The following is a 144,179-nucleotide window of genomic DNA, read 5'->3' on the forward strand; positions in this document are numbered from 1 at the left end:
TTTCTATGGATCAGGGTTGCTGTGGATGGATCCCCCCTGGCCTATCACACTGACCAGAGCTGCAGGGTAGCGGCAGAGCGGTGGTACTAGAGAGCTGGGTCCAACCTCAGATACAGCCAGTGAACGGATTAGATTTAGGGTCTAATCTGCAGGTCACAGCATTACAGAAATATTGAAGAAGTTGTCAAGCAGGGTCTTGAAGCAAAGAGTGATGTTTTATTTCTCTCAGGTGCCCCGACAAGGACAGCTCCACTGATTAAAGGTATCAGAGGTCAGGTCAGATGGAACATCAGAATGATACATTTCAGTGTGCAGGACAGTGCTTTTATACAGATTTGGGCACAGGCTATTTTTAAAATCAGGATGTAACCTGTTTACCAAAACATAGATTTACATGCATTGCAAAGCTAACAATATTTACACTTATCTGTGAAATTCTAGAAACTCTGTGATGTCCTGCATCCTTTTTTTAGACACAGGAAATCTAGTAGCAAGGTCTAAATTAACCATTCCTGTCTTCAAATGGCCTCACACATCAAAAGGCCTGAGTAGCATGAGACCTTTTGTTCCAACAGTTGCAGAATACACATTCCCAAAGAAAGGTATAAACCTCTCACAAGTTATTTCTCCACATCACAAAACACAGCAGACTTTCAAAAGAAAGGCTCATTGTATCAGATATATACATCAGAAATAAGGTATTTCCTTTAGCAAGGGTAAAATAGAAAAAGCCAATTTTATACCCTGGTCTCAGAAATAACGATTTCCTATCTCAAACTATATATATCCACCCATATACATTGTACTAACATCTAAATATTGAGAAGTTTTTGGACTATGTGATATCTACTGCTTTTATTTCCATGAGGTACGGTACACACAGCCACTGTTATTTGAGACTCAACACGTTGCCTCAACATTGCCTATTGCGGCTAATAATAGTGGACACACTATTATCTCTATACATATGAGGACTACTCATCCGAGATTACTTTTCTTCTACTTTATCCAAGTTTACAGCCCACTATAAGCTATGTTCTATTGAATATCTTGGTTATCAATTGTTTTTATCATATTTCATACTTTTATTGTACTTGAATAAATATTGACAGTCAATTTTAAAAGGAATTCGATTACCATTGTTTTTTCACCAAATAAGAGCGCAGTCACTATTTTCTCCTTTGGTTATTATTACTCAGAGATATTCCACTATCTCTTGTGACAGCAGCTGCGATTTGGAATATTTTGTCAATTAGTGCCTTTGGCAGGTGTAGAGTGGGGTTTCACACTAGTACCTGTTAATAATGGTAATGGTAATGTTGGTAATTATTAGCAAAAACCCTATATTACCAATTAGTTCAATAGAATGAACCAATGAACTTAAATTTTGTTTCTGTGCTTTTAAGAGAACAAAAAAAAAAACACATATTACATAACAAGAGACATGTTTTTAGTAAATTTCCATTATTGCACAATTCATGAACAAAACAGGTTATATAATTGTTATGTGATTGTATTTCACAATATCGCCAGATATGGCCAAAGAAATGACCATCTAATAGAACATGTCACTTTAATGATAGAGTGCCAGCAGTGATGTAAGCTGGGAAGGAGTGTTTTGAAGTAATAAGGAGTTTCATATTCTATAAAAGTATAAGTTAATCAGATATAGAGTGTCAATTGGCATTTGAGACCCTGGGCGTATGTCTGCTTCGTCTAGTATCATCATTATCATCACCACTAATTCCGCAGCGCTGTACAGAGAACAGCATGACTGTATCTATGTATAATATCATTTTAATAATAAACTATAGAAATATTATATTTTGGAAACCTGCTCATCTCATTTATTATTTAAAGAGACGGAAAGAGAATATCTTATACAAGCTGGGGGCTCTCATCCTATGGCTATCACATACCACACCTTACTCTCTTCATGACTGCTTCGACAAGGGGGAGACGATGACCTACACTCCTCTGCACTAGTGAGTATCAGATGTGTTAAATATATCTGTGCTCCGAAGTGTATTGAGGTACTGAAGCAGTGAGTGAAGAGAGGTGGGGGTGGATGCTGATATGTAAAGTAACCCAAGACCTTATTGCTAAATGTGTAGTAGTTAATTTAATGTGTTTCTGCAGAAACTTAAGAAAATATTGTTAGTTTAAATGTTGCTAAAATGTGCTTTTCCTCAGTATGGACTGGCCACCCATAACTGGCAAAAGACATTTTAGTGTGTTAACACTGTGTATAGCTGTTTGCAAAGTTAAGAGATGTGACTTGCAAAGTTAATGTGTTAAATTAACTGCTTTTGCAGTATAGGCCGATAACCTATATCTGCCAGAAAGCGTTGTGATGTTTTGTGATCTACTCGGTAGACTTATTTGTAAATTAATAAGGTATAATATACGAGTAGAAATGCCGATTTCTCCTGATGTATGCATCCCTTAGATAAATAGAGACTCTAAGTCAGGCAGGGGCGCACGGAGATTTTTAGGGGGGGGGGGTTTCCTCCGCCCCCGAAAAAAAAAAAATTCCTAGGGACCTGCCGCGGATGCCTCTTAGACAGCGCCACAGCTGCTGTTTACTACAGTGCCAATATGTAGGGCACTTTTTAGCGGAGGGGGGTCCCAGAAACCCCCCATGCGTGCGCCTCTGTCAGGATAGAGTCTGCTGTTTTGAAGGAGATAAAGGGCATGGCTCCCTCCCGGGCAACTGTGTGCCTATAGAGTTTTAATCCTGATTGCATGAAAACTAAAAAAAAAATTAAAAAAAAAAAAAAAGGGGGATGCAAGAAAAAATAAAGACTTATAAAAAAAAATTTTTTTATGTGGAATTTTTAATGTTGAACCTAGACGTAACAAGACATGAAATTCTCTTATAAGAGTAAAGTAAAGAAATAAGACAGTTAAAATGTTATTTAATTGTTAGTTGTTAATAAGTGATATGAGCAGTCAAAAGCGCATACATTTCACACAGCAGAAATAAATATATAATGATGATACAGCCTGCGCAGCGTATAGTATTATCATGTTTCATCTCTCCCTAAAAAAAAACCCAAAACTGAATGGTTGAGGTTTTATTTATATTATCCGGATGGTTTGCAAATGTTGGAAATACATCGAGCTAAGCTTCCAGAGGATGGGACTGTCCTCCTGTTTAGATGTAAAATACTTCAGCTGTTTTTAGAATTGCAAACCTTACTTAAGCTGTGTTAATATTATTGATCAGTGTATTGTTTGTTACATATATGATAAAATGATATGGTATATCTTTCTCATACTTTTGTCATTCTGGGGCTATCCACTCAGTTCTAATGCAATAAATGCTGGACATTTAATTTCTTTATCACCTTAGAGACAGAGGTGTAAATAAGTTTGTTTTGTGAAGACAATAGGCTAAAGATAGTCTGATTTTTTGTAGTGCCTGTTAAGACTTGTGTAATGATCAAATGTGAGGTTTTTTGTGTGTGTGATTTAAGTAAACCATCTGGTTTTAATAATGTTAAGTTAAATATTTTTGGCATGTAGTGTGAATCAAATCTTCGATCATAGAACACAATGTGTGTGTGTTTAAACTTTGAGAAGTCTTTGTTGTTTTGAATTAGAATAATTGTTATTTGAAATCCGGCAACAAAACCTGTGGTATGAGGTGGGGAGGAGGTGGATGCACTATGGCAACGGGAATGTACGAGCAGCTGGGTGAGGAGTTAACCACACTCCTGATAGATTTGTTGAAGGGGGATGTCACCTTGCGCTCGAGTACATTAATGAGTAATGTCTAGTGTGGACCAGAGATTAAAGGTATTAAGTGGATGATTGATGAGTAACCATGAATGGTGCACAGAGTTGTACACTATTATCAGTAATAAGTAATAATGAATAGTACAGTGTAACACAGTATGACACAGATGTGTGCTATTGGATGATTAGACAATGCAAGATATGCTCCAAGGAGGCTGCACAAGATATTAGAGAAGAAAATGGTGTTAGGGAGAAGCGGACGGTGGTGTTAGTGTCCGTGCCTGTTGTCAAACGGAAATGAGAAAAAGTACTGTCTCTATTGACTCTTTTCCGGGAACTTTAATTGTGCAGTCAGGGCTGTATTCAAAGAAATGATGTATAAATATCTCGTTCAGATGTGACTATCATATGCAATTACCTTCAAATGGTAGTGAGTGCGCTCCAAACTACCATTAGGATGGGTGCTCTAGGTCTTAGACGAGGTCCTGATGCTGTAAGAAGACGTGGTATTGATGTGTCTGGTCTGCGCATGGATGATTTGGTAAGTCTGATCTCCGTGTGGGTAATCCGATATGGGTGGTAAGATCAGACGGGCAGTGCTGACTTGACCCGGCGGCTTGTACGTCGGCGCTAGGCACTTTTAGTAACACTGCTCCGATCTGTGTGCTGAACCGCGCGTGCACAGAAGGTAGCGCTCGTGGAAATGAAAGGCTTACATAGTGAAGTGCTGACAACGATTTATTTCAAACTAAATAAATGCACTTACGTATAGGAGATAATAATTCAGCAAATGACAATCTGTTTGAGGAGATATATGTTCATCATCATCATCTATTTATATAGCGCCACTAATTCCGCAGCGCTGTACAGAGAACTCATTCACATCAGTTCCTGCCCCATTGGAGCTTACAGTCTAAATTCCCTAATATAGACACACATTCACACACAAACATAGACAGACAGAGAGGGAGAGACTAGGGTCAATTTTGATAGCAGCCAATTAACCTACCAGTATGTTTTTGGAGTGTGGGAGGAAACTGGAGCACCCGGAGGAAACCCACGCAAACAGATGGAGAACATACAAACTCCACACAGATAAGGCCATGGTCAGGAATCGAACTCATGACCCCAGTGCTGTGAGGCAGAAGTGCTAACCACTAGGCCACTCTGCTGCCCATGTTCTATATAAGCATAGATAAATGTCCCGGTGCAAGTTAGTGTTAATCTTGTGAATGCGCATTCCAGAGTTTTTTTTGTGTGTGTGATTTCAGTAAAACATCTGGTTTTAATAATGTTAAGTGTATTTGAAATGTGTAAGAAACAGTTGTTGTACATCATTAGAAAATATGCTGGTTTTATGAAACTGGAGGCTGTACAGATTAAATTTAAGATTTAAAGAACTTCTATGGAGGCATTAGGTAAATAAATAGTATTTGTCAGTTTTACAGCGAGCAACTACAAGACATGGTCACATCCAGATTGGAAGGGACTCGATCATAGAACACAATGTGTGTGTGTTTAAACTTTGAGAAGACTTTGTTGTTTTGAATTAGAATAATTGTTATTTGAAATCCGGCAACAAAACCTGTGGTATGTTAGCTTTATCAGAAAATAATTGAATTGAAAGATAGTAGTTTGCTTTGAAAATAGCATCTGTGTAGTGGTTTACATAGTGAGATTTGTAGCTGCGTCAGAGATTCGTTTGTTGAAGTTTCGCCATTTTACAAAGATGTCTCTCCTCCCATCTCCTTTGTCTTATGGAATGAGGTGGATGTTTTATTTTCATGCCAAGAGGTGTTCAGTATATGGAAATTTCCTGTGTTATGAGCATGAACACAGTTTTGTACCATAGAATGGACAAATAACTGGACCCCGCCCTGCATACCAATGCAGATCTCAGTCATAGATTGCACAGCGTTGATTTTTAATGCTAATAAGAAATATTCAGAATATTGTCTTTTGCTGTTACCAACAGGAGGGTTCAATCTTTATAAAGTTTTATAGACAGTTCTAATTATTTGTTATAATGCTTGCAGAATAATTTGCAATATTTTATAGCCACAGGAGACCAGAAACCAGAATATGTGAATGATGTTCTGCAGTGAAGATAATAAATAATTATTGTGCTTTCTTTCAGAAGTATCCAAGAAGGAGAAAATTAATTTATCTATTAAAAAGGTTAAATTGTTGGACACCTGGCCAGAGATATTTAGATTTCTTAAAGGGTGGTCCTGATATTTGAACACCCTCTACCTCAGAATAATGAAAAGAAAAAAAAAGAGAAAGAAAACGAAATAAAAGCAGTACATTTATTTCTTGATATGTCACAATTCTGTAGCCAGTGAATACTAGGATTTTCTGGCTGTATGCTAGATAAAGTTGAAAAACATTCCTGAATTCATTGAGGCATTTGAAGAGATTAAAAGACTCTAGCCTTTACCCCGGCATTAGGCATCTACAATTATAAGAAATGTTTCTATTGTACTGATGATAACACTGTTTTAGGATATTTAAAAGATAATTAGTGTACAATTAGATAGGTAGCAAAAGCGTTAACTTCATGTTTAAGGTTTATAGCCACAGCAGCTATTATTGTGGAAAAGACACAGGATATTGTGTTGCAGCGTGGGTTACATTTGTTTGTCCCTCGTGTTGTCACACAACTCCTGAATAATGCACAGACTAGACATGTGTCTGTAGCAAGGTTTATGCAATGGGAAATTAAAATTAAATTAAATTGCATTAATTCTTCTAACATTACAATATGCAAATGTCAGAATCTCAATTTTGCTACATCAGTGCCTTAGAAACCTCACATGACAAGGAAGACAATGAGCATGACTGAATTAAGTAAATGTGTAAGTTTTACTGTATTACCAGACATTTCTGAGACTACACTGAAGAATATAGATTAACATTTCTTTACTGATGAAAATGATTATAAGTAAACGCATGATAGCTCACTAGTGACAGTGACAGGATGTGCAATTACTATACATAATGAGATAACAGCACTCATCAGAGCATGTCAGCTAGGAAAACGAGTAAACATTTACACAGATTCACTTTACGTGTAGTAACAAACGCCGTAGTTTATGATTTTGGAAATATTTGAAAACATAGGGGTTACCTAACATCAACAGAAACACCTGTATCACATACACAAACAGTCAAACAACTGATAGAGGCTATACAGTTGCCAAAAGAGGTTGCAGCCATTAAGTGCCAGGCACATACCAAACAGACAAAGTCTTACTAGTCTAAAGTCTTACTAGAATAAAAACTAATAAAAAAATGGAAGTTGCTCAATTAATGTATAGGCTGTAGCAAGTGCTTGAAAGGAAGGGGTTATCCTGAAAGGAACAAACACACAGAGAGATCCCCCAGCACACTACTATAGCCAGCGGCAGATCTGCCAGAAAACAAACTAGCAGACTCAGCAGCTCGAGAAGCAGCTTTAAAAAAAAAAAAAGGGCAGCCACATACCCAATTGATGATTTTTCATGATATCACATTTGAGAACTTACTACAATGTCAGTAAAAGGCTATATTGAATGAACTTAATACATGGAAATTGAAACAATGTTATGAAACAAAGGATGAAATTTGGTTAGATATAGAAAATAAACCAGTAGCATTAAAAATGTTGCTAGCTTTGCAGAAAGTGCTCATGGGTAAGTCTACATGGGAGCAGATAACAAGATTAAAATTGTTATATATTGTTGGAATACCAAGAAAATACTACCATTGCCAAGTTTAGATGTGAAATATGTATAATTTGTCTTAAGAACAATGAAGGAAAGATAATACCTACTAAGGTCAGACCATTCACAGTTGCCTAATCTAGCCTTTCCATAGGTTGCAAATTAGTTTATTGATTTTATTTAATTGAGAGAAAATAAAGTTAAGAGGGTTATAGTATGTGTTAGGCTGTATTGATACGTGTTGGTGGGAGGAGGCCTAGTTAACTGCTTTAGACATAGTGCAACTTATTGCTAAGAAGATTTTGCCAGAATTTGTATGTACATGTAGTTCACCCAGAGAGTGAACTCATTTCAGAGAAAAAGTGTTTCAAATAATGTGTAATATGATGGCAATATATTCAAATGTTATACACTATATCATTCTCAAGCTTTAGAGAAAGTTGAAATAATAAATGGAGCAATTAAAGAATAACTAAACTTACTAAAGAAACAGGAATGGCACTTCTTTAGTTTATCATGGTATTAGAATCACTTCTAAACCTCTTCTCAATCTCTCTCCATATAAACTGTTATTGGACTTCAGCCAAGATACGTTATTAATCCACAGACTTGAAGCTGCATCATGATCTAACTGCTCAAAATGTCATACAGTTGTCTGAACAGTTGCAGAAGCTTCAGAAGGTCCAGAAGAACACATAAAGAAGGACATTTAAACAGAAGCAGCTCTTGGGCCTGCACACAGAAGAGACAACCTAGAGACTATGTTATGGTAAGAAATCTCTTACACTCTTGTTCCCTTACAGATCGATGGGATGGTCCTACTAAAGACAAGTTCTATAACGACTGATACTGCTGTAAAGGTTGCAAAGAAAGAAACTTGGATCCACAGTTCCCATTGCAAACAGGTCAGAGACCCAAGCTTAAAGGAACCAAAAGACTCAGAACTGAACACAGATAAAGTGACTGAGTTATGTTTAAAAAAACTCTTCAATCAAGATGGAAGTGATGATGTATAATCAAATACAAGGTTATCGACTTATGACGCAAAGAACCTTCAACCTTGTCGCCTGTCGTATAGAAACAATGATATTTGAAGCCTCTACACATTATTTATATATTTTGGAAAGGAATTGAGGAGAAGTTGGTAAGGTGATAGTCCATCTGAAAAATTAAATGAGGATGATTTTAATAAGACCATTTCTGCTTCTTTTCTAAACAGGAAAACCAGATATTTCAGAAATTGTAAAGGATTACCACCAATTCCAAAATGTATTTGTGAGTATTGTGGTACTCAACCAAAAGAAAGGTGTTTAATATGGTGGTCTAATAATAATGAATATTGCTAGAGAGAATATCCAGTTGACCTATAGCATGCTATGCGAAGTGAAATGTTAGGAGTTACAAATTGTTGGGTGTGTACTTAAACTCCTTTATTGAGTAAAAATATGCCAATGTTACCATTTCCAGTACCTTATGAAGAATGACACACATTAGTCCTGATATAATATGTCAAGAACAAAATTGAGATCTTAGTGATTATGGTCGAATTGCTGAAAGTATATGTAACTTGTCTAAACCTCCGGTTATAGTTTTAGCACCACATATAATTGAATACATTTCTTTTTATGTTTAATAAAGCAATAAATGAGGTTAAAACGATAACACCTCAGATAAAGGACAGCATCAGGTATATACATTGCTGCCGTAAAAAGATAATTACTTCAAGTTGTAAGAATTAACATGAATAAGTGTGATACAGTGGTTACAGTGCTTAAAACATATGGCCCTGAGTGTAAAGAACCTTGTACGTTTGATGTAGACAGAGATTTAGAAATTACATAAAATGAGAAAGCTAAACTAAAGATAGAACTTCAAACAGATGTAACTAAGTTTAAAAGGTATGCCACCAAAGCACTAAAGAGTAAAATATGTACACAAACCACATTGTATTAGTATAATCAACTTTTTAAGCATACACTACCAGAACCAGACTCAGACTAAGAGAAAACGATACTAGATAAAAAATGTCACGTGGGTATGATAATCTCAACCATGGTGTTAGAATATTGTGGTTCATTTCTTTTACCCGGAAACATTTATTATATAAATTTATATTGGAAATATGCATTTATATGGTTATCGAATAATTAAGAATTATGTTTTTTTAGGAAAAGTGGTTCCTCAGTTTTATACAGTGTTGTACAATGAGTTAAAATAGATATTATTAATAAACATATGTTCTACTCATTAATAAGTCAGTAAAACATAAAGTGGGTATAAATATTGATAATATGTTTACTTATGGACATTATGGGTTTATGAAATTGAACGTTTGTCAGGATTTAATTGATAATGCGACTGAAATTTATCTTGATAACTTTCATTATGTCGGACTTAAATTACAGGTATTTAAATATGAACTTTTACAACATTGAGTAGTATTGGACTATTTAACGGCTCAAACAGGAGGATAAAGTTTATTCCTTGAGACTGAACTTGGAATCCATTGTTTATTACCTAATCAACAACACTTCCGATCCAGAAACAATAATTACATGTTATATAAACAACACCCATAATATGAAGAAGGATTTTGATGACAAAATTATTATAAAGACTTTTAAAATGATTCATCATGGACATGGTTATAGCCAAGCATATGGTTTTTTGGACTTGAAAAGTGGCTATCTTACCTAATGTATATTTACATGAAATTTTTTGTGATAATTGTGGCAACATTGTTGCTGTATACTTGTTTAAAGTATGGATTGTATTATATAGAAATATTTGTGAAAGTCAAACCAATCCGAGAACATCAGTGCTGACAGAAATATATACTCCCATTCAATTAATTATAGTCACATGAAAAAGTACCTTTTGTGTATACAAAAGGGTGGAAACTGTAGAAGTAATTATTAACAAAAACCCTATATTACCAATTAGTTCAATAGAATGAACCAATGAACTTGAATTTTGTTTCTGTGATTTTAACTTCAATAGTATTTTTATTTTTCTTCCAAATTTAAGGAATACAGAAAAATAGAAAAGGGAAGGGGAAGGGCATAAAAAAAGAGAGGGGGAAGGGGGGGGGGGGTACATAGTAGTGTGATACACATTACACAGCACCAAATTTACAGTACTTAATACAATAGAAACTATCAGGTCTGTAGGTCAATTATACAACAAAAGCATGGAGGTCAAACTCCCATTGGGTCATCCACCTCTAAAAACTATGTGGATCCTGACAAGGGTTCATTCAAGGAGAACTGTGAAAGGGGGAGCAACGAATCGGCTTGAGCCCTGGCCGCCCTCTCGCCCTCTGTAGTATACACATGCCAGGCAAACCACTTCATTAGGGGTGATGAAGGGGAGGAGGAATACGACATCCCCATCATCTCCATCTCGAAGCTAAACTGTACTTTAGCAATCACTTTATTTAACACGGGCAGATTCGGGGATTTCCAGTTCTGAGCCAAAGCTGCTCTAGCAGCAATCAAGATGTGACAAAACATATACCTAGCATGTAAGGGAAATTGTGGTGGAAAGTGCTGTAGTAAACCCACTTCCGGAGTGGGGTCTAATCTTTGAGAAGTAATCTCATTGGCCAACTCAAACACCTGCTCCCAAAATGGATGGATGAGGGTACAATCCCAGAATATATGCATTATATTCCCTGGTATACCACATTGTCCCCAACAGAATTTCGATTGGGCAGGCCACATTTTGTGTAAACGAGTCGAAGTAATGTATAGTCTATTAATTAGCTTCACCATCATTTCCGAATGATTCACACATTTGGACATTTGGAAAAAGTTAACTAATAACTTTTTCCATTGTTCAATGGTGAGCGTAATATCAAGATCTTCTTCCCATTGTGGTTGGGATCTGGACTTGGTATCCGATGGGGGAGGAAAGAGATATTTATACCAAAAGGTAATACCTGCCCTATTAAATATCTTTGTCAATCTCGTATATAATAGGGCTGGGGCTCGGGACAATTCCAATCCCTGTCTAGGGAGGGTAGAGAACCAATGCCTAATCTGCAAGTATTTATAAAATTCCTGGGCAGCAAGGCGAAATTTATCTCGTATTTGCGTAAATGACAAAAGCTTCTGATCCTCAAGTAAATCAGACCAAAATTTGGCCCCATACTTTATCCAAAGATTAAGGTTTAGTTCTGGGATATGTTTTGCTACAGTTACTAGTGAGATATCCGTAGTAGGGACCGTGAAATTCTGGCTATTGACAATAAACCAGGTTTTAGTACAGGGTTTGAATCATTGTTGCATTCATTAGGAAGATTTTCTTCTCATTAAAAAAAAAATATTAATTATCTATTTGTATTAAAATGTTGACCAGTATTGTTGAAATTTTGTAAGAAAATATTGAGTAGAGAAATATAAAAAGTTAGTAATACTGGGGAAGAGATTAAAGAACTGTATGAACAAATAAACTCATAAAATATAATTTGATAGTTGGTGTAATTATCGAAATGGGGAACTGTCAAAGGTATTTTGAATTAGGCCAATATATTAGCATGAAATATATTTTCATTGTTTTATTTTATTTTAGTTATATCATTTTATTTTATGTGGTATTTTTGATGCCAATTATATTGTTGTGTGCTGCAGAGAGATATGAGCAGCAGTGGAAGAGTTAATGCTAAGAAGTTGCCAGTTAACTCCTGGTGAACAAAGACATTCTTCACACTTCCAGCATCATCTTGGGATCCCAATGAACTATGAAACTATAATACTGCTTTAACCAATTATAATATGACATTTGAACTGTAACACAGCCTACTGTTCAGTGTTTATAAAAATTACTGCTTTGTTTCCAGAAGGCAGAATTTCAGATTTGAAATGTGATAAAATTATCACAGTGCAAGCTTTTATATTGCTAATAAACCTTTTATACATTTTCCTTTGCTGTAGAAATTTAAAAAATGCTTTATCAGGTATATAATTACAGTTTTAGGTTCTATTAATAAGGCTGATCACGAAATAATTTCGAAAAGCGTGATAAAGAATCTTGAGAGTATACTAACTCATTGTAATAGACACCAAACAATTGACTATATAAACTAATCCTTAATCCCTATAAACTCTTAAAGTGTCTCTGCAAAAAGTATTAATACTGATGCAGATGATATATTGAACGGATATATAAATCAGTCTATGAAATTCCTGAAACATGTGCTACCCATATAGTCCCCTCTCAGTTCAGGTTCCTGTTATTTATAGATTTCATTTTCTCATATTTACTCACAAGATCCTGGGTTCGATTTTAAAAATGCTAGTTTTCTCCACTTCTCTTTACAGATGTTTCTCCTAACAGCTGTTTTTTACAAATATTACTCCTCACAGATACTGCTCCTCACAAATCGGTCTCAACACTGGCGATCTCTCTCACAGATCAGTTTCCATCACCGGCTTGTTCCTCACACTGAGACTCATTCCTCGCTCTCTGATATTTCCAGTAAAACTGGTAAACCCTCCCCCTGTTCCCTTTACTCTGTCTGGTGCGATTGTGCAATATGCTTCCAGACGCTGGGGACACTGGGACATGTAGTTCCCACAGGCGCTGACTTCCATAGGATTATTTAATCTCCGCTTAGCTGTGGAGGTTATGTGAACGATCTTTATTTTCATGCCAAAGCATTTTAAAATGACTGCTAGCTATCTATTGTAAGTCAAAAACATCCCTCTAGCTCCTGATAAAATCAAAATGGCTCCTTAATTCTAATTTGTCCCAACCCACAACCTGACAGCTCAAGAAACTGCAATACATTCGGAGAAGGAAATGCTTTGCTTGTCCCCTTCCTCCGTTAGCATCCTAAAATTGATTCAACTCTTGCTATATAATATATATATATATATTAACATTTCAATAATTATTTGGACTTATTCTAATAACACCCCAAACACAAATCTACCATTTAAGTTCTGACCTTCACTTTGTAATTGTCATTTAGATATTAGCTTACTAAAAAATTGTATTTATTAAATTGAATATCATTGTACTGTCTTTATTAAATATAATAGTTTTTTTACTTGTAACATTTAGATTTGTGTGATACAGTAAGGAAATCCGCTATATATAATTTATTATTCTTATTAAATAATTTCTTTTTTGCCCTATTCTTCTAGTATTTTCTTTTTTTATTTTCTGTTTGCACATCAAGGGGCCTGAATTATTAAGGAGAGTAAAGAAAAAAAAAAAAAGGAGTAACTTTGCACATGGAAAAAGAATGTTGCATTGGGGGGGGGGATATAAAATGTGAGGGTAGAGTTTTAGTTGGGGTAGGGTATGTTCTAGATTAACTAAATTGCAGAGTAAAAATAAAGTTATAAAGTATTTGTGTGCTACATGAGCAAAGCAGCCAGTATTTAACTTTATTTATATGCAAAATAATCTACTTATTTGCACCCCTTGCATTGTGACATGGTTTGTCCAGGATCAAATTTACTTTTTTTTCCCTTGCTCCCCTTAATGACTCGGGCCCAAGGTGATCAGCAATGCTCCCATTCTGTCTGGAAGAAGGTGCTTTCTGTATGGTGGAGAAACTTTATTTTTTATTTCTTAGACACATGTATTGCCAGCTGCTTATTTATTGTCTTCAATAATATTTTTTTGATATGAGTGTGACTTTGAACTTCATATAATTTATATTATAGCCATATAAAACGTTTATTCAAATATTGCAGGTGGACTTGTGTTCTCTGTATTGTGGAGCAAATATTTTATTTGTATTGCTCATACAATTATTTGCTGCATTGTGTATTTGTAGTTTGTACTCTAGTAGTAAGTAGGGTGCATTTGTTTTACAATTTTCTTACATGTGAGGTAGTGATCTGCTCAGTGCTCTCAACTCAGCAGAAATCCTGGACGAGGCTCCATGTTCCGAGGTGGCTGGTGTCTTCTGAATCATCACATTGGTCATGTCATCATGCCAGTCACATGATCTGGCTGCATGCGCCATTTGCAAATCAGGAGATCATAGACAAGTCTGGGAGATCATACGCAAGAGATCAGTCCACTTTCCTGGGAGTCAGAGAGAGCTCCCAGTATTCCGGGAGTCTCCTGAACATTTTGGGAGAGTAGACAACTATGCTTTACCAATATTAAATATATAGCCTGAAGCTTCTTAATAGGGAACTTACCCACCCTCTATACAAACTGAAACATTATAATATATTTTAAAACGCCCTGTGTAGTCCGAATCACAATGATTTTATCACGCAGTGCAATCATTGGACTTGTGCGATTAAAGCATGGAGACACTTGCGATCTAACACCCCTTTCTGTGTACTCTGAACTGTCATTGTCTCGCTGCCTTACAGTTTATTGCCACTTGTTGTTCCTACGCGTTTGGTTAACATATGTTATGGTATGCCATGTGTATTTATGTTAAATGTTATATAAGTTAGACAAGTTATTCTTAAACAAGGATCAGTGAGAACAAGGCATCTGGATTAAACAGTTGGCATATGTAGATATAATCATGATACATTTGTGATTTGTGTTTTTGTATATTTTCCACTATACATTATATAAGCTTGTTATCAGGTTTTAGATTACATGTTTTTACTGTCTCTTGTTTACATACAGTTTCATTTTCAATCGCTGTTAATTTATATTTTTAATAAAATGGGAATTTCTATAATTAACAAAAGTATACATCATTTTCTGCCATATTTAATAAAAGAGGAGTTGCAATGCTAGCATTTCATGGTGTTTGTTTATAAATGTAGATATAATACTATCAAACTTTTCATGTTTAGCAAACTAGGTCATTGTATAATAATACCCTGAATTAGACTCCTAGTCACATTCTCCAATGGCTCCTATCCAACATGGGGAGGACACTCAGGGTTAGGTCTTATCATTTTCCCACCTATCACAATCTGGTTACTGCCCCTAATCCACCCACCACTTGCTCTACCGCTGTGGGAATATTAAAGGGAATATAAATTGTGCTTGGGAGTACTGAAGTGTGTACATGGATTAATGACCAGGAACTACACTTCCATCACATGTGTATGCTGTACATGCAAAGAATCGCACCTGTCTAGTGATTGTATATATCTGCATGTCTGTATTGCTATATATGGAATAAATTGTGTTTTGATTGCAACAACCTGCATATTTGATTTCAAAGAACCTACTAGGATGTGTGGTCCTCACATACGTATTCTACAATCTCTGCTTGGTGCATAAACAGGTAATTACATTCAAGGAAGTACAAAATAATGAAGATGAATTGCAATTAATTTCAAAGTCCTTCTTTGCCATGACAATGAACTTTATCTCAAAAACAACATTTCCACTGCATTTCAGCCCTGCCACAAAAGGACCAGCTGACATCAGTTCAGCGATTCTCTTGTTAACACAGGTGAGAGTGTTGATGAGGACAAGGCTGGAGATCCCTCTGTCATGTTGACTGAGTTAGAATAACATACTGGAACCTTTAAAAGGAGGGTGGGGTACTTGAAATCATTGTTCTTCCTCTATTAACCATGGTTATCTGCTAGGAAACACGTGCCGTCATCATTGCTTTGCACAAAAAGGGCATCAGAGGCTATGCTATTGCGGCTAGTAAGATTGCACCTAAATCACCTATTTATTGGATCATCAAGAACTTCAAGGAAAGAGGTTCAATAGTTGTGAAAAAAGCTTCACGGTGCCCAAGAACGCCCAGAAAGCGCCAGGACAGTCTTCTAAAGTTGATTCAGCTATGGTATCGGGGCACCACCAGTGAAGAGCTTGCTCGGGAATGGGCGCAGGCAGGTGTGAGTGCATCTGTATGCACAGTGAGGAAAGACTTTTGGAGGATGGCCTGGTGTCAAGATAGCCAGCAAAGAAGCCACTTCTCTCCAGGAAAAACATCAGGGACATACTAATATTCTGCAAAAGGTACAGGGATTGGACTGCTCTGGATTGAGGTAAAGTCAGTTTCTCTGACGATTCCCTTTTAAGATTTTTTGGGACATGTGGAAAAACGTTTGTTCGGAGAAGGAAAGGTGAGCTCTACCATCAGTCCTGTGTCATGGCAACAGTAAAGCATCCTGAGACCATTCATGTGTGGGGTTGCTTCTCAGCCAAGGGAGTGGGCTCACTTACAATTTTGCCTAAAAACACAGCCATGAATAAAAAATGGTACCAAAACATCCTACAAGAGCAACTTCTCCCAACCATCCAAGAACAGTTTAGGGATGAACAATGCCTTTTCTAGCATGATGAAGCACCTTGCCATAAGACAAAAGTGCAAGGTGTTGGGGGGCGGCAACTGGTGTAATAGCCTAGGGCGGCTGTGACCCTTAATCAGGCCCTGGGCCCACAAGTTGATTGACAGCATGCCAGGGTGAATTGCAGAGGTCTTCAAAAAGGGTCAACATTGCAAATATTGACTCTTTGTATAAACTTAATGTAATTGTCAATAAAAGCCTTTGACACTTATGAAATGCTTGCAATTTTACTTCAGTATACCATAGCAACATCTGACAAAAAGGTCTAAAAACACAGAAGCAGCAATCTTTCTGAAAACCAATACTTGTGTCATTGTCACTCACCGGACTGTGAGTGCTACTTCTCGTGTTTTTAGGAACCGTGGCCGTCCACCATCCTGAGGGTCTGCGCCTGTGCAGCCCTTTCAAACCTTCAGTACAGGTTCCTTTTAGTTAATTGGCTGATTAGGCAACACTCCCTATTTAAAGCACCTGTGGTCAATACCTCGTTGCCTGATCTTGGAGTCTCATTCCCCATGAGCCTCTGAAGGTGTTCCTATGTTTCCTCGTGTATTCAGCTCCTGCTGATTCCTGTTGTTCCTTTGTGGTCTCCAGACCACTTCAACTCTCCTGTGTTCATCGTGACTGCACCAGCTGATTCCTATCCGCTGCCTCCGTGCTTCTACAGTATCCTGCTCACCTCAACTCTCCCGTGTTTCATCGTGACTGCACCAGCTGATTCCTATCCGCTGCCTTCGTGCTTCTACACTATCCTGCTCACCTCAACTCTCCTGTTTCATCGTGACTGCACCAGCTGATTCCTATCCGCTGCCTCCGTGCTTCTACAGTATCCTGCTCACTTCAACTCTCCCGTGTTCATAGTGACTGCACCAGCTGATTCCTATCCGCTGCCTCCGTGTATCTGCAGTATCCTGCTCATCGCAACCCTCCAGTACTCATCGTGTCTGCAGCCAGCCGATCCGCTGTCTCCGTGCTTCTACAGTATTCCTGCGTGTGCCAACTCGCCTGTCTGCATCGGATCAACGCTCCGCTGCTTTCATCTCAGCTAGACCACCTCAACTCTCCCGTGTTCTCCAGGTGTCCAGTTCTATATACTACTGCTTCCTGAGTATTGTTTTAATTCTTGCTGGTCTACCTACCGTGCGCTGCACCTACTTGGTTACCGCTTCCACCCTCCTGGGACTTCGCATCCTGCCGGCCTCCAGCCGTTCAGGTATCCCTGCACCTCTCTCTGACAGCCTGCTTTCCTGAACCACGGTATGCATACTTCTCATTGACTGTGCTGGTGTATTGCATATCTAGCTGGACTGAGTTGTTCTCCTCCGGAGTTTCCTATCCACTGAGACTATTGCTATCATTTGACTGTGTTTCCTTTTAGCCTGGATAGGTCTTGTGACTTTGTATATTTGTGCAGTGCTGCTCAGTTATTATTATTTTGTGCATATCATCGTGGGATCAAGTTCAGTGTGCCCGTGTATACTCTGCATTGCATTCATATCCCCGTGCTCCTCCTCACTTATATATTTCAGTGGTACAACTTGCTAGAGGCAGACCACTGTTCCCTGTTTCCTGTGTCACCAGTTTCCAGTATCCTTTCACATAGCAGTGGTACAACTTGGTAACGCAGACCACTGACTCCCCGGATACCTTCATCTGGATTCCATTCCTTCACCCAGACAGCGGTACAACTTGCTATACGCAGACCGCTGACTCTCATCACCTCCTCGTTACTCCTGGACATTCCTCCTCACTATAGCAGTGGTACAACTTGCTATACGCAGACCACTGACTACCCTCACGTTTCCTTGTCCATCCAGTTCCTCGTGTACAGTTATCTACCTATTACCAGTGCTGCTAGTCATAGACATTCCTCGAGCATTCTCTTACCATCTGCTGTCTCCTGTTCCGTGATCACCCCGCTACCAGAGTACCATATTTCCAACTATACTGCTCTGGTAAGTCCATCATCTGGTGATACCTGGGTAAAGACTCCTAGTGCCCGTGACAGTCATTCTCAAAAGTTTTGGCCATGAAAGTACATGAACCTTTCATGACTGACCGGGTCATTTACCAGGTCAATCCAGTCTCTGAGGATTGGGCGCTCCGGCACAATCTACTTTCTGGCAATAACAACTTTAGCCAGCATAAAAAGAGTGGACAGTAGCTGTCAATTACCGGTCAGGCCTAAGCCAAAGAGGCACATACCTGGAATAATATATGGAGTCATCAGATCAAGTTTCAGTATACTGTCCATGACTCCCCCCCAGAATGAAGCCACCCAGGGGCAATTCCATAGAAGGTGCCAAAAGCTGCCTCACATAAAGGACAGTCTATTGTATGGTCCCCGCTAAATTTAGAGAGATGAATAGGAGTGAGGTAGGCAATGGGGTTTTATGTTCTAATTTGAAGCCCCACTGAACTCCAAATGGAACTGTGAGGAATCCCCACCATACAAATTGGTTACTACGTAGCAACAAAAAGAGTATTCTTGTATTCGCATACCATATGTTAGAAAGAGAAAGTTAAATGCTGTATAATTACTGAATGTTTTATGTGAGGAATATTTATTGGAATCAATTTTGTGCTGCATAGAGGATCATGTCAGTGATGTAAAGGCTGAATCACATGGGAAGTGCGAGCCTTCCGCCACTCCTCCACAGCAGCCACTGATGAAGTAGCTGGTGTTTTGTCAAGCTTCAGCTATTCAGAGTTTTTGTGCGAAGATGGACTCTGTGCTGAGTTGTGCAAACTAGAGTAATCTGGCAGCTCAAGAGAGAGAAAGAAAGGAATGATGAAGGGATGGAGCAAAAATTTTAAGAGAGTTTAAGAATGGAAAGTGAGGATATGTGTAAGCTGTGAAGACTGCAAAAGGACATAATGTGAACCAATGAGAGAAACAGGAGGTGCTGGATGAGGGGGTGAAAGGTATACGATAGAAGGAGTAATAAGGTTGGGAACAAGGATGGGAATGTCTAACAGGCACAACAGACAGGATGGCATAAAGTATAACACTGTAAAGGAGAGATAAATGGATGACTGCGCTGCAGCGAAGATAGCAGGATGCGCTACTGCATGAGCTTCAAGGCCATGCCCCGGTCAAGCAATCTTTTAAACTAATGTGTTTCAATGAATGGCCGTCAGCAGGGTTGAACTTACAAATTAGTATCCATGGTACAGAATTTCTCGTGACCTGGTGCAATATCAGAAATTAGTTTAAAAAACAATGAGAATAATACATTGAGGGCAAGAACATAGAAACAAAATGTGAATCTCATTATGCCTTCAGGTATCTGGATGTTTCTACATGCCTACAAAAAGTGCACACCTACAAAACATTTGCACACATTTGTCTGTTTTCTTTCTGCATTGTAACATTGGACAGTGCTATTTAAGTACCACACTTGCAAATGAAGGTCATGCCCCCAGGTTTCTCGAAACATCCCTTTTGCTCATTTTAGCATGACAAAGCTGCCACTGTTTGCTATTCTGTACTGTGTCATAAATTCTGCCTAGAAAGTGGTCATCTCTGTGCTCAAAATTTGCAAAATATGTTTTTGTGCATTTCTACTACTTGTTCCGGTAGTTAATTACCTCCAAAGGTTTAAAATTATTTGGTACATTAAATTGTCAATTTATCTGTTAAATGTTATTATTTTAGTGTTTGGAATGATTTACTTTAAAATAATAGTAACTACTAATGTACCATACCAATGCATAAGTATGTGTTGTTTTGTAGACTTGCTAGCTTCATCTGTATTTAATTGAATGTTTCCATGTAGCATTTACAGCATTCTATGCTAGACAGCCATAATCCCACAATCACATCTGATGAACAATACATTAAGTTCAGTATTATAAATTGAAAAGAAATCGGAAAAGAACATAGGCAACGTGCATAGACTCTTAGAAATCTGTTCAGTTCATCTATAATTTAGATTACAGAATCAATTTGTAAATGTGGCATCAACTTTAGAGATATGATGCATTTCATATAATTAGTAATAATCAATACAAAGTCAACTGATCAATATCCAGTGCCTGCTAATGTCAAAGTTCATCTCTTTTGTTTGTCCTGTTATGTGAAATCTCAACTGTTCTTTCATTTTTCTTGGTATAGCTCTCTGTAAGTCCTGCATCATTACCGTGCTGCCTTAGGTAAGCTGTTCCTTTAAGACCTTGGTTCTGTAGATAACCCTGCTGGCAGAAGATGGGCAACTTTTGATGTGTTAAAGAAAAGACAAAACAGGAATCTGCAAAGCAAAATACCAAACAGTCAGTGATATGATCACGTACAAAAGATCACTTAGATCCATTATGTTTTTGTTTGCTGAAAACAGTATAATAGATGATAGAATTAAATTACTCATGTTATAATTTGATTTTAGATGACAGCCAAAAAAAAAAAAAAAAAAGAACAAAGTGGGAAATACAACCAAATAACAGGTAGAACAAAAAAATAAGTAAAACTAACATCTAAGATTTTACAAACATGAAGGATAGTTTTGTTCAGAAACAGCGAGTACCAAGGAACACCTACAGCTGAAGTGGTGGACAAGTTGGAAGATGAAAGGCATGTACAATGGGAGACCACGACAAATGAAGAACTCCATTTACAGAAGGTAAAGGCTAATTCTACTCAAACCTAAAAATACTCAGTTTTGGGCAGATGTCTCAAAAAAAATATTGATTGAAAAAATTACTTACTTTGTCCTTATATTTGTATTAACTGCAACCATCTACTACCTGCTACTATTTATTAGCCTATATTTCTTGTCTTTATTCTGCATTATTTTACTGTACTTAATCTCATTCTTATATCCCTCGCCTGCTTGGACTACTACTACACATCCCACATTTAATTTTTGTACTCATTCTTTAGAAAACTATATATATACTATTCTTTGCCTATTTGTTCGAAAATATTATATCAGATTGTAGTATGATAGGGTTAAAAGAATGTTTTACAGAAACACTGTTGGTAACTAATTAAGAAAACATAGAGCCCATTTCTTCAATACACTGTTCGTAAATAATTAAGCAAACAGAATACACCTCATCTCTACTCATGGTTAGGCAACCATGTAATGTTCTACTTTGTAATGCTTATATGACTAAACTAAATGAAAGACTAGCAGGACCAGTGTACGATGTGGGGCCCCACATCATTTGTACCTGATGACTGATTCTTTCCCAAAGCCAAGTATATAAACCTTTTTATTCTTTACTTGCCGAGGTCTAATTTTCTTATGTTCCTGGAATTTCTTCAAATCACAACAGTCCTGAATGGGACACAGCTTTAATTTAAATTCTTAATTACTGTATATACTGGACTCATTTATTACTGCCAAATTATTACCTGTCACTCAGTTACTGCTGCCATTTTTATACCTATATACTGTACCTTCATTTTGTTCACATCACCCATCTACCATTATTAATTATTCATCATTTCTATACCACTTTTGTACAATATCTATACTATCTTTGCTATATGTACTTTTCCTCATACCTTTACCAATTATAGTTTTATATTTACTATATTTGCATAGATTCACCCTTGTGTCCTTACCACGACCCTCCTTATTTGATTTCTGCTTCCAATCCTAATTCATATCTCCCTCTAGCTCTCCCATATCCCTACTTATCCCTTTCACACTCTCTACCATATTCCCTTCTCATCTGTCACCAATCCACTTAGCCATATGCACAGTTACAATCTCACCATACTGTCCAGAAACTGTATTATTTCTATTCTTTCATTAACACATCAGAATCCTAAACCATATAAGTGTAAATTTCAAGACTCACTCTAATACCTTTTATACCTCCTAGTACGTCATATCTAGAACAACTACCGCGACACTGCCCCCCCCCATCCACAATTTACGGACAATAATCCACAATCTATGGACAAGCAGCATTCCACAGCTACTGACAGATGAGTAAAACTTTATTCCCTCAATAAGTCAAGGGTAAAAGTCTACCACAAAAATAAAAGTTATAATTTAACATTTTTCATTCCATGCACCTAACTGATGGAACCACTAAAGGGTTTATTTGCATTTGATACTATAAATCACAATGGTTTTCAACTGCTGAATCCTGTGGCAGTACATGAGAGTGCAACTCTGATGCTTGCATTCAAAGTTTTTAAAACATTTTTTTACACCATTTGCGTTTATTATATTTATATATTTCTTATCTCCTTATTCTACTTCCTCAATGAGGGCGCATACATATTGCTTTTAGCCCCAGAATTACCAATTCTAGATCAGTATATGTTATATTCACCATTCCCTCTCCAAATTGGCCTCTTGCAGCATGCTGTATCTGGTGATGGTAGACATTTAGCTCAGAATGAAATACTTGTAACTGTGCCTTACACTGTCTAAATAATTTAATTTGGCCTTCATAGAGTGCAACAACTATTTTCTTTACCATCTCACAGTCCAAAATAAGGGTTCCAAATCTGATGTAGAATGCAGTAAGAAAGGTTGCCTCATATAGAAGCCGAGGGCGCCCATTGCAGCAACAAAATAAGGAAACTTTGTGCTCTCAGTTTAGCCTTCATAGAGGTCTCGATTATCTGAAAGGCAGTGGGACCTCTCATATGCAGAAGGCACATTATTCATATGATCCAGTTATAGCTGCTTCCAGAAAAGTAGGTGGATTATCATCTTTGGGATCACCTAACATCAAACCTTTACCAATTTAGGGACTAAATAATACATCTGTAAGTGTGATAGTGCCAGCCTCCCTCCAGTTGGAACTCTAAGACTGGATAAACTAACTCTTAATCTTGTGCTTGGGATCCATACAACAAATAATTATTTTCCAAAACCTGTGAGCAAGGATTCAAACGGAACACTGCCTAAAGTAGATAGACTTTGGATTAAAATAATTAAAAACAAGGGATAGGTTTTGTCACAGCAAGAGAGAGAGAAATGGAGGCTATATATGCCAGTGTTAGCGCTACTGTACAAGGAGGCATGGAGTCTAACACATTGCTGGTATTCACCAGGGATCCCTGCAAGGGAGTATGGACTTGGCTGCAAGAGATGCACAGGTTGCAGTTCTCCAAGACAGTCACCAGCGAGATAGCGTTGAACAGCGGGAAGTCAAACAGGCCAGGGTCGTAACCAGCAAGTCAAGAAGTACCGAATCAGGAGCCAAAACAGTAGTCAAGGAAGCCAAGTAATACCAGAGGAGCGATACAATGCCAGAATCAGAGTCCAAGCCAAGTCGAACAGGTATATAGATTACAGAAAGCAGGTACAGGTATGCTGGAGTTCAGGTGTGAGCCTAATGCTAAGGGTGCCAGAGGCTGGTTTATATGGAGGCAGGGAGCACCTGGTTGGAGCTGAGGAGAGGAAACAGCTCTTGATAGGTGAATTATGGAGGTCAGTGAAAGCACTGGCCGCCAATAAAACTGAAAAGCGTCCCCGCTGCTAGGCAATGGGGTTGCGACTGGGCATGCACACAGAAGTGGCTGAGGACAGGAAGGCTGCGTTCCGTTGCTAAGTTGAACTTCTCTTGCAGCTGAGAGAAGTTCGGCGGCCATTCCTGGGAACAATGGAACTACAGGGACGGTGCCTGATCGTATCCAGTCTCCTCTTGCTGCAGAGGAGGTTAAACTCTGCTTAAATCTGGATAGAAGGCGGACCCAGGACCTCTCTTCCGGGCCGTAACCCTTCTAATGGTCCAGATATTGCGTCCTCCTTCTTCAGATACGAGATCGTAGAGTACGCTTGGCCTCAAATTCCTCCCGAGAAATCGTCTGAATAGGAGCAGGACCAGATGGTTCCTTAAAGAATTTGTTGAGAACCAAAAGCTTTAGAAGGGAAACCTTTGTTTGGAATGTGTTTTGGATCTTGAGAGATGGAGGGCTTTGGTGCTTGTAAGATACAGCGATGATAACCTGGGAGATCCGATGAAGCATGGTGCAAGCTTCATAGAAGGAACCTGCCATTTTAAATTATAAGTGGCAAGCCATACCCTGTCATCCACATAAAAAACAGGAAAACATCTTTGCTGAAGGTCAGCAGAGTTCTTGTAACGTGTCAGGGCCTTGGCAAGGTTGGAGCAACCAACCGGTAGTGTCTTGACTGAAGGGCGAGTGAGTGCTACAATACTCGTGGATGATGAGTTTGGGTTCAAATGAAGAGATGGAATCAAAATCTGCACATCTTTTGCAGACTTGGTTGCAAGGGATGTGCAGGTCGCGGTTCTTCCAAACAGTCACCAGTGAGGTTGGGCGTGAACAGCAGGAAATCAGACAGGCCAAGTTCGTAACCAGCGAGACAAGAAGTACTGAATCAGGAGCCACAGGAGTAGTCAGGGAAACCGAGGTAATACAATGCCAAAATCAGGTTCCAAAGGGAGGTCCACGAACAAGCTGATTCAATCAGGTATAGAGGGAACAGGAAGCAGGTATTAGTATCCTGGAGTTCAGGTATGAGCCTAATACTCTGGCCCCCATTGCATCTAATTGAATCTCACCCTAAGTATTTACTAATATGTCAGCAGGAAGAGAGAACACTGGGCCTCTATAAGCGCTCCATGAATTTGGTCTAATATATACTTTTCTCCCATTTTTCATCTGTTACATATATTTTCTGTTCTCTTAATGAAAAATATACAGTTTATATGTAATTTTTGGGCACCCCTGGTCAAACCTACATGCAAAATTATTGTTGAGCTTATATACTGTAACTTCAGTCCCTTCTCCATTTCAATCTTTATAATCAATATGGTATGCAGATGGCAGTTAGAGTAAGCTGCACATTAGCTCAGCTCTTTGCCCAAGCTCCCACTTTTCTCTTATTTTCACAAAACATTGCATATTTCTGAAAACTGTTTACAAACATCATTGCAGCACTGAGGATCAACTACACACAAAAAACAAAGGCTGTTCTAAAATCTACTGAACTACCATCTCTGTTCAGCTGTGGGACCAACAGAGCTCAAATGTCATTGCTATTTCAACATATGTTCAGCTGCAAACTGAGCTGAATTGTGATTGTTGTTACCATCTGTTTGGCTGCTGTACCCAACAGTCAGCATCACGGACCATGTCGTGTCAGAGCAGCAGAACCTGCCTACTCTATTAATAGTAGTTGGTAGATGGTAAAGCATTCTGCACCTCCTTTATTGCCCTGCACAATTTGGATGAACTGTTCTTTCCAACTCTTTCATTACCTACCCTAGCTAATACATATTCATCCACATCTCTCAATCATGCACCTGCTCAATTTACACATTCTCTTTCTCCTATTCACTTTCATCAGACTCCTCTCCAAACTCCTCTTATCTCTCCAGCATCCTATTTGTACCCCCTATTATTATTTTCCCTTTACTACTTCCCTCCTTGCTAATCTGCACACATGAACTGTTTTGTTTCCTGCACCCAACACAGTCAACAGCTTGCATAAGCAGGAACAAACCTCACGCACACAAATCTCATTCATACCTTACTCCATCTCATGGTTGCTGATGATATCTCACCTAACCCTAGGCCCATACAATCCCCACTATCTGCTCATGCTCCTTGTTCCATCCCAAAACTTTTCATTCCCCTCACACTTACAATCCCGCCAAACTTCTCCCCATATCTCCACTACCCTCTCTTCCCTACTCCTGTGCACTATGGAACGCCAGATCTGTTTGTAACAAACTTGCATCCATTCATGATCTATTCATTTCTAAATCCCTAAACCTCCTTGCCATTACAGAAACTTGGCTTACCTGCTCTGACACTACATCCTCTGCAGCTCTCTACTATGGGGGAATCCCCCTCAGCCACACTCTCACACACGGAAACAGACAAGGTGATGGATTAGGAATTTTACTTTCTCCAAACTGCACCTTCCAAGTCATACCCTCTGAACCCTTCCTCTCAATCTCCTCCTTTAAAGTCCACACTTTCCTTCTATTTCATCCTCCCCATCCCAAATTCTTTTACAACTTTCCAGCCTGGCTCACTTATTTCCTTTGACCTGCCGTTTCTCAAACTAGGTGATTTCACCATTCCCATTGATAATCCCACTTTCTCTTATGTCATTAAACTTCTTCACTTATTTCCTCCTTTGATCTCTCCCAGTGGATCTCATCTCCCACCCACTGTGATGCACACTCCCTTGACCTTGTGTTCTCCCGATACACAGCGGCACCTAAGTGCTCTTACCCCAATCCACTTGTCATTTTCACTAAAACAACTACTTTCTCCTATGATTGCACTGTCCTGCCTTAATCTGACTACATCTTCCCTTACACTCATTTCATCCCTAGACAATGCAGCTCCAATATCACATACAGTCTCCGATATTCAAAACCCAATCATGGTGCACCAAGCAGACCCGCAACCTGCTAAAGTGCTCCCACACTGAGGAGTGTCACTGGAAGAAATTTTGTTCATATTCTAATCTCTTCCTCTATAATTTTCATCTTACAGCACTGTCATTTCAATTGGCAAACAAACATAATTCAAATTTCTAATATCCACCTAGTCTTCTAAATCACGTCACCTCTATGCCACCTTCAACTCACATCTCTGCCCACCAACACTTCCTTCCCTTTCCCCCTCTTCTCTTGGGGAAATAAATCAGTCTTTTTGCCTCTATGCTGACAACACACAAATCTATATCTCCTCCCCTGATCTCTCCCCACTATACTATCTTGTCTAACCACCTGTCTTTCTGCAATATCCACATGGAACTTATCATCTTACCTCCTCACAAAGTCACCAAATTTTCCTTACAGTCAATAACGCCACAATTTCCTCAGTCTCCCTTGGTGTCACAATTCCGCCCACCACTGCTTTATTCCTCACATCCAGACTCTGTCCCGTTACTGTTGACTCCACATTAGAAATATTTGCAGAATATGACCCAACATGTTACCAAAACTATTATCCATTCTCTCATCATCTCCCATCTTAACTACTTCAACCTCCTGCTATCTGGTTTTCCCCTCACCCATGTATCCCCACATCAATCCATCCTAAATACTGCTGCAAGACTGATCTTTCTCTCTCACTTCTTCTCCTCTCTGCTGCACCACTTTGAAAATCCCTACTTTGGCTCCCTGTATGCTTCAGAATCCAATTCAAATTACTCACCATTATCTACAAAGTTTTTAACAACACCACCCTCTTCATACATCTCAAATCTCAAACCAAAATACTCTTCCTCTCTCTCCCTTAGATCTATCGCTAACCTGCGTCTCATCTCGTCACTAGTAACCACCACTCACTCCCGCATACAAAACTTCTCCTGTGATGCTGCCTACTTATGGAATTCCCTACCATGCCCAATCAGGATTTCCCATAGCCCTCACATTTTTTGACACTATCTGAAAACCCAACTCTTTACAAGAGCTTACCTTATCCCTAATGATACTGCTGACATAAATGCACCCTCACAAGAATCCCAATCTCCACTCTCAGCCACCATCACTCCTTTACTAAAATAATTGGTTCCCCTTTCCCCAATCACCCTTTGCTTAAAAAAAAAATCTATTAAATCCCCTCCACTCTCTAATATCAGTATTTACATGTTGAAGGATTTATTCAAGTCAAACTAAATCCTCTATAAACTGTGGCAGCTAACATCCTTTCAAAGGAAATTACACCATTCTATCCCTTACTGATCAACCTTTAGAACCATTTGAAATAGCTTGGGCAAGAGACTTGGAAATGACCATGGATCAAGAAGGACGGTTCATCAAGCTGCACTTCAGCAAATCATCCATTAACATTGCTACAATTTTTTTTTAGAAAAGATAGTATTTGTTTCCCCCTAGGCTTCGAACTATTTAACCTACTTACTCTTAATATGTGTTGGAGACAATGCTATCCTACACATATCAAATTTCTGGCTATAATTTTATATAAGATTGAACATGTTTTATGCTCTGTTTTTAATACTATGATCTACAATATTCCTCACTGTTCCTAACTGGCAGGCCACATATGAAATATAAAGACTCCCAGTTTTCCCCCTACCTCTCCTTACTCCATCATTCCCCAACCCAGAATTTAAAACCTTTAAAATAAATAAATAACTTACAACAGGATTGTAAACTGCATTACCAGTACATACTAGTAATAACAGAAATGTTTTCTTTTTTAGATTTGACTCTTATAGGTGAATCTTCTGCCTCAGTCTTGTTGGTAGAGTTCCAATCTCACACTATTTGAGTAGCTTTTATGTATTTTGCAGCTCAAACCTATTTTAGAGAGACTTTTACAAATAATTATCTCTTTTGCAGGCATGGTCACTTATGACGAAACATTCCCACTGAAAGTAATACATATATGGAGAATTATGACATTGAATATCACCCACCTCATCAGTGTTATCATCCTTTCCTGTATATTTGAACAACATATGTACAATGTTTAAACACATTTATTGTGAATAAATGATCTTCTATCCTGTTTCCTACCTGCATAGAAAGCCCTAAGGTCTATTTGTAGACAGTTTTCAAGGAAACGGCGCAATGGCAGCATATGAGACATAGGGCTAGTCCAGTCTGTGAGAAAATCTTCCACCACGTGATGAATCTGGTCAGGACGTGGTAGAGGCCAATTTTCTGGGCGCAAGTCATTTTGCTGCTCTGTCATTTGAAAGAGATATTAAAGAAAGAAAAATATCAAAGAAGAGAACAGATATGCACAACATTAACTTCACAATAATTCCACTCTATGTGAAATGAACAAGGTGGAGCTGGACGGGATACCCCACACGTGGTATCTTTTTACATATTGGTAATCTTACACAAATCATTTAATTACTGGTCTTCAATTCGAAATGTAAACTGTTCAGTCTTACTACTTGACCTCTCTAGCCACTCCCTGATTTAGTATCTTATCATATATTCATACAGTCATACAATATATCACCTCTATTTTGTCAGGAAACTCTCCTAACTACCTTTACCAGTCACAAACTGCACTCTGCGCACTTGGAAGCTTACTGTAAGGGAACACACAAGATTCCATCCTAAACCTCATACTCACCTCTTTCGGGCTACAGAATTAGTTGGTCCCTTTCTAAACACAGACACACGCTTCTACACTTCTCCACAACTGCCACCAACTATATATAAGGCCCGTAGAAAACCTATGACTTAATTAACTAATTGCGCACACTCTGTGCTCTGGTAGCTAAACAGTTAACACTTCACACACTGGCATCTAAAGAGTTAACCCAGCCAAGCAATCTCTCTCTTCTAAACAGGCAGAGAATTTGTTTAGAGCATTTGTTTAGGATATCACTTACTAATTTTTAGATTTAATATACAAAAAGTACAATGCTTACAGGTTATAAAAACAATTAATAAACAATTGATATACATACACAAGCAAAACAGATTTCAAAATAAAGGGATTAAATTCAGAGAATACCTTACAGACAGTGGTATATTCTGCGCCAAGGGAAATTGGTGTAAGAGACTTACCTGACCCTCGCTCCTGTTCTCGATCACAGCCACTGCTCTGTTCTTCCAGGCAGCTGCGGTCATGTGACACAGAGGCGGGAAATTTCAATTCCTTTCTCCTATATCTTGCACGCTCTGACACACTGCCTGTGTCAGAGCAACAAGTTACAGCTTGACGTCTGGCTCTCCCTGTGTATCCTGTGCTGCATTCTGGTGTTCCTCAGTGTATGACCTCTGGCTTGTTAGAACACTGCTTCTGTACTACTCTACCGCCTGTGCACCTGTGTATCCGACCCAGCTATTCATACGGACTACTCTGCTGCCTAGGCTCCCGTGTATCGGACGCAGTTATTATTATTGACCATTCCGCTGAGTATCAGTGTATCCGAACCTGCGACTTTCCTGAATGTTGTATCTGTTCAGTGTATTTGACCTGGTGTTCCACTGAGACGTGGGATTATTCTGTATATGCTGATGTACCTCAGCTAAACAATCCTGCCGTGCTATACTACTATACTGCCTGTAGCAGTATAGTCTCCCGTGCGACGTAACAATTGGCTTGAAGATGGACAGCTTATCAATTATGATTGGTTTCCCAAAAGACTGACAATTTTTTGTAACTGGTCTCCGCTTTTTGGAGACACGTTCACACCTGTCCCCACCTCCAGGGGTTGTGGTCTGTGACACTGTTTACAATCACCATTTGCATGTTGCCAGATTTACTACCCAATTCTACTATATAACCTAACTTTCCTTTGGAGTGTCACGAAACCCAATTTTATTTTTGATAGATCCACTATTAATTTACCCATTTATTGATACCAAACAGGCCTAGGTCCAGCGTATTAGTTGATATTACCCTCATTTTCTCAACTTCTGTGTGTGACAGAATGCTTTATTTGACATGTGGGCTGCCCTGCATCATGCTGCTGATGAATATGTGGTTGATGGTCACACAGCTCATGTCTCTTCAGGTGAGATTTCTGCTGGGAATGGCTAACTAGAGTCTCTCAAGGTGTCAAAAAACTCTCCTATGTCAGGATCTAGCTCACCGCAGGGATCTTTGAAGCTGACTCAGGTGACATTGTTATTTTCTAACACAGGATAAACTTTCTGGCCTCACATTTTACACATGGAATTAGATCATTACCCTTGGAGAGCAGGGCTCTGCTTTGAAGTAAGTCATTTGCATTTGGCTTGCAGAGAAAAACAAATTATAAATGGCTTTGTTTGATACACAGTATTTACAATGCAATTATGTTTATGCCTTATTCCCCATAATTATTTTACATGTTAAATAATTCAAACTATAATGCCTCTATGTTTACTACAAATAGGAGTGATCAAATTTTAGAGTATAACATATAATGGGAATCTTCAGTCGGGTCATCTATTATGTGTATTGGATGCTTTTAATAACTTAATATTTAGTTAGTTAAAGTGAAGTTTATGAAGCTAAACAGAGTAACGTAATTTAGCGAGACAAACAGAAAACCAATGTAATGCGCCATAGCTGTTTGACAATTGATATACTAATTTACAGTGAATGCATATCCAAAGATGACTTATAATGTGAATCCACAGTCGTGCCATCTATTCTGTATGTAGCATTCTTCGAATAAAGATTACATTTATGTATTTTTTGTCAGACTAACGGGTATAAAATAATTTAGTGTGACCGAGAGAAAATCAATGCAATGTGACATAGCTGTTTGGCTACCAAAAAACTTGTCTCTAGTTTTCTTTTAATGGGGATCTTCATACCAGACTTATATTTATGTCTGTAGGACTCTTAATAACTTTATATTTATTTATAGTGTACCTTACATGAGTGTATATCAGCACATTTTAGTGTGAACCAGATAAAAATTGTATATGGGTATCTATGTGAAAGACATGTTCTTTTCAATTAACTTGCTTCATTTATGCTTGTACAATATAATAAATAGTTAAATTATAATAGTTATGTCAACATAACTAATAAATACCTCAAGGTTTGTAGAAAATGATGTCTTAAAGATCTATCAATAAGTCATGGAGGATTTTACAACAGAAGATCATAAAAAATGGCAAGAGATTATATTACTGTTTTCCTAAAATGTACATGTATTTTCAATATTTTACAGATATGTGAAGATATCATAAGCATGGATTATGGAAATCCAATTTGTGACACCATGTTGAAAAAAAACATTTTATTCAGTGTTTTGTGAAATACTATTTGTGTAAATGGTTTCTATTGTTCAATCATTCGTATTTTGTCTAGTTGTCTACATAGATAATCATTATCTACCAAACTCTGTGGCAGATCTATCTGTACTAAATTAGAGTAAATAATTTAGGAGACGACAATGTAGTGACAAGCTTATAGATACAAGACATACTTGCTCAGATATATTTGTTTTTTTAATTTAAATGTAATGTGTGATTATAGTCTTAGCAGTTTCACGTAATGACATATAATCCTTATTTGAAATTAGGGTCATCAATAAATACTTAGTGTACTCGAATACCTCTTAGTCTAATTCTACTACATTTTTGAAGAGATATGTATTGCCACATTATAATTTTAATTTTAGATGAATCGATATCTAGACATTATAGTAGCAAAGCTTGCAGTAATTGAATATGACAAGCATTTAGGAAGCTTTTCTATTGCTCTGTTAAACAGAATGTACTGACATTATATACATTTAGGTGATATGAACACAGGTTAATTTAAAATATAACATGAGATGTTAAAGCTAAATTGAAGTGGATTAATAGGGGCATTTCAGACAGAATGTTTGCATACACTCTTTGGTATTATACTTCTCTTGTGTTAAACTAATTAGCCCAAGGCTATTTTGATTATATTGATTTTATTCTTCTTTGACTGTGTACTCAATAGGTAGTGTTAGACTGGGTACACACTAAAGGACCGTTCGGACAGAAATCCCATTAGTGCGTACACTCTATGAATTATTGTTGTTCCAAAGCACATTGTATTGTTTCACATGACTTTTAAAACAAACTAAAAATCTTGTTCAATGGTGGAACAATGTTGTTCCAATTCTGCAGTGTGTATGCACTCACAACCGGCAGTGTCCAGAGATCTCTATGGAGCGTGAAGATTCACAATCTTTTCAATTGATGGTTATGACAGATGAAGGGCACAGATTTGAAGGTAAATTATGTAAAACGTGTTTAGTGCGTACACATGAATCGCTATGCCGATCGGGGCTTTTTTTTTTTTTTTTCAGTCGTTGGCAAAATAGTTAACAATATTACAGTGGGAGAAATTTTTTGTAGTTTGTACCCAGGCTTAGAGCGACAATACAGAATGCCTAGGCATTTGTGTGCTTCATTAAAAACCAGACAGAATTTTACTTCCATGCAAAAAAATAAATTAATTTGCACTCCTTGCATTGTAACATGGTTTGTCCCGGAGCAAATGTACTCCTGTTTTTAAATTGGCTTCTAAATCAGCAAAATGCCATCCATGTTACCTAAGATAATTTAAAAAAAAAATGGATTCCACAAAAGTTTGAATATAATTTTATTTATTTAAAGTATTACATACATTTACATAACATTAAATACAATGACAAATAAAGGTAATGTACATTAATAAACAGGAATACAATTAAAACTATGGGGAGGGTAATTTTAATAATTTTTTGCATTCAAATTTTTTTATAATGAAAGTAAGGGAAATTAAATAATGTAAAACGACATATGCCACCACACTTGTATTCTTCAGACGGTGATGTGATGGACCCGATTTGCTTAAATTTGATCTTCACTCATGTGAAGTATTCATAAGCGAGAGAAAACAGAACTACATTAGAAGATAAGCAACCAAATTCAATAGTTTAAATAAGATTGCTGTAAAAAAAACCTGGCTTGTCTGGCAATGAGACTGTACTTTCAATCCACAGGTTGTGAGAAAAAGAATGCTTTTGACCCTCAGAAGATGGCCTTTACAGCACTGCTGTGACACCCTGGCGGCGCTGAACATTGCCTTAAGACCCTGCAGTTGTGAAGAGAAGAATTAAAAAAGCCAAAAAAATAACATAATTCATTGGACACATCAAGGAAAACAATTGGGTTAGGAGATCCCTGTGGGTAGGGAGGCAGGTACCTGGCTTGTCTGACAATAAGGCCAGTCATAGCCAAAAGATTTGAAAATGACACAAGTATTGGTTTTCACAAACTTTGCTGCTTCAGTGTTTTTAGACCTTTTTGTCAGATGTTGCTATGGTATACTGAAGTAAAATTACAAGCATAAGTGTCAAAGGCTTTTATTGACAATTACATTAAGTTTATACAAAGAGTCAATATTTGCAGTGTTGACCCTTCTTTTTGAAGATCTCTGCAATTTACGCTGACATGCTGTCAGTCAACTTCTGGGCCACATACTGACTGATGGCTGCCCATTCTTGCCTAATCAATGCTTGGAGTTTGTCAGCATTTGTGGGTTTTTGTTTATCCACCTGCCTCCTAAGGATTGACCACAAGTTCTCAATGGGATTAAGGTTTGGGGAGTTTCCTGGCCATGGACCTAAAATTTCGATGTTTTGATCCTTAAGCCCTTTAGTTATCACTTTTGCCTTATGGCAAGATGCTCCATCATGCTGGAAAATACATTATTCGTCACTAAACTATTCTTGGATGGTTGGGAAAAGTTGCTTTTCGAGGATGTTTTGGTACCATTCTTTATTCATGGCTGTGTTCTAAGGTAAAATTGTGAGTGAGCCCATTCCCTTGGCTGAGAAGCAACTCCACACATGAATGGTCTCAGGATACTTCACTGTTGCCATGACACAGGACTGATGGTAGTGATCACCTTTTCTTCTCTGGACAAACTTTTTTGCAGATGCCCCAAATAATCTGAAAGAGGATTCATCTGAAAAAATAACTTTACCCTAGTCCTCAGCAGTCCAATCCCTGTACCTTTTGCAGAATATCAGTCTGTCCCTAATGTTTTTTCTGGAAAGAAGTGGCTTCTTTGCTGGCCTTCTTGACACCAGGCCATCCTCCAAAAGTCTTTGCCTCACTGTGCATGCAGATGCACTCACACCTGTCTGCCATCATTCATGAGCAAGCTTTGCACTAGTGGTGCCCGGCTCCGGCAGCTGGATCAACTTTAGGAGACGGTCCTGGCGCTTACTGGACGTTGTTGGGTGCCCTGAAGCCTTCTTCACAACTTTTGAACCTCTCTCCTTGAAGTTCTTGATCATCCGATAAATAGGTGATTTAGGTGTAATCTTACTAGCAGCAATATCCTTGCCTGTGAAGCTCTTTTGTGCAAAGCAATGATGACTGCACGTGTTTCCTTGCAGCTAACCATGGTTAACAGAGGATGAACAATTAATTCAAGCAACACCCTCCTTTTAAAGCTTCCAGTCTGTTATTCTAACTCAATCAGCATGACAGAGTGATGTCCAGCCTTGTCCTCATTAACACTCTCACCTGTGTTAACGAAAGAATCACTGATCTGATGTCAGCTGGTCCTTTTGTGGCAGGGCTGAAATGCAGTGGAATTGTTGTTTTTGCAATAAAGTTCATTGTCACGGCAAAGAAGGACTTTGAAATTAATTGCAATTCATCTGATCACTATTTATGACATTCTGAAGTATATGCAAATTGGCATCATAAAAACTGAGGCAGCAAACTTTGTGAAAAATAATATGTGTGTCATTCTCAAAACTTTTGGCCATGACTGTATTTGCACTTTAAAGGCATCCAGAAGACTTTATTCATTTTCTTTGAATACTTGGTCCAGGTAGCATCAAATTAATTACTTGGTGTCTAGTGTCTTGTGTTGATGCTGTGTTCTGTACAGGTATTGTTTTAGTAGCTTATAATGTGGATTGCGATCTTTCAACAGGAGCTTGTTGTGCTGGCATGGGAGAACTTTGGTCAACTTCTGTGGATTTTTATTGTCGTGTTATGTATTAAAATGAAGATTTTCCTTATTCTTTAAATAATTTAGTATCTTGTCTGGATAAAAAAAAGGAAGTTAACGGTTCTTCACATCCGTTGACTTCTAGCAATAATTCTGGAAGGTGGACAGACTTCTCAATTTGACTGGCTCTTAGTGTCTCTGAAAATAAAAACATATATTAAAAAGGTATATAAATAGTAGGAAACATTTTTTATTTAATATACCTGATTGTGGTAATTACCTTTAGATTTGGTGCTTGAGTTTTTCTTCTGAGTTTTCTGGGCTTCTTTGGTGGCTGAAAATTTATATAAAAAAAAGACATGTTACATGATACATATTAGAAAGCATGTTTTTAGGATTTAATAGATCATACTATAGATCAGGGATTCTCAACTCCAGTTCTATAAACAGGTTGTTTTCATGATTTCATTAATTATGCACAGGTGTATTAATCTACTAGGATAAGTCAGTCATTATCCTGCTGTTCACATGAACAGAGACCATTAAAATTTGAGCTGTTGTTGGTACTTGAGGACTGGAGTTTAAAACCCCTGCTATGGATCAGGATAATGTTTAGTGAGATGTCATGTGTTAGTTTAGTTTAGTTTAGAGGTTGAGACTTTTAAAATAATCTAGAGTGTATTGTAAAAACACATAACGAATTACAAATAATTTCAGGAGATTTGGCAGGTCCTTTCAAGGTTTTGACAGCCACGTATCTTAATCGGATATGTTGAGATGATGCCCCATCTTGCCATTCATTCAATTGGATCAGGTATTGTTTCAAATGGCTGGACAATCTGGCATTCTTGGCTAACTTCTCCTTGTTCCTGCAGTCCTGGAATCTCTTCTTGCAGGATTTCACAGTCCTAGTGGTGCCAATTACAGCTCTGACCGCTTCCGAAATGGATTTCCAGATCTTGTTCCTCGACTGGTGGCTTGTGTGAAGTTTCTCAAGTTAAGATCCTTAATGAATCAGTCCCTTAGTTATCATTGCATTGCTAGACAGATAACATTTAATAGAGATCTTTAAAGTAGCATTAATTAAATAAAGAGTGTAACAATTACAACCGACTATAATGGAGGGTGTTGACAAAGAAAAATCGGTACCTCGGCAACTAACACTTCTTTTTCTTCTTCAGTGAATCACGTCCCCCTATGTGCACTGCTGGTATCCTCTTCCGGATTGACATTTTCTTTACGTTCTCCATCTCCTCCTCCTCAGGCATGGCAGATGTTGCAACCGCTGCGACAAGTTCAGAGAGAAGACGGGTCTGATCCACTTCTTCATCACTAAGTTTTACCACGTAGATCTTCCTCTGGCTGCTCTTGTGGAGAAAAAAAAAACTCCTACGCTCCAATAAAGTATAGACTAAAAAACGCAAAATTGATTGCTTTGAAAAAAGCAGTTGTATTTGAATACCAATAGTCGGTTTCCCCAGCGCGGAAAGGGGAGGATAAAGGGAGACAAACAACATAAATAATCGAAAGGCAAAAACAGTATTAACCAGGTAGGCCAGCCGGCGCACCTGTATTTATTGTGGGTTGAATATCAGGTGTCAGTATATCAACAGACACTGAACCATCAGGTATAGACAAATGCGGATCCAAGGTATATAAACAAAAACCTGGGAAACCAAAGTCTCAGATCAACAATATAAATCTTCTGTTGCTAAAGCCAGCCGGCTAAGTATTTTAATACCAGCCTGTCACCATAATCAATTCATTTGGCAACCACCTCTCACAAACCAGAAATTTGTCAGTCAGCTCTCAGAAACCAGGACAGGAAAAGCCAGATACACGACAACAACCAGCAAGCTCAGTCAGTTTGGGGAAATGGCAGTTTGGTAAAGGGAGAAAAGGGCTTTTATTAGGGCTGACGTGAGGCGTGAAAAAGGAACAATATTATGCAAATCATATTACACTGTTGGGATGGTTTAAATACATACATATTTTTGTTATGGCATCATAGTGTTCTATCAGAGCTAATGGCAGACTGGAAAATAATCATAGCTACAATAAATTCACTATCAGGTATACATTGTTTCATTACTGGTAAAAGTTTAAATTCTTTACAGGTCATCCGAGTTAGAAATCTTTAATAGATGTACTAAGCTAAAGTCAATAAAGTTTTATTTGGTCATTAACTACTTCACTGTAACAAGAATAGGCAAGGTTGCAGGATTTTTAGAGGAGTTATATGGTCCTGCAAAGTTATTTTTTTTATGTTGAGATGTATAACAGTTGCATATATTAACTGCGTCGATTTATACAATAACAGGGTTAGAATGATTTTAATGATGTCAAATATATTGCCAGAACACCACAAGATCATTAACAAAATACAGAAAATATGCTTAACAATGAGCAGACATGATTTTATGCACATGTGCTCTAATGAATTGTAGTTTGCGAAATATTTTTTAACATTTTTCTATAAGTTAAAAAACTTTGAATTCTTTACAGGTCGTTCGAGTTCTAAAACTTTAATAGATTTAGTAAACTAAAGTCCATAAAGTAGTCTTTGGTTGTCAGTTATTTTACAGTAATAAGAATAGGCATGGTCGTGGGATTTTAAGAGGAGTGAAAATTCCTTTTTTCCCCGGTTGTGTCATATAGCAATTGCATAGATTTAGTGCATCCATTTCTATAAAAACAGACTGATTTAGGTCTAATGATAAACCATAGAACTATATCTTGTACATTTTCTTGTATGATGATAATATAATCATATAATGTCAACATTTTAAACTTGTCGGACTTCTCATGTGGTATTATTTCATAGGTTGATATTATGCATGTGTCAACCATTAGGTATGTCGACATTATGACAGTGTCAACATTTTTTTTATTTTCGACATTATAAACATGTCAGTCAACATTATGGTGTACAATTTCATTGTCGACATTCCGACTATCTCCCTCCAGTTAAGTGATGGACCAAGTATGTTTTATCGCTTCCAGATTAGTAGGTAGAACTTTTTTTCAATGGCAGGCAATTAAATATCTGGCAGTGCAAGAGATATGCATTATGGGGTCATTAAGGAGAGTAAAGCAGAAAAAAGGAATAACTTTGCAATGAGGCAAAACCATGTTGCATTGGAGGGGAGGTAAATTTAAAATGTGGGGACAGATTTATAGTTGGGGTCCTAGATCAACTTTATATTTCAGTGTAAAAATAAAGCTATTAAATATTTATGTACTAGATGAAAAAATAGCCAGTATTTAAAATAATAAACTAATTTGTACCCCTTGCATTTTAACATGGTTTGTCCCGAAGAACTTTTCCTTCTTTTTTTGCCTTACTTACCTTAATGACTCAGGCCCTATGAGTTTATCTTTATGCTTGTTAACGTTTTTTACTGGTGCACATAGGAACAGTTTTGGGAGAATCAAGTACGGAAACATTTGAGATTAAAGTTTGTAAGGCTGCGATAGCTTTTGGCCCAGAACAAAACTGCCCTTTTCAGACATGGTTTTTGGTTGTTCCAGATAAACTACTACTAGCCTGGAGATTAATAACAGTCCAATTCAGGACCCGGACTGGTAAGGTCTGGTATTCAAAATTGCTTGCCATTTTACCCAATGGCACTTATCACAATTGTTCAGCCAACTTTAATTTATGCTCCAGAACTGAAAAAACACCACCAGGCTGCATCTTAAAGAGGACTTAAAAAACGCCTTTAAATCCACTTAAGCATCTTATACCTTCCAATTGCATAGGTTCTGGGTAAACTACTGCTGCTCCTTCTCGAGTACTGAACTTGAAACACCTAAGGGCTTGCTTAGTCCCTCTACAAAAATAACACTTGAGGAGAAACCAAGAGTAAGCAAAGGAACAATGCCCTTCTTTATAAAGCCAGCATGCTCCAAACCCTACAGTGTCAACTCACTGGTCCCTGTGGATGGGCCAGAGTAGTAGAAAATGCAGGAGGTAAACAGTGCTGGCATAAAATATGACTAATTTTGATTCAACCTAAAAGGGTGCAGCCAAACATCAGTGGCCATAGATTTTATAAGCGCCTCAAATTAAGTTTAAACAAACCAGTTTATCTTCTTTAATTAATTTACTAATTTACATGAATTAAAACATGAGTGAAAGCTGCTTACATGTTTTAGAAAGCACCAGCCCTTAATTGTTGCTAAATTAACATAAATCACATGACTCTTGCATAGGTATCTCCCAAATACAGTCATTCACAAAGTTAGTGAACAATTAGAGCACATATGTAACAATAACCCACCTCCCATATAATAATACAAACCAAATTGCACTGATAATACTGTCATGAAGTAGCATAGCATCAGAATTTAGACTTGGTCATATAGGTTAATGTCATAGTTTAAATGAAATATCCAACCTCCAAATGCAATAACACAATCTTATAAATGAATGTGAATATTTTTAATGGTTACATCTGAACTCCATTGCTATCATACTTATGTTTTAGAGAGGTACATTAGTTGAAAAAGCTAAATTCTTCTTTTAACAGTTGACATAGCTTTCTTTTTTTTAACTTAAGTTGATGTATGAAGCTGCAGTCATGCACCCAAACGGAGGCTATACTTCCAATACTGATTTTACATTTGTTTTTAAATAAGCAAACAGCTTATAACATTAGTCTTGCTTCTCCTAACCAACAATGCAGTGTAACACACAAGAAGCCTACAGCCAATTTCCAAAGGTCTGAGAAATTTAGGGCATCTTCTACTCTCCAAAAACTAAAAATTACAGTGCTGGAACCAGATACACTAAGGGGCATATTTACTAAACTGCGGTTTTGAGAAAGTGGAGGTGTTGCCTATAGCAATCAATCAGATTCTAATTATCATTTTAGTACATTCTACAAAATGACAGCTAGAATCTAATTGGTTGCAATAGGCAAACCAGCAGTTTAGTAAGTATAACCCTAATACTCTTTAAATACACATAATGACCAAATATTTATAGAACTAACACTACTTATTAATATAATTATAAAAACCATCACCTATGATAAACAATTGCCAATTTGGAGCAAAAGATATCTTAATTTCTTAAAGGTCCAAATCCTCAGATTTCATGCTACAATTGGTTGGGTATAAATTCACTACTTATCTCCTAAAACATGGTCTGAGAAACTACTCAGTCTCTTAGGCTAGAATGTTATCTACAGCGACTTTACCTTCGACCCAAGGTTCGATTGCTCGGACGATTACTGCATACACACTATTCAAGTTTTAGACAATTAACGAAAAACCGACCGTCCAGGCAGCGACTTTTCATAGCTATATTGCCGTGAGGAAAGATTCAAGTTTTGTAGACACTAAAACGACATATGAGGTCCATGTAACAATATCCCCAAGAAATTTAAATAAAGGGCAGAGCATGTTCAATCGTAACCACCCCAAACCTTATAAAAAAGTAAGGCAACGCGTTTTCTTTATACATTCGTTAGCACGTGTACAGTGTACGTTTGCTGAAACCGAACATCAAGAAATTTTTTCTTACGAATATGGATACTGTAAAGAATAACAAGCAACTGCTCTTTTTCTGCTCGCTGTAGTAAGAAGAAGACTGCAAATACAGACCCAAAGGCAGAGAAGGAGAAAGAATAGATCTTGTTGGACCAAAGAGTGGTTCAAGAGGAGAGACTCAATCTTTCATATGCCCCTGCTACAGGAGATACGGGACAACAACCACGATAACTTCAGGAATTTCCAGTGAATGAATGAACCCACATTCCAGGAACTGTTCCTACTAGTCACCATCATCCAGAAGGAGGACACCCATTTAAGGAGACCCATATCTGCAGAGCAGAGACTGGTTGCTACCCTAAGATTTTTGGAAGGACATTGGCTGATCTGAAAGATAGCACAGCCATTTCACCGCAAGCTTTGGGTTTGATAATACCTGAGACCTGTGATGCTATCATTGAATCTCTCCATGAACACTATATGAAGGTTGGAAAACAAATAGTCTTCTTTAGATACAAAAGGTATAATTTTTATTAACATACATACTATTTACAATATACATTGAATAAATAAGGTGCAATCCAATAAAAACAGTCAAATAAAGTCTATAGTTGTTCATATTGCAACACTCTGCTATTATCCATTAGTGATGAACTTCCACTTAATTGTTGCATGTTTAAGCTGGGTATAAGGGTAGAAGTCATGTATGGTTTTGGCATTAAATATTGTCCTCCCATACTATATCTGTGTATGCCGAAATGTGTACAATTGTGTGTCTGTGGCTTGCTGACGTTAGAATTGTATCCGGGTATAAATCTTCCTTGGCAGCCCTACACATGAGGTCGAACGCCAAACGCTCCATTTCCACTTGCATCGTTCTACTAGCACTTTTCATTTTGATTGCTAGCGTTGCTCCAAGTAGGTCAAAAGTGTGGTGTGCAGGCTTTTTGGCCATCAAACTGTTTGAGCATTGCCCCATCTTTGTAGTTAGCGCATTACTTTGATCAACTTCACTGAGCGTTTTTTTCTTCCTCTTCTGTTGTGTTTGTGGTGAAATTGCAACCTCAAGTACATCCTGGTGGTCAACTGGTACCTGGCTTTCCTGTACAGTAGTTGTACTTGTCTCTTCTTGGTCAGCAAATTCCAACATGAGTTCTTGTGACAGGACAGCAGGCTGAGTAATGAAAAAATAATAAAAATAATAAAAAAAAGAAAAAGAAAAAAAAAAGAAGAGCATGATATAAAATGCATGTAATTAAACTATTTTACACCTCTTTATGTTTCAGTTTCCTGCAGAAACAATGAGAAGTTATTCTGGAAGAATTTGAGAGGTAAAGGAATGTTCTAAACTGTGGCGGTGCCATTGATGGGAAACATGTCCGAATTATGCTGCCATCCAAAAGTGGGCCTTATTATTATAATTACAAAGGATTTTTCAGCAACACTCCAATGGCCATAGTGGATGCGAACTATGAACTCTTATTTGTGGACATTGGTAAAAATGGGAAAGTGTCTGATTGCAGTGCATTGGATCACTCTCTTTTATGCAAAACTAAAAAACTATGAACATAATATTCCACAAAATACAGACTAAATTTTGTGTTTGCGGCTGATGAAGCAATTGCGCTGCACAACAATGTATTGACACCTTACCTGCAACGCAAACTGTCTACAGAAAGGTGGATATTTAATTATAGACTATCACGAGCTAGGCGTGTTGTTGAAAATGCGTTTGGAATTCTCAGTAACAGATTCAGTTTTTCATTCTGCTATTAATCTACGTTTGGACAAGATATACAAAGTTGTGATGGCCTGTTGTGTTCTGCATAACTTTCTAAGACGTAAAACCCTCCTGTGTAAACAGTTCACATCCGTATGAGGACAACAATGTAGAGGAAACGGATGTAGTTAGCTTGACACCTCTCGAGTCAGGCCACCGTAGAAATGCAAGTCCCCCTGTAAAATTAAATAGGGAGGCATACCTTCCATATTTTAACGGGGCCATGGCAGAATGAGTTTCTGTAACAATTGTTCATAAGCATGTTATGTGTGCAACCTTTATTGTCATGTATTTCTGATTTAATAAATCTGTTACACAGCAACAGCAAAATATACTTTACTTACAGTTCCACTAAGAGGTATGTCATCTGCTTGCACCACATCAGTGGGACAACTACTGTCCGTATCCAGGCTGCAGGTGGACTGCCATGTAATTTAATTTTCATGGATGAAGTGCAGAAGGTCAAAGTACCACAGCTTTGGCACATAAACATTCTGTGCATCTGCCCCAGATTTTTTTTGAGATCTCAACCATATTTAGATCTTTCTTGTATACAGTCCAAAGGTTCTGTATTTTGCCCTTTGCCCATTCCAAATTTTCTCCAGGGTAATGTGGCGGGCATGCTTTCACGAGTTCTTACATAGCCACATTACGTAACATTTGGTTACAATGTTCCTTTGACTTTATCTTCCACAAACAGGGGTGCCTCCTAGAAGTCTCAATAGAATCCTTCATGAGCTCCACATTGCGGTCATATGACATATTCAGGTTCTCTTTAAAAATAAAGAGTGATGTCAATCTTTTGCCCACTGATATCAGAAAAACTGTACAATACATTGTAATATATTTACCAAATATTTTCACTACTATTTTAGACAATGTGTGTATCATAAATAATACTAATAAGTATAATAAAAGTAATTTGCATATTCACATATTAACATTCACAAAATATATATTTATGCAGTTGTTACGTTAAGCACTATGGTACAATAAAACATTCATAATCCTTCCATAAACAACTTACCTTGTATGGCAATGGATGTAAGTTGTAAAACACTTGTAGTATCCGTTTGTATTTCTTGGACCACTATGGGTTAAATATATTGATATATTCGCCAAACACAAGGTTATTATACACAAATAGTCTTCACCCACAATGCTCCATTCTGTGCAGGTACCACCACTGATTAGTCCACAACTGAAACGTCCATGTCTAAATGTGTATAAAATTGCCTAGGGACGTTAGAAGATGGCTGATAAGGAGCATGTGTAGTGGGGGTGTGAGAAGAGGAGAAAAAATTGTAGAAATAGTGGTGGGGGATGGAAAGGACAAAGAAATACAATTAACGGGCGTGAAAAGAGCAAAGATAGGTGGGGTTGATGGTAAAAGTACTGGACCAGTACGACTAAGACTGCCAAAAGAGAAAATACTTAAGAGTTAATACAGAAAGGAACTAATAATGCAGAAATTGCTAGAACAAATTAAGGAGAAACTTGGAAAGAAAATAAATAAATTTCAAGTGCAGAAGCATAGGTCAGACCTAAAAAATAAAGAACAACGGAGACTGATGCGAATCCGTAGAAACATTCCAAAAAGTGAGTTTGACATGTTGTACAACAGTTTAAAGGACTTGTTAGTGAATTTGTAGATGAACGACAGACAATAGTATATTGAAAATGTTGTATTTCCAGAAAGAAGAATGCACGCTGACATGTGCTGCGTAGGTACCGAAAATTTTAAAGCGGAGCACGTACTTGTTAAAGCAGAAAAAATAGATACTGAATTAGAAGAAAAAAAAGATGTACTAAAGGAAGGTATTTGAAGTCACATGTGGAAACTGTAAAATGTTTTGGGGAGAAATGTATATATAATGCTATAATTACCAAAATGGCGCCTGTTTTACAGAACCTATGTAGGTAAAAGGCACCTTTCCAGAGGTGCAACAAGAGGGACCACAAAATAAACTTATTACGAGCAGTGTAGAAAGTGATCAAATTGGGACTTTACTTGGTGTTGGAAAAGAACTTCACTTTATTAAAAGTTATAGAAGTTAAATGCTAAAACTTTTTTCCCCGTTTCTTGTAGATACCATTGTCATATCGGACGAAAGCCCTGAGGGAGAAAACAATGTTGGTAGTCCTTTGCAGGGTGTGGTAGAGAAGATGCTTGACGAATATTTTAAAGAATTAAGGGCAAACATCAGTGATGTAAAAAAATAAAAATATATATATAAAAAAAACTAAAAAAAACCCTTAAATGGAGATGTTTCAGTTTTTTTCAGAAAGATATGCCATAAAGCACTAGCCACGTTCGCCATTAAAAAGTCCAATGTTATATTGCCAATATAAATATGTTTAAACTTTTTATTTTTCAACTGTTCATTTTTTCTACAGAATTCAACAATAAATCTGTTGGGTATACAATATGTGGTTTATTCTGTGTATTTTACAAATCTATGCATTAACAAGTAAATAATGGTTTGATCATATAAAACGTTGAATGCATATGTAAAGGGGTTACAGAACACAGGTGCATTACCATGTACACAGGTGTACTAATATGCAAGCAGACATATATAAAATACACGTGAACAAAAGAGAAAAAGTAATGATCTTATGGGGCACTCGAATGGACCAGAAAGTATCTGAAAATTACTGTTAAATAAATCTTTATTGAATCAACTTATCATAAAATTTCTAATAGCGAAATATTAAAAGGTGTATATAGAATGCAATTGAGAAAAGAATAAACTGGTAAAATAGACAATATTGTGATGTAACATCTTATTGTATAATCTATTATGGTAATTCCTTCATGAATAGATTCCAAATAATATTTATGAGCTGAGAGGATGGTAAATGCTGATTGCTTAAAATATACAAGCAGCATATGACTCATACAATTCCACTCTTGTTAACAGATGTGTGATAAATCAAGGTAATCATATGTAGGTGTGAAAACCTTTATACAACAGTGGTGTATTGTCCTCAAATAACCCCATTCATCGGGATAGATTTAACCAATAATGAGTATTCAGTACAGTAATTTAGGGGGAACACTGCTGGCTTGTTTACATATATACAAGCAGCATGAGAATCAATAGACAGACACAAGATTAGTCCGTCCACCTAATCTGCATATGTTGATTCCCAGGTGAATTCTGGGTGAAATACAATAGCACTGTTCTGATCTATTAAAACCCCAAATAGAAGCGCGTGACTAAATCTAGGTCACTAGTTAATCAACTATACTGAGTACTCGATTCTAATGTGTACATTTCTTATGTTCTAATAACTCCCATGGGTATATCTTATCTCTAACTTAACCCTCTATACTCATTTGCATATGTTCAGTCCCCCTATTGTGAGCATGATAACTTTCAATGGACTCTGCAAATTATGAGCTCTCACTAGTTTCTCTGCATAATAGGTGGAAAGCTGTGAGGTTCTAACGGAGGTAATGTAATAGACTGAGGTTTAAGGTCTGAAAACTAGCTAAATGAATAGGAAGCTCATATTATTTAAAGAATTGAATTATAGGAGCACGGGCAGTGAACGCGGCGTCCGTCGATGCGCGTTTCGCTAGTAGCTTTTTCAAGGCAAGTTGAGCTTGGTTTTATTTTTTCCACACACACACAGGCAGACTAACACACGCCACTAGAAATTTATATTATAGATTGTTGAGAAAATATGTCTGCTAATTATATCTTACAGAATCTCTTGGTGTAAGATGATGATGTTAACTCGTGTAATGGGAACAAAATCTATCTGTTCTGACTGTGTCAGATTTTGAGGCTAATATGTACTGCATTGCATATTTGAATGAACACTTTCTCGTTTTTATAGTGGGCATGCAGGTTATTTTAATTTGATACTTGTTTATGTTGGCAATTAATCTAATAGGTCTACTATGTATATTTATAGGAAGGAAATGTTTTAACTATTTGTTCTTAATTGTATTAAATTATGGCAATTGAATAATGAAAATGTACTACTATAAAGCGGTATATTGTGTGTAAGCTGCTTCGTGCGACATCTATTCTAGTTTTGAAGTATCCATTTTTGATTATGGCACAATTTTATGCAGCTATTGTTTAGATATGTTTGTCTTATATTGACTGCTCTTGAATATAGGTAATAGGTAATTCTATAGGGCTTATTGTTAGTGGCTCTTTTCTTTATAAACTGTAACATCTTTTAGTATTACCGAGAAAATATGTCCGCTAACTATGTGGTATTCACGGATCTGGATTCAGACAAGTCTTTCTTTTTTCTTTACATTTACTCTGTAATGATATTTATTTTGTATCTGTGTAGTAGCAAGAAAATATGTGTTTGTTTGATGAATTGGATGTTAATATGTTATATGCATATCTGGGTTGTTTTGTGTGTAATGATTTTTAACCTGTGAACTATAAAAGGATCATTGATTCCAACACCTGCACCACCTTGAAAAAGACTATCGAGAGTTGAAACGCGTTGATGTAGCAGGCACACCTGTGGAGTTTTACTCTAGGAGACATCCCATCAAGACGGCAACAATCCGGATGTGTTAGCCTCTTGTGTGGACGCCTATTACCATTTTATATCTGGTACGAGTTTACTCCCACAGTTTGTGGATGTATTTCTATTTTTATTAGCAAGATTTTCTATAATAAATGCGAGTTTATATCCTTTTACTCACGAGTCATTTTATTTTACCTATACGGAATTACACTATGTTTTTTCTTCTTTCTCTGTCCCATATACGATTATCGCTTTGGATATACATGAGAGTCTCTTGTTTTACTGCTTCATACCAGAAGATTTGTTGAAAATACTCTCTAACAACCCATCATACAAAAGCGAATGGAGGGAAAATGTCTTTGTGATGTATATATGAGAAATGAAGAAACAGTCCGATTGAACACTGCTTTTGATACGAACCTGATCTTGAAAAGGATTTTTTGATACATGGAGTAAAGCATTCCATAAAACAGCAACCTGTTCCAGTATGGATATCTATCTCTACCACTCAAGGCAACTTCAGGACAAGGTTATATTTGTGTAGCATGTCAGTGTCTTGTCTATGATTATATTGTTTTACTGACATTTTACTAACAGCCAACTATTTGTGTTATGTCAATTCACATAAAGCTGGTGTTTTGTGACACTCAATATTAAAAGGGAGACATAACAGCTGGTTAAGTTTACATCATAATTCACTCAACTGGATTTTAATCAGCCAACAAACAATATTCCTTGTGATTGTAAAACAATGATTGATTTACTATTGGCGTGTCAGCAGAAGAAGGACTAATTGTTTTAACATGCACCGGGGTATTACAGGTGTGCTGGCCACCTGTCTAATCTCCCAATAAAATTAGTGGAAATTTATTGGCAGCAATTGAGCCTTGGAAATCCCTAAGAGAGTTCAGCTAGTGAATATACAGTCTTTTTTGAACATTATTTTATCTCATCTATCTGATAATTGTACCAAATAAGATTTGGTCTTTTGGATAAGTATTATAATTTATAGTATTATTTTTGGTTGTGCTTTTTGGTGTATTTAAAAATCTGTAATGTTTAAATAAATATATAATATTTTATATGAGCAACCTAGGTGGTTTTGAGTATAATCCTGCCATATTCTTTGGTATTAAATTTTTAGATATTAATTTTATTTATGTTTTGGCGCCTCTGATTGTTTATGTGTATTGTGGTGTAAAAGGAGCCTATTAAAATGTATTAAAAAATGTGGAGACCATGGTGAAACATTTCAATTCAAATGTAAAATCCAGTAAGGTAAAACGTGAATTATAATACAAATTGCAGTCTTATCTAAGGGCCCAATTCAATTGTCCGCTATGTGCCGCTGAGTGCCTCTGGAATGGATGCAAAAGCACTCCACAGCGAAGTAAATACACAGATTTTTCCTTGCACCCCATAGAGGTGCGGAGGAAAATTTGCGATGTTAACAGTCTCGTAGCACCTGGAAAAGTGCACAGCCAGACATTGCAGCAGCATGTCACATTTATTTAAATCAGCCCAACAAAAGTTTACTGTGCATAGAATACTATTTTTTTTATTTTAATGGAAGAATGAATATTTTTAGTCAGAAATAATAATAGAATTGGCAGTAAATATATGAAATAATGCATAGGGTGAGGTCGAATCACTGATTTACTAAAATTTTGTAAAGTCTTTTTAAGTGTTCCTAACTAGATGCTAAATAAAACAAAATAATTACAACTAAAGTATTCCCTTGAAGAGGACATTGTCAAAACCCCTTATTACCTGATGGAACTTGTCTGTAGTAGTAAATCACAGGATGCAAGAAGTTAGAACGCCATGCTACTTTTGCCTCACCAATAGCACGATTATAGTGAAATACATCTTTGTCTGGTCCAGAAAAATTCTTTCCATATTCCATAATAAGAACAAACAGTCCCGTGTCATATATCTTCTTGCCTGTGCTTTTCTCTAACATGGGGAGAAGTCCTGCCGGTACCTCCTCTAAGTACTCAAATGTGTTTGTGTTCCTAAAAAAGAGGAAATATACAGAATATAAAATAGTTTATTTGAAAGCAATTTGTGCACATAAAAAAGACTGAAAAAAAATAATGTAAAAATCTGTACACAAGAGGCAAAATGTATCAAGCTGCAATTTGCCAAAATCAACACTTTTTTGGGGCGATTTGCCAACTGCAGATGTACGAAAGTGTGATCAGAAGACCAGCAAGTATATATATATATATATATATATATATATATATATATATATATATATATATATATATATATATATATATATATATATATATATATATATATATATATATATACACAAAAACACCACACTGCAAATTGCCCTCCTAACATTAAGCATTTAAAATACACAGTCACATGTTTGAAGTTGCGATTTTGCAAATCACAAGCATCTCACTGTGAAAAATGCCAGATTAAAAATGCTGCTTTTGATAGGTGAGATTATCCAAATCAGCCATTGGTCTATGCACTCTTATGAGGTCTATAAAAAAAGGCCACAAAACTTTATTATTCTGTGGGTATATCAAGATGGAGTAGACTATTTGGCGATTTTGTTAGCAGAAAATGAGCTTGTGCATTGTGCACAGAGAAAGATCAACAGAACCAGCACAAGGGTCTGCTCAGGCTGCGCAGACCATGTAATTTTAGAGTGCGCTTGACTCTTGACTCACGTCACTGCACGTCTAGTTGCTATCCAATAACGATTGTTGATTGCCGTAATGTGGTTCCAAAGCACAATGTTATTTTGCTACTATTGGCTATTAAATCACAATCAGAATAAAATATGTACAGCCGTTACTTAGGAGGCGCCCTGGATCCAGTGTACAGTCATTCAGGTCTGAAGGCTGTGGTCAAGTAGACTGGCCACTGGGTCCAGGGCTCCTACTTATTATCCTATCAGTGAATACAGTACAACAATACAGATGATATGGCTTGCTTCTATAGGTCCAGGCTTCAGGAGGGTCCAGTGCAATGCAGGTCATTGGCCAGTTCAAACAAAAATATCCAAGGGTGGGGGCAGGGCCAGACTGGGACTAAAAATCAGCCCTGGCATTTCAAGCATACAGGCCCATTTCTGTTGAGGAGCATGAAAAAACTGTGTGCCACATTATGTTGGGGGTGTGGTCAACATGGGGCATTGATACATACATTATACTAAAACATTACATTTATGAGGCCCTCCCTATCATGCCACCCCCCCCCCCCCCACCCCAGAGACGCATTACAACACCCCCAGCCCACTGTACTTATCTATGCTTCTGATGCTGTTGACAGTTCTCCTGGAGATGCATTCCGATTTTCCCGCCAAGAATCCAGATTAAACTAGCCTATTTACATTACACAGACAATATCATTCTAATCATTTATTCCCTATCCTCGATAACTAGAGTACGCAAAGTGCGATCCCTTCGGGCGATTGAACCGGACAACTGCTGATAAATAGGGGATTAGAATGATACAAATCATAATATGTTTTCCTGTAACCTGAACCATAGATCTCACCAACATGTATATAACATTATAGTATTTCAACATACACTCTGCTACATAATTAGTATTAATAACTATGTGTTGCAACTACAATTAATGTGAGCTAATTACAAATGTGTATATGTTCGTGTAAATGCGTGTGAATGTGTGCGATAGTGTTTGCCACGTGCTGCGGCTGATTACTCTCTTCCACGCCGTAGCGTGCTATACGCATAAAGTCAGACAAAGAGAATCAAGTTGTTAGATATTAATTGATATGACTACATCCAATTTATCAGACTTCGACAACTCCCTCTCAGAGCAGGAGGTTGTACAAATGGTTAGGCTTAACAGAGCAAACCTCCTTCAACTGTATGAGCAGGTGAGAGATGATTTGGAGCCATTAACATCTCGCTCCAATGCATTAACTGGTATGCAAAGATTAATGTGTGTTCTACACTTTCTTGCCATAGCCTCCTTCCAATCTGTGAGCTCACAAGTTGTAGGGCTCACACAGGTGACATTCTCCAGGCACTTATCTGTAGTGTTAAGTGCTCTTAACAAACTGTTGCATGCGTAAATCTGCTTCCCCCACCAAGATGCTGAATGGCATGAGAAGTAAACTTTCCATAAACTCTCAGGATTACCTAATATCTTGGGGCCAGAGATTGCACATTGAGCCGAGACCAATTTGTCACAGGTCAGAAGTATATACCAACAGGTGGTCTGTGGTGCAAACATGAAAATCATGAGTGTTGTTGCATGCTATGCTGGCTTTTGCCATGATGCCTATATCCTGCTCCATCCAGTCAGTCCTCTATGAGAAATAGAGTGGTAAAATATTTGTAATGTATTATTTAGGTGTTATTCTACGTGACTCAGGATATGGAATACTGGCTAATGACACCTCTGTTGAATTCACAGGCATCTGCTCAACACAGGTATAATGAGGCACAAATATCCACTACAGGTGTGATAAAACATACATTTGGCCTACTGTAGACCAGATTCACATGCCTTGATAAATCTGGTGGTGTGCTTCTATATGCCCCAGCTAAAGTAGCTGATATTGTGTTGATGTGTTGCCTGCTGCATGATTTGGTGCTTAAAAAAAAATATTCCCATACCAGTGACGAATCAGGGTAAAGCATAACATTGCAAAAGAAAATACCACTGCACTAGGTATCGCTATTCCAGTGTCATATTCTTGTCAATTATAAATATTTAGGTAACATGATTACTGGATGGTGCACTTCAACACAGATAACTAATCAGGTAAGAAAAGAAGATAGGAAGAAATTGTGTATTAGAAGGCACTCCACGATATCAATAATAAATTAAAATAACTATATCTTTATTGGTATGCTTTAAGAAAATCCCTCTTAATTGGATAGCGAAATATTAAAACCAAAGTGATTAAAGTGAATTAAAATAGCAAAATAAATTGCTATGCCCCGCTACTTTATATATATCTATATAAGTATTCAGTATATAATATAATAATCACTCCTATATTAGACCAGTCTCACAATTGGAAACTATTCCAAATCAAAATAATTGAAGTATGTGTGGTATAAATAAGACTAATTTGGCAGTTATTACTTTAATCCAATATCCCAGTAATCCTTTATAGTAACTGTATTATCGATAATGGGATATCCTGATATAATAGAAACTCCATATGAATCAAAAACACACTCTCAGTGTAATAACCCTAATCCATAAAATTGCTTGCATATAGAGCCCAATAAGGGCTTAAGCTATTGTTATATTAATAATGGGATTACTAGTGCTTAAAATAGGGTCTCTGCCTGACAGTTGTTTGGCTTAGTTATATACCCTAGCACTATATTGCTCTAGTAATTACACATGTGTGTTGAATTGATTAGTCATTCTGGTATCAAACAGACATCTGATGTATCTATTGGAGCTCCTTCTAAATTAGAAGCCTGCCGTTTTTTAGTCATATACACACACACACACACTCATGCTGTTATATAACCCATACAAGGTTTGGTTATCTGAGAATGCTAAATAGAGACTAATATTGAGGAGTGATTGAGCACAGTAGCGGGGTAAAGCATAACATTAGCTGATGTGAAAAATACAGAGGGGTGAGACAGGTCAGAGAAAGACAAATCCAAAATTATTATTCATGCAAGTATGTTTTAACATTACCACAACTAGTTTATTACTTGTGATTCAACTGTATTCACTGCTTTTGATCTATTATTGTAGACTCTTCATTATAACAATATAATGTGACTACAACCTCTGCGCAAATTAAAGGCTATGTGTAAGTTTTATAAAAAAAAAAAAAATCTAATTGGCTAAAGAAAATGGACAGATGATTATAATATTTAGATCATAATTACACTATCTTAGGAGCATTAAGCACAAGTCATATCTGTTTTCATAAAGTTGACAGTATAAATATTAACTGTAAAATGAACTGTAAGAATAGAATGTTTAAATGTGCGAGTTAGCACCTTTATTATATAATGTAAATTGGAAAAAAAAATGCAACAACTGCATTAACTGATAGCAATTATTTATTTATTTTAACAGCATGCTCTGGATCTTGGAAATGCCTGGTTGATGGCCAACTTTCCCCCTAGTACGCACACTAGAACGTTGTGGAGTAGGTAGCATTGATGTTGTTGGCACTGTATTCTGGCTGCTCTCGTCGGGAGGATGATGGCACAGGTGAACGGGCCATGAGTAGATGTTGTATTTGGCCACAAGCCAAAACAAGTTTGCCAGAGAGTTCTCTTACTGGACTATTAATTGCAGTATTCATATGCACAAGGCGGCTATCAATACATTCAAAAGTAGTACACATACACAGTTGTAATAAGAAATAAAAATACAGCGCTGCCCTTAAGGTGTGGAAATATATATGCAGCCTAGTTGGGAAGGTAAATAGAGGTGGGTCTCTTTCCTTCAATAGATAAAAACCAACAAAGCAAATGTATTTCCCAGGCGCAAGAGCAATATATAAACGTGATAAAAAGTGTGCAAGTATTTATTAAAAACTAACAGGCAAGGCTAGTTGAAACATGAAATTATATCTATAACATGGTCTGGACCTAGATAGACAAAAACATAGTTTCAGCCACTGAAGTGTAACCAAGACTCATGGCTGTAAATTCACATTAATAAAATACATGATCTTGCATATATTTTTAAAACAAAATGACTTGGGTCAAGCCCACAATATTGTCAACTTACAAAAATAAAAACTGGGTCATTCAGGATCATACAATTTATTCAGAGTCTTTGGTACCAGAAGCAATATATAGATTAGTTCACAATCCGGCCAAATAGAGGAACTCCCCAATAAAGCCTTTGAACAATGGTGCTCACATAAAGCCAATATAGGGCGGTTGATGAATAATAATAGACTTACAGTTAGTAGATAGACTTGCCAATATTAAGGAGTCCTCCAAATGTTGTGCCAAGTGATCCTTAATCCCATAGAGCCACGAGCTGCTTGAGCGATTACGTTTATATATTGCTTTTGCGCCTGGGAAATACAGTTGTGTCTGATGGATGTAATGCAAATATTTAATTCCTTTATGGAGTTGTCTTTGAATATCTCTCCTTAAATCCTGACAGAATAAAAGCAAATTATTTTGCACTTCCCTAAAGTGCTCAATAGACGTTGCCAAATTGGGAACATTTGCTGGTTCCACTGGGTTTGGTTGTGCAGTAACAGGGTGGATCTGTGGTGTAGGTTCAACAGAGAATTCTACACATTTCAGAATAATTTCTGCGATGTCTGGTGCTGGTGTTGTTTCTGCAGGATCCAGATCGGGCCTCTAGAGACACATACAGTTAAGATGTTTCTTAGAATTTTTTTTTATTTTTTTTAATATTAAACATTGCCTGTTCAAAACCATTTACAGCATCAGTAAATATGCAGCATTATTTTTTTATCCTAGGAACCATTAGAAGGTTTCACCTTCTAATGGGTCCTCATCATCATGCTTAGTGGTTGGTGGCGTTGGCTGTGTTTGTGATAAATCTGTGAATTTAAAAATGGGAGATGATTGATATTAATATATATTTTATTTAAAAATTATTTTGAAACTGTGAAAAAAACCATGCCATACATATGGCATCATCACATAATCTTATATGTATCAGGCTTCTGAATTCAATGTGCAAAAATGTATGACATTAACATGATGCTGGATTATTAAGTTTGCATAGAGGGTTTTAGACATTAAATGTAGACATTATTCACCAGTCTTAGGTTGTGGCAGAGGCCTGTCCGTGTCCTGGACATTTATCACTTCTATGATCTCTCGTGGTATCAGCTACTTGAATTCTTACTCATAGGTGTCCCTGCTGTTACTCTCCTCTCATCTGCCGTTTTTTATTTGACCATTCTCTTTAAATTTGATATGCACTTGCGGATTGTTTAATAGGGCCAATCGCATTCACAGCAGCATATACAGAAGCCGAAACAGTTTCTTTCTTGACAATGTTTTTTTTGCATTTTGAGTGATCAAAAGCTTGTCAAACACTGGCATTATGTTTGACACAAGTACACAATTCTCCTCAAAGCTGAAGCACACATTGCACCTATATTTAGTCTTCCCCCTAGCAGCAAAGGATTCTGTTTCTTTCCTGTAGGTCATGACCCTCCTCTCCTACTTGCTCCTCTCTGTCTCCTCCTCGCCACTGGCCACTCTCCTTCCTCTCTATCACAAAAAAACCACAGGTAGAGAAAAAAAAAATGTTTTTTACACACACCACACTCTCACACATATTAGTACTACTCTCACTCTAGCTCCAGTAACCATTATCAAGTAATATAGGGAAGTAGACAGGCTTTTATAGTGTTGGTGAGGTTAAAATGCTTGAGTTTTGAATTTGCAACCAATCAGAAGTGATTATTGTTTTAAAAAATGTGCTTTTGCAAGAAACGGACAACAATTTTATACTTTTGTGGTTGTGTTTAAACCACTGCAGATCACCGGCAATTTTACTTTTTCCCCTAAAATCAAAGTACAATACATCTGGCGGTTTAGCGCTAAAAATCACTCCTGATGTGAGGCGAATGGCAGCAATTTTGAAATGTTGAATACAACGCAGCTTGATACGCTTTGCCCCAAGAGCTTGTTTTTTTGCAGTCACCAAATAACTGTTATGGGATACAGTATTTTCTTCCATGTTCCTTATTTTAAATACACTTTATCTGACTAGTATGTATATTCACTGAAAATTGACCCCTACTCTACTACAATTCACAGTCAATGCAAGACCCCTCAAACACAACAAATCCCAAATTAGCAAAGTGCAAATAGTTTCACAAGTGACAAAAAAAACCTGAAACAAACAAAAAAAATAATCAACAATTAGAGGTGTAAGCCCTGTTCGATATAGTATTAGCTAATAGATTAGACATTATGCTGAAGATAAGGTGAACCAGATTTATTGGAAAAGTTATACCCATTCACTAGGCATCCTCCCCCACAGAGGTTGGGGACCCTTGATACCCTGTGGAGAGGGTGCCCATGAGTTTAATCCTTGTTACTATTGGAACAATGACACTGTTCACTAAACATGATAAACTCAATAACATTATAGATGCATATGCTAATCATTTAACCCAGAAGTCTCTTCCTCTCCTATCTCCAAGTTATTAATAACCCACCTGGGGACATTTAAGTATAAACCATCTGATTCTATTAACAACTTCACCATTAACATAAAAACGCAAGCTCTATAATAGAATGTGTTACCCAAACACTCAAGAGTAACAAATGATGATAAAATCTGTAAGGCAGCGAGAAGAAAAAAGTTTGTAATAGGCAAATGGTAAGATAGATTGCGAGGGTTGCTGAGAGTTTAATCGCAAATGTCCTACAACTACATAATGTGGCCTCACATTCCGCCCCCTTTCTTCAATAGAGTAAAACAATACAACTGTCCTACTGTCGGCAAACAGCTGCGATTGGGCCAGGTGGGTAGTACGTATAGTAGCTGGCTCATACTGATGGGGTAGTCCATCAGCATTTCTATATCGGCTGCCCTTTTGTGAGAAATGTAAAAATTATACCTTTGCAGAGCCAAACTCCATCACAACAGTCATCCATTGCTTACTGCGGTCCATTTGAGCGAGTTGAGGGGATTGTGATCAGTTACAACCAAGAACTCCTGGCCATAGAAAGAGGGTTGAAACTTTGAGTGCCCATACTAAGAACTCTCTTAATGATGGGGCAGGCAACTTCTCTAGCCACCAATTTCCAGGACAAATATGGTACTGAATGTTTTTGACCATCATCCCCGATCTGATTCAATACTGCTCCCAATCTGCAGCCCGATGTGTGAGTTTTCAAAATAAAACAACATCGGAAGTCAGCAGCAACTAGTACAGGGATCTTGGATAATATATCCTTGAGCTGGCAGAAGGCCTGGCCACACTATCTGTTGCATGAGTTTCTTCGTGGTCATCGGCTTGGTAACCGTATCATAATAGGGTACAAACATGTGATAGTACCCCACAGTGCCAAGAAAAACTTCTGTTTCTTGTAGGATGACTAAGGCTAGGACACAATGGCATCTACGTTGGTGGGTTCTGGCCAAACCTTATCTCCGCCCACACTGTGTCCCAGGAAATGTACTTTCGCCATTCTGCCTTTGCGTTCATCAGGACTGATGGTCAGTCTAACGTTTTTGATGCAGCTAAAAACTTGTACAACAGTAAATTGTGCTCCTAAGTCTCACTGAAAATAGCAATGTCATGAAAATACTTTTGTGCGCACCCATATAACAGGTCATCCAACACCCTCTGGAAGTTGGCTGGGGTGTTCTTCATTCTGAAGGGTAATACTTCAAATTGCCCAAATGGTGTAATGAACACAGATTGCTCTAGCGCCTCTTTAGCAAGGGGGGAATTTGCCAGAACCCCTTGCTAAGATCCAAAGTGGTCACATAGCGAGCATATAACAGCCTTTCCAAGAGCTCATCTACTCTAGCCATGGGGTGTATTTCAGTCCCTGTTACCTTATTTAGTCACCTATAGTCAACGTAAAAGCAGGTGGCACGGTCCTTTTTGGTCACTAAGAGTACCCCAGCGCCCCAGGAGCTGCAGGACAGGACAATGAAGCCCATGACTAGCATATCATTTAGCTCTTTCTGGTCATGATCATGGTGAGCACCTCCGGGGGTCCCCAATATGCGGATTGCTGCAGTGACTGTGCATCTCCGGTATCAACATGGCGAGAGACTAAATGAATGTGACCTGGCTTCAAAGTAAATCACGGTGGAAACGTCTCTAACAATTCTTTGTCATATGTTACTCTTGCAACTGCTCCCCGTATTTGAGCACATCATGGCACAGGCCTGTCCAGTAAAAACTGCGTAACAATCAGGCATTGTTTTTTTTTTTTGGTTGGGTTTTTTTTGCCCCTAGATAACCAGCTACTGCTAGGTGTTCAGTTAGTGCAAAAAAAATAATTAATGGGACCAAAATGCTCCGTCCACTACAAATGCTTGAGGCCCTCCCCGATCGCACAGTTGCCTCTGCCACCCGATAGAACAAATCATTTTCCCACACTACCTGCAGCTGTTGCCTATCACTAATGGGTTGGTCTGCATGGCTGCGTAAGCCCGCTAAAGTAGTATATGGATCTTGGGCATGTCTAAACTCTGCATGGTCCATCTCCCTAGGTCCCCTTGCGTCAGAGTTATGTCTGCGCTTTTACTGGAGACAATTCAGGGGCTGCAAATGGAGTATGGAGATCTGTCTGGGACTTAACTGGCCAGCCTTACTTTGGCTACCGGTCACGGCATTGGCAAAGTGACTTGTTACTCCATGGCCCATATTGTTTTCCAAAACAACATCTGTTGGAAGCCCATTCATAAGCCCCACTTCCACTTGGACATTACTGTGTCCCCAATCCAACCAAACCCCACCCATAGGTATATCCTTCAAGTCATCAACAGTAGAGATGCAAATCCGTCGGTTAGGTTGGTAAACAAGACTCCAAGACCAAGTCAGGATGCACCAAGGTGATGGATGCACCCCAGCACTATTGCTTTCTCACCCACATGGGCCGAAGATGTGCTAGGAAGATATATTAGCTGGAGCAACCTTCCCGAGACCCGAAATGATCTTAAATTCACATATTACTCCATCTGCCGCTGGAGCATCAGGGTAGTAGTAGTCTGCATCAGAACGGTTTCCTTGTCCCCCTCACAACAACTAAAGGGGGAGATGCTCTGCACAGGGATTAGAAGAAAACATCCACATGCAATGTATGTCAAGATATAAATCTATAGCGTTTTGCTTGTGGGGGTGCTGGTCCTGTTATATTTGGACAGAACAAATGATGAACAGAGGTTCATGTTAGAAGGACAAATTAGCACTCCTTATGTTAATTAAAATATAACTTTTAATGATTATTGTTTAATAATGACATCCTCCCGGAAAACAAGGTGAAATATATTAAAATAACTTACAAATACACATACACACGTGTGATAAAAACAAAAACACCAACTGATAGGGATCTATTGTATAAGGAAATAGTCTGGTGGATACAAAGAGTATCTTGTATAAATCCTTTTTTAGTAAACCATTTACTGGTAAGTGGTGGTTGGTAAGAAGACAAAAATGATTTGAAGAGTAATTGAGAACCGTGTCTCTTATTGTGTTGGTGTTACAAGCCTTCTAGTCACCACTGTAACAAATGTAGCAGGCAGATAACGGAGTAAGGTACTAGATCTTAGTGGATTTAATAAGGAGAACCCCCTAGCTCAAAAAGGTCTTAGCTTGTGTGATGCTATTGGTAAGTTTTAAATACAAGGCTTATTCTGGATTAATGACAGTATGAAGCACTACACCATAGCACATCTATACTGAGGCTGGTGTGCTTCCTGCACTGTGTAACATTGTCTGCAATAATAAAGGCAGATAGCTCATTGCCAGTAATGGCTCTATGTTACCAGAAAAAGTCCCTGATATAAAACAATTGACAGTCTCTATAGTAGACACTGTTCGCAGCAGTTATACATTTAGGTGCATCTATGATAAGGCTGGTGCAATTCCTGCAATGTATGACCTTGTCAGCTATACCACATGTAATTAGCTCATTACCAGTAACAGCTCTGTGATACTGAAAGAGTTCCCTGATATGAGTGAGCTTATGTGTAGTCTCCGTGAAAGACAATAGTCTCAGCAGCTGAGCTAGTTTTATCTGGCTAACACAAGATCCCCTATTGCAGCTTAAAACCGTTTTTTTCTGCCTGCCGCTAAATGGAAGCTATCACTGCATCCCTATCTGTAGTTGGTGTTGGCGCCAAATAACGCTAGCCCCAACGTACGTTTCACCCTCAGGCTTTGTCAAGGGGAAATTCAAAATAAAGTAAAAGCTTTGCTGTCTCTAAGGCAAGTCTCCATCCTCCATTGTAGGAAGCTGTTCGGGAGAATGGTATCTTGCTTCAAAGCGGTGCTGTTTGTGCGCTTCCACTCCTGGACATTTCAGAACGAGAGTTTAGCCAGGTGATAAGGTGCAATCTTCAATTAGCAGCACAGTTTTTCAAACGGTCGCTGCAGACCCATCAGTCTTTTCTGTGGTGGCTGAGGAAGACGAATCTTACCCAGGTCCACCCGTTTTCTGTATGGGACTAGACCCTTGTGACCATGGATGCCAGACTGCGAGGATGGGGAGCAGTGACGCTAAACCTCCATCTTCAGAGGCTTTGGTCCTTAGAGGAAGTAAAGCTACCTGTTACCATACAGGTAATTGTTTTAGAATTAGATGTGTTAAGATGTAGTTTTATGTATAAATGTGTCATATAGAAACTTCGTATTGGATAATAAAATCTGATATCCGATTTTCAGCAAACCATTTAATGTTTGAAGCAAGGAGAAGCAAATTGCCCTTGCATATAGGAGTAGCTATTGAAGATCAGGTCATAAAACTGGTCCCCTAGCAGAACCCGCTAGTGAACCTTTTCCCTCCGATTCCTATGCTATCTCAAGTATTGAAGAAGGCAAAGAGAGAGTAGCACAAGACTGGTCGAGAATATCATGGTATGCCGATCTTCTGAGCATGGCAGCTGAACCAGATAGTGTAGCATAGCACTCAAGTCAGGGCCCATTGTATCACCAAAACTGGCTTTGAAGGCATGGCGGTTGAAGACATAATTCCGCATGATCAAGGCCAGAAAACCAGCTTCTTTTAAAAATTACCAGATTGTGGAAAACTTATTGGGTGGTGTGAAAAAAAAAAGGTGTTTCCACCTCTTCCTTTAGATTGGCTAGCTTCTTGTCCTTCTTACAGGATGGATAGAACAGGTGGTTGAGGTTAGTTTCAAAGTCCAGATATTTGAGTCATCCATCTTCTTCCAGAGGAAACTGGCTACCATACTGAAGAGCCAGACCATTTTTCAGGGGGTTCTTTATGTGGAACCGCCCTTTGTTCCGCCTGTAGCACTGTGGGATCTAAACTTGGTCCTTTCAGTGCTACAGAAAGCTGCCTCTGGAATCTGTTGACCTCAAGTTTCTTATCTGGTAGGTGTCCTTATTACTGGCCATCCCTTCAGCAGGAAGAGTTTCTGAATTGGCTGGTCTGTATGGTAGGACTCATGGACATGTTGTGAATAGTGAGTGCATGCAATATTTTAACTAAATAAGGTTGAATAGAAAAATGACTCATTCTCCTGTTTTGTGAAATTGTACTGCAATGAGCATCGTGAAAGGTAAGCCAGAGAATTGTTTGAGGAGGTAAGACAGAAGATTATAGCCAAACATGGACAAACACTAGTCTATAAATTTAAGATCATTTACAGATTGAATTGTAAACTACTCCATCCGCTGCTGACGCATCAGGGTAGTAGTCTGCTTGATCAAAGATTGCAGCACAGTATTTTTTCAGTGGTGGAGAAAACACCTTGATCACTCACAATTTTGCCAAAGGTCATAGCCATGAATAAAGAATGGTACCAAAACATCCACCAAGAGCAACTTTTCCCAACCATCCAAGAACAGTTTGGTGACGAACAATGTCTTTTCCAGCATGAAAGAGCACCTTGCCATAAGTCAAATGTGACAACTAAGTGGCTCGGGGATAAAAACATCGAAATTTTGGGTCCATGACCAGGAAACTCCCCAGACCTTAATCCCATTGAGAACTTGTGGTCAATCCGCAAGAAGTGGGTGGACAAACAAAAACTCACAAATTCTGACAAACTAAGCATTGATCAGGCAAGAATGGGCAGCCATCAGTCAGTATGTGGACCAGAAGTTGATTGACAGCATGTCAGGGCGAATTGCAGAGGTCTTAAAAAAGAAGGGTAAACACTGCAAATATTGACTCTTTGCATAAACTTAAACTAATATTTGCACAATTCTCCAAACTTTTCACCATGACTATACACTTTGGAGAAATGAGGAGCCAGACATTCTTTTTATAGGAGTGGAGAGACCATTTCACTGGTGGAACATTAATATATACCACACCAATATCGAATTCTAAAAAAACATTGTGTCTCTCTCCTAAAGGATTTACAATATTTTGATACTATGGGCCAGATTCATATCCGAACGCAGCTTGTATGCAAGTTGCATATTTATGAATACAATGGAACTTTTGTGTAGTTCCGAGATATATGCGGTGCTCCCCATTCTCTTCCTTTGCAAAAGCAGTCCCCATCTGATGATGGACTTAGCCACAGAAGCCTATGGAGAAAGCATTGCAGTAGATGGAGCTTCGGATCCCTCACTGCAGTTTGGCTGCACTCCCCTTCGGTCACTATTGCAAATATGTATCTGCGCATGCGCAAAGCAACGTTACCATTGTGACCCGAGAGGGCAGGAGTTTTAAAGTATGTTAAATAATTGCAGAGACAGTCTCCTATCAGATGTGCTGTCACATGATGAGTTTTTTTTAATTAAATGTGGCCGAAAAATCATCTGTCATCGTTGCGCTAATTAATAAATATGCCTTTATATAAAAAAATGAAGGTAATGTTACAATATACTTACCGTATGATTATCAAGGGGAGCACTCTATGCCTTTTGATGGGAGTATGAGTGACTCATGAGTAAATGGAAATATTCCATAAGTAGTAAAAAATCAGTTGTGAAATACTGCTAAGGATAAAAGATATATATGCATGTAATGAAGGGATAACACTGAATTATAGCATTCGAGTTGTATAAAAATAAAAACAAAAATGTTACCACAATTTTGTAATAGCTTATAAATCCCTGGCTTTCACATACTGATCTTTCTTTGGAAGCTAGTAAGAAAAATATTTGAAAGCGATATATTTAGTGAAAGGCACATGCTGCTGACACAGGTTTGCTGTAGTTTTATTCAGGGATGCCAGGATGGTACAGACCGCAACTCTTGTAGTCTCAGCAATTACACAAGCAGAAGCATTTACAATTCCATGCGGCCCTGCTTCTCGCTAGACACTCGATGATCTCACTAGTCACCAGTCACAGCACAAACCCAGCTATTTAAGCATCCCACATTAACTAGCTAAACCTTAAATTAATCACACCCATGTGCGCCACCTGTGATCTGTGTGTAGAAAAGGGTTTAGAATTAACCCTGTCTGCAGCCTGACCCTGCAGACTCCCAGAGAAATTTTATTAGTCTCCCTTAACAGTATGTGGAAAACTGCCCGTTTTGCAACAATATGTATAGAAAATATAATCACAAGAGAATACCAAATAAGATTTACTGATTGAATCTATATAATATGTATCAGATGACATATGGAAATACAATTGAAGTGGAGTAAGAAATTACAACTATGATAAAAATCAAATATGGAAAGTATATCAACCAAACATTGATAGGTCTAAAGGGGAGAAATCCTTTCCTTCCCGCTTTTTAAATATTTCACTCAATTTTCTTAGTTTTTTACTAAAATACTTTAACTGTATATTTCGTATGGAAGAAAAAAAAAAGTAGGATTAAAAAAATCTGACTCTGTATATATTATTTGAAGAATATATATAATAAAAATTAAATATTTTAATTGACAAGCCATCATATCACTGAATAAAGATTTAGGATTGCCTCCAGCACAGAACTTGCTTTTCTTGACAATATAACAGTTCTCATAAAAAAAAAAAGCAAACACAAAAATACAAATGTGGATCAAGTGTCCTGATTCTAAACAACTGCAAAGTCTGAATGAATTCATTGTCATGACCCATTTTCTGTCAATTTTCCTGAACTTTGTCATTCAACAACTAAAGGACTGTTGAAAAATTATCCATGAAACATAGAATCAGTGAAGATTTTATGATGAAATGTATGCTTTTGGTCAAATTACTATTTCTCAAATTAGAGATATTTAAGCGTAAAACTGTACTGAAGTCTATGCGAGTAGTGGGTACCTGTTTAAGCTGTCAGTGTGAGGAAATATATGTGACGCAAGTTCTGTGGTTTTGTGCTGCCTCTCAAACAGTGTAAAAATAAAGCTAAGTATAGGGCCCCTCCCCACCACCACCATCCGCACAAGAAACTATAATAGCCCTCTGTCGGCTAACATCCGGGTGTCTACCCAACTCCCAGGAGTGGTAGAAGTATTGCAGATATTAGCCCATGACGCTAACCAGAAGTAGATTTCTCCAGGTTTACCGGTACAGTGGGAGTCAGGAAACCTATATAAATACCCCTACCCTCTCTTGTACAGAGGACTTTGTTAGTGTGATAGAGAATGGATAAAACTAATGGTGCCCAGCCTAGCACATGGGAGATCCACACCTCCCCTCTGGTGGTCTGATTTGAGTGCGGGGCAGAGTACCTATTCTTCAATATCTGGCAATGGATGAAAGGCAGAATAACAGAATTATGCACCCAGGAGGTAACATTGTGTGATTAGTTGTGTGTTGGGCCAGGGTGTATTGAACCCTTTGTCCAATACAAAAGGACTCTATAAACACACAGTATATAAATAATTTGAAGACTTACTCTCCTACAAGAACCACATCGACCAGGACTTCAAACATCTGATAGAGACCCGATGCCTCGTTCATACGTCTCAACAGTACATTTGGAAGCTGGGATATTAGATAATGACTTGCTGGCCAGGGAATGCTGTGGTAAAGATTCTCAGTTAAGCGATGGACAGATCGAGCTAAGAGAAAACACAAAGACACTTTATCCATAGGATATGCAATGTATCTACGTATCTCGTATTTGCTCAGCACACTAGCTTTATTTATTTTCTCTACAGCTCAAACTTAACCTTTTTTTTTTTTTTTCTTAAACTATTTTACAGTATATCATTTGGGCCCTCTCTTTTCTGTCCATTGGCTCGCAGGGAGTTACAAAACCTCACCCGGCAATGATGCCTAAAAGGTAGTGGCAAACGTCATTTCTAGTTTTCTACTACAGACTGTTTTTCTAGGATTAGTAAGGTCAAATTTGTACCAACTCACCTTAAAAAACAAAAACAAAAAACACATCACATTTAAATGCTAATTAAAAAAATAAAATCCTTATTTAGAGTTATAAAAACAACACATTTTGATTTTACAAAAAGGGTTTATTGAACACATTCCAATTTAAATACTGTGAAAATACTAGAAAAATGCATCTAGTTTTAGGTATGCCTGTCTTGCAGCCTTTTGTCTTGACTACAGCTGAATCATGCAACTTAAATGCTCATAATTAATATTACAAGACAGAAAGACTAATTAGTCTTTATCTTTTTTAATACAACCAGTACTGCATTTGTAGAAGCATTTTCTGTACATTTCCCTAATTTATTATTTAATCTGGAAAGTCTTATAAAATTGGTTGCATATACTGCTTCAATAATATTTGTCAGCCATATAGCATATTGCCAGTGTTAGGCTATATTCCTAGTATTATTACATGTGCACAGGTGTAGTTACCAAAGTAGCAACAGGTGCAGCACTATAGGGCCTACAGCTGAGTTGGCCTGCCTCTCCTGTCATAGTCCCATGTGTATAGGTGTTTGTTTTTTTCACCCCTGGATGATACAGAAGGATCTTTGGATTGGCAGTTGCACATGAAAAAACTGTAAAGCTACTTACCAGTGTAGCGGAATCCATGGATAAATCCACCAGCAGATTTGCGGAAATCTATGCTATGACTGGCTGTGCCCACCACAAACAAACCCTGGGTGTATTTTGCTTCATAATTAGCTTTTAGCAAGGGATATTTTCCCTTTAGTCCAGAAGCAGGCTTCAATCTAACCGATCTGGAAAGGAGACAAAACACAATAGTCCTGATACACAGCGAGTACTGCATCAGTTTGCCTAGAGTAAATTGCATGAATTCGCTCTACGCATGCTCACAAAGAGGCCACATGTATATGCGGGAATGCAGAGTGGCTCACATCGGACACTTGCCCCTCACTCCTGGAGAGGTGGACTGGGGGGGGGGGGGGGGGGGGAGGGAAGGTGTGCAAACGCAGACTGAGTACAGTAAGGGCGTGTTCACTGCAGATACTACTGTCAGTAGGTATATCATTTGCGGGTCCCTGAGGGCTGGTGCTGTTAATCATCAGCAAGGACCTCCACAGCATTTTAAAAATAAAGAGAAAAACAATATGATAAATAATAATAATAACCCCCCCCCCCACACACACACACACACAATATGACTCCCTTCCAAAAGGTGCTACTGGAGCTCAGAGCCTCGTTTGTTGGCAAGATAGGGGGGTAAACATCATGGATTCCCCCTTAAAATAAAATGCTCCCAGCACTAGGTTATGACACAGACTCTCTTTTACCCATTTATTGATCACCTATTTGCATTAGAAAGTCCTCTTTGGACAGCTTTAAATCCATTAGGATAAACAAAAAAAAAAACCCTAACAACTAACACGACTAATACAGAGTGGCTTTCCTGCACATTAATCAATAAGAACAAAACCACTCTGTATTGATTATATTGAGTGGGGGAAAAAAAAGAAAAAGAAAAGAAAAAAAGCCTGTGTCGGGAATTTATGTATTTATTATTTAATAAATGACTTTGTAGCATTCTGGGGTTTTTTTCTTTTTACAAGTGCAATACAGGTCCAAATGGATCTTGTATGCCAGTGTATGCTGCCACTATTAGTTCTACAGGCGTCAGCATAATCAAGCATTTTAGGGTTGGACCAATTTCCCTATTGAATTCAGTCCTGTGCTAAATAGGCTAGGGCTGGATGACATTATGACTGGAGGACCCCATGCTGCAGGTTCTCCTGTTATAGTATCCCAAGCCCAGCCTGCAATAGACTAATTAATGCTGGTTGCAGCTTTTTCAGGGGGACTCCACACCGATCGTGCTCCCAAAAACAAAAAAAAAAACCTACCTTAAAACACCAGTCTCCATCAAGATGATAACTGGCGTATCAATAGTATGATGGTATGTTTAATAGCATATCATGCTTTACTCATATGCACACATTTGCTTTTATATTCGGATTCAGCTCAGCATATAGGAACAAATGTGTTATTTTTGTGTACAAATTTTTTTTGCGCATATCCATTCTTCGGCCAACTCTGCATCGGACCCAATGATTATAGCAAATTGAATGTTAGACTTCATATAAATGCTTAAAACAGCTACACCTAAAACAAAGCTTGATCAAATATGAAAATGAACCTACATCAAGTACGCATGTAAAAGTTTCCACATCTTGACAGAACCAGATGATTAACATTGTAGTGCTAGTTATTGTTCTGCTATGAACCACTTTATGCCCAGAGGGTGCATGTAGTGTCACTAAACAGGCAAGTTTCCCTTTACAAGCCATCGCTGCATTAAATTTTAGCTGCAAAGTCGCCGATTTCCGGCGAGTTGAAAAAAATCGGAGCATAATACATTTACCCCCAGGTGTCAAAGTCTATTTGAGAGAGGCCAAACTTTCCAGATAGAAACTAGAATACTTCCTGATCCACTCTCCTAGATGAACTTGCTTTCAGCCGAGATAATCAGCTATAGAAGTCTATCTGTTTGCCACAAGAAGTGCTGAGAGTGACTTCAGGTTTCTCTCTGCCCATAGCACGACCTTTGTTATTTCTGCCATCATTGTTTTACTCTTGGTACATCCTTAGTGATTTATGAAGGTCACTACAGTCCAGCTGTCTGAGAATACCTAGAGACACTTTACCTGTAAGAGAGGATGAAAGGACTTCATTGCATTCCAGAGAACATTTATGTGCAATTTGTTTACTTTCTGTGACCACGCACCCTTGATACTTTTGACAGGAGATGAGCCACCCATCCTGTAGTACTGGAGTCTGTTGAGAGTATTATCCAGTCTGATTCTAAAAGAGACACTGCCAATTCATTTAGTTTTGGGTTCTGTAACTAATTTAGAGACACCCTCATGGTTCTTGCTAATTGAATGGCATGATCTAGAGCTAACTGTTTGCGACCCCACTGGGTTAGTAAGTCAACCCGGAGTTTTTTAACCACCTTGGCTAGGGGAGAAATTCTATGGTGGAGGAAAGCATTACTATAAATGGGAAGGCCATTGTAATCTCATAATGAACTTATAGTTGGTAAGTACTTTATTTTATACTGTGTCTATTTGGACACCTAGAAATGTTTTCTGCTTTGATAATATGAGGAGGACTCGTTGTGTTACTGTATTCCTGCAGAAAGGTCATTACTTGAGTTATTCTGGATTGAACAATGTACTCTGACTTCCCCATCACTAGGATGGCACCCAGATAGGGGAACACTATCTGTCCCCATTTCTAGTACACAGCCACCAGTGTATTTAATAATACTTTGGTAAACTTTCACAGGGAGGTTATCAGACTAAAGGGAAAACAAGTGAACTGTCACATGACTAAAAACCTGATGAACCTCTGGTGATGTACTTTGTGATGATAGCAGGTTAGTGGGGTTGGAAACCAGAGGGAAGTCCTGATATCTAGGGGTTTAGGATTACACAGAAAGAGAGATGATGGCTACAACCATATTTTTATTACAAAAGATGATCAAAGGTAATCATTAGCCAATAACTAATACCACACTTTAAATCAAACCCCAAGTGCTGACCACACTTCAAGTCACACTCAACCTTCTAGTGCATCTAAACCTCAACTGCTATATAAATAGATAGGCAATTAATACAGATCAAGCTATGTAAAGATGTCTCCTGGCTAAGCTACAGTGTTCACGGTGGTCCTGAGGCAGCTGCGAGGACAACTGCAAGGAAGGTACACCAGTACGTTAAGAGTACCATGGTGCCTGGCCAAGCTGCAGTTTGGAGAAGTAGTCCTGATGCTGTTGTCATAGAGACAATAGTGGTATACCAGTATGAAGGGAATACTTAACTTCGGGCCAAGCTGTTCAATGTTAAAGGCAGGTCTCCAATAGCATTTCATGGCACTCCCTGGTGAAGCTGTCAGATCCTATCTTCCTCATTATAGCCAGGTTCTAACAAAGCAATATCCGAGTGGAGTGGTCCTAAGGTTGTTGTCAGAACAAAGAAGCCTTTACGTTCTTTCCGAAGATGATTTCCCGGCCAAGCTGTCTCTTTCACAAACTCCGAAGCAAAGTCCCAGCCAAACGATTAGTCCATAGATTGCTATAATAACACCTGGCCGAGCTGTCACAGCAATCTTCTGCTCACTTGCTGGTTCCAGCCACTAGGCCAAAGCGTCCTGCCATCCCCAGTCCCCCTGCTCCAGCAGACCCACAAGATGAACAGATCAAATCTAGATGGAGCAGAGATTCTTGGCAGCAAGATGTGTCGTGTATTTGCTTAGCAGATACAGGAAGCACAATTGAGCTGATGAGAGGCAGAACTCAACACCAAGTTCAGGGAATCCTCAAACACCACTGGGTCCCCCCCCCCCCTGCAGGCTCTTTAAAACTTTCCAAATTTCACACTGTGGGAATCCTGCCCTGCAGGGCTTGTCTCAGCATTGGCCGGAATGTAAATGTGGATTGGTGATGGGCAGGGATTAGGATTTTCCCTGAGTGTACTTCTTCCCTGCTGGACTGGTGTCTCCATATTGACCAAAGTCCAGGGAAGAACTAGAGTGGCCAATAACTGGTTAATGAGATTCCCAATTCCAGTTAATGGAAAGGCACTCCTTATTTTAAACCCTTACAAGCATTTGTGACATTGCAGAGACTGAAGGAGCTGCTAACTTCCTGTGTATGTGAAGAGACGGGAGATGGATGTCAGGAAGGGACAAAGGCACCAATAGTAATCCGATGAGAAAACACCACAATGAGTTGATTAAACCCACCTGGCATGATTTAAGTCCATGTCACATCCCAACTGAAATGTAAACAAATAGCAAGCACAGAGTCTATAAATATAAACTCCAGTTTGAATGTTTCAGGGTGAATGGTGAAGATGTGGTCTATCAGACCTATCGTGTCACAAACTGCAACAGATATATGGAAGTAAGCATCCCAAAGATCTATGGATGCGAGAAAATGTCCTTGGATTAAAGCAGTGAGAACTGAATTTACAGACTCCATACGGAAAAGTTTGGTATGGACAAAAGTGATTGAATCTCCTTAGAATCCTCACAAACTTTCCATACTGTTCTAGATCTCTCACCAGAAAGAGTCTGTGCCCATCTAGGCTGGAAGAACAAGAGGTCACGCAAGCTTCCTGCAATGTTGTAGATTGGTGTGTAAAGCTTCCAATTCTGCTGAAACTGAAGGGGTTTGGCAAAGAAGTTTTTAACTTCTATCTTGTAACCTTGAATAATAGGTCTCCACCTTTCTGCAAACTGTACGATCCAGCTGCCCAGGTGTAAGTGGAGACTGAGCCAGGCAATAATCAATGCAATGTCTTTTGACCTATCCTCCCTATTTTGAGCCTGAACGCCTGAAAGGTATATTTGGATGCAGTAGTAACATCTTGTCTGTTGTACTGTGTCCAAGGCTTCTTACAACTATAAAGTGTTGGAGAGATGAGGAGGAAGGGAAATACTTTTGATCCTGTGGCAGTCGGTTACATTTACCCCACAGTCTATATTTAGTTTGCATGTCTGCTGCCCCTTGGACACAGCTTGAGAGCTCTTCTAGCACTTACGCTAAAGCCACTGATCTGGCTCAAATTCTATTCCTCTCTGCATGTGGTGCCATTTCCATCGTGCGAAACTTGTAGTTCTGATATCCTGGTGTGTCTACATGAGTAGGGTGACTGAGTGTCAGTTCCCTACCAAGCTAGCAGAAGATGACGTGGCCAAATGGCCAGGATCCGTAAGTGGACTTGATAGCACTTTGGAGGATTGGTTGTGTAACGTCTGGACTCTTACTTCATAGATCACTCATGAGGATTGTACCGTTTTCAAAAGTCAAGGGGCATCATTCAAACCCCTATGGGGTTGGCAACTAACCAGGCAATTGCTACGTGTGTTTTACATAGTGTTGTTTTTGCATTATAGCTTTCCGATCTACCTTACGGATGTGATCTGTGAACTTGGGGATTATAGTATGAGCTACACAGCACTAGTACCCCATACCTTGACCCAAGTAGAATTTCTACATTATCCAAATTAGTCTAGGTTCTTTAATTTATCCAGCTTCACTACTTGAGTATTCATCCTCAACTTTCAAAGAAATTCTGACAGGCAAAGCCTGTGTCCATGTGTCTTGAGAGCTTGCTCTCTTCACCCACTGCATAGCATTTAAATCCTCCTTAGTCACAAATGATTTCACCAACTAGGTTACCTGCTCCTTAATTTGCTTAATTGGGCTCGGAATTACATGATGCACAATCAGTAAGCAATGGTCTGTCACTGGTTCCACAGACCCATTGCTGCTGGTATTCACTTTCTTTCCTCCGCACTACAAACACTACAAGAGTATTACTAAACAGGTAACCAATCAAAATCCAGAAAACAAGCACCCCAAGTTAAGGGCTTATCTAGGGCAGGTGCTCTTCGGCTGTTTGGGGGTTAAGAATCAGGCTCCATTCTGCTGGCAATGTCCATTTGTGGTGGCAAGTGGTGCTTTCTATGAAACAGTGGATGCTTTCACTAGTGGTTCCAAGGTCATCTCTGCTTGGACCTCCATTCTGGTGTACTTTAACCCTGAATGTGGTAAGCGTCTGCGCAATACACGCGCGTCAGTGCGCACATGCTATTTTTGCAATTTGAATACCGTTGCAACAAATTTGCTACCAAATAAAAGTACCCTCATGCTTGCCTTGCACCAATAGTTATGCTTTGTCAAGACAATGGAAGCAAGTAAGACCCTTCACACAGAAATTAATAACCTATCTTCTCGATCATCAGCTAGAGACAGGAAAAGGCACAGGGGAAGAGGAGGTGTGCTTTTGGTCCATTAGGACCAAAGTGCACCAGCCTTGTTTCCACCTGACTCAAGTTGTTCAACAAATGTTGAACTACCTGGGGACTTTCTATTTTCCAGTCTCTACCAAAAGCCAGAAGGACGCCAACCCATTGTAATGGCTGCTATGGAGGATGAAAGAAAAAAAATGTAATAAAACCATTACATTAAAATATAGCTTTAGCTCGACGACTAATTTGTAATCATACTCTGGCTACTGCACCATAACATTTCATGAAAGAACTGAGTAATGGCCTGGTCAATGCAGCTACTACAGTATTTTAGCAATGTCATCCTATTTTTAAGCAAATCTTAGTGGAAGATAACTTTGTTATAAACAAACTGCCCTCCATTTTGCTAATACAATATTCATTGTTTTTCATGCGGACTGTGTAGTTTTAACTACATTCTGGGGATGCTGACAAGCAAGTTATTGCCTACTCTATAATACAACTATCTGTAACCATCACAAATGCTTACTCCATGTAATTACTAGTCATCACTTGGTTTTAGAAATAAATATGAAAATAGTTTGCAGCTAGCCAACAAGAGTACACATTATTTTAAATTACATATATGCACAAATATATGTATATTGTTATACAATTCCTTTTTACAGTGACACAACCAGAATTCCCAATGTCGTCATATCTGAAATGTGTGAACTTTGGCTCACATTTATCATTATTGAAGGACAAAAAAAAACAAAAAAACACCTGTAAATTATCCTTACCGTGAATTCAAAGTACTCCATGGCAGCCTTTATAACAGGTGGTATTCTCTTTCATTTACATAGAGAAAGGTCAAACAAAATTGCCCCCAGAAAATATGTAATCCAGCTCCTTCTTTTCCTCCATGTCCTTGAGTACTTCTCAAGCTGTCTCTAAAATATAAAACAACATGGTTGGGAATTTTAGGCTGCCGTGGAGTACTTTGAGTAAAAGGAATTAATGATCAGGATAATTCACATTTTTCCTCTTCACTCTTTCATGGCAGACTTTACAATTAGATGTACCCAAGCAAATAAAAAAGGAGGGCCAATTATAATAAGGGGCAAACTTAGCCACAAACGCTGCATAAAGAAGAATTTATTTAGTGGCTGACTGGAGAACATGTTTGCCAAATTGAGTCACCTGATGGTAGCATATCCAGATAAGGACTAGAGGATATATGGAAGGATGTCCATCCTGCAGCTTTGCACAATTCTGTCACATAGACCTGAGATCTTCTTGCCCAAGATGTGGCTATCACTTGTATTGAAATCGGCTTTCAGGATTTATGGTACTTTTTGCCCAATTTAGAAGGAGCATATCCTCTCGGGTGACCTACAGAAATCTATTAGCACTACTTCTTGACCAATGTGGAATGTAGATGCTACTTAGTGTTGAAATGTCAGATTGGCTCTTAACAACATTCTACCTGAATAAAAATTCAAGAAATTTTTCTTGCACCGTAGTGCTTGTAATTCCCCAACTCACCTAGCAGAGGTCATTGGCCACTAGGAATAATACTTTTAAAGGCATTCATTTCAAACATACTTCATGTAGTGGTTTAAAGGGATCATTTTTCAGTGTATTGCGAACTAAATTGAATTCCCACTGGGCCACAAAAACACAAAGATCTTTTTTACTGCTAAAAAAAAAAAAAAAGTGTAATTCAGTTCTTCCAAAGCTAATTTGGTATCCAAAAGAGTACTGCCGACATCTGTAGTTTGAGTGTGGTTAAAGCAAGACCTTTAGCTAGACTTCTTCATCTTGGAAGAAGTCTAAGAGGAGTGAAATAGTCGCTGATGTTGGGTGCACTTTAGACTCTTTTTTCACCAAGCCACTTTTCCATATCCTGTACTAAACGTCGATTTATTTTGGTTGTAGGAGGGTCTACTTATCACTGATTAAGAGACTCCTTTATCCCTCAGCAACTCTTGGTCAATCTCCAAGCTATTAAAGCTAAAGGTTTTACACTTTTAAGATTCTGAATTATCAAATCTGCCCGGAAAGATAGAGGCTATGGTTTTTCTTTTCACATTTCCCAGGCTATTGGAAAACAAGAACGTTGTTGTGTTCTGATTTTCTTCAGAACACAAGTAAGGAGTTAAAACAGAGGGAATATGAACCCTTATTAGAAAATACAGTCTGAATTTGTAGATTAGTGACTGGAATACTTCCTGGTTTAGACTTGCCTCCCCCATACAGATCTGTCTGCAAGGTAATCAGCTAGTATACTGTGCTTGCCTGTTACATGTCATGCTGATGGTGTTTTAACATTTCTTCTGCCAAAAACATAAATTTTCTCTATTTCCAACATCATTGTTCTGCAACTGCTTCCTCCAAGACAGTTTATGAAGCACACTACAGTCCTGTTGTCGAAGTATAGTCATATACTTTCCTGTAGATGAACAGATGATGTTAATAATGAACTGCTTTCTAAACTACCCTTTCCTCCAAAGATGTTTACATGCAATTTCATTTCCCTCTGTCACCAAGCAACTTGTGCCATTTCTTCCTGAATGTGTGCTCCTCATCCTGCAGTACTGAAGTTTGTTGTGACTGGAATCCATTCCGGCTCTGAAAGCTACATTACTTTTTTCAAAAGTTTTGGGCTTTGCCATCACCTGAGGGATTCCATAGTGGCTCCTGAAGGCTTTATGGTACGATCAAATGAAACCAGTTTGCGATTCCATTTTTGGGAGAGCTTCAGTTGGAGATCCCATATGTGCCAACTTGCCCACAGAACTATCCCTTTTGCCGAGGAAAATATTCCCAGCAGCTTCAGCCCTTTCCTTAAAAGTGTCTGATGAGGAGTCTGTGATTGATATGCCAGACATTTGATCTTGACATATCATTCCTCTGACAGAGATCTCGTTTCACACTGTTTACCTGCACTCCTAGAAATGTTATTTATGTCAGAATAAGAAGGTTCCAAATTTTGTCACAATCTAACCATGTTCCTACAAGAATGTCATTACTTGTGCTCTACTGCACCGGACTATATTCTCTGCTTCATAAACTACAATGATATTATCCACATATGGCCATATCTTGGCACCTTGCTCCTTTAGTTTTGCTACCCGTGTGACTAGTCTGAACTTTGGCAAATGTGTTCTCTGTTATGTAGAGAAAATCTGAGGAACTTTCTGTGATGCATTGCCACAGGAACATGTAAGTATGCATCCAGAAGTCATGAAGTCCCCCAATTGCAGATGGCCTTGATAATAGACTTCACCAATCCAATGCGAAAATGTCTGGCATGGACAAACCTGTAGAGACAAATCTAAAACTGTGTAAAAGTCCCCTGAAGTTTTTCTGACAAGGTATAGTCTGGAATAAAACCTTACTGCTCTGAGGGAAACTGAGAAATTGCCTTGATCATCATTAAGCTTTGCATACTTTTGTGTAACTTCTATCACAGTTGAAAGCTTTTTAGACCAGGCAAAAGTTTTCCTTGCAATAGAACTCTATTATGTATACTTTCCTTACTATGTCCAATGCCCATCAATCTGTAAATGTGAAATTCTGTCACCCATAGATGTAACCGGGGACTGCCAACAGTCATTGGCGACATCTTTGATTTGCTTTGCTGATCCTTTGGTCTGAATGAACGGTATATTGCCTTCCTGGTCTATAATTCCTTGCTTCCTTGAACTGTTGAAAAGATGACGATGATTGAAAGTTTCTAGCTCTAGGATATTGTGGCAAGCCATTTGATTTCCCACTAAATACATTACACACCTGATAAATAAATTTTCTCCAAAAAAAGAGCTCATTCAAATGGAATGTTAGCCAAACTGTTATCTGACTTGGTGTCTGCTGCCCAAGAATATAACCAGAAGGGCTCTCCTTGATACTGCTGCCATAGATCTTTCATAAAAAACAAATAACCAATATTGTCTAAGGATGGCTCACAGAAAAATTCTATGCCTTTTTTACATTATTTCAACACTTTTCTGTAAACTTTGTCTGTTCACCTTTCCATGGATGTCTATATAGAAATATTCACCCAATAATCTTAATACCCTGGCTAAATGATAATGTGATCTAAGACTAAGCATGAATTTGTTTTCAAAGAACCCCCAGTCTGTATATGGTATTCCTTAAAGGGCCACCGTCTTCCAATTGAATGGTTGCTCTAAGAGACATGCTGGCTACAGTTGCATCTTCTTTTGGGATTCAGCTCCACTTTAAGCGTTCTCATCTCCAAATTGTTACATCAGTTCTAGATTCTTAGTGGTAAACATATCAAGCTGCAAGTTCTGTAGAATGTACTAAACAAATGATATGTAGACTCTGATTGGTTACTATAGGCAACTTCTCAGCTTTTCAAATCTGCAGATTGATACATTTACTCCTTAGTTAGACTGATGTTTCTCCACTTGGGTCCACTCTTTATAAATCAATTTCACAACTTGAAAAAAAATTAACAAGCATTCGCTTATTGTCTAACTGTGATTGAAAGGTTTAATGTCTTAGTCACTTACTAATTTCGATAATGATGGAGAACGTCAACAATAATACAATGTATTGGTAAGTATCAAAATGAAATTGAACAATCTATATTCAATAAAGGAAAAATTTAGATTTCTGAATAATTAAAAATAAATCAGAATATAAGCATAACATTCAAGCATAAAATTAGGAACACACAATATTACTACTGTAGTGATCTTAGAGGAACAATTTGTTGGAAAACAAAACGTGATGGATTCTGGATTTTCTTTAAAAAATTGTTGGAACATTCATGTTCACATACATATGTAGAAACAGGTAATTATTTCTGACTTTTACACCAATGACATGTCCTGGTTTTGCCCGTTTCTGTGAAAAAAGGTTCAGTGTCTTTTGTATCAAAAAAGGTTTTAAAATGTCTAAATTCCACTTTGCTTTATATTACCCTTTTCCATGTCTGGATATCAGATGTCTCTTTAATTCTAGGATTTTGTACAGGGTACACCCGACGGATCTTTATCAGATTTCCTTAATATAACTAGGTTGTTGGAATAACAGTACCTATTACCCAGATCAACGTGGCATGTCTCCACAGCACGTTTTTCAGGCCAGAATAAGCAGTGCGCCTCACCCTGGAGCACAAAAACGTCCACGCAGTATGTGTGGCACTAGCGACCCGAGCAGGCCAAACATGCTCTTTTCATACCTCCCCAGAGGCAGAGATCAGCATCTCCCAGCATGCAGTGGGGGAAGAGAAGCTTGTGAAGAATCAGTTGAAAAACAGCAGTTAGAGATTCTAGGAGGGCAGCAGTTGTAAGAGGAGAAGGAGCATGGAGGAGAGAAGAGAAAATAGTACTGAGTAAGGGCTACGGCGGTGATGACAGAGACCAGCGCTGTATAGGCAGAGGAAAGGACCATTACAGGAGGCACTATAAGTTGGACTTCTGTCAGAGATCTGAACAGAGGAGGGAAGGAAAGAGAAAAACAGAAGTACCAATGTTACTAATATTGTTCATATGGTTGGACTGAGCCATGTTATTAATCCAGGTAGGGAACAGGTGGGGAGGCCTGAAGAATATTGTATTATGACTTTTTGCTGGACTGATATATAATAAGGGTGAAGTGCAGGGACAGTCAGCTAGGGGAAAGAGACTAGAGTTTAAACTGCGAGAAACTGCACTAACGTTGGAATTATCTGCTATCTGTGAGAAAGTCATATAACTGCATGGTGAGGAGACAACTTTTCTTAAAGTGACTTTATGCTTACTCCTAAGAGGAATAGAGAGCACAGCACATTGTGTTTTGCATTCGTGTAGAATTAGGATAACAACAGTCAAGGAAGTGTGCTTTGCAACATTACTCTCCTCCAATGAACAGTTACTTCCTTCCAGGCAATTTGACAAAGTGCCACTGTGTGAGATTATTGGTGCTAAATTCAAACTACAGGGAGCTGTGATGTTGCTCTGTGCTATTTGCCACTGAATGTTTGTACAGACTGGGAAAGAGAAGAAGTGAACTGTGTTGCATACCCGTATACCTCTGCTTAACTTTCAAATGTACAAGTATGCTATGTGTTTACAAAGTTAAAGCAGCTGTGAAGCTTAGTGTATATTGTTAGTGATAGTTATCATTGTTAGAGAAATATTGAAAGATAGTTATTAGAAGGTAAAGCGGAACCTCTTAGCTACATCAAACTAGTAAGGACTGTGTAGATTATATATTAGATACAAATCCGTATGGTTTCAAATTATCTGTGACCATTAGTTTGAACCAAAGTAATCTATTACGGATATAAATTTTACTTAAAGATCCTTTAGATGTCCATGCCTCACTAAAAAACATGCCGGTGTGGTTTCTAAAGACCAATTTGGTGTGATAATACTTCCTTTGTGTGTGCCTGTGGTCCAGTGTAGGGGAGTGAAGGGTTCTTTGGACTCCCTCTGATGTTGCCAACTCCAGATCACTAACACACAAAGAGCCTACAGTACTTAGACCAGTGGTTCCCAAACTTTCTCAGTTCAAGGCACCCTTAGGGTCCCCATAAATATTTCATGCACCCCTAAGTCCAAATAATTATGGGATAGTCCCGATTTTTATGTAGCTGGGTCAAAATAATGTAATAAGTATTTTTCGTCAGGACAGAAATACTTAAGTTGTTTGCAAAACTAATACACATAAATCCAAGGAAAATTGTTAAAAAAATAATTATATTTATTTCAAAAGAACAATTTACAGCCCTCATTAACAGGAAGACGATCAAACAAAATAAACAATATGTACAAAAATATGCTTGGTTATTAACAAATGTTATAAAAGTCCAAACTATTATTTATTAATGGTATGTGTGCGCACTATACAACTTTTCAAACCTTTATATAAGCGCCATGTGCCCCTTTATATATGCCCCTACTAAAAAAGAGAATCAGTTCTCCTTGTTTTGCTCTGCCCCTTTCAACGTCCGTTTATTTTCTTACCTTTTACCTGCTCTTCTTTCTTCTGTTCCGTTCTGTTGTTGCTCCTCGCTGCACTGCTCTTCACTGAAAATGTCGGGCGTGATGACGTCACGCCCAACATGCAGTGCAACAGAGCAGTAGGAGTTTTTTTTTTGTTTGTTGTGCCTTGGCCGGCGAACAAGAGGGGTGGGGGTGGCAGGCTTGGTGCCCCCCCATCTTGCCTACCCCACTCACCACCAACCCTGGCCGCGGCACCCCGCCGCGACCCACAGCTTGGGAACCGCTGACTTAGACTAAGGTGGAGGCGCTATGCAAAGCCAAATACAAGGTAAAGATTCCATTTGCAGACAGGACACACAAAGACTAGTAAACACACCCTAACCAAGGAAAGGGGGTGTTACATAAGGAAGCCTAGAATCCACCACACCTTGTTTTCCACCCAATTGTTCCTTTAAGATCACTACAGTTGTGTGTTCTTATTTTATGCGTCAATTCTGGTTCATCTTTAATTTTTCATACAACATCAATCTTTGCTACACGGATATAGATTGTTCAATTTCATGTTGATACTTACCAATACATAGTATCATTGATGACAATCTGTCTCATTATCAAAATTAGTTACAGTGACAAAGACATTAAAAATTTCAATCATAATTAGACAATGAGTGTATGTGAACAGTTGTGAAATATTTTTTTTTTTTTTAAAACAGAGTGGACCCAAATGGAGAAACATCAGTTTAACTCTAAGGGGTAAACATATCAATCAGCGAATTTCAAGGAGGTTTGAAAAGTGGAGATGTTGCCTATAGCAACTAATCAGATTCTAGCCATCATTTTGTACAATGTACTCAATAAATTATAACTACAATCTGATCGGTTACTATAGGCAACGTCTGTAGTTTTTTGTTATAGTCAAGGAGGGATACCTTGAACATCGCGTAGCTCTTGCAACAGTAATAGAGCGTGGTCCTTCTTTCCCCTTTTACAACTTGATGTATAGGAAAAACCCTATTTTTCCCTCTAATGCAGTGAGAGCTCATAGCTCTCTCTAAACAGAGAGATATGTGTTTTGAGAAGATTATATATAAAAAGATTTTTGTACCCGTCGTAAAATCTTTTCCTCTAAACAAAGTTGGGGGACACTGCAGAATATGGGGTATAGAGGACGCTGTGAAGCCCAAGCACTAAAAAGACTTGTCTAGCCTGCTTCCACCCCTCTATGCCCCCTCTCTCCACCGGAACACTTAGTTAATTTACTAACCAAGCTGCAAGAGAGGGCGAAACTCAAATCAAGAGAACGTACAACAAACTATCAGAACAAGAGAAAGATTTTACGGTGAGTACAAAAATCTTGTTTTCTCTAGCACAACCAGTTGGGTAACACTGTAGACCATGGGGGCATTCCAAAGCTGCCCCTATGGGTGGGAATGCTCCAAGTGAACTGCACGTAACACTTTATGGTCAAAACTCGCATCCTTCGAAGCAAACACATGAAATCTGTAAAATTTTGTGAACAAATGGCCGGAAGACAAAGTAGCATCCCGGCAGACCTGCTCAACTGAAGCCCCTTGCCGTGCTGCCCAAGAAGCACTAACCGACCTAGTGAAATGTGCCACAAACCTTTGTCTAAGCCCTCATGGAGGAAGGACAGTAAACGCATTACCTTAAATGAAAAGGTAGAAAACTTTCTCAACTCGCACCAGCCAATGTACGACTTCCATATTCTGTGATAATTGCTGAAGGAAGAGAACTTCCTAGCACAAACCATTGTGTGAATGACCTTGTCAGAGAAACACTTGTGCTTTAAGATTAAAGGTTTCAACCTCCAGGCCGTCAAAGCCAACCATGCCAGGTTGTGGTGGAAGAACGGGCCTTGGCATAACAGATCTTCCCTGAACAGAAGATGCCAGGGAAGTTCCACCAACAACCAAAGAAGATCCGTGTACCAGGACCTCCGAGGCCAAACGGGGGCCAGGAGAAAAGAATACAGTCAGTCATTCTCTTCTTGCCTTTTGGAGGACCTTTGGCAACATTGGAATTGGGGGAAAAACACACCCCAGGATGAAGTGCCATAGTACAGTCATGGCATCTACAAAAAAATCCCTGCAGATCTCTGGTCCTGGCGCATTATCTGCCTACATTGTAATTGAGCTGGGAAGCTATCAGATCCACATCCGGCAGGCCCCATTTGTGAACAATCATCTGGAAAACCTCCGGGTGCAGTTAAAACTCTCCTGGATGCAGAACATGACTCAAATAGTCTGCCTCCCAGTTCTGAACACCTGGGATAAAAACCTCGGAGATTACTAGAATCCAACGTTACGCCTATTTTAAGATTTAGGCCCCCTCCATCATCGCCAAAGAACTCCTGGATCCTCCCTGATGGTTTATGTAAGCCACTGCCATGGCGTTGTCCGACTGAATTTTGAGGGGCCTCGCCCTCAAACTCTCCTATAACCGAGTCAGCGCATTGAAAATGGCCCTCAGCTCCAGTATGTTTATGGAAAGGCAGGCTTCTTTGCTGTACCAAGTGCCCTGCAAGCGAAGAAGCATAGTCACCGCCCCCCATCCTGAAAGACTGTCACCGGCTGTCACTACCGTCCAGTCCCAGGATACAAGTGGACAGGCCTGGCTCAGGTGATCTGCCCTGAGCCACCACAGGAGAGAGTGACGCATTTCCACCTACAAGCAAAAAAACTGTCTATCCAATTGAGGATTTAATCTGGTCCATTTTGACAGAAACTCATGGGAATTTTGAAAACGAAACCGGGAAAACTGAACCGCCTCGAAGCAAGACACCATACGACCCATCAGTTTCATGCACTGCAGCACTGAAACCCTTGTCGTAGAAAGCAGTGTTCTGACCTGCGATTGAACTGTTCTGATCTCATTCAGGGGTAAGAAAACACTCTGGGCCTTGGTATCGAATAAAAGACCCAGGAAAATCATCCTCTGTGTAAGAATCACATTGGATTTCCTGACATTGATTATCCATCCGTGCTCCTGAAGGAATTGCCTGGTCAAGTCCAGATGAACTCTCAGCTGACCCGCCAAATCCGCTTTTAGTAAGAGATCATTCAAGTAAGGAATGATCACCACTCCTTGTAATCTCAACTGTGCGGCCATGACGGACATCACCTTCGTGAACACTCTGGGAGCTGTCGCCAACCCGAAACTGAAAGTGTTCCCCGTTTACTACAAACCGCAGTAGGCTGTGGTGACCCTGCCAAACTGAGACATGTAGATATGCATCCTTGATGTCCAAGGATGCTAGGAATTCGCCCTTTACCATTGACATGATAACAGAACCAATAGATTCCATGCGAAATATGTACATTGAGGTCCTTCAAATTTAGTATTGGCCGAAAGGATCGGTCTGGTTTTTGAACCAAAAAGAGTTAAGAATAGTATCATTGTCCCCTCTCCTGGAGTGGAACTGGTATCACCACCCCGAATCTACCAGAGAGCGGACGGCTGATTTCAGAGCCTCCCGTCTGATTGGGTCTTGTGGAAGGGGAGTATTTATAAAGCATCTGGGGGCCGGGCCTTCCCGAACCAAAATATACCTTCTGGATACTACTCCTCTTACCCACAGATCTGTAGTGGAAGAAGCCCACATCTCCTGAAACAAGTGAGCCCCCACCATGGCACTCCCCTCCGGAACCGGGGGCGAGTCATGCTTGAGGTTTGTCTGGTTGTTTTGTTGCTGTTCCATGCCTGCCGCTCTGACCTGTCCCTCTAGGTGCCGAGGAATGTCCCCTAACCAAACCACCTCTGGGGATTCCAGAGTGGCGAAAGGAACTAAATTTTCACTTACCCTTGGCTTTCTGAGACGCCATCAGGAGAAAGGAAGTTTTCCCTCACGTGGCTTGGCAATAAACATATCCAAGGCCTGACCAAACAAAGCTGCTCAATCAGACAGCAAAGCCTCTAACGCTCGCTTGGATTCAACAACCACTATCTAAGATTTAAGCCAAAGAGTGCGTCTACCTGCAACGGTCAGAGAGGAAGTGCGAGCCAACCCTTGGCCCGCATGCAAGACTACATCCCTCAGAAATCCAGTTGCCTCTCTAAGTTCCGCCAAAGGAACTAGTTCAGACCTGCTGGTGCCAGACTGAATGCAGTCACTTAAAGCTGTGGCCCATGCCTTCACTGCTTAAATTATCCAAACTGCTGCCATCACGGTTCTGAGGGATACACCCGATGCCAGGTAAATAGACTTAAGAATGCCCTCACACACACCTTTCAAACTGGCCGAACTAGGTAAAGGAATAACCGTAGCCTTTGCCAAATGTGCAACTGCGGCGTCCGCACTAGAGTGTGTCTCCCAGGATCCCATTTCCCTGTCAGCAAAAGGATAGTGTAATCTATGCCCTTTTTGGCATAAAAAAAAATAAAAAAAATTGCTATCCTGTTTTACTCTAGCTTCACCCCAAATCTCCAATAGTTGGGGAGATGGTGGTAAAAACACAGTACTTTTCTTTGTTCGTTTGAACATTGAAGTCTGTGTCTTTGTCAGGTTATCATCTGAGATATAAAGCACCTGTCTCACCACTAAAATGAAGACTTCAATCCCTTGTTTCGTGGATGGGTCTTCCTCCCAACCCGAAATGTTCTTAAATTCAGAGTCCTTTATACGTATGCCCATCTTCTTGTAAAGAAGAATCAGCATCAGAATCGCCAAGTTCTTGGGGTATAGCAGGTGCCAAGTGTTTATGCTGTCTGGCTGTACCTGAGGAGCACAATAACTTTTCCAGAGAAGCTGACACTTTGGTCAGTCCTTGTACTGATTTCCCCATATTACGTATCCATGGGGGTTCAGCAGAAATCCCTGACACCCCGGCCATAGACTGAGATGCCTGATCCGAGGGAAGGGCATCTGAGAAATGTGTACCTAACGAAGAAGACGTAAATGGTTCAGCACTTACAAATCCCAAAAGTGGATAATCTCTCTTAAGTTCTACAATGGACCGCGCCAGTTCCTTGGCCCATGCTGGTTCCGCCAAATCCGTCACCTCCTCAGATGAACGATTGCTTAGGTCCCCAAAATCACAAGCTGTGTTTGACATTTGAGATTGGCACCTGGAACAGGTGAAGTACATCACAGGTGCAGCTTTGGACTTTGCACCAGACCCTCTTTCTGACATATTGAAATGGAGACAGGAAACAGTTAAGAGAGAAAAAATAACTGTAGAACAGTCTATGTTTATAACAGAGTTCTTACAGAATGTGTATAATCTGTATAAAAGTATATTTCCTACAGAGTTGTAACCTGAGGAAATATTATGGGCACTCTATATAAAACTAAGTATAGAATGGTATACAAACACAGAAGGACAAAATAGCAGAATGCAAAGAATACTGACAATACAAAACAGTACAATCATTCAGTCAGAATATCACAAATTTGTACAGGAATATCTAACTGAACTCCCTCCTCAGGGACACTGAGACAGAGTGAGGTAAAATGGCGCTGTGAGCTGCAGAGCCTGGGAAATATAGTGGGAGGAACCGCTCCTCCTTCTTCCTTATAACTTCTCTGTAGAAATGGCCCATATCTGTCAGTGTAATCTGGTGAGGACTGCGCTCTGGCGACAGCTCCTAACCAGAAAAGCCCATAAAAATACCTGTCAGATCCATCACTGCCTGTCCTCACTCCATCTGAGTGTTTTCTGTAGATAGGGCAAGGACCACATACAGCACAGTCACCCCTTCAATGGGGGGCCGGCAGTCTGTGGCCACGAACCCCAGGGCGGTCCAATCCACTTCACTGGCAGTGGCTGGGTCCCCGAACCCACAGAAAGGCGAGTGACTCTTTTCTTGGAGGTCCACTCCATGACAGGGAGGGATGGCTGTAAAGTGCTGTGAGCACTCTCTCTGTCAGTGTCTGTGGCGTTCACTTTGTGAACGTCGCAAGTGAAAAAGTAGGCTGCTAAAAAAATAAATAAAATAACTAACCTAAAAGAAGTGCGCCAGACTCCGTTGGGCACTAAAAAAATAACTGAGTGTCTACGGTGGAGAGTGGGGGCATAGAGGGGTGGGAGCAGGCTAGACAAGTCTTTTTAGTGCCTGGACCCCACAGCACCCTCTATACCTCAGGGTCTGTAGTGTCCCCCAACTGGTTGTGCTAGAGAAATATCAAATTATCCATGTAAATCAAATTAAACAACCTAGGTCTTTCTTTAATTTCTACAGATTCATCACCAGAACAGTTTCCCAATATTCCTGTTGAATCCCACTCCGACATCCAGATCTCTGCTTGTTAGAGATCTGGTTAACTCCTTGCACTGCATAGAACTCCTCCTTAGTACCAAAGGACTGTTTCATCCATGCAATAAGCTCCTTAAATTTTTTTTGCAGGGGGCTAATTTTTACCATTGGTTTGAGAACTACACATAGCACAAAACACTCCTTCAGAATTTTCTGCAAAGGGCTTATCACAAGCTGCACAAGCCATGTGTTATATTCTTTCTTTCCACAGGCTCTGTAAGAGTGCTAAAAATGGAAACACTATTGATAACTAAATGGGCAATCACAATAAAACACCCCTAACTAAGGTAAGCTCCAGGTATTAATTTTTTGGTACTGGGCTCAGGCTAGTGATAATACAGCACTTGCACCCAAACAAGGAGCTCTTCTGTAGCTGTCCAGAGTTCCTTTGCCACTTACAATCCATTTACTGGTGCCTGGGAATGATACAGCCTGCACTCATGTGCAGACCCCACTATCGGTTTGATAGAGCACGCTTTCAAATGCACATACCAATGATGCTTTCAGAAGAAACAGCTCAGCGGCTTCCAGATCGCAACCCAACCTTTCAGCTTACTGGAATAGATATTTGGTAAGCCCTGCACTACAGAAAATAACACAAGACTACCTGAGCTACCTAGCTAGTTAGAAACAGGAATACATGGAGGAAGGTGGGTTGCTGGACCATTTTAGTGAGGGTATTTTATGTTTGACCTGTCTCTACCTAAACAAAGGAGAAACCTACCCATTAAAAGGTTGCCGAGGAGGAGTGAAGAGGGAAAACAATATAATAATACTCATTATAAGGCTATGTTGGATTATTGCTAGTAAAAATACATTGAACAACATAAACGCGCATTTCCAAACTATACAAAAAAATGTGACCAAAATAATTTCATTACTTATCAAAGATGGAGAAGTCAAATTTCCAACCCAAGCAACGGATCACACGGTCATATGGCTCTCGAGCTGCAAAATTATCCAATTCATCATGTGGAAGGATGGTATCAGGTTTAGTTATGTGGTTACTTGTAGGGTTTACATCCTTCTTTAGATAATGCTTGTGGGTAACATACAACTTTCCAGACCAATCCCGGACTAATGCCAGATCTGAAAGATCTCCCTCTAAAAGCCCATCTAATGACTTTAGCTGGTACGTGTCCAAAAGACCATTGTTAACAGCTCTGAAGAAAAAAAAAAAAAAGAGAAAGGAAAGTGTCAACCTGTCATTTCCAGTCAACAATATCCTTTGTGCCACAGCAATTTTTTCACTACAACAAAAAAATTATAAAAAATAAAATAGATTTTTAGTTAACCATTTCTGCACTTTTACAATCAGTAGCACAAATTAATCTTGAGTAGCCCTTGTCATTCGCATATTTCTTTCCAACAAATGATTTATTCACCTGAGATCTCCCACATAGTGTGTGGACCAAGAAAGTCGGACTCTGGAACGACCAAGAATATGTATAAAATTAGTAGAGCCCAGGATATTTTCAGCTGTTTCAAAAGCAGAATTACCACGTCCAAGGATTAGAACACTCTGTCCTGTAAAATTAGATGGGTCTATAGATATGGTCTCGTAGCCCTCTGCATGCTCTGATCCAGGAAACTTCACAATGTTCGGTAAAGACAATCCACAAGCCACCAGAAGAACGCTGAAACAGGCAGAAAGGGACAGCATTTTTCCCACAATTTTGTTATCCTAAAGCTGATGTGTCGAACAGAATAGTGTTCCCATTTAAAAGTATGTATAGGAATATACAGATCTAATTTGATTGGCAAATCTATGTAGCAATGTGGGGGAGGGCAAACTTGAAATGTGCAGCAGATAGATTTAGAGTTTGAAAGGGGGTTATGACAGCTCACATCTAAATTTCAGTGTAAAATAAAGCTGTCCAGGAGTTCTACAATACATGCAAAAGCAGCCAGTATTTTATCTGCATGCAAGACAAAAATGGATATACATCCCTTGCACTGCAACATGGATAGTGCAGGAATTTTTTCTCATTTATTTGCTTTACTCCAAACTCTAAATGAGGCTCATAGCTCATAAGTGTGTAATGAGTATTCAATAAATGTATGATATAATATGCTCAGTTTACTTTCATGCAAGACAGTGATATAATCAGATAGATGGAACAATGCTAAAACGTCTGTTACAGAAGGATTAGTGCTCACATAACCAGATACTGGAGTTCAATAATTAACATTATGGAACATACAAAATTTGACTCTCAATTTTTAAAAATATAAGGAAGGGTGGTTTATGTTTACTTGCACTTGAATTCTTGCTCTGTTTGATCCACCAAGAGAAAGTAATGTCCATGCCATGCCCCCGGGTTGGATTCCATTCTGACTCTACGGATGTCCGTTCCATAAAGAACATTGATGCCAGTGCTAAAATCTTTCAAATACCTCAACATGTCATCTGCATGGGGGTAGAATTCACGGGAGTAACGGCTAAAATACAAGAGCTCATCCTGACTTAGCAGAGAGTTCCAGTCATGACGAAGATTAAATTCCTTGTTCCTGCGTCCTGTAAATTGTTTGTTTATGCTAATTAACTTCCGATGCCGTGGAAACCGATCGAAGAAACTACCAGGGTTTTGGTTTCGTTCAAAGACAATGTAATCCCTCATAGAATCTTCCAGAAACTTTGCAATCTGGAGACCTCCGGGTCCAGCACCTAGCACACAGTAATCATGGATGATCTGATGTGAGAGCAGAGCCGGAAGGCTGAAAACGAAAATAATGAGCATAATCTGCATCCTGCACAGGGGCGGGCTGGGGCGGGGAGCAGGGAGGCAGATGTCACCCGGGACGGACCCAAAAACATTATGGGCCGGCCCTAATTTCACTTACTTGGTGCTTCGTGAGTGGCCCCTCCTCCGGGACCAGCCACCTTCTCATTGGCCGCTTGACGAAAGCTCCTCCCACCCAATAGGCTGGTTTCTATTGTGACATGGGACGCGCACCACGTGATAGGTGCCGTTCCAAGTCAGAAGACTGCAGAGCAGAGTGCGCGGATAAGACAAGGTAAGTGGGGGGGGGCGGTGTGTGTGTCAGCAGCAGCATCATCATGTATGTATGTATGTATGTATGTGTATATGTGTGTGTGTCAGCAGCAGCATCATCATGTATGTATGTATGTGTATATGTGTGTGTGTCAGCAGCATCATGTATATGTGTGTGTGTCAGCAGCATGTTGTGTGTGTGTGTGTGTGTGTGTGTGTGTGTGTGTGTGTGTGTGTGTGTGTGTGTGTGTGTGTGTGTGTGTATATATATATATATATATATATATATATATATATATATATATATATATATCAGTATGGGGCCAGTAAGTGAATGTAGTGTGTGTGGGGGCCAATAAATGAATGCTGTGTTTGTCAGTAAATGACTGTAGTGTGGGAGGGAGGGGGCATTTTAATATAATGTGGGAGGTAGGCTATTAATTTAATTGTGGAATGCAGGTGGGGGTTAATTATTGGGTGCTATTTTATTTGTGGGGTGATGGTGGGGCAATTTCATTTAATAGTGGGGCCTATGAATTTATAATGGGGTAATTAGACCTTTAATTTAATGCTGGGGTGGTTTGGGAGCTATTTATTAATTGTGGGCTGGTTGTGGAAATGAGGTCTATTTTTTAAATGTGATTGTTTTTTTAATGCCTGTGATTGTTGTGGGAAATGGTAATATTTGTTAAATGTAAATGCTATTTAAATTATTGTTGCGACTGGAGGGATGGAAATAGGTTTATATATTAAATGTGTTTGCTATCTAATGTCAGGGTTGGTTGGAGAGAAAGAGATCTATTTAGCAAATGTGAATATTAGTTTAATGTTGTGGCTGGAGGGAGGCCTAATTATAAAACGTGAGTGTTATTGATTTAACATCGGGACTGGTTGGAGTTTTCTAAATTTCATGTACCCATTTCTTTTTCAAATAGGGCCTCCAACATTCCAGGATCCAGACAACCAGCAAATGAGCTAAAGTAACCAGCAGCCACAGGTGGTGACAGTGACAAAGACAGGTAGGAGAGCAGGACAGTCTGCCAACTGTTCTGAATCTGGTGAGACAGTCCCGAATTTGGGTGACTGTTTCGCTTAGGACAGTTGGGAGCAGGGCCTGATGAACCACTAGGCTGACCAGGCTGCAGCCTGGGGCACTGGGTCCCGGGGGGCGCGGCACTGTGGGTATTTTTTTTTTTTACATTTTTTTTTTTTCTTCATTCATTTTTTTTTGGGGGGGGGAGGGGGGGGGTCGCCGCGGGGGGGGTGGAGGGCTTGACGATCAAAAGCATTGGTGGTTAGCAACACACAGCCAATCGCCAGGCTGCCTGTTGCTGTGCAGCAGACAGGAAGCAGGACGTCTTCACTTCCTATCTGCTGATCTGAGGAGAGGAGCGACGCTGGCACAACTACAGGTAAGTGAAGGGGGGAACTGCCCTGCATATCTATAGGGAGGGGGGGGGGGGGGAACTGCCCTGCATATCTATAGGGAGGGGGGGGAACTGCCCTGCATATCTATAGGGAGGGGGGGGGGGGACTGCCCTGCATATCTATAGGGAGGGGGGGGGAACTGCCCTGCATATCTATAGGGAGGGGGGGGGAACTGCCCTGCATATCTATAGGGAGGGGGGGGGGGAACTGCCCTGCATATCTATAGGGAGGGGGGGGGGAACTGCCCTGCATATCTATAGGGAGGGGGGGGGGGAACTGCCCTGCATATCTATAGGGAGGGGGGGGAACTGCCCTGCATATCTATAGGGAGGGGGGGGGGGAACTGCCCTGCATATCTATAGGGAGGGGGGGGGAACTGCCCTGCATATCTATAGGGAGGGGGGAGGAACTGCCCTGCATATCTATAGGGAGGGGGGGGGGACTGCCCTGCATATCTATAGGGAGGGGGGGGGGGGGGGACTGCCCTGCATATCTATAGGGAGGGGGGAACTGCCCTGCATATCTATAATGGGGGGAACTGCCCTGCATATCTATAGGGAGGGGGAGAACTGCCCTGCATATCTATAGGGAGGGGGAACTGCCCTGCATATCTATAGGAAGGGGGGGGGGGGGAACTACCCTGCATATCTATAGGGAGGGGGGGAACTACCCTGCATATCTATAGGGAGGGGGGGAACTACACTGCATATCTATAGAGAGGGGGGGGGAACTACACTGCATATCTATAGAGAGGGGGGGGGGAACTACCCTGCATATCTATAGGGAGGAAGGGGGGACTACCCTGCATATCTATAGAGAGGGAGAGGGGGGACTGTCATGCATATGTATAGGGAGGGAGAGGGGGACTGTCATACAAATCTATAGGGTGCGAGGGGGGGGGGCTGCCATGAAAAGCTATAGGGAGGTAGAGAGGTTGATATGTATGAAGGAGGGCAGAGGAGGGGGGCTGATATATGTGACTGGGGGAGTTTTAATGTGACGGGGGGGGGATAGCTAGCTAGCAGAGTGGAGGCAAGGAAAATAGCTGCAAGGGGGATGGATGCAGGGTGGGAGGTAAAGAAAATGGCTGCAGCAGGGGTTAAGGAAAATGGCTGTGGGGGGTATTTAAAAAATAGAGCAGCTTTGGGGGGCAGAATCTCATGATTGTGTGGTGGTCACATGGGTGGTCTCAGCAATCACTAGAATACTAAATATTAGTGAGATGGGGCTGGTAGAGGTTTGTATTTGATTGACAACAAATATTCAGATATTGCTTATATATGCCTGTCCAATGGGGTACTTTTAGCTGGCCATAATGGAGTGTTTTGTTTTAACTAAAGGGCCTAATCATTCAGGGTTTGCATTATAATACATTTTTGCATTTTCAAAAAAGGACGCCAACTTTCCTGAAGCCAGCGAGAGGATAACAAAGTTGCAAGAGAGAAGAGCAAGGTAAGAGACAATGGCACAATCTGTCTAAATTTGAATGCTGGAGAATACACCTGAACATTCATATTCAGGAGTGTTCCTATACACCTATATATTCGGAGGAGGGGGGGGGGCGCTGCGGTCGTATTAGCCTAGGGCGGCCAGAACCCTTAATCAGGCCCTGGTTGGGAGGTATGTCCCGCTTCACCGTGTACTGCTCGTGAAGGTAGAACTGTGTGCACCTAACAGTAGTGCACGCAGTATTGCCTGTTTATTTGTCTAAAATGATGACCATGCTACATCATATGGGGTTACCCTGTCTAAAGTGCCCAGGCCCCCCAGAGCCTTAATCCTCTGGGCCTGGGCATAAAAATATATATGGATTAAGCAGCATTAAAATAGCCTCTTTTTATATAGATACATATATATTGCACAAAAAAACCCACTCTTTAAGGATGGGCCGCTACTTATGGGCCAGTGCCGTGTGCTTGCTCCCCGGGCTAAAGTCTGCTAGCCCTCCCCTGCGAGTCATCCCAAAAGCACAAGCAGCACTTTAGCAAACCGATACATATGAAACACCATAATCATACAGCAGCTACTCGTTCCTTCAGCTATTGTATCTGCTGACGTCAGTATGACATCACCAAGTCATGTCACATGGTACAGATGAAGAATTAGAGTTGTATGTTGCTAATGTTGCGGTGCCGCTAAGAGCAGTGGAGGATCAGCAGGATATTGAAACGCTTGTGTTTAGGACGACAGGTGAAGTAAGAACCTGTGAATTGGGAGGGTTTATATCATGGAGAAGCCTGTGGGTGGGGAGAGGGCAGGAACAGCCAGCCTTCCATCTCCCGCCAGGTTATTTCTCTTATGATAGAACAGACGTGTGCTTGGCATGTGAGGGAGAAACAAGTGGGTAACTTCGGCATGGGGGAAAATAGTGGGAGAAAATAAATGTGGAGGCGTGTAAGGAAAAAGATAGTGTGAAAACGGGGAATGTTTGTAAAAAGGTGGCGGGCAAGTGGTATGTCAGGGAGAAGCGTGTAGGAAGGAGGGAGGGATGTACTAAAAGGAATGACAGCTTCAGTCTGCTAAAAGGAATGCCAATAGACTTCTATGATAGAAAATTGTAATTTTATGTATATTTTTAAAAATCGTAAAACAGCTGTCATTCCACAGTAATTGGCCGTCATTCCACATGTAAAACATGACCTAGTACCTTAGCAATAAGTGTGTGGAAGATATATTTAAGATATATTTAAGAAGTATAGCATTTTCTAAAATATACACAAAAATTAAATTTGCTATCATAGAAGTCTATTGGCATTCCTTTTAGCAGACTGAAGCTGTCATTCCTTTTAGTACGTCCCAGGAGGGACATGTGAGGGAGAAGCCAGTGGGTTGGAGGTGGCATTTGAGGGAGAAACAGGTGAGTAATCGAGGAACTAGTGAGAAATGGAGGCATGTAAGGAGAAAATATCAGGAGGAAAAGACGAGGCTGAAGTTAGCTTCTTATTCGACCAGCTTCTTATTCGTTTCTAATTCATGCTCCAGCTTCTTATTCAGAAAAGCTTATTTTTAAAGGATTAAATCAATTTGGTTCACAGATTTCACATCAAATTAACACTACAGGGGGTCCCTTATAAAAAATGCATTAGCATTTCGCCTGACCCAACAAGGTTATGGGCATGAAATCAGTGGTCAAAGTCACCATATTTTATCATTTTGAATAAGTAGCTGCAGTTTTTCAAGGGTTAAATGCCGTTGGGCCAGCAATTTGACAGTGGGAATCAACACAGGGTGGCCAGCTACATATAAAACATTTGTCTTTTGCCTGGCCCAACGCTGTTTTGGGCATGCAATCAGGTGGCATACTAGGTATAGGTTCAAATTGTTGAGAATGCCCTCACTCTCTTTTTCAATGGTTTTATCTTGGTTAAATGGACATCTAACCTGCTTGAGACAAAGTCTGAAATCTGTCTCATCTTTGAATCTGCCTCTAACATGCAGAACTGATTGACTTGTGTCCAGGTCTCTATCTAACCTGTCCTGCTCATTGTTTATCCTCTCTCACATAGCTCATGGGTCACTGGTTCTTAACTTAACACATCACTCCTTGTGTTTCACTATATATGAACCCTTTTGCTCTCATGGTAACAAAAGGATAGCTGCCCTCATCATCATAATCATTTATTTATATAGTGCCACTAATTCCGCAGCGCTGTACAAAGAACTCATTCACCTCAGTCCCTGCCCCATTGGAGCTTACAGTCTAAATTCCCTAACATACACAAAGACAGACTAGAGTCAATTTGATAGCAGCCAGTGAACCTACTAGTATGTTTTTTGGAGTGTGGGAGAAAACCGGAGCATCCGGAGGAAACCCACGCAAACACGGGTTGAACATACAAACTCCACACCGATAAGACCATGGTCAGGAATCAAACTCATGACCCTAGTGCTGTGAGGGAGAAGTGCTAACCACTGAGCCACTGTGCTGCCCTCCAGAACATCTAAAGGATTAATTTTAACTTGTGACCTTTTGAAGTGCTCTTACACGCCTGAAAGGCAGCTTCTTCAATATATGAGTTTGTCTGTCATTGCTGTACACCCCAATATAACTTAAATATAAGAAGAAGAATGAATATTGACTCATGCATTCACTCAATAGTTGTAAATTTTGAATTTATAATACAATATTCAGTGTTGTATAATTAAATTCAGCTTATAAAAATTATATTTAACCTTGTACAAAACATTTGTTCAAAAACTGGATTATGTGTTTACAAAATAATTAGTTTAATAAGTGATTTCTTTATTTTAGCATTTATTTTGCACACATAATGCGGTATGTACAAGTAGTCTTTTTTTGTCCCTTATCTCCTGAAGTAACTTTTCCATATCATTTTTCTCTGTAAATGTGAACACAAATGGCTCCCAGCAGTCTTCCCCCTCGTTTCCAAAATTCATATAATTTTGGTAGTTTGTGATGCAATAGTCTGCATGGCTCTTCGCCATTGAAAGTATAGTTGGTTCAAAACCTCCTACCAGTGTATGTTTATTTTCTTTCACCCATTTCTGTGCATTAATCATATCCTTTAGTATTGTAGGTTCTTAAGAAAAATAAATAATTTCTTTATATATCATAATTTCTTGTGAATCGTAAAGATCTGTTAGAAAGTTAAGCAAAAATAAATTGCTATATTTCTTACAATTGGACGATTAATAGAATGTGAACAAATGTATTTTAAATTATTGACTTGCTAAAATATAAAGTATGTCTTAGGATCAGCAGATAATTGCTGTATTTGTTTTCCCTGTTACAGTATTGCATACCTTAGGATGTCAGCCTTGGTATTTATATTGCTTGCGGGACTGAACCTTTAGCCTGGTGTTTCACTATGCCTTTTTTCTGTGATACCACTTTCCATCTGCAAGATCATGTTGCCCTCTATCTGCTCCATTGGACTTTCCTGTGTCGGTTATGAGGCTCATTCCAGATTTATGCAACCTTGCCTATGCACTTTCCCTTGCACTGTGTGTTTCTCTCCAGCGTTATCCTCACTTTGGCCAAACTGGCATTATGTCCATCCTCTTACTCTACACTGTCAAGCTGTTATTATGGTGGAAGTCGGTACCACATCCTATTGCTTCTCAGTATATATGCTCAACCTGGTCCAGGCGTATCTTGCATCCTTGTTGCTATACAGATCTCTGCTTTACATCCCATTACCAAGTCCTCTGCGGTGTACCCCTACTAGTGTTAATGTATTACTAGACGAGATTAAGTCTTGGGGACAACCGAGTGTCGGTGAATATATCTGGTTCCTTGGGAAAGGGAGTTGCTAAAGGTGAAGCTCTTGTGTATAACATGTTCTGACAACTTCACTAGTAGGGCAGTGGTTCCCAAACTTTTGCAGTTCGCGGCACCCTTAAAGTCTCCATAATTTTTCAAGGCACCCCTCCAAAATAATTACCAAGCAGTTCCGTTTTAAAAGTAGTTGGGTCAAAAAAAACGTAATAAGTATTTAGGTCAGGAGAGAAATACTTATTTAGTTGTATGCAAAAATAATACACATAAATCCAAGGGAAAATATTATTTTTATATATTTTTTTCAATTCTATTTCTGTCAAATAATAATTTACAGCTAACTCACACTGTGCCATCCTTCATCTCCACACACACTGTGCCCCCTTCATCCACACACACTGTGCCCCTGCATCATCTCCACACACTCTGTGCCCTCCTTCATCTCCACACACTCTGTGCCCTCCTTCATCTCCACACACTCTGTGCCCTCCTTCATCCACTCACTTTGTGCCCCTGCATCCACATTCAGTGAGAAGCGAGGAGTGAGGATGTTGGGTCCTTGGTGTCGTCTGATTGGTAATTTTTTTTTTTTCTTTTAATTTCTCTTCCTGGCTGTGGCACTCCTGTGACAGCGCCGCGGCGCACACACTTTGGGAACCACTGTAGTAGGCAGGGGCGGACCCAGACATTTGTCCTACCCCGGGCGATTTCTGTGTTCTAAGGCTGCTGGCGGCTGCACAGTATGTTCAGGTCCGTTCAGCAGTGAAAGTGTGCTGTCCCGCTGCTCTGATTGTGTTTAAAACACAATCAGAGCAGCCGGACAGCATACTGTCACTGCTGAACGGACCTGCACAGTGTGCAGCTGTCGGCAGCAAGCCCCTGGTGGGGGGGGGGGGGGGGGCGAGCGCCCCCTCCTGGATCCGCCACTGGTAGTAGGGTGATTTGTTACAGTATGTATTAAGTTTGCAATTTGTCAGTGAAATGTAAAGCAAAGTTTAATGTTGAAGAACAATAGCTATACATTTCCAAACCCAAACTGTACCTGGTTTGAGAAATAACTTATTAATGTAGTGAATATATATTTACCTGAACAGTATTCAACGATGAGTCGTTGAGTCGAACCATAACTATATGTCCAACATTGACTCCTGGTACAAGAATTTGTTAAATTAGCTCTGGTGTAGCTACTTGAATTCCTTTTCCAGGATGTTTACATTCTTTAATTCCATCATAATAGTGCCAAGAATAATCTGTTAGGTTAAAGAAGCATACAAAATGTTCTCCGACATTGTAGGTCACTGCTACTGCCTTATACCTATGTACTGAACATAAATCATTGCTTTAGAAACAGTTATTCAATATTAAATTGAGATTCCTTTACTATGAATCATTTTCTTATTTTGAAAGAGGGGCCCTACATTTTTTTTTTATAAATTTGTTCATCAGAAAAATTATGCATGCCAGTTAAAAGGATAAAAAATCCTAATCATAGCAATAATTATGTAATTGCATTTTATATCTTTTAAACGGTATTTTTACCTTATTCCAAAAACTGTAACAATAGATGGAAGTGCTGTGTAACATGCGTGACATAACAAAGGATTGTCTGTTGTAGGTTTAACAACAGTGATAAAAAACATACATGGTAAACCATGTACAAATAATTTTTCTGAACATGTCCTTGTCCCGTTGCAGGAACCTATTCTCCTGCAAACATAAACAAAACAATATTGTCAAAATCAATTTATAACTCTACAGGGATGGGGTAAGCTTTTCCGTCACGGCTTGAATAAATTGTGAGTACAGAAAACCCTGGCACTTTCAATTGACGTGACTTCAAAAGGCGACACTGACATTTGCAGTTTTAAAGCGGCAATACCAGGACCCAGTGCTTGACCATAACCTTTAGATAGCATTATACTGCAGTGGGTCCTGCAATTGCCGCTTTAAAAACGACAATTGGACAATACCACATATGCACCCATATAAAGGGCAAGAGTTTGGAAGTGGAAAAGTGCCTTATTTGCGCAACCCTTCACATTTTCCTATTGCCAGCAACGGGTGAATGTGCACGCACTTGTGCAGCCTTGTGCAAAAACAGCACTTAGCAGTTTCATAAATCGCAAAAAAAATTCAACATACAGTACAGCAGGTTGAAAGTAAATTGAATGCCAGTGCTATATAATGTATTGAGCTTTAGTTATTTATATATATTTAACTTTGTACATAATTTTTCTTTACCCTTTTCTTTTGCATTCACTAATTATTCATATGTCCAGGTATTAAGTACAGTTTGAATGTTTTCAAGGTCTTCACAACTGAGTAAGAGATATAATCAAGTTACTACAGATATCAATTATTTAGATTTATTTTTAAAATAGGTGATATTTAGGGTACACAAAAGGCCGGCGCCACCATTAGTGGCGCTATATAAATAAAATGACGATGATGATGATCCCTGAAGTTAGCTCCAGACATCACATTGAAGAGCTTGTCTGTATTACTATTATTAGACACTGTCTGGGGTATATCATGGCCTAACAGCTTACCATGCACTGCACTGCCGCCATCTAGTGGCTGTTCAACAGTACTAATTTTCGGTCTTATGTTTGGAAGATTCACAGAGGGTCACTGAGAAGCGATGAGATTGCTTCTGCTACTGCAGCACCAACTATTGAAGTTGCCAACATCAAGATAACCGGTTTACCTCTGTCATTCTAAGCTCCTCTACAACTTGCAACTGTAAGTTTTATAGAAATATTACCTTGACTCTAACACTAGGGGGTGCGGGATGCACTGTATATTTCTGATGTACTGAGGCAAAGTGTCGTATATCTTTCTGCACAGATTGGGAGCCCCCCCCCCTCTTTTTGTCTTGTTCTGTACACTCAAGTGTTGCTGGATCTAATCTCTACGTTTAATCTGAGACGAGTGTGGTCACTCCTTGCTCGCTAATATGTCTCACAAAAATAAGTAATACTCCTAAACATTCCAATATAAAGGCCCTCGAAAAGGCTGGAGGCCGCTCTAAAGCATTGTCTGATACTGCTGATATAGGTTCAGACTCAGAGGACAACTCGTCACCTGAAAATCCACTCACCCCAAATGATGTGATTGCTATTGTCACAAAAACAATTCAATCAGAAATGAGAGCAATTGTATCAGAGCTCCGTTCAGAAATAGCAGAACTTGGTTCCCGCACAGATGTCGTAGAAAACCAGCTGGATGCAGTCTCTAAACATCAGCAAATAACAGAGATAGCTGACTTGCGAGCGGAACTCTACACTTTTAAAGATCAACTGGAAGACTTAGAGAACCGAAACAGATGCAATAACATCCGGATAAAAAACGTCCCGGAAACCATTTCTGCAGAGGCAATGCCCGACTACCTAGAGGGCTTATTCCTTCAAATGTTGCCTGATATACCAAAAGAATTACTTAATTTAGATAGGGCGCACAGAGCCCTTCGCCCGAAACCAAATCCAGATCAGCCTCCAAGAGACATAATTATACGTTTCCACTACTTCAAGACTAAAGAACGAATAATGGCGTCAGCTAGAAATGTGCAATCGATTTCCTACTCTGGATCGCACCTACAGTTGTATCAGGATTTGCCGCCATCCACATTGAAAAAACGTAGAGACCTTATTAATGTTACTAAAGTCCTACGCAACCACTCGATAAAGTATAAGTGGGGCTTCCCATTCCAACTAATTGTCTCCAAAGATGGACGTAACCACTCGGTGAAAACCCCAGAGCAGGGTCTTGATCTGCTCAGGCGTCTTCACCTTATCCAGGATTCTGAGCAATCTACTTCAGCATCTTCATCAGGACAGAAGACGTCGGTGCCGGCTCCATCCTGGCAAAAAGCGTGATCCATGGACATAAACTAACTCCAGTCTATTTACTATCCTAGGCCCCACTTTTCATGAGGTTTGAGTAATCATACTAACTTAACTATGACTATGATTGTTTATACGTAATTAGTTTAATGTTTCACACAGGTTCATTGTGTCCGCTTTAATACTTGAAGCTTATATAAAACTAGATTATAGGCCTTTGCTAATCTCTTAGACTAAATAACTTTTTGATACAGTTATTAGCATCCAGGTCAACGTCCCTCTTCCCCTTCCCTGATCCCTTCCCCCTCTTCCCCTGTCGCCCCCCTCCCTATTCCCCTTCTCCCTTCCCTACCCTCTCCCCTTGAAGGGCGTTGGCCAATTCTAGATCCTAAAAATAGACATGGAGTCTTAACTTGTATATTAGTACTTTCTCTGGTCTTCTCCGGAATTTACATAAAATATGTTTACAGTTCTGGTTCACACTGTTGAAATGTTTATATGTTAAAACTATATTGACATCTTTTGGTTTGATGTTTATATTATGCTACTCATATCACTTTGTTCTGATAGTTACCTGTCCCCCACACCCATGCTTATTTCGCCCGCACACATGTGCCTTAAAAGTGCGTTGAACACAGATTTTGTTAGTTGTATACGACATTTTCCACGAAATTCCACTACCCCCGCCAAACCTTCCACTACCAAAGAGATGGTGTCACGCAACCCGCCACATCTCTTTTACCTAGGTCCTAGAACTCGCCCCGAGTTCAGAACCGCAATACATTTCCATCCCCTTTTTCCTTATGTATCTTTCATTCCCCACATCCAGCTACTAGATTTAAATAAAAGCTTCACCCTCATTGTTAAAGAGGTGCTATTCCTGCACAAATATCCCCCATGAGTCTTAAAATAATATCTCTCAATGTCAACGGTCTTAGCTCACCCAATAAGCGTACAATGGCCTTACAATATTTCAAAAGGAAAAATCCAGACTTGATTTTCTTACAAGAGACACACCTTAAGGACCCACACCCCTCATTGACCTCTAAATCCTATCCACATGCTTTTTACTCTTCTGCAAATGCAAAATGCAGAGGTACAGCAATATTGATACACAGTAGAGTACCTTTGACTATTGAATCGCAAACATCTGATCCTCTTGGTAGATATGTCATTCTTAAAGGTATCTTGAATCAGAGTCCCATAACTTTAGCCTCAGTATACGCCCCAAACGTGTAACAGCGAGCTTTTTACGCAGATTTTTTTCAGCAATTATCCTCTCATGCGGGTGGTATGACCATAGTGGGAGGGGACTTTAATACTATCCTTGACCCAACACTAGATAGGTCCACCCAAACTCATATTTCTCTAGGGCACTCTAAGGAGCCTGGCAGGCTTAAAGATCAATTGAAACTATACAATTTATATGATGCCTTGAGAGTTCTATACCCTTCTTCCAGAGAATACACTCATTATTCGGCCCCTCATGATCTGTATTCAAGAATAGATTACTTTTTTGTAGATCATCAGACAACCCAGAAATTGGGAGGTGTCCAGGTCTTCCCAGTGTCCTGGTCTGACCATGAATCAATTGAGCTGTCTTTGCTCTTGCCACGGCTCGCACAATCACGCCCTAGATGGCGACTTGATGAGTCATTACTTCTTAAGAAAGAGCATATCTCTCAGATATCTCAGGCTATAACTGAGTATATTTCACAAAATGCGTCCCCCGAGATATCACAGTCTATTCTATGGGAAGCCCATAAGGCCACCATACGCGGTATCTTTATCAGATTGGCAGCGCAACAAAAAGAGAGAGCGCATACGCAAACTCGATCAACAAATACAGCAAGTTACATCTCGTCACCAAATAAATCCTAAACAGAATCTATACTCAAAACTTCTCTCTCTTAAGGGACAGCTTATCAAAACAGGCAGCTAAGACGCTTCTGTGGGTTCAACAAAAGTATTATGAAAAAGGCGACAAAGCCGATACTATCTTGGCACGCAAACTCCGAGCCCACCGTACTCGCAACAGAATAATGATGCTAAAAGATTCTACGGATTCTCTTCTTTATGATCCCCAAAAGATCGCGCAACGGTTTAGGGATTATTACGCTTCTCTATACAATTTGAGATCAACAATAGAAGATCCAGTCCAGCTTAAAGCAGATATTAAAAACTACCTCTGCTCCTGTCACTTACCCAAACTCAGTAGAAGTCAATTGTCAACTCTTAATGCAGAGATTACCTCAGAAGAAATTAAGGAGGCCATTAAAGCGTTGAAGCGTCAATCAGCTCCAGGTCCGGATGGATTTTCCTCCATATATTACATATATTGTTCGCCAACTGATCCCCATGCTTTCAGGGTTGTTTAGCTCGGTTCTTGGTGGGGACAAATTTGATGGAGCCACCACTGGAGCGGGGATTGTGGTAATACCTAAACCAGACAGAGATCCGACAGAAGTGAGTAACTATAGACCCATCTCTCTGCTTAACGTACATTTAAAACTTTTTGCTAAGATCCTAGCAAACAGACTTGGTGCTGTTCTCCCCTCACTGGTCCACCCAGACCAAGTCGGTTTCGTCCCAGGAAGGCAAGCTTCGGATAATACAAGAAGGATAATAGACCTAATTCACATAGCTAATATCGTGTCTCTCCCTGCTTTGGTGGTTGCTCTAGATGCTGAGAAAGCTTTTGATAGAGTAGCTTGGCCTTTCATTCAGCAGACTCAGGGAAGCATGGGGATCCAGGGTTCTTTTTGTAAGGAGATCTCGGCACTATATCATAACCCAACAGCTTCAGTTTTAGCGAACGGCCTCACATCCGCACCCTTTAAAATAAGTAACGGCACTCGTCAGGGCTGCCCCTTATCACCCTTACTCTTTGCCCTGATCATGGAACCCCTAACAGCTAGAATCAGAAACAACCCGGAAATCACGGGTATTCCTACGTGTTCTAAAGATTTGGGAATATACTTAACTAAGAGTTACTCCTCTCTATATGCAGCCAATTTCCCCAGGTTAATTAATACAATTAGGGGTGACCTACCAAAATTAGACAAATCTCATATTTCCTGGATAGGCAGGATGGCTTCTGTCAAAATGAATGTATTGCCCAGATTACTTTATCTGTGGCAAACACTCCCAATTCAGGTCCCCTTGCATGTCCTCCAACATCTTCAGCAGATGGTATCTAAATTTGTATGGGCAGGACGTAAGCCTAGAGTGCGAATGCGTATACTCTATAAACATCAAACCTCTGGAGGACTCGGCCTACCAAACATAATAAAGTATTATAGAGCTACACACATGGCACAATGTATCTTATGGCATTTACCCCCTCAATATAGAGTGTGGATACAGATTGAGGCAGATATATTACAGCTATATTCTGCATATTCCCTTCTCTGGGTGCCATCCCAGCATAGGACCAGACGTCTAGCCCTGATTCCGACTGCTCGTTTCTCGGTCTCAATTTGGGATCAAATGACTAGATTTTATAAGTTGCGATCTGACTACCCATTGCTTGTCCCTCTTTGGAACAATAACAACTTTGAACCAGGGTTAGATCATAAAATGTTTCATTGCTGGTCCGTACATAATTTGCTTTTTATATGGGATCTAGTCCCAGCTGGGGTTTTCCCTACATTTTCAGACTTACAAAGAAGATTTCATTTACCCCAAAAAATCTTCTATCAATATCTTCAACTTAGGCATCTATATAGATCCTTAAAAGCGCCTCTCCCCTCGGACCGATGCTCTGCTCTAGAATCTCTATGTCGCCATTCCCCGACAACGAGGGGCTTAATTTCCACCTTGTATCAATTGATTAATAACTTTGGCCAGCCCGAAAAAGACCCTCATGAGCTTGCCTGGGAGAGGGACACCTGGGAGACCTTGACTACTAAAGAATGGTCAAAGGTGAGAACTAACATAGCTAAGTCATCCATATCCGTTAAAATAAAAAAAAAATCTTACAAGATTTTCTACAGGTGGTATTTGGTCCCCTCTCGTCTCCACACTATCTTCCCAGCGTTTAGCGACCGATGTTGGAGAGGTTGCGGTCTGCGGGGTACCCTGTTGCATGTTTGGTGGTGTTGCCCTAAATTGCAACCCTATTGGCAACAAATTCATAATCTCATTAAGGATATTACACAGGTTGAAATGCCCGAGTCCCCCCAATACTCGCTTCTTCCTAGACGGATCCCGGACTCTGGTCGCTTCACGCAAAAACTAATCAATCATATACTAAATGCCTCTAAATGTTTAATTGCCGCCCTATGGAAAAATACCTCTCCCCCCTCGCTCTCAGCCACTATAAATAAAGTATGGTCAATCTATAGGATGGAAAGCATCACAGCTTTTCTCAAAGACAAACCTGTGAATTTCCAAAAAACATGGTCTTCTTGGACGAGTTACTATGACGCTGAGCCTCCCCTGACAACCGTTTGACAAATCTATCATTTTGATTTATATCCCCGCTGGGTTTAAGAAGGTTCTTTACGCATATGAGAAGTGGAAAGGCCCAACTTAATTTGCCCTTCATAAAATTACCAGGGTTAACGCTCTTTTTCCATGTAATCTGATGCATAAAGCAATGAGTAGAACATTTCCCCTTTACCCCTTCCCTCCCCTAAAACATTCCCCTCCCTATTGTTTGTCTCCCCCCTCCCTTTTAAAAAACTTAAACAACTTTTTTCCTTTTTATGTACAACATACCTGATTATAGATAATGACTCAGAGCCCTTCTTTTTATTGAGAGTAAACATTTTGGAGTTTTATATGTATACACCATGTTTATATTATCTCATGGTATGTGTCAAATTCACTGTTTGTTTTGAAAAAACTAATAAAATTACCTTTAAAAAAAAAAAAATCTCCAGGCCTACGATGTAGTTTATCATTTAAGATAACCTTCTTGGTAGTTCTGAACCAATTTTCAACTGCTGCATTAGTGTCACGTGGTTTCCCAAAATTGAGGTTTTGGAACATTATTCCACTCTATAACGGGATGGTTGCCACATATGATTCCAGCACAGTAATAAGTGTTGGACAATGCAGTACATTATGAGCTGCTGTTGCACTCTCATTGTCATCCACTTCTACTTGTTTTTTGGTTTCTGTAAACATATTTTAAAATAACTTTGAAAATGGAGAGCCCCTCTTGATCTTCCTTTCTTCGTCACTGTCATTTTCTATTAAATCTCCAATGGTCCGATCCTCTAAAAGCTTTTCCAACCTTTCTATTTTTTGATTGTTGATTGCATCATGCAATTCATCTATGTGCGCCCTATATGCCTTTGTTTCTTTTTTTACAGAAAAAATATGTCATCCGTGAAAGTTGAACTTCAATTTCCTGAAGACTACTTGCATTCTGTATTAATGCAAATGAATAAAGAAACACTCACTTTCAATTGGGATACTTTCATGCTCATAAGCTTCATCATATGTGAAGCAAATATATGCAAAATTGTAAAATGACACAATATTGTTCCGTCACAAACTAGCATACATTTTTTTAAATAGTCCATGATGTTGATTTGATTGAATGTCTGTGTTGCTGCATGGATAAGAGCCCAGCTAAAGTCAATCTCAACCTTTTGTGGACTAAGATTTTTCTTGCACACATTAAAAAAATCCCGACATAAACAAGATAGCCAGTGCTGAATGGTTGGTGTACTTTGGTCTGATGTCAACATTTCTGCCACAAGGATGGTGGTGTTTAAATATGATTTTTTTGTTAAGGCCTCATAAAGCCTTTGTTCAGCCATTTTATTGTAACTTGCATAGAAATATTGTTTGCTAAAAAAAGATTATTCATTTTTCTGCTGATTTGCAGTCTTACCAGATGTGAGCCTATGGCCTTGAAGTTAAGCTGACATAGACAACACATGAAGAATGTAACCAGATATGAGAATAAGCATTTTCATATCCAGCTCGTAGTGTGGGAGCTGTGCCCTTGATGTTGGACATACTCCAGCTCCCCTTGAGATAAAAATAATAGGCTCATCTGTCCTTAGAAGGGGGAGAAAATAAACGCCACAAGAATACGTGAGAAAGTTAATCAGTAGCGCTTCTCATAGACTTGTATGCTAATGATGTAGGATTCATTTATTCAGTAAGCTATAAAAACTTGTATCTTTGTATCAATAAACTAGAGAATATTCCTTGTATACAGAACTTGGTCTGTGTCAATTCTCTCCAGCTGATTGAAGCGCTTCCAGATATACTTGACACCACAGGCAGAATTGGGTCAGAATTTTAGATCTAACAACTTGGAGGTCCCACCGAGATTCGCTCTCCAGCAGGCTACAAGACAGACAACGGAGGTTTCCCAGCACATTGAACCCCAACATCCGCGGTCAGTAGATTTCTACTCGTTGGTCTTCCTAGTCTGGGTCACCTCATGTCTGTCTTGGGCACCTGACACGCGAATTTGTGAGTCTCAAGTATCATCTGATTAATATAATACAGTATTAACCCAATTTGTTTACTGTAATTGTATTGTTGATTAGATTTTTGAAAGATGATTGAATTTTGAGTGCATGTGTTTGTACCTATTGTATAATGTATAAAGCATAAAAGTCACATAAGACATTGATCAAAGAAGCATGTAATGGAATAAAGGGATTTAGAGAGTTACTCTTTTGAACACTGAGTGAACATTTTAGACTCCATCCCCAGAGATATATCAAAGAAGGGAGATTCTGTAATCTACCCAAATTGTGTAAGAGAGATTTCCAAAAGACCTTCGTCCCAGATACTGTCAAAGAAGCTATTTGGCACGGACATCCAGTACAAGAAGTCCACAAAACGGGACGTCCATTTCAAGGACAACCCACAGAAACTAGATAAGAGTCCCGATTTGGACTCAACAGAATACTGTCAATATGGGTAATATAGATAGTAAACAGATGACAGCAGCTCCCTCATAGATATGATGCACAAAGACTTTAGGAAATGGGGGAGTAGAAGGTCTGTAGGGAATTTTTCAAGAAAGCGGGGATAGCCAAAGAAAGAATTGATATGTGTGGATGGAGAAACAAAGGTGTTGCAAGTGGAAATGTGACAAGAACAAAGGGGGATTGAGATCAAACCCCAAGAGATTGTTTGAGGTGGCACAGAAAAGTTAAGAGATCTTGAAAGTCGCAATATATGTGGATATGCTAAATGCATCGGAAGCTGAATAAGGAATCAAGTAGGTTGTATATTATAAATGTATGTTTGATCCTGCGCAGCTGAATGAGTGAAATGTACCCCTCCCTTATTCGGTGCAAAAGATTTCAGTGTGTTGAGATAAGAAGCACACTTTTTTGTTATCTGACACTGTATGTAAAATTGATAAAATATGTAGAGTGCTGAGTGATAACATGTTGAAGCAAACTTGTATTTAGAGTAATGCTGGGACTTGTAGTTCCACAGCAGTAGGCTGAAAGATATCAGTTAAGTTTTCTTTCTCTGTATGTGAGTTTTGTCTCCGTCTTACTGCGTGTGAGGGAGATCCGTTATAAGTTCACGCTACTTGGTCTCTGTCTTAGTGCTCTGTAAGGGAGATGTGTGATTTAGTTTAAATCACAATGTTTGTTGGTTGTCTTATCCGTTTTAAAAGAGGCATGTTTCAAGGTTGAAAAAGTTGTACATGCATTGCTTAATGATAAGCTTTTGAAGAGATACAAAAGAAGTTTTAAAATCTTTGGTCCGTCACAAGACTGTAAATAATGTACATTATCACTATTATTACTAGTGTCAGAACAAAGTTGGCTGGGGTCCAACAAGTCGTTTCTGTATTTGAACAAAATAATTTGTTTCTGAAGTTGAGAAAAATAGCTTTCTCTTTAATGAAGTTGAGAATTGTGGGAGTGAGCTTACATGCAGATATTAAAAGCTGTTTTTATCTGTGTTAAAATGGCGCTGATAAATGTTCTCAGAAATCAGGAGGGTTTGTTATGCCTTTAAAGAAATGTTACGAGATAAAATGTTGTCTGTGAGCAAGACTTAAGTGAATATATTTGTACTTTCAATCTGGAAATCACAGAATCTAGAAATATGTGTGAATATTTGTTCACGGGACATTTTGTTAAGAAAATGTTGAGTGATTTACAGACACAATGTGAGGTGTCTAACGAGAGTAATCTAAGTCAATAAGAGAAGCAATGTTGCTTTCAAATGGCTGAATGCTTGAAACCAAGATTACAGATTGAATGTTTGTAAATCTGGAAAGCAAATTAGTGTCATTTAAGAGGGCGGTACTAAGAGATGATGAGAAGGGAGTGGCTTTGAACACTCGCCCAGGTCTCGTCACTTTGACATTCCCTGTTTGTGAGATTAGGGACTGCCCCTTTGAGGAAATCAAGGCATGGAACGCATAGCGTCACAGTTAAGTTTTTAGCAGCTGTTCACTGGTTACCTGATAACAGTGTACACGCATGTTACAGGTACAGTAATTCCTAGTGAATAAATGTTAATCTCTATGCAAAAGTTTTTTTTTTATTCACAGGTCTCCAGTTGCAAAGACCCATTATGCAATCCAGACTGCATTGATCCAACTTTCAATGAATAGAAGTTTGCAATATGTTTTGGTCTACAGCCACAACAAACATAAGTATAAACTAATGAAGGATTTAAATAACGTAGACTCCGCTGAGTAATGATTACCTTGTTTTGGAAAGAGATAATAGAGTTTATGTGCTATTCGCATAGCAAATGCATGAATTAGGTGGTTTTTCTGTATGTGCAGAAAGCAAAAGTGTTTATTTGTATCCTCATTCCAGTTTTGAGTCAATCAGTGTTGTAAAGAAATTTACTGCCCTTATTTACTGTGCTATAATCGTCATATACTGTGAATAATTCTTTGTATCGTGGGTATGGTAATGCATTGATGGGAATTCAATATTTGTACAGAAATGAAAAAGATTTAAGACTTTAAGAGCTATTATCTGTGCTCCTGCATTAGCATTTCTGGATGATAGCAAGCCATTTACACTCCCCTCTGAGCAGAACCAAATGTTTAACCAATTTTAAGCTGAAGTAACTTCAGCGCCAGCACTGGCTTTGCCAGATTATGACAAGCCTTTCACGTTATTTTGTTATGAAGTCAGTGCACATGTACAAGGGGTACTGACACAAATACATGGTCGCAAGCTAAGGTCACTTGCATACTACTCTGCACAATTAGACACAGTACTGCCAGCAGCACCCACCTGTGTAAAAGCAATAAGCTGCAGCTGCTTTAGTGCTTGAAAAGAGTATGGCTATTGTGCTAGGACACCCAGTTACCTTAATGGTACCACATGCAGTAACAGAAATTTTAAACCAAGCACAAACAAAACATTTGTTACCGGCCAGATTTACTAAATATGAAGATATACAGCACAATGGACATTCCCTTCTATTGTGAAATGAGTGACATATAACACTTGCTGTCTTAACCGCTGTACTGTACACCCCATATAATGAGTGTAAACCATGTGGAACTCAGAAACTAAGAACCTTTTCCTTGGATTCCACATGCTCCTTAGTGAAGCCTATCCTTATGAAGTAGCACTACTAACTCCCAGTAACGTTACACTTAAGCAGTGCACAATGTTGAATCCTGCTGCCTTATTGCAGCAAGTTTCAAAAGATGGAAGAAGTACCTGTATATATTGGGGTTATCCTAGGGATTTGGGGAAATTCCATCCCAGCTTGAACAGGAAGAAGAAAAAATGCAAACACAACATTTTTCTGAACATTTTCTGAACATGATTGTATAGAACTAATGAAACAAGAATCTCTGGTTTTATCTGACATTAAAGATAAACCATTACTAGATGCAGACATCACTCTTTTTGTAGATGGTTCACACTATTAAATAGATCCTGTCACTTATACAGACCACACACACAGAAATAGTGATTCAACAGACTCTACCGAGTCACATCAGCAAAAGAAGCTGACACTTGCATGCATATATGCAAAAGGACAAAGAGTAAATATTTTCACTGATTCAAGTTATGTTTTTGTAATTGTGCATGATTATAGCTATATTATGGATAATTAGGGTCCTTATGGGTTCAGTAAGCAAACCAGTCAATATGCTGAACATACCAGGGCACTGTTCACTGCATTCTAGCTGTCCTCTAAACAGTGATGAAGGTGAAGACACACACAGATATACTACCCCTAAAGCTAAGTGAAATAGACTGGTAGACCAGGCCACACGAGAAGCCGCCATAGCCCCAGTGCCCCAAGGGGAGTCTATTTACATGGTGACCCCCTGACCCCAATTTTGACCAAACCACACTCCAACTTATGGAAAGACAAGCAACAGAGAATAAGAAAAAGACTTGGGCAAAACATGGAGCACTAGAAGTGCAAGGAGTGGTGTAAAAGTCAGTGTTTGTGTTTGCCAAAAGTAGTTTATCCCATTATGGCCAATATAGCACACGAGAAAGTGCATCTGGAGAAAGATGCTATGGTTGTACTCACTAGCAGCTTATGGATAGTACCAGGGTTCGTCCAAGCAGCACAGTCGTTAGTGGCAGGATGTCTAAATCTGTACACAGAATAACCCTGGTAAGTCTGTCCCAACTCCATGGAAAAGCACACCCCAGACATAGTATCCCTATGAGAGGATACAGATAGACTTTCTACAACTTCCCAAATGCTGAGGCTTTGAGAATGTGCTAGTCTGTGTCGACTTCTTTAGTCACTGGCTGGAGACATGGCTGTATAGAAAAGCAAATGCTAAAGCATTAGCCAAGAAAATTGCGAATAAGGTAATCTGCGGATATGGGGTACCAGAGGTCATTGAAAGTGACAGAGAGATACACTTTTCGGGGCAATGATTCCAGAAACTATTAAAAGACATGGGAATCATATCTGCCCTTCACACCCCCTACAGACCCCAAAGTTCGGGATGTGTGGCGCGCCTTAATGGTACTCTGAAATTAAAAATGCAGAAAATAATGGCTGAAACAGGTCTGCCATGGATCTCATGTTTACCTGCACTTAGTAAGAAACACTCCTAGGAAAGACACAGGTTTAACACCAAATGAGATACTGTTTGGCACAGCAAACAGAACAGGCTGTTATTTTCCATAGCAACTACAGCATGTACATGGTGATTTGTTGAACTATGTTGCTTTATTATAGAAACAACTAACTGAAATACATGGTTAAATGTTCTCCTCCATTCCATACCCTAATTTTGATACAGGTACCCATAAACTGCAACCCAAGGACTGGGTGGTCGTGAGAAGCACGTCAGAAGAAGTCTTGAACCCAGATACAAGGGTCCTTATCAAGTCCTGTTGACGACTCCCATGGCAGTGAAAGTACAGGAAAAAGACACCTGGCTACACGCATCACACTGCAAAGTCTTCAAATCAGGGGAGTTTTGTTCTGATAAATAGAAATGACTGTCTTATGGTATTGATATGTCTTGCCAGAATAATTGTGTCTGAAGTAGGGATCAAGGCCTCCCTAACCCAGTATGAAACAGACAGATAAGTGACAAATTGCCTATGCCACTGTGAGAAACATATGGGAAGCAGTGCTCAACAATTTGCACTCATAGTAGAGTAAACTCTCAAAATGCCTTTGTGCAGATGCATAACCTCATTGGTAAAGTTGTCAGTAATGATTCATGTTGGATATTGGCATTAGTAGCAAATGGTTTTGCAATCCTGTTGAACATATATGTGATAATGAAACTAAATATATGGCTGATTAAGAAGTTACTGACACTTGACTATTGTCTCTCCAAAAAGGGAACCACTTAAAATCCGGTACCTCTGATGATCACAGAAACTACAGCTGAAACCTGACCTGACTATGAGCGTCATGAATTATTTGAACTAGCAAAGCCAAAGAACTGCACAGTTTGCAATAAGAAACTACTAAAGACTGAACGAAGAACATGCAAGGCCTGCAGAACTACTATAGACTCATTAACTACCTACTAAGAAACCATCTATTCTAGACATGGACATTTGCCAAATTGCATCTCCTCATAACTCAAGTTAGGACAGGGAGGATCACAGGTTTGTCATTAGTGGGGGATGAGTTGACAGATCCCCAAGGGGAACAACTCTATGCATGTGGCCTTCTACATGTGTATACGCACCTACTTGATAAGAATGTGGTTCTATAGATAGGTTAGGTAGGAGGAGAAAGGGCCGAAAATTGAATAAAAGATGGGAAATGTTAAATATGATTTTTTGTTGAAGCCTTTGTTCAGCCATTTTATTGTAACTTGCATAGAAATATTATTTGCTAAAAAAGATTATTAATTTTTCTGCTGATTTGCAGTCTTACCAGATGTGAGCCTATGACCTTGAAGTTAAGCTGACATAGACAACACCTGAAAAATGTAACCAGATATGAGAACAATAAGCATTTTCATATCCAGATCGTAGTGTGTGTCACGGTTACAAACAGGAGTACAGCTAGGAGTCACGAATATGGTGAAAACACTCTGTGTTTATTTGCAGACCAGTAGAAATAACAAGTAGTCAGGAGTAGTGGTAATTACCAGGTGCAGGCTGATGCAGGAAACAATATAAATGTTCAGAAACAAGCAGGTACACAGCTAATGCAGGGATGCAGGGGTATGAACAGATTCCAGGCAGCATAAACCAGAGGAGCAAGGCAGGAGGAAGAATCCACAGGTAACACAGGATAGGACATCAGAATAGGACAACAATAACCAGCCATGTGTGCTGGGAGTGACAGGTATATAAAGGGAAAACCACACCCAGGTGCATGGGATAATTGGTTAACATGAAGGTTAACCCCTAATGCACACAATAAGGCACAATAGCAGCACCTCTGGTGAATGGAGGTACTGCCAATATAAATATCATAATAATAAGGACAAAAAGGCAGGAGCTGCCATGCAAAGCAGCATGTAATGCATAAGCTGTAGGCAGATCGTGACAGTACCCCCTCCCTTAAGGGCGGATTCCAGACGCCCAATTACCAAAAATGTCTGAATTCATCGGAATCATAGTCCAGAATTGGGGGCCCGGCAGAACAGTCCTCGTCCGTGGGTGGACGGGCAAAGGAGACTATACCAGCTGCCAGGTCAAGCTCCGTAGACCTTTCTCTCTTCTTTCGCTTTTTCTTCTTGCGAGAATTCCCTGGAACAGCAGTTTGAACCAATTGGGTGGAGCACAAAGGAATCTCTAGGCCAGGTGAGATGGGTGGAACTGCTGACAATACGGAGGCCCCGTAAGATGGCATAGCGGGAGGTGTTGGTGAAAACTTGTTGATCACTGCCTCGACAAATAGTTGTAAGTCAGATAGAATGGGGTGATCAGACTCAACAAAAGGGTTTGCCCATTCCATAGCCTCTCCTCTAAAATGTGTTAACAAAAACAAAACTTGCCTCTTTGGGTCACTGGCAAGGCTAGGTACTGAGGGGAAATAAGAAGCACAAGACCTCAGTAGAGCACTAAATTGAGAAAGGTGCCCCTCAAAGGTAGACGACAGCTCACACTTGGCACCCTTGGCAACGGATGGTTCGGACTTGGCAGCAGGCTTGGCAGCAGGCCCGGCAGCAGGCCCGGACTGGGCGGCAGGCTTGGCAGCAGGCCCGGACTGGGCGGCAGGCTTGGCAGCAGGCCCGGACTGGGCGGCAGGCTTGGGAGCAGGCCCCGACTGGGCGGCAGGCTTGCCAGCAGGCCCCGACTGGGCGGCAGGCTTGCCAGCAGGCCCCGACTGGGCGGCAGGCTTGCCAGCAGGCCCCGACTGGGCGGCAGGCTTGCCAGCAGGCCCCGACTGGGCGGCAGGCTTGCCAGCAGGCCCCGACTGGGCGGCAGGCTTGCCAGCTGGCCCCGACTGGGCGGCAGGCTTGCACTTTGAGAAGCCTGAGGGCAGACAGCACTTTGAGAAGCCTGAGGGCAGACAGCACTTTGAGAAGCCTGAGGGCAGACAGCACTTTGAGAAGCCTGAGGGCAGACAGCACTTTGAGAAGCCTGAGGGCAGACAGCACTTTGAGAAGCCTGAGGGCTGGACCGCATGGACTGGCAACTCGGGCTGGACCGCATGGACTGGCAACTCGGGCTGGACCGCATGGACTGGCAACTCGGGCTGGACCGCATGGACTGGCAACTCGGGCTGGACCGCATGGACTGGCAACTCGGGCTGGACCGCATGGACTGGCAACTCGGGCTGGACCTGGCGCCTCAGGACAGGCGGCTGGAGCAGGCAGATTGGGTCTCTTCCCAGAGAACAGGAATGCTGGAGCATAAACAGATTTAGAGTGCAGAAAGGAAACAACAGGAGATGGTTCAGTAAGCTGACGTGGTCTACGGACAGGACAGTCCTGCAAGAAATGTGCATTGCTGGCACAGTAGAGACACAACTTGTATGTTATCCTGCGCCGCCGTTCCTCTTCGGTCAGATGGGGGCGTGGACCACCTGAGTACTGGGAATTTGTTACCCCATACTTCATAGAAAACAGCAAATTTGTAGAAGTACTTTTTAGAGGTTCTGTTTGCACAGGTTCATCAGCAGAGAAGGTGGATTTAGACAGATCAGCAGCTTCTGAATTAGGAGAGACAGAATCTGACAGTCTCCTGAGCGGGTCCAAAAGAAAATTTAGCTAGCTGGGAACGTAGCAATATAATGTCCATCTGTAAAGTTTGTAGCAGTGGCAATTCCAAGACTGGTGAAACAGACATGTTGCAAACACAAATGAAAACTTGATTGCAGAAAAGGGTCCCAGAAATAAACTAAACTTTCACCTGACTACAAAGCTGTTTTGTGGGCTGGTTATACTGTCACGGTTACAAACAGGAGTACAGCTAGGAGTCACGAATATGGTGAAAACACTCTGTGTTTATTTGCAGACCAGTAGAAATAACAAGTAGTCAGGAGTAGTGGTAATTACCAGGTGCAGGCTGATGCAGGAAACAATATAAATGTCCAGAAACAAGCAGGTACACAGCTAATGCAGGGATGTAGGGGTATGAACAGATTCCAGGCAGCATAAACCAGAGGAGCAAGGCAGGAGGAAGAATCCACAGGTAACACAGGATATGACATCAGAATAGGACAACAATAACCAGCCATGTGTGCTGGGAGTGACAGGTATATAAAGGGAAAACCACACCCAGGTGCATGGGATAATTGGTGAACATGAAGGTTAACCCCTAATGCACACAATAAGGCATAATAGCAGCACCTCTGGTGAATGGAGGTACTGCCAATAGAAATATCATAATAAGGACAAAAAGGCAGGAGCTGCCATGCAAAGCAGCATGTAATGCATAAGCTGTAGGCAGATCGTGACATGTGGGAGCTGTGCCCTTGATGTTGGACATGGCATACCTCCAGCTCCCCTTGAGATAAAAATAATAGGCTCATCTGTCCTTAGAAGGGGGAGAAAATAAACGCCACAAGAATACGTGAGAAAGTTAATCAGTAGCGCTTCTCATAGACTTGTATGCTAAGATGTAGGATTCATTTATTCAGTAGTCTATAAAAACTTGTATCTTTGTATCAATAAACTAGAAAATATTCCTTGTATACAGAACTGGGTCTGTGTCAATTCTCTCCAGCTGATTGAAGCGCTTCCAGATATACTTGACACCACAGGCAGAATTGGGTCTGAATTTTAGATATATCAGTGGATGTAGATGTACAGAAATACAAAGCGCGTAGTAAAGAATTTTATTTTGTATGTCTTTAGGCTTCATTACTACAGATCCTGTTGCATCTAGATACAAAAATTTCCCTGCAGCTTGCAAATCCTTCATCATATGCAATTGTGAATCCGAATACATATGAAGAACAAATGGGGTCATGCCTATGTGCTGTATGTAAGCATGCTTAGCTGAAATTGGATTAAGTTCTTTTTCATCCAGTTGTTTTTGGACATGCAATCCAAGTATTCATTTGTGTCTAGCCTATTTTTCAGATTGTTTTCGCTTGATATTTTCTGAAGCACCCCAACTGATGTGACAGAATCCATGTTCCCTGCAATTAGCTGTTCTGTGTCAGCATTAGCCAGTTGCTTTGTTTGTAAAAGCATTGGTCTCATTTGAGCTTTCAGGTTATCCCTCTCTTCCCCACGTTTGTGCCTCTTTAATGCTTGAAAACCTGTATGATTGATGGATCCAAGAACATTTACTATCATATTTACTTGACCACACTTTTTATGTGGTTTTTTGGATATTGAAATATTGTACTTAGTACATCCAGCAAACTTGCACTGTCCTTTAGCACGCCAGTAAACAACGTTTTTTTCTAGAATGAGATTGTCTGACTCTGTTGTACTTAAAAGTTAAAACACAGAAGTTATTCATTTTATTTAATTTATGACATATAATCTCAGTCCAACGACTCTTTAAGACACATTAACCTGTTTTGTGTTCCGGTTTTATTTTGTCCCATTCATCTTTGGAAAGAGAAATGGTGAAATTGGATGGACACACTTCATTAATAAATTCCTTTGGAACAATATCATCTGCTTTGAGCATGGTTTGAATAGTGTCCTCTTTTAAAAACCTCAGTATGGGTGATATTTTTTTTAACATTTTTTATATCCCGTTTACTGCATTCCTCTTGTGGCTGCAGTTGTATTGTTTCTCTTGTTTGCTCGCCATTATCTAATAGCACACTTCTATTATCTTTGGATGATAAAAAAAATTCTACTTTCTGTGGCAAAACATGTTCATTGTCCACAGGTCCTGTGTCATTTTGATTAAAACTGTTCAATATTTTTCTTCGGGATACTTGTTTCATTCCCTCATTTCTTATGTATATTTTTCTTTCTTTGGCTTACAGCTAGGGCACAACCATGGTGAAATTACCTGGATGTCCGTTATACTTTTGTACCCGACACATGCTGGGTTAAACCGATCTTTACACCGACTGCACTGTGCATAAGCTTCATCAGGGTTGTTTTTTGTTTTACATAAACAATAGAGTCGAACATCCTCTACAGCATCATTAATTAATGAGGATTCATTACTATCTTGCAATTTAACACTTTTATCAGTATTCTCAACATGTGGCATTGCCTCATAAGATGAAAACTCTAGGTTGAGTTCTAATGCTTTAGTACGCAATTTTCTACGGTCTTCATTCCAAGGGGTAAATGTATCAAAGTCCGTTTTTTTCATCTCGCGGGAGATCGGCGTCTTTGCAGCTAAAATTTAAAGGGGCGATGGCTTGTAAAGGCAGACTTTCCTTTACAAGCCATCGCCCCTTTAAATTTTAGCTGCAAAGACGCCGAACTCCCGCGAGATGAAAAAAAACGGACTTTGATACATTTACCCCCAAATCTGATAAAGCCACTTTCTTGTTGTGATATTATTTGCAGACAACAAATATGCAATTTGTCCCCACATTGAGCTTTCTTTACGATATCCTTCTTGATTTAAGTACAGTTGTTTTGTACAAAGAAGCTCAACAATCTGTTTTTCAGTAGCTTTTTGATCAGGGAATAACTTCCAAGACATTGTTCAGTTTGAAAAATAGTATGTGCAGAAGATTATTTTAAAAATCAAATTGCTGTGGTAGGATTGTGAATCTTATTGCACCACTAATAAGTTAATTACCATAAATAATATCCAGTCTTTAAAAGGTGTACTATATATATACCTTTTCAGGGTAATTTAGTAATACTTTGGAGATGAAGGCTGCACTTATCACAGAGACCCCTGTAGTGTGGTCACTACTTCCTTCTTGGGGGAGGGACCAGTGAAATGTGAAGACCTTACCTTAAAGTCAGTGTCAGTTTATCAACATTTACTATATTCAATTTGTAAAAACATATACCACCTTGCACAACATTTGTTATAAAGTTTCTGACAGATATTGCATAACTGCTGTTATTATTTAAAATATTGCATTCACTGCTGTTTTAGATGGGATTAATAGTGAGCATACTGGAACTGTATTGTGTGTGAGTTGGTCAGTGGAGATGCACTCTGTGGAGTACATGTATCATTGTGCAGTTATGGTACTGTGCCACACATCACATATGCTTTTCAGCATTTAACCCTTGCAAATCTGCAGCTACTCATTCAAAATGCTATCTGTGCCCACTTTGCCACCTGATTGCATGCCCAAAACAGCGTTGGGCCAGGCAAAAGACAGATGTTTTATATGTAACTAACCACCTTGTGTTGATTCCCACTGTCAAATTGATGTGACCTTTGACCTTGAATATCTAAAAAAAGTGTATGTTTAATTTTTTGGGACATTAAAGTATGTTATGCAGTTAAATACAATCTCTCTCTCTTTGGTATAAGTTTCAGTTTGGGAAACCTTTGGGAACAGAAGTAAAAAACAATCTGAAAACTATACATATCCCAATCAATGAAATACATTAACATGTGATTATGAGATTTCAATACCATAGAATGATGTATAATGCTGTGTACAATTCTGAGGAAAACTTACAAGTCAGTGAAACCTCCTCTTCAGCAATGCTTTTTCTGTGTTTTGGTGTTCACAGCAGGTAGTGTGTAGATTCGTCCAGTTGCAGTCCGAGCATCAACCTTAGTGAGAACTTGTTCTCTTGGAATGCCTGGCTGATGAAGGTACACATATGATGGTGATGAGCCATTAGGGTGTAGAAAACTGATTAAAATCTCTTGTGATGTTGCATTCATATTCATGATGTTAGATCTAAAATCCAAATTTGCCTGTGGTGTCAAGTATATCTGGAAGCGCTTCAATCAGCTGGAGAGAATTGTCACAGCCCAAGTTCTGTTTACAAGAAATATTCTCTGTTTATTGATGTCAAGATACAAGTTTTTATAGCCTACTGAATATATGAATCCTACGTCATAAGCATACAATAGTCTATGGGATGCGCTTCTGATTAACTATCTCACGTATTCTTGAGGTGTTTACTTTCTCCCCCTTCTCAGGACAGATGTGTCAATTGTTCTTATCTCAAGGGGGGCTGGAGGTTTATCTCCGTCAAGGGCCCTATGAGGCCTTTAAAAAAAAAATCATATTTAACAATGACACAACCAAACCACCAAGCATCATTATAGACAAAAGTCTCAAAACCTTTTATTTCTTCCAAAAGCAATGTTTAATATAGAGTATTTGTTTCCTTCACTTCACTGGATGAGTCTGTAGAAAACCTCTTTATTAAGCTACTGTGTGTTCCTGGTATGAAAGCATGAAATGTTTGAGTTCCAGGTACTCGTTTTGCTTCCTCATGTCAGTTGTGTAGCAACTTGTCATTCTTTTTGACACACATATACAAAGTTCCTATTCTTGATATTGTCCTCTATCCAGTCAAACAGTTGTCTTAGAGTCATAATTTGTTCTGTATAAAGACGTTGTAAACTCTCCCTAGCTGCCAGACTCTTAACAGTTCTGCCAAGTCCATCACATGAATTCACAAGAAGTGCCACTCAGCTGGATTCCCAAAATCAACTTGATGATGTACCAAGTTGGAAAAAAATATATATTTCTGTATTGGGCTGAACACCCATCTGAGAAATAATATAACTTACATTTTGTATGCATTGTTTTAGAAATTGAATTTGTTTTTTTGGAATGTATATACAGCTACAGTATTGTGTTGCAGACAATCTGAAATGACAATTAAGTTTGTATATGATAAATTCCCTGCTTTCGTTTCTCTGTAATAAATGGCAAATGGGGGAATTGTGACTTTGGCATTATTCCAGTGAAAACCTTGCACCTCATCTAGTAGAATGAGTATCACAATTATTTCACCAATATCTATATCATCCTTAAGACTTTTCATATATGACAATTGCTAAACAGCAATGAAAGAATTTGTGTGTAGTTGAATTAACTGAGAAATGAATAATTCAATGAAATCTTTGGAGGACTTGACAAGTGTCTTAAGTGTGCAGGTCCACTGCTTTAAGGTAACACTTTCAATGACATTCTCTTCTAGTATATTTTCCAATATGGTCCTCAACTGACCACATCTTGGGCTTTCACCACATCCTTGAAGAAACACTATTTTGGGTGGATTGCATATCATATTTGTCAGATAGTGTTGGTAAGTGGATAGGTGAAAATCCTGGTCCTTCATTAGTGTATTTAATTTGCACCCTTCTATTAACAGTTTCACATTTTGATGTAAAGCACAAACACATACAGAGTGTATAGCATTTGCTTCCACAAGAACACAGTGTTTGGGACCAGAGACGCAAATTTTGAAAATCACACTTTTATATCAGGATGTCTTAGCTCCTTGGATCACTAGTTCTCAATGCAGAAGCTGGAGCCAGACTGAGAAGAACAACGAGAGAGACAGTAAGACAAGTCTGAACTTGTCAGTTGCATGGTTAGTGCAAAAAGGGTTCAACTTACTCCTGTTCTCAAAGGCTTCCCAAAATTAAACTTATACGAAAGAGAGATTGTATTTAACTGCATAACATACTTTATGTTCCAAAAAATTAAACATGCACTTTTTTTTTTAGATGTTCAAGGTCAAAGGACACATCATGTGACTTTATAATGTAGACGTCAATATTTAAATAAAAAAACTTTTTTTTAATGAAACCTAAGGTCCTTTATTTTCAAAACAAGACTAGCATGAAAGAAGCAAAGTTATGATTTGTTTTAGATGGCCTTGCAAGCATACATTTTACATTTTCTGTCATGTTTGCAAGCCTGTTGCACAAATACCGTGTATCAGTAAGGGCTAAAATTTTACATATGAAAGTTACTTTAGGTCATCTACCTTCCTACCAAATTTCCTGAAAATATCAGAATTTTATACAATTTACACTTCTGCACTTTTACACGTAACGAGTCTTTCTCAGAAATACCCTCTCCCCCATCCTCATCCCACATATTAATCAAAGGACACCAAACCGTTAGTGCAAACCTGGTACCTAGAAGTATACCACATAGACCATATTTTATTAAGGGTGTGCACCGGCCACTTTTGGTGTTTTGGGTTCTGATTAGCTTGAGGTTTTGGGTTCTGATTTGTTTTGCCAAAACACCCCACGAAAGGTTTTGGTTCTGATTTTGGGTTTTGGGTTCTGTTTTTTTTTTTTAAAAAAAAAGCATAAAAAGTGCTAAAATCCATATTTATTTATTTTTCACTCCTACACTATTATTAACCTCAATAACATTAATTTCCACTAATTTCCAGTCTATACTGAACACCTCACACCTCACAATATTGTTTTTAGTCCAAAAGGTTGCACCGAGGTAGCTGGATGTCTAAGCTAAGCGACACAAGTGGGCGGCACAAACACGTGGCCCATCGTAGGTGGCTGTGTAGGCTTGAATGGCCTTTTGCTGCTCCTCTATCCTCTGCAGCATATAGAGGGTGGAGTTCAAGCGCGTCACTACCTCTTGTTTTAGTTGATGGCAGGGCAGGTTCATGCTTTTTTGATGTAGCAGGAACAGTGAACGTAGTTTAATATCTGATACTAATATTTCTGCACTGCTGCAGCAGTGAACGTAGTATAATATCTGATACTAATATTTCTGGACTGCCTATTGAAGTGGAATCTCGACGGGATTTGGTACCGGGGACACAATACCTCCATCAACCGTCTAAATTCCACTGCACAGATGGCAGACACCGGACGCACGTCTAACACCAACATAGCTGTTACGGCCGCAGTTATCCGCTTTGCCATAGGATGACTACTGTCGTACTTCGTGCTCATGGCAAACGACTGTTGGACGGTAAACTGTTTTGTGAAAGACGTAGCGTTCTTACGACTTCCCCTCTGGGAAGATGAGCGACTACCAGCAGCAGCGGCAGTAGTAGGCGTACCGCTGCAGGATCCTCCGGAAGAATCCCGGATTGAAGAGGACTCAGTCATGCCGGTGACATGGCCTGCAGGACTATCTCTGATGGAGATTGTGGAGGAAATTGACGAGGAGGGTGTTGCTGGTGTGGATACAACAGGACCAAGGGATTTAGGTGTCCCATCTAGGAGTGGCACTGCAGTGGCAGTCAGGATGGCAGTTTGAAAAACTAGGCCCCAAAGAGCACATAATGCCAAAAAAAGAGTTGCAAGATGGAATTGTCCTTGGGCCCTCCCACCCACGCTGATGTTGTTGAAATAGGACATGCACACTTTAACAAACCAATCATTTCAGCGACAGGGCCTACAAAACTATGGCTGAAATGATTGGTTTGTTTGGGCCCCCACACAAAAATAGCTATTAATCTCTCCCTGTACTAACTAAACTGGCTCTACTGAGGCAAGATGTCGTCCTCATCCTCATCCTCTGATTCCTCGCCCCCTTCAGTGTGTACTTCCTCATCCTCACACATTATCAATTCGTCCCCGCTGGACTACACAACCACAGGTCCCTCTGTAGTCTCTGGAGGCCAGTGCTGTTCTTGATTGAGGAATTGATAATTAATTTTTATGAACATCATTTTTTCAACGTTTTGCGGAAGCAACCTCCTTTGCCGCTCACTGACCAAGTTCCCCGCTGCACTAAAAACTCTTTCCGAGTACACACTGGAGGAGGGACAACTCAGATAAAATATAGCCAGTTTGTACAGGGGCTTCCAAACTGCCTTTTTTTCCTGCCAGTAAAAATAAGGACTGTCTGACATGTCTACTTGGATGGTGTCAGCAAAGTAATCCTCCACCATTTTTTCAATTGTGACAGCATCCAATGCAGCGACAGTAGACATGTCTGCAATGGTTGGCAGGTCCTTCAGTCCGGACCAGATGTTCTCAGCATCCCCGCCAGCTGGTCTTTTAGGAAAACTGAGCTTTTTCCTCGCAGCCACAGGTGTTGAAGAAAATGAAGGAGGAGCTGTTGGCATGTCACGATCCTCTTCAGAGGACAATCTCCTGACCAGCAGGTCTTTGCACCGCTGTAGACTTGTGTCCGCCGGAAACAGAGACACAACATACGCTTTAAACCGAGGATCCAGCACGGTGACCAGAATGTATTCCTCTGACTTTAAAAGATTGACCACCCTCAGATCCTGGCAAAGCGTACGAAGGGCTTCATCCACAAGAGCTACATGCTTTGTTGAATCGCAATGCTTTAACAGCTCCTCCCTCACTTTCTCCAGCTGCTTCTGCAACAGCCTGATCAGGGGAATCACCTGACTCAAGCTGGCAGTGTCGGAACTGACTTCTTGTGTGGCAAGTTCAAACGGCTGGAGAACCTTGCACAACACGGAAATCAGTCTCCACTGCGCTTGACTCAGGCGCATCCCCACTCCTTTTCCTATGTCGTATGGCTGTGTAGGCTTGAATGGCCTTTTGCTGCTCCTCCATCCTCTGCAGCATATAGAGGGTGGAGTTCCAGCGCATCACAACCTCTTCTTTGAGGTGATGGCAGGGCAGGTTCAGCCTTTTTTGATGTTGCTCGAGTCTGCGGTAGGCACTGGTAGAATGCCGAAAGTGTCCAGCAATTTTGCGGGCCACCGCAAGCATCTCCTGCATACCCCTGTCACTCTTCAGGTAATGCTGCACCACCAAATTTATGGTGTGGGCAAAACATGGGACGTGCTGGAAATTGCCCATATGTAATGCCCGCACAATGTTACTGGCGTTGTCTGACACCACAAATCCCCAGGAGAGTCTAAGTTGGGTAAGCCACTGCGAGATTATTTCCCTCCGTTTCTCTAAGAGGTTGTCAGCGTTGTGCCTCTTATTAAAACCTGTGATACACAATGTTGCCTGCCTTGGAACGAGAAGCTGTTGTGGAGATGCTGCTACTGATGCAGCTGCTGCTGTTGCTGCGGAAGGCGATGCGTCTACCCAGTGGGCTGTCACAGTCATATAGTCCTTCGTTTGCCCTGAACCACTTGTCCACATGTCCGTGGTTAAGTGGACAGTGGGTACAGTCGCATTTTTCAGAGCACTGAGGAAACTTGTTTGTACTTCTCTGTGCATCCCGGGTATCGCCTGCCTAGTGGAGTGGAATCTCGATGGGATTTGGTACCGGGGACACAATACCTCCATCAACCGTCTAAATCCCACTCCACTGATGGCGGACACCGGACGCACGTCTAACACCAACATAGCTGTTACAGCCGCAGTTATCCGCTTTGCAATAGGGTGACTACTGTCGTACTTTGTGCTCATGACAAATGACTGTTGGACGGTCAACTGTTTGGTGAAAGACGTAGCGTTCTTACGACTTCCCCTCTGGGAAGATGACCGACTACCAGCAGCAACAGCTGCAGCGGCATTAGTAGGCGTACCGCTGCAGGATTCCCCGGAAGAATCCCGGATTGAAGAGTACTCAGTCATGCTGGTGACATGGCCTGCAGGACTATATCTGATGGAGATCATGGAGGAAGTTGATGAGGAGGGTGTTGGTGGTGTGTATACAACAGGACCAAGGAATTTAGGTGTCCCTGGACTGCTGACGGTCCTAGCCACAGGTCCTGAACTAAACACTAAATTATGAAGGTTCTTCAGGTGACGTATAAGGGAGGATGTCCCTAGGTGGCCAAGATCCTTACCCCTGCTTATTTGAGCTTTACTTAAAGTACATATGGCCATACATTTGTTGTCCGGATTGGGATAAAAATAACTCCAGACCGAAGAGGTGGATTTTTTGGTCTACTGACCAGGCATGACGATGGGCTTTTTCATCCCATGGACAACAACTGTTTCCCCCCCTAGTGCCTCATTTAAGATAACCACATCAGCATCCTCCTCGTCAAGTTCCTCCTCAGCGCCAGCTACATCAATATCCTCCTCCCGGTGTACAACATTCACACCTTCTTTAGCCAAATCTGTAACTGGACTGTGGGTGATCCTTCCAGCATATGCAGAGGGCGTGCTGCAAATGGTGGAAGGAGCCACCCCTTCCCGTACAGTGATGGGAAGGTCAGGCTTCGCAACCACCAACACCCTTGGACTCGCCTTGGGGATTTGTGATGCCATATCTTTAGAAGGCAGAGTAGTGTGCTGTGTTGTTGATGACAGCTTAAGTCTCTTAAATTTTTTAGAGGGGGGGGAGGAGGGCTTAGATCCTTGGGTGAAGCTGAACCACTAGTCATGAACACGGGCCAGGGCCTAAGCCGTTCCTTGCCACTCCGTGTCGTAAATGGTATATTGGCAAGTTTACGTTTCTCCTCAGATGATTTCAATTTTCTTTTTTTGCTAATTTTAGTGAACTTTGGCTTTTTGGATTTTACATGCCCTTTACTAGGAGATTGGGCATCGCCCTCGGCAGATGTCGTTGATGGCATTTCATCGTTTATGTAATGACTAGTGGCACCAGCTTCAGCATTAGGAGGAAGTGGTTCTTGATCTTTCCCTACTTTATCCTCCAAATTTTGGTACTCCATTGTATGCAGCACAAGAGAGCATACCCCTAAACCACACACACTCGGCAAAGCCTTTACAAATTATCTGCGGAACAGGAGAGTACCACTGGACTGGAGTTATACAGCAGTACCTATTTTTTGGTACAGCAGCAACAATAAACGTAGTTTGACTTTGAAATAGCAGTACCTATTTTTTGGTACAGCAGCAACAATAAACGTAGTTTGACTTTGAAATAGCAGTACCTATTTTTTGGTACAGCAGCAACAATAAACGTAGTTTGACTTTGAAATAGCAGTACCTATTTTTTGGTACAGCAGCAACAGTGAACGTAGTTTGACTTTGAAATAGCAGTACCTATTTTTTGGTACAGCAGCAACAATAAACGTAGTTTGACTTTGAAATAGCAGTACCTATTTTTTGGTACAGCAGCAACAATAAACGTAGTTTGACTTTGAAATAGCAGTACCTATTTTTTGGTACAGCAGCAACAGTGAACGTAGTTTGACTTTGAAATAGCAGTACCTATTTTTTGGTACAGCAGCAACAATAAACATAGTTTGACTTTGAAATAGCAGTACCTATTTTTTGGTACAGCAGCAACAATAAACGTAGTTTGACTTTGAAATAGCAGTACCTATTTTGTTGGTACAGCAGCAACAATAAACGTAGTTTGACTTTGAAATAGCAGTACCTATTTTTTGGTACAGCAGCAACAGTGAACGTAGTTTGACTTTGAAATAGCAGTACCTATTTTTTGGTACAGCAGCAACAGTGAACGTAGTTTGACTTTGAAATAGCAGTACCTATTTTTTGGTACAGCAGCAACAGTGAACGTATTTTGACTTTGAAATAGCAGTACCTATTTTTTGGTACAGCAGCAACAATAAACGTAGTTTGACTTTGAATTAGCAGTACCTATTTTTTGGTACAGCAGCAACAATAAACGTAGTTTGACTTTGAAATAGCAGTACCTATTTATTGGTACAGCAGCAACAGTAAACGTAGTTTGACTTTGAAATAGCATTACCTATTTTTTGGTACAGCAGCAACAGTGAACGTAGTTTGACTTTGAAATAGCAGTACCTATTTTTTGGTACAGCAGCAACAATAAACGTAGTTTGACTTTGAAATAGCAGTACCTATTTTTTGGTACAGCAGCAACAGTGAACGTAGTTTGACTTTGAAATAGCAGTACCTATTTTTTGGTACAGCAGCAACAATAAACGTAGTTTGACTTTGAAATAGCAGTACCTATTTTTTGGTACAGCAGCAACAATAAACGTAGTTTGACTTTGAAATAGCAGTACCTATTTTTTGGTACAGCAGCAACAGTGAACGTATTTTGACTTTGAAATAGCAGTACCTATTTTTTGGTACAGCAGCAACAATAAACGTAGTTTAACTTTGAAATAGCAGTACCTTTTTTTTGGTACAGCAGCAACAATAAACGTAGTTTGACTTTGAAATAGCAGTACCTATTTTTTGGTACAGCAGCAACAATAAACGTAGTTTGACTTTGAAATAACAGTACCTATTTTTTGGTACAGCAGCAACAGTGAACGTAGTTTGACTTTGAAATAGCAGTACCTATTTTTTGGTACAGCAGCAACAATAAACGTAGTTTGACTTTGAAATAGTACAGCAGCAACAGTAAACGTAGTTAGACTTTGAAATAGCAGTACCTATTTTTTGGTACAGCAGCAACAGTGAGCGTAGTTTATATAAACTATATAACATATTTTTATATATTGCAGTACTAATATTTCTTGACTGCAGGAACAGTGAACCTATTCATATATTGCAGTAGAAATTTTTAGAGACTTTTTTTATAATTTTTTTATATATTTTTTAAATTATTTTTGTATAATTTTTTTTATATATTTTTTTAATTATTTTTGTATAAGATTTTGATAATTTTTTTTTTATTTTTTTATAACTGTTTAATAATTTTCAAATAACAATGCCCTTAGCAGAACAGAGCACAGGACACAGGCAGCACCACTGGACTCACAAAGGAAAGAAACCACTGAAACCAAAAGCTCCCTAACTACAACTACAACCTCCCTCACGAGTTTTCACAGCAGCGAGATCTGACGTGAGACTTGGATGTCATAGCCTCGTTTCGGATTTTTTTCCCGGGCGGAAGTATCCGAACAGTGCTCGGATCCCGTCGGATCCGCACTGTTCGGATGGGCTCGGATTAGCGAAATCCGAGCCCGCTCATCACTATATTTTATGATATTTAGCTTTAGCATTCATACAAATCTCTCATGTTGCACTCTAGTATTAACCAACGATCTCCACTTATGAAAATCAGGTAGTTCAGACGCTAACCATGTTCTAGAAATCACCACCTTAGCAAGTGTCACCAAATTGAAAATATAAGCAGCTGCATATTTATTGATTAAGTCTCCTAGCGATATTCAGTATAAACAACATTGAGGGTTCATGGGGGGTGCCATGGGAACAGTATTAGGAACACATTTCCAGACTTCCATCCAGAAAATATTAACAACTGGACAGTCCCATAACATATGCCAGAAATCAGCAGAGGAAAATCTAAATTTTGGGCAAGATGGATCACCTCTTCGACCCATACGGTGTAAACCCTTTGGTGTAAGGTATACTCTATGAAGTATATACAGATGTATTTGCTGATAATGTATACAGGAAGTAGCACTACGAAGGGATTTAAGCATGTGTATCCATTCCTCATCTGATGGGGGACCCAAATCCACCTGCCATTTGACATTTAATGAGTCAAAATCTCTAGGAGCCTGCGAACTGTTAATATTTGAATAAAACTAGGATATAGTTTTATTCGTACCTACATTTTGTAAGAGAGATTTAAGAGAAAATGGCTGAATTAAAGGAGGGGAGGCAGGAAACTGTGTGCTTAGAGAATGTCTTAGCTGGAGATAATAATAAAACGCAGAATAAGGCATCTCCCTTTTCTGTGATAACTGTGCAAAAGATTTCAGCTAACCAGACTGATACAATTGTCCAATGTTAACAATACCATATCTCTGCCAAATATTGTACTCTCGTAATTTATTATGTTCCGAAAAAGAGAGCTTATGCTATAGAGGGGTAGAAGGATCATAACCTTGACATTGCAGTATATTCTACGAAATACGCCAAATTTCTACAGCTTGTTTCATTATTGGGGCCACTTTACTCGGACATTTCCCCCTGAGTAGTATCCCCATAGGTAACAAAAGCGCACCACCAGAAGCATACGCCTCAGCCTACTCGCCCAGAAAACCCAACAAATCTAAAGGAATTTGATTTCCCACCCAACTAACCAAGTGGGTAAGTTGAACTGCATAATATTATATATATGGAGATTTGGCAGAGCTAATCCTCCATCTGCCTTCAATCTATATAGTGTAGTCCAGGGGTTGGCAACCTTTTTCTATCGGAGTGCCGGCTAAAATCTAGTCAAGCCCAGGTGTGCCAGTTGTGTATATATATATATATATATATATATATATATATATATATATATATATATATAACACACATACATACATACATACAGATCTGCCTAGAGAAATTCATGGCCCCAGTACAGCAACGCCATGGGTCCTCCTTTATAGTTAAGCATGGTTAAAAAAACATTTTTTTTACCATGCAAGTGGTCGTACAATTGGGTGTGTGGCAGTACATCATTGGGGGCATGTCTAGCAGGTGAAAAACACCAGGCCACCCTCTTACAGAAAAATGCATTACTCACACATGCCCCCTTGCTCAGCAGCTTTGCTCACATATGTCCCCGCTGCCCACATGCTTTAATCACACGTGATTCCCTCTGCCCAGCATCTTTCGTCACACATGCCCCCTCTCCAGCACACCTTCTTCTTACCTTATTCTCCACTGCACAGCATGGGAAGATATCCAGCAGCCTGCCGAGTACCATGTGACCACTGTAGTCACATGACCTGGCGTCTGAAGGTACCTGAGCTGAAGGGGATTTAGCCACTGCCGATCCCCCTGCACTCAATAATTTTTTTTAAAAAAAAAGTACTTTTAATTTTTTTTTTTTTTTTCAAAATTAGGTCTCCAGAGGGGACTCGGGTCACCAAGCAGGCCCAGGCAATTTGTAGCCGCCCCTTCCCCTCTCTGCGGCTATAAATATATATATATTTCTCATTTTATGAGGCTAATATCATATTAACAGAAAGGAACCAGCAAAAAAAAAGTTATGCCGCACAGTAGTGCCCCAGTTCACATCATACCTCATAATTGTGCCCCCAATTCATCTTATGCCACATAGTTGTGCCCCCAATTCATACCTTGCCACAGTTGCCCTCAGAAACACATAGTATGCCACAGTTGCCCCCAGAAACACATAATATGCCACAGTTGCCCTCAGAAACACATAATATGGCACAGTTGCCCTCAGAAACACATAGTATGCCACAGTTGCCCCCAGAAACACATAGTATGCTACAGTTGCCCCCAGAAACACATAATATGCCACAGTTGCCCCCAGAAACACATAATATGCCACAATTGCCCGCAGAAACACATAATATGCCACAGTTGCCCTCAGAAACACATAGTATGCCACAGTTGCCCCCAGAAACACATAATATGCCACAATTGCCCGCAGAAACACATAATATGCCACAGTTGCCCTCAGAAACACATAATATGGCACAGTTGCCCTCAGAAACACATAGTATGCCACAGTTGCCCCCAGAAACACATAGTATGCTACAGTTGCCCCCAGAAACACATAATATGCCACAGTTGCCCCCAGAAACACATAATATGCCACAGTTGCCCCCAGAAACACATAATATGCCACAGTTGCCCTCAGAAACACATAGTATGCCACAGTTGCCCCAGAAACACATAGTATGCCACAGTTGCCCCCAATATCTTTTATGCCACAGTAATGCCCCCAATGACTCTTATGGCGTCAGAATTGCATCAAATTTTTTTTTAGGACACTAATAAATGAATAAAAAATTATATAATTTTATACTTTCCTCTTCCAGGCGTGAAGCGGTCCGCAAAGGTGCTTGGGAGGAATTGTTAGCCGGAGAAGTGCTGAACTGTTGCGCTTGCGCAGCAGTTCAGTGTGGGGAAGGAATGGCAGCCGGAGAAGAGCTGCAGCTCTTCTCCGGCTGTCATTTAGACAGCGGACGGCGTGTCAGGACTCGGCACGCGTGTAGTCAATCGGTGTAGTCAATCGAATAGATGCTCTTCCTTCACCCCATACAAATGAAGAAATGAGTTTGTCTATTTTATTAAATAACGCCCGCGGGAGGTATACAGGAACATGCTGAAGAATGTAAAGGAATTTAGGCTGCACTACCATTTTAAATAGATTTATCCTACCCGTAACCACAAGAGGATGTCTCTTCCAAGTATGTGATTTTATTTTAAAATATTCTATAATCGGGTTACTATTAAGAGATACAAATTCACTAGCCAAGTTAGATATCCAAACTCCAATATATTTCAAACTTTTAGTCCATTTAAGCGAGTGTCTAGTCCTGTCCTCTTGGGGAAGCACACCATGCAGAGGAAATATATACGATTTTTCCCAGTTAATCAGTAAACCTGAGAAATATCCAAAGTTATTAACGGCCTCTAAAAGGCAGTCAAGAAAGGCATCAGAATCGGACAGAAACAACATGTCGTCAGCATAAAGAGCTATAGAATCCTGTACTTTTCCCACTGGGAGCCCTACAATTTGAGGATGTTCTCTAATTAAACAGGCAAGAGGTTCTATGGCCAATGCAAATAACACTGGCGACAAGAGACAACCCTGCCTGGTCACTCGCCCCAGACTAAAGGAAGGTGAAGTGTGGCCATTTACTGAGACTCTTGTTGCCGGCTTAGAATACAATAGCCTAATCCATTTTATAAACTCCACTCCAAGCCCGAATCTATGAAGCACCTCCCATAAATATTCCCTGGCCCTGGCAGCATCCAAAGACACCACCACCTCCCCCTCCTCAGCCGAATGGGACAACTGAACATGAGCCTAGAGACGCCTCAGATTTGAAATAGTAAACTTACCGGGCCTAAATCCCATTTGGTCCGGGTGAACTATGTAAAAAACAAACAAATTTAATCTCGAGGCAAGAATCTTAGACAAAATTTTAATATCAGTACAATCGAGGGAAATGGGTCTATAAGATTCAGGGTATAGAGGATCCCTCCCGGGCTTCGGCAAAACCATTATCAGCGCTTCCGACATTGAGGGAGGTAATGAGCCCAGGTCAAATAAACCATTAAACGCCTAAACAATTGAGGAATAAAAAAATGTTTAAACTTTTTATATATCTCTATAGGACGGCCATCAATTCCCTGCGCTTTATGACCAGAGAACGATTATATGGCTGCATCTATTTCCTCAACCGTGAGAGGCGCATTCAAAAGGGAAGCCAAATCCTGAGACATACAGGGGAGTGTAATGGAGTCTAAATAATCTATTAATTGATTGTGTGAGTACTGTACCCTAGAGGTATAGGCTTCTTTATAATATTGGAAAAAAGTATCAACAATTTCACCTCCCCTAAAAATGTTTACATTTTGCATATTATAAATTGTTGGCATAACGCTATATAACTGTTCCTTTGCAAGGCAGGCTAAGTAGCTTCCACCCATATCCGCTTCCGAGTATTGCCGGTGCTGTGAGAATAAAAGGCGACATTTTGACTTGTCCAAGAGATAATCTCTGCATTCTACCTGAGCCTTCAACCATTGAAGACAATCTTCAAGTGTATGAGAACTAATGTATAAACATTCCAGATCCCTGCAACGTTGCTTCAAATCAGACTCTTTCTTTCTATTTGAATTCTTAACATCAGAAATGTGTTTAATCAGGGTTCCCCTCAAAAAGGCCTTAAATGCATCCCAAAGAATATTCGTAGATGATGACAACTTATTATCGGTAAAATACCCTTTCCAAAGAGCGGTGAGGCTCACTCCAGTACCCATAGTATCCAGCCAGAATGGGTTTAACTTCCAAAATCTCATTCCTCTATCATTTGACAAATCTATAGATATAAGAACCAGGAAGTTATCTGAAACACCTCTGGGAAAATATTCAATTGAAATAGCATATGGAGATAAGGCCAGGGACGGTAAAATCAAATATATCCTGTACAGAATATGATAACTGGTAGAATGACACAAAAATTGTTATTTGTCTGGATATCTACACCTCCACATATCAACCAGGCCCATCTCATCCACTACGCGAGAGAAAGGGGTGGGACCACCCTGTAGGGGTATATTCGAGTCTCGCCCTCTATCTAAAGAAGAACATTGGTCAATTCTCCCAGACACACCAATGGGGTGGCCGGGGATGACGCCATAAAAGAAGCAGCTTTACACAAAACGTCACTGTTGTATGGAGGCGGAAAGTAATTTGCCAGGATGATAAGTTGGGAAAAGTTAACAACTGCTCTAAGAAACATATATCTACCATAAGGATCAATTTCCACATGTTCTATTGTAAATGTTAAAGATTTCCTAACCAAAATAGAGACTTGAATTAGAAGTATGCATAGAGTGGTATGCCCACCCCACCCATTGACGCTTTAAAGATAAAAGTTTAATACCATAGAGATGTGTTTCAGCCAAACATGCTATATCCACATTATATTTTCGCAGTTGGGATAACACAAGGGAGCGTTTTATCTTTTAATTCAACCCCCTGACATTCCACGTTACTAACCGGAGCTCCCCCACTTCCTGATTAATTACAGCCATACATTGTCAAACCACATTGGAAAACAATGAATATATACCTGGAGGATGGAGCATAAAACTGGAAGAAAGATTGTGGAGACCCGTTCTGTGCACATTGAAGAATGATCAACTACCTGAGTCGTAAGCAAATATAAAGGCATTATGGTGACAGCAACACAAGAAACAAATAAAACTACAAATGAAACAATTTAACAGCCCCACCCTGTATACCCCCATTACTCTAACTAAGGTATACTTTAGCCCTTAACGAACCCTTTAAACTATAAGATACTTGGGAGCTACATGTATATACACTAGCTATAAACGTATATACACAATATGACACTCACGGGACCACCACGCTGCCGCTCACCTATTTCCAGGTTGGAGATCAAATTTAGGTCCCGGCTTCTAAACAGGAGTAGGCCCCAATATGCAGGCCGACAGAGAGGACACACCACAGCCACTCCCGATCTGTATTATTTCTCCCCAGTTGCTTCACAGCATACCAGGAGCCTTCCTCAATCAGCAGGGAGAACTTATACAGCAAGAACCAGCAGTAAACAGGATAATAAGTCGGATTGCGGATGAGAGCAGGAACAACACGTCCTACTCCATACTGATACCCTCTACAAATCTGTTTAACAAACTTACATATTACTGGGGACACTGGGAATTTTAAGAGTTTGGTCGGAGTTACTCTCTGTGAACTTTGGATGGTGACTGTTTCTCTCTATCATTAAGATCAGGGTGCGATCCTTGGTTTCAATGCAACACCTGCACCGCAGAGCACAGTATTGGGACTCTTCCTGATGCATAATTGTTTTCAACATCATGGGAATATCCAATCAAGCAGCTGCTGCTACGGCTAAACTTGAGTGATATGCTTGGCCACACACATCTGCAAATTCAAGAAAGGAGGCTTCCGCTGCTTGGGCCCCAATTCATCTGCGGGTGCCTGACTCGCAGGCCCTTGAAGTCACCCCCTCATTGCAACAGGTATTATTGGCTATTGCTGCTAGTGAAAAGAAGGTTACTGAGAGGATTAGGAAGGTGCATGACCACCTCTCCCTTATTCATCATGACCTCCAAAAAATGTGCGAGTGGGAGGGCGTCAGATCTCGAGGGACTGCTCCGGCGCAACAGTTTGTGATTTATGGGCCTGCCTGGGAAGACAGAGGGGCCTAATCCCGAGGCGTTCCTGGAAAGCTGGTTAATCTAGGAGTGTCACACGCCGCTCACCCACAGCTGCCACCCGGTAACCTGACTATAATTCATTCCTCATTCCCTGTCTCTTCCCTGGCTGTCAGGCCAGCAATCAGCTCTAAACATGCGCAGGTAATCATCTCACCTGTGTTCACCTGTCCTGCTCATCCATTGGTTACCTCTCATTTATAAGGCTCCTCTCAGTGCTGGTTCTTCTCTTCAGACTCCTGGCCTTTAAGCAGCTCATGCACTCTGCTGCTGCAATCACCTATTACCTGCTCCACTCGTTAGTGGCAACTCCTGCAGTTCATTGCTGTCATCTCTCCAAGTGTGCTGCTGCAATCACCGATTACCTGCTCCACTCATTAATGTCAACTTCTGCAGTTCATTGCTGTCATCTCTCCAAGCGTGCTGCTGCAATCACCAATTACCTGCTCCACTCGTTAGTGGAAACTACTGCAGATCATCGCTACCATCTCTCCAAGTGTATTGCTGCAACTCACCTATTACCTGCTCCACTCGTTAGTGGAAACTACTGCAGATCATCGCTACCATCTCTCAAAGTGTATTGCAGCAACTCACCTATTACCTGCTCCACTCGTTAGTGGTAACTACTGCAGATCATCGCTACCATCTCTCAAAGTGTATTGCTGCAACTCACCTATTGCCTGCTCCACTCGTTAGTGGTAACTACTGCAGATCATCGCTACCATCTCTCCAAGTGTATTGCAGCAACTCACCTATGACCTGCTCCACTCGTTAGTGGTAACTACTGCAGATCATCGCTACCATCTCTCCAAGTGTATTGCTGCAACTCACCTATTAACTGCACCATTAGTTAGTGGTCACTTCTGCAGATCATCGCTAGCATCTCTCCAAGTGTGCTGCTGCAAATCAACTACTATCTCTGTGGACTATCACTGAGCATCACTCTGTAATCCTACTCATTTGATGCTATCTAGTGCCTACATTCTTCTCTGTACTAGGTTCTCTATCACCACTCACTGGGAACTCCCCTAGAGGGCCGCGACCTGCAGGGTGGAAACTGCCAAGACCAAATTCCCTTGCGGGAACCTCTGGTGAAAACCTTCCGCCCTGTTAGATTGAGCACTTCTGGGTGAAGTATCATCAATCCCAGGCAGAACAGAAGGATCCCACTCATCCTAGTGAATCCTGACAGTAAAAACCAGCCATGGCGGATCCCGATAGGGAACAGCTAAAGATCTACTGCAACATCTTGGAAGGTTAGAATGGCAAGATACTATACAGGTGCAAGTATTACAATGTTTGCAATCTCTGGCCACCCGCTTGGACGCTCTTCAAGTAACTCCTTCACCTCCAGCCGCAGTTCAAGTCCGACTTAGCCTCTTGTATTCGAGGCATCTCCTGCTTCCTCCACGTTACGCCTCCCCACTCCTTCCAAATTTGATGGGGACCCCAAAGTTCTGTAGGATATTTTTGAACCAATGTTCAATTCAATTTGAGCTCCTTCCGCAGAACTTTCCTACCGCGAGGTCCAAGGTCTCCCAATATTCGTCGTTTGCAGATGTCTTTAACAAAACATATGCTGAACAACTACCTCCTCATCGGGCATGGGATTGCCCCATCAATCTATTACCTGGGAAAAATACTCCTAGAGGCAGAGCCTCTACCCTCTTTCCTTGCCTGAAACCGAGGCCACTTCCTTATACATCAAGGAGAATTTACAGTGGGTTTTTATTAGGCCCTCCACTTCTCCAGCTGGAGCCTGTTTCTTCTTTGTGAAGAAAAAATATGGTACCCTGGGCCCTTGCATTGACTACAGAGGCCTAAATTCCATTACCATCAAAAACCGATATCCCATTCCACTAATAACCGAGCGGTTTGATCGTATCAAAGGTGCCCAAATATTCACCAAATTGGACCTTCTTGGGGCCTGTAACCTCATCAGGATTCGAGCCGGGGACGAGTGGAAGACAGCGTTCAACACGTGGGATGGCCACTACGAATACCTAGTGATGCCTTTCGGACTCTGTAATGCTCCAGCAGTGTTTCAGAGCTATGTCAATGAGATCTTCCGCAATCTATTGTATTCCTTCGAGGTGGTGTACCTTGACGACATCTTAATCTTTTCAAGGGATCTCCAGTCTCATCACCTGCACGTTGCCGAAGTCCTTTCTCGACTTCGTAAGAACCAGTTATATTGCAAACTAGAGAAGTGTTCTTTAGAAGCTCCCAGGCAACCCTATCTTGGTTACATTGTCTCTGGATCAGGACTTCAGATGGATCCTGAGAAGGTTTGGGCCATCCTGGAATGGCCTCGCCCTAACACCTTCAAGACCATTCAACGATTTCTTGGATTTGCCAACTACTACAGGCGCTTTATCTCGGGATATTCTACCATCGTGGCCCCTTTAATTGCTCTCACTAGGAATGGAGCCAAAATCCATCAGTGGTCACCAGAGGCTGTCGAGGCCTTCTCCTTCCTCATTGCGTCATTCCTGTGTGCCGGCCACTCAATCTGTGGAATTTCTTCAACAGAGCTTTTTCAACAGTTGGGGAGATGAACATGTCGGGAATGGTACTTTTGTCATCACGGTGTAGGGGTAAAATAGTGTCGGTGTTATCAGCATCATTATTTAGTACCTAACCCTGCTACCCAGTCCAGCCTGACATTGGTGGCAGGTCATATGTGTATATGGTTTTGAGAGCACTGGTTGAGGGTGATTCAACTAATCCAGGGTTTCCCAAACCCAGTCCTCAGGGCTCCCCAACAGTGTAGGGTTTCCGGATCACATGTGACATAATTAGGACCACCTGTGGATCTGTTACAATGTGTCAGTCAGTAATGAATACACCTGTGCTCCAGGAAGGAGATATGGAAAACATGCACTGTTGGGGAGCCCTGAGGACTGGGTTTGGGAAACCCTGAACTAATCTATAACCTTTGTAACAGATGAGCGAAAGATTTAGTGCTGAAATTGTGTGTAATCCCATACAGTAAACAACTCAAATCAGGGATGCTGGGAGCGCGTTCCTGACAAACACCACTTTGTATTTAAAAAGACAATATACAAATGTGAGTTGGGATAATGGTCTTTTTAAGCCGTTTATGCAAAATAGGAAATCCTTGGTTAGGCGTCTACCAGATTACTTAAACTTTAGCAAAGAAGAAGGCTGATTAAGTTATTATATGAGGAAAGCAACAAGTCAAACAATGTCTAACACACCATAATTAAATGCTGAATTAACCTCATTCTTTTGCAGTCTCCCAGCCTTGAAATTTTGCTGTATCATGGTCACACGTTCCTGTGGCTTTAATTGGGAAGTGAAAAAGCAAACATCTGGAAGCTTCCTTTCTTCTGTGATTTGACTCATAGTTCATTAAACGTTCAGCTGCAAGACATATGTTAGACTATGAAAAATAAAATGTATGTATAAAAAATAAAATATGCTATCAGTTTACATGCATAATTTATTTCAGTATGACTTTTTTAAAAAAGTAAAGTTTCACTGCAAAAGATAGACCTTTAAAAATATTTTCTTAAATTGTACATGAGCTTCAGCTGACTTTGAAATATACTCAATGAACCCTGATTGTTAATCCATATAGTAAATCCTAGATTTGTCTAAATCATATTTGCCTAATTTTGAGGCCTCCCCTCCAGAAGAAATTATTGAAAACCATTCATGACTCCTATAAATCTAAATAACTATATTTGCTTTCTTTTTCAACCTGACCCCCGGGAGATCACAGAGGGGAGGCCAAATATGAGGATGGAAGGGGGTGGGGTGTGGTGAATCGCATCGCCAGTATGATGTGATTCATCACAAATTGCGTCATGTAGGCTCCTATTGTGCCCACTTATCTAGGAAGTGGGCAGGATGCTCTCCTGGGAGGCCAGGATACTTACCCAGAATTTGTGAGTCTCTCTGACATTCTGGAAGAGTGGACAAGTATCATAATATTAGGTTAATTGACTGCTATCAAATGGACCCTAATCTCTCAGTTTGTGTGTATGTTAGGGAATTTAGACTAAGCTCCAATGGAGCAGGGACTGATGTTAGTGAGTTCTCTGTACAGCGCTGCAGAATTAGTGGCGCTATATAAATAGCTGATGATGATGTAAGAGACACAAGACTCAAACTCTACTGACAGGTATTAACTCCTCTAAATAGTGATGCTTAATCATGTGTGTATAAAAAATATCAAACTAAAATTTGTATAATAACCACCTAATTAACATATAAATCATAATAAACAATGTAAACTAATAATATATATCAATTCATCAATCAAATATGAATACTATCAATTTCATTTCATCTATATCATAATGTTGTTAAGACATCAATTCATCTCTCTCTCTCTCTCTGTATATATATATACATATACATATATATATATATATATATATATATATATATATATATATATATCATCACATAAAACAACCCATTGCGTAGATTAAAATAAACACAAAATGTATTTGGTATTTCATTCTTTATTTAGGCATGATGAAAATAATATAAATATCAATATAAAATAAACACTTATACCTGGATGCTTAATATTCATGTATAAAATGAAAAACCATAACAGATAACTTGTTCATACAATGGCCACCTATAAATAGAGGACCCAATGATGGTTGTACTATATGCCAGTTCATGAACTGTTTAAAATAGTTAGGACTGCCCATTCAGTATGTTGGATAGGTGATTAAATAATATTGTTCAAGTAGATAAATATTTAGATAATCATCTTTTAATTTTAAGACACCATGAAACTCTGCAAAGCTGGACTACGGGTATAACTAATCATACATAAAAACAGAGCAAGTACACACAAGGTTGAAGAAGGTGCAGGCATGAAACAGAGGATAGAGAGGGCCATGTTGGTGAGAATTTTTAGAGTAGTTATAGGCAACATGATACACTTCATGGGCCTCATGGTCAACCCTCTAACATTCATAAGAAAATGACTTTCATCAGTAAAACATATCAGTAGTCAATTTAAATATAGTGTTTAACAGCTATAGCAAACAAATCTGACTATACCTGCATATTAAACTATCTTCTTAATTTATGACTAGGACATTGCAGCAGATATCGGAGACTGCTATTTTGCTCCATTTAACAAATTGTGCCCAATGACTAATGACAGTTGATGCTGGCGTTAGCCATTGAAGCCTATGGGGAGAGCATTGCGGTAGAGGGATCTTTGGATCCCTCAGTGCAGTTCTCTCCTCCCGTCACTATCGCAAAGGTGACCACTTTGGAAGGCAACTCTAGTAACCAAATATATATGAAAATAAATTTTCATCTAATCCATGATCAAAAATAGACTATTCCAAATAATATAAACCCATTTGCTTCTGTCAACATCTGTACTGTGTAATGTTTCCTCATATTACTGAGACGCATATCTGTTTATGTTGGCAAAAAAACTGATTATGCAGCAAAATAATAAACATATCCTGTTATGTACCCATTAGTTCCCTATATTTCTGGCAGTATGACTGTGTCGTAACATGGTCTCAGAGGTGTAGCATTTGTTTATAAAAAGAACAGCTTTGATAGCGTTATTCACAACAGGCAGACAGCAACTAATCAGTGTCTGGACAAGGGGCACGACATAGAGCACAAGATGGACTCCACAACAAAACCACAAACTAACAGGTACAACAACACACAATTTAACAGCATATTGATACAATTTTTCTCAACACAGCTTGGAAGATTACATTTTTGGCATATACACGTATGCTTTGTACGTTTATGCAGACTTTGATGAAATAATGAATACATTTTGAAATGCTTGTGAAATATCACGTACTTGTTTAACGTTTAACCTGCAATCTGCTGAATCCTCTCAATCAGATATGAATGTGTGTTCTACATGGTTATAAAATTCCTTGCCTTCTGCTGTCACGAACAATGTAAAATGTGTCTACAGTTGTATTTTTAGTGCCGTTGTTTTACAATTCAGACAAAAAATGCAAAATAAAGGCAGTGTGACAAACAGCTTTTTAAAAAGGAAGTGTTTGTTTCAATGCACATCTGACTTGTATCCATAAGTTTATTGAAAGAAAATGCAGTCTGAAGGGAGACTTAAAAGCCTAAAATGGCAGATGATAATGACAGTAAAGTGCATGTGGCAAATAAAGAAGACAATAAGGATAAAATTCAATGTCAAACATTACATCACTAGGGGCTCTATTTACTATGTCTGCATAGTGTACTGCTAGAGGCATCATTATGTAACATAATGCAGCAATGCATAATGTTGTATCACAGACATTAACTAAAAATTACCTTCTTTGTGATGTAATGCAAAAGTCCCCCTCCGCTACGATAGAGGAGGAGCTTTGCATTGTTACTTACGCTACCGTTATTGTCAAAAGCAATTGTTCTTGCTTCTTCGTAAATTGACTCAGACATGCGGAGATTAATGTATGCTAAATGCTCCGACTGCATAAACGTAAGCTTATAGCAGTCTCTGCATGTGCTTTTCGCTGCTTTGTAGAATGGATAAATTTGCAGTTCACATTTAATATGTGGGGTCTGCATTAAGTTAGGAAAAATTGATTATGGCAGTAGAAATCTCAGATTTTTCATGCATTGAACAACTCGTAAATAAAGCAATGGCATTTTGCAAAGAAAAATTTGGTTTTCTCCGTTTTTATGGTGCAACGCATCTTTGAACACAGACCCCTATATCTTTATCGTCTCGGCTAAAATCACTATTAACACAATACTAAACATACCATCTGCCACTAGTGAACTTTATTCTCTGCCTCTGTTCTTAATTTTTGTCTTTGAGCTGAAAAACACTCAATGGTGCTGTTAAGCAGTCATCTAACAGAAACCAATAATCTGCATAGATTATAATTGGAGTGAAATGCAGAGATTATATATTTAAAAAAGCATACAAAAAGGTATAAATTTCCAAGTTTTAATGACTACATATGAAATAAAATGTTTATGCTGTATAATCAATTGTTTCTGTTAAGTAGGAATAGGTATATTGGCTTTATTTTTTTTATATAGTTCTCTTTGGGACTTGTCTGAGGAATTGAAAGAAGCAACAAAGGAGGTCCATCAGCAAGCAGAGGATACAGAATTTATGAGGAATTTTCAGAAAGGCCAAGTGTCATTAAATGAGTTCAAGGTAAGAATGTTTTAAACTGGTTGTATTAGAATTGTAAAGGACAAACAACTCATGATGATGCAACATTAATTTAACCAATGAATAGGCCATATTTGAAAAATGGAGTGTCACTTATAATAAAGCATTTTTTTTTAATGTGATCTATTTACTTTTGTCAAATATGTAACATCAAAACTTGTCCTACTCTTGTTTTTAGCTTGTGATGTCCTCTTTATACTTTGTGTATGAGGCACTGGAGGAAGAGATTGAGCATAACAAAGAGAATCCTGTCTTTTCACCAGTTTATTTCCCACTGGAACTCCATCGCAAAGCTGCTTTGGAGAAAGATCTTGAGTATTTCTATGGCCCACAATGGAGAAAAAGGATCACTCACCCACAGTCTACAAAAAACTACGTAGACAGACTTCATCATGTTGGTCATAAGGAGCCAGAGCTGTTGGTCGCTCATGCTTATACACGCTATTTAGGAGACCTCTCAGGTGGCCAAGTTCTCAAGAAGATTGCTCAGAAGGCCCTCCAACTACCAATCACGGGTGAAGGATTGGCTTTCTTCACATTTGACTATGTTACTAATGCAACAAAGTTCAAACAACTCTATCGCTCACGAATGAACTTTATAGAAATGGATAATGCTACAAAAAGAAGAATCATAGAGGAAGCAAAAACAGCATTTATACTAAATGTAAAGGTGAATATATTTCCTCTTTAAGAACTAAACTTTGCCCTTAAAATTAGTTGAAATCCTACTGCTGTTTTGCACTTTGATTATCTCTAATATATCAATATTATTTTATTTACACTAGTGAATGCTGCTGTACCTTGATTCATTGAAAAAGTATCACTCTAAATTAATATCCTATGTTTGTTCTTTTCACTAACTTACAAAGATGTTAGCAAGAACAGATGCACTGTGCAGACATTTCCACTGGCAGGATCAATGGATCATGTAACTTGGCTCCCTTCGATGGGGCCTATTTAAGATGTTTTTATTTGATTTCCGCTAAAAACAGCCGTTTTCCGGGATAGCCGAATATTAAAGTATCGTCTTAATTTATGACTAGGGCATCGAAGCAGATATCTACTACTTTCCCTGTCTCTTCGAACGCAAAAGCAGTCCTCATTGGTTACTATGGGGACTGCTGTTTTGCACCCTTTAGCAAGTTCTGAAAATCAAAGATTTTCGGAATTTGTACACGATGACTGACTAATGACAGCTGAAACTTGCGTTAGCTATTGCAGCCTATGGGGAGAGCATTGCGATAGAAAAGGTGACCACTTTGCCATTGTCACCATAGAGGACATAGGAGACAGGTCTGCACAGGAACAGCAGTTTTCCGTCTCTGCTGTTCCTAGTGAAGAATTTTAATAAATAGTCACAATATTTCGGCTTTGTGACAGATCATATCTGACAGGGACTGGGTCAAGGCTAATGCTGTATGAGTGAGTGCAATTGAGTGAGCAAAAGAAGATTGACAAACCGAGTAATGAAGAAGAATAAAGTAGGTATTGTTCAAACAGTGTATAAACAAATGTGAAGAATTGTTGACATTCTGGCATGGTTGAATTATTTCCTAAATTGACAGCCATATTGACAAATATTGTTGTTTTTGACTGATGTGGGAAATCCGATATCCTACTTTATCCCAAGGAATTAATGATATCCCAGCTTATTTTTATATTAGAAACTGATTAAATACTTTGTATTGTATGAAAACACCATGACCTGTCTTTAATTATACCTTATTCTTATTATTTGTTGTAAGGTATTTGAAGAACTACAGATCCTTTCAATACAATTCCAGAATGATAACTTCAGATCTGAGGCAAAATTGAGAAATGGACCATCAAAAAACATGAAAGGTGAGACATAAGCTTTTATTCTCAAAAGGCTACAGGTTAGTAAAAATATATATCTATCTTAAAACATTGGATAATTTCCCACTAGGTTAGTTAATTTTTTCTGTAGACTGACTATTATTGCACTAAAATAATATAGGCCATTTTGGGAGGCTGTAACGTAAAGCCAAGTGAATCAAGTTTTCAGCAAATGAAAATGACTTGAAATTAACTTGTGAATTTTGCAGTAGGTCTAGGTTGAAACAAGCAACTTGACTACACCAGTGTAATCAATGCAGTCTTAGATTACCATGTGGTCTTTTGTCCTATGTGAGTTTCATTGGGGCATCCGATTCTTTCCAAGGTATTATTTTTCCCTTGCTGATGATTATGATGACTCCACATATGTATAATGATACTCATAGTAGATATATAGTTGATATATTTGTATACTCTAAGATAATAACATTTTTGGCAAAACACACCTTTATGACAATATATTCGTCTAATAAAATATTGAATAGAACAATAGATATTTTATGAAACAAACTTCATATTTGTAATGTATTTATTGTCCAACATTGCCTCTCATTTTAATTTTTTTTTTATCAAGTATATTCCAATACCTGGACCCAAGCCAATGAGAAGTCAATATGCTCTAAGCAATTTCTTAGATGGTCTGTCATTGCAGGATGTGTTCTACTGGCCATCATGGGACTGTACATATTGTAACAAAAACGGACTCTGTGTTCCTGCGAAATGCAACAAATTATATTTTATACCAAACTTAAATCGTATTTCAAATTTTTAAAATTTTATTAAAATAATCATGTCTAGAAAACTTTCTTTGTAATATATGAAACTCATATTTTACCAATGATACTAAAATGAACCCTGCAATCACATACTTACATTACCTTAGTGAATTGCCATTACTTTTATACGACACAACATGAACATTTTATTTCAGTCATTTTGCCATATTTTGAAAAGTTTCAGTGTTTACTATGAGTTTCCACATGTCTTTCATCTTGATAAAATAGTCTATCCAGTGCTACAGGGGTAAAAACATACAACAATACTCATCCTCATGTGGTTTTTCAGGGCCATTCCTTCTATGTACCTTCTTTCAGATGGTACAAATCCAGGGGCACCATATTACTCAGCACTATACAGAGAATATTTCATTGTTTACATCTGTCCCTACCCAGTTGGAGCTTATACTCTAATTTCTCTAACACACAAACCCACACTAGGGTCAATTTTATCATTTTAGTATATTTTTGGGCTGTGTGAGGAAACGAGAGCACCCAGAGGAAGCCCATATAAACTACACATTTAAACCTTTGGATAGAATTACACCCATGAACACAGTAGTGTGAGACAGCAATGCCAACCACTGTGCCACCATGGCCACTTAAGTGGTCACTATTTATTTTCTCCAGTGACTAAAAGTAGGCATACGTTTTATATGGGAAGCACAGTAAGCGATGGAAGCAGTAGAGGAGTGAAAAGGATACTTCAGTCTTGTCAGTGCTCCTCACTTAGCGACTGTAGGAGGAAGCACACAGTGATCTGTCACATTGCTTTTACTCCTGCAGTCACTGTTGGAGGGAATTAGTGATGTTTGCCAGATAGAGGTACTGTAATATATATTTTATATTTCAATTATTTTTCCTATAAAATTGTCTATTTGTTTTTCACTTGCATATTGTTCCAACAACACATTAAATGTGGATTTCAGGCCTTACACCACAAAACCCTGCAGCAGTGTGCAGACTTTATATATCCTCTGTATTA

General features: G+C 39.6%; 2 protein-coding genes and 1 long non-coding RNA gene across 8 annotated transcripts in view; 2 read left to right on the plus strand and 1 right to left on the minus strand.

The window, feature by feature from the left end:
* Positions 1 to 20,603: 20,603 nt before the first annotated feature.
* On the minus strand, positions 20,604 to 88,601 carry FOXRED2 (FAD dependent oxidoreductase domain containing 2). 4 transcript variants are annotated; one of them, XR_012678517.1, is made up of 9 exons: positions 87,997 to 88,600; positions 87,126 to 87,377; positions 86,622 to 86,903; positions 66,341 to 66,507; positions 65,250 to 65,415; positions 49,576 to 49,820; positions 44,324 to 44,386; positions 43,641 to 44,069; positions 42,034 to 42,690 (listed from the first exon to the last, which is right to left on the minus strand). XR_012678517.1 is itself a non-coding variant. In XM_075182718.1 (8 exons), the coding sequence occupies exons 1-8, from the start codon at positions 88,488 to 88,490 to the stop codon at positions 20,741 to 20,743; spliced, it is 1,980 nt and encodes a 659-aa protein (XP_075038819.1). In that variant the 5' UTR covers positions 88,491 to 88,601; the 3' UTR covers positions 20,604 to 20,740. The 4 variants fall into 4 exon arrangements, 2 of the variants coding, with proteins under 2 accessions (XP_075038819.1, XP_075038820.1); XM_075182718.1 differs by lacking the exons at positions 42,034 to 42,690; positions 43,641 to 44,069; positions 44,324 to 44,386 and adding exons at positions 20,604 to 20,943; positions 29,138 to 29,308 and having other exon boundaries at positions 87,997 to 88,601; XR_012678518.1 differs by lacking the exon at positions 44,324 to 44,386 and having other exon boundaries at positions 42,035 to 42,690; positions 87,997 to 88,598.
* Positions 88,602 to 88,677: 76 nt separating this feature from the next.
* Positions 88,678 to 111,444, plus strand: LOC142099352 (uncharacterized). 3 transcript variants are annotated; one of them, XR_012678519.1, is made up of 5 exons: positions 88,678 to 88,758; positions 89,672 to 89,755; positions 98,020 to 98,145; positions 104,567 to 106,446; positions 110,446 to 111,444. It is a non-coding gene; the product is annotated as an uncharacterized LOC142099352 (long non-coding RNA). The 3 variants fall into 3 exon arrangements; XR_012678521.1 differs by lacking the exon at positions 104,567 to 106,446; XR_012678520.1 differs by lacking the exons at positions 98,020 to 98,145; positions 104,567 to 106,446.
* A 27,433-nt stretch (positions 111,445 to 138,877) lies between these two features.
* Positions 138,878 to 144,179, plus strand: part of LOC142099353 (heme oxygenase 1-like) — a 5,419-nt gene continuing 117 nt past the window's right edge. The window contains exons 1-5 of the mRNA XM_075182723.1: positions 138,878 to 139,051; positions 140,423 to 140,543; positions 140,740 to 141,231; positions 142,307 to 142,403; positions 142,993 to 144,179. The exon at positions 142,993 to 144,179 is cut by the window's right edge and continues 117 nt beyond it. Coding sequence (XP_075038824.1) covers positions 139,020 to 139,051; positions 140,423 to 140,543; positions 140,740 to 141,231; positions 142,307 to 142,403; positions 142,993 to 143,111 — 861 coding nt within the window. The 5' untranslated portion in view covers positions 138,878 to 139,019 and the 3' untranslated portion in view covers positions 143,112 to 144,179. The remainder of the gene's footprint in view (positions 139,052 to 140,422; positions 140,544 to 140,739; positions 141,232 to 142,306; positions 142,404 to 142,992) is intronic.

The sequence above is a fragment of the Mixophyes fleayi genome, chromosome 8 (assembly GCF_038048845.1).
Source record: "Mixophyes fleayi isolate aMixFle1 chromosome 8, aMixFle1.hap1, whole genome shotgun sequence".
Classification (NCBI taxonomy): domain Eukaryota; kingdom Metazoa; phylum Chordata; class Amphibia; order Anura; family Limnodynastidae; genus Mixophyes; species Mixophyes fleayi.

Coding starts and splice junctions, on each gene's coding strand:
- FOXRED2 (XM_075182718.1), bottom strand. CDS start 88,490: ATGCAGATTATGCTCATTATTTTCGTTTTCAGCCTTCCGGCTCTGCTC. Junction 86,904..87,125: donor CACTATGTGGGAGATCTCAG/GTGAATAAATCA, acceptor TTTTTTCTTCAG/AGCTGTTAACAATGGTCTTT. Junction 65,416..66,340: donor CCATGGATTCCGCTACACTG/GTAAGTAGCTTT, acceptor GTTTTCTCTTAG/CTCGATCTGTCCATCGCTTA.